Raw genomic sequence first — 137374 nt, forward strand, 5'->3', positions numbered from 1 at the left:
CCGGGGGTCGACGGCGGGATGGGCGAGACCGAGGGACGGTGAGGAGGTGGGCGGCGGAGGAGCGGAGCGTGCGGGGTGGGCGGTAGAAAGAGAGAAGGGAGGAGAGGTAGGAAGGGGCAAGGTGATGGAGAGCCTCGAAGCCTAGAGTGAGGAGTTTTTGTTTGGAGGGAAGGTCGATAGGCAACCACTGGAGTTGTTTAAGAAGGGAAGTGACAGGCCCAGATCGTTTCTGCGGGAAGATGAGCCGGGCAGCGGAGTGGAGAATAGACTGGAGCGGGGCCAGAGAGGAGGAAGGGAGGTCAGAGAGAAGGCCGACACGGTAGTCTAGCCGGGATATAACGAGAGCCCGTAACAGTAAGGTAGCCGTTTGGGTGGAGAGGAAAGGGCGGATCTTGGGGATATGGTAGAGGTGAAACTGGCAGGTCTCGGTAACGGATAGGATGCGTGGGGTGAATGAGAGAGACGAGTCAAGGATGACACGGAGATCGCGGGCCCGAGAGACGGGAAGGACGGTCATGCCATCCACGGTGATAGAGAAGTCTGGGAGAGGACCGGGTTTGGGAGGGAAGATGAGGAGCTCAGTCTTGTTGAGTTTTAGGTGGCGGGCAGACATCCAGGTGGAGACGTCCCGGAGGCGTGAGGAGATGCGAGCCTGAAGGGAGGGGGAGAGGACAGGGGCGGAGGTGTAATAATGTTGGTATTTATTAAGCGCTTACTATGTGCCGAGCACTGTTCTAAGCGCTGGGGTAGACATAGGGGAATCAGGTTGTCCCACGTGGGGCTCACAGTCTTCATCCCCATTTTACAGATGAGGGAACTGAGGCACAGAGAAGTTAAGTGACTTGCCCACGGTCACACAGCCGACAAGGTGTAGATCTGCGTGTCATCTGCGTAGAGATGGTAGTCGAAGCCGTGAGAGCGGATGAGTTCACCGAGGGAGTGAGTGTAAATGGAGAACAGAAGAGGGCCGAGAACTGACCCTTGAGGAATTCCAACAGTTAAAGGATGGGAGGGGGAGGAGGCTCCGGCGAAGGAGACCGAGAATGACCGGCCAGAGAGGTAAGAGGAGAACCGGGAGAGGACGGAGTCCGTGAAGCCAAGGTGAGATAAGGTATGGAGGAGGTGGGGATGGTCGACAGTGTCAAAGGCAGCAGAGAGGTCAAGGAGGATTAGAATGGAGTAGGAGCCATTGGATTTGGCAAGAAGGAGGTCACGGGTGACCTTAGAGAGAGCAGTCTCGGTAGAGTGGAGGGGACGGAAGCCAGATTGGAGGGGGTCTAGGAGAGAATGGGAGTTAAGGAATTCTAAGCACCTCATTTGTAAAATGGAGATTAACTGTGAGCCTCACGTGGGACACCTTGATTACCCTGGATCTACCCCAGCGCTTGGAACAGTGCTCTGCACATAGTAAGCGCTTAACAAACACCAACATTATTATTATTATTAAAATGAGGATTAACTGTGAACCTCACGTGGGACAACCTGCTGACCCTGTATCTCCCCCAGCAGAACGGTGCTCTGCACATAGTAAGCACTTAACAAATGCCATTATTATTATTATTATTAAAATGGGGATTAACTGTGAGCATCACGTGGGACCACCTGATGACCCTGTATCTCCCCCAGCACTTAGAACAGTGCTCTGCACATAGTAAGTGCTTAACAAATACCAGCATTATTATTATTAAAATGGCGATTAACTGTGAGCCTCACGTGGGACACTCTGATGTCCCTGTATCTCCCCCAGTGTTTAGAACGGTGCTCTGCACATAGTAAGCGCTTAACAAATACTATTATTATTAAAATTAGGTTTAACTGTGAGCCTCACGTGGGACACCCTTATGACCCTATATCTACCCCAGCGTTTAGAACAGTGCTCAGTACATATCGCTCAACTGTATCTATTTTCATTACCCTATTTATTTTGTTAATGAGATGTACATCACCCTGATTCTATCTATTTGCTATTGCTTTAATGAGATGTTCATCCTCTTGATTCTATTTATTCCTACTGTTCTTATCTGTCTGTCTCCCCCGGTTAGACTGTCAGCCCTTTTCAAAGGGCAGGGATTGTCTCTATCTGTTGCCGAATTGTCCATTCCAAGCGCTTAGTCCAGTGCTCGGCACATAGTAAGCGCTCAATAAGTACTAATAATGTTGGTATTTGTTAAGCGCTTACTATGTGCCGAGCACTGTTCTCAGCGCTGGGGTAGATACAGGATAATCAGGCTGTCCCACGTAAAGCTCACAGTTAAGCCCCATTTTACAGATGAGGGAACTGAGGCCCAGAGAAGTTAAGTGACTTGCCCAGTCACACAGCTGACGAGTGGCAGAGCCGGGATTCGAACCCATGAACTCTGACTCCCAAGCCCAGACTCTTTCCACTGAGCCACGCTGCTTTTCCATAAGTACTATTGAATGAATGAATGACTGTCTCTCTCTGTTGCCGAATTGTCCATTCCAAGCGCTCAGTCCAGTGCTCTGCACATAGTAAGCGCTCAATAAGTACTATTGAATGAATGGATGATTGTCTCTATCTGTTGCCGAATTGTCCGTTCCAAGCGCTTAGTCCAGTGCTCTGCACATAGTAAGCGCTCAATAAGTACTATTGAATGAATGATTGTCTCTCTCTGTTGCCGAATTGTCCATCCCAAGCGCTCAGTCCAGTGCCCTGCACGTAGTACTGTGTGACTGTGGGCAAGTCACTTAACTTCTCTGTGCCTCAGTTCCCTCATCTGTAAAATGGGGATTAAGACTGTGAGCCTCACGTGGGACAACTTGATTCCCCTATGTCTACCCCAGCGTTTAGAACAGTGCTCGGCACATAGTAAGCGCTTAACAAATACCAACATTATTATTATTATTATTAGTAAGCGCTCCATAAATACTACTGAATGAATGAATAGTAAGCGCTTAACAAATAAGTGAGAAGCAGCGTGGCTTAGTGGAAAAAGCACAGGGTTTGGAGTCAGAGGTCATGAGTTCGAATCCCAGCTCTGCCACTTGTCAGCTGTGTGACTGTGGGCAAGTCACTTCACTTCTCTGTGCCTCAGTTCCCTCATCTGTAAAATGGGGATGAAGACTGTGAGCCCCACGTGGGACAACCTGATTCCCCTGTGTTTACCCCAGCGCTTAGAACAGTGCTCTGCACATAGTAAGCGCTTAACAAATACCAACATTATTATTCTCTGTGCCTCAGTTCCCTCATCTGTAAAATGGGGATTAAGACTGTGAGCCCCACGTGGGACAAACCGATTCCCCTGTGTCTACCCCCGCGCTTAGAACAGTGCTCTGCACGTAGTAAGCGCTTAACAAATACCAACATTATTATTATTATTGAGAAAAAAAAAAATCCATCGGAATGAGGGAGCGGCGGACTCTGGTTGCCAGGCAACCGCCGGGTCTCGGACGGGGAGAGGGCCGCGCCTGCGCACTGGGAGGACGGTCCTCGGTCGGAGGGAGCCCCGCCCCTCGGAGGTGGTGGGAGGGGGAAGAGGCGCGCAGGCGCAGTCCGCCGGAGAGGAGGTGGGGCGGCGGTCGCAGGGGGAGCTGTTTTGAGCCCTGCGGGCCGCCGTCGCCTCTTCCGGCCTCGGGGGGCGCTTCCGGTGGGGACGGCGGCGGGCCCGCCCCTCCCCCCGCCCCGCCCCCTCCTCAGCCGCCCGGGTCGTGGCGGAGCCGCCGAGGCAGCCGGACGCGGGCGGTCCGTTCCTCCGTCCGTCCGTCTGGCCTTCTTTCCCTTCCCTCCGTCCGTCCCCTCCTCCTCCTCCTTCCCCTCAGCCGCCGGGGGCCGCCGCTGGAGCCCAGCCAGCTGGGAAGGACCGGCTTTGCCGCCCCGGGCCCGCCTGCCCGCCCCATCCGGGGCTCCCCGGTAAGTCGGCATAGTAATAATAATTTTTATTAGCACTCTAATAATGCTTTTGTTAAGAGCCTTCTATGTGCTCAGCGCTGGGGGAGATGCAAGGGCACTAGGGGGGCCCACTGGGGCGCACGGGCTTCATCTCCATTGTACAGGCGGGATCGCCGACTCCGGTAAGCAACAATAATAACGATAATAATTATCATGATAATATCTGTTAAGCGCTTACCATGTGCCAAGCGCTGGGATCGATGCAAGGGAACTAGGGGCTCCCATTGGGGCTCACAATCTTCATCCCCATTTTACAGGCCGGGTAACTGACTCCGGTAAGTAATAATAGTAACGATAATAATAATAATAATGGTATCTGATAAGTCTTTACTATGTGCTAAGCGTTGCTCCAAGCGCTGAGGTAGATGCAAGGGAATTAGGGTGGCCCACTGGGGCGCTCAGTCTTCATCCCCATTTTACAGGCGGGGTCACTGACTCCCGTAAGCAATAATAATAACGATAATAAGTATTATGGTATCTGGTAAGCTTTTACTATGTACCAAGCACTGCTCCAAGCGCTGGGGTAGATGCAAGGGCACTAGCGTGTCCCACTGGGGCGCTCAGTCTTCATCCCCATTTTACAAGTGGGGTAACTGACTCCAGTAAGCAATAATAATTATAGTATTTCTTAAGCGCTTACTGTGTACCCTAATAGTAATAGTAATAATTATAGTATCTGTTAAGCGCTTACCATATGCCAAGCGCTGGGATAGATGCAAGGGAATTAGGAAGTCCCACTGTGGCGCACGGTCTTCATCCCCATTTTACAGGCGAGGTCAGTGACTCTGGTAAGGAACAATAATAACGATAATAATAATTGTTAGGGTATCTGGTAAGCACTTACTATGTGTCAAGCACTGTTCCACGTGCTGGGGTAGATGCAGGGGCACTAAGGTGTCCCACCGGGGCTCTCAGTCTTCATCCCCATTTTACAGACGAGGTCAGTGACCCCGGTAAGCAACACTAATAACGATAATAATTATTATGATAGTATCAGTTAAGCGCTTACTATGTGCCGAGCACTGGTCCAAGCGCTGGGGTAGATGCAAGGGAACTAGGGTGTCCCACTGGGGCTCATAGTCTTCATCCCCGTTTTACAGGCCGGGTAACTGACTCTGGTAAGTAATAATAGTAATGATGATGATAATTATTATGGTATCTGTTAAGCGCTTACTGTGTACCATAATAGTAATAATTATAGTATTTGTTAAGCCTTTGCTCTGTGCCAAGCCCTGTTCCAAGCACCGGGGTAGCTGCGAGGGAACTAGGGTGTCCCACTGGGGCTCATGGTCTTCATCCCCATTTTACAGGCGAGGTAACTGACTCCGGTAAGCAACAGTAATAATGATAATAATTATTATGGTGTCTGGTAAACCCTTACTATGTTTCAAGCCCTGTTCCAAGCGCTGGGGTAGATACAAGGGAACGAGGGTGTCCCACTGGGGCTCATGGTCTTCATCCCCATTTTAAAGGCAAGGTAACTGACTCCGGTAAACAGTAGTAATAATGATTATTATTATGGTATCTGTTAAGCCTTTACTATGTGCCAAGCACTGTTCCAAGCACTGGGGTAGATGCTAGGGAACTAGGGTGTCCCACTGGGGTGCACGGTCTTCATCCCCATTTTACAGGCAAGTTCACTGACTCCGGTAAGCAACAGTAATAACGATAATAATGATTATTATAGTATCTGGTAAGCCCTTACTATGTGCCAAGCACTGGTCCAAGCGCTGGGGTAGATACAAGGGAACTAGGGTGTCCCACTGGGGCGCTCAGTCTTCATCCCCGTTTTACAGGCCAGGTAACTGACTCCAGTAAGCAATCATAGTAATGATAATTATAGTATTTCTTAGGCGTTTACTATGTGCCGTAATAGTTATAGTATCTGTTAAGTGCTTACTATATGCCAAGCACTGTTCTAAGCACCGGGGTGAATGCAAAGGCATTAGGTTGTCCCACTGGACTGGGACTCACAGTCTTTATCCCCATTTTACAGGCAAGGTAACTGGCTCTGGTAAGTAATAATAATGATAATTATATTATCTGTTAAGCGCCTACTCTATGCCAAGCACTGTTCCAAGCGCTGGGGTAGATGCAAGGGAACTAGGGTGTCCCACTGAAGCTCACGGTCTTCATCCCCATTTTACAGGCGAGGTAACTGACTCTGGTATGTCATAATAATAATAATGATTATAATACCTGTTAAGAGCTTACTATGTGCCAAACACTGTTCCAAGCGCCCGGGTAGATACAAGGGAATTAGGTTGTCCCACTGGGGCTCACAGTCTTCATCCTCATTTTGCAGATGAGGTAACTGCTCTGGTAAACAATAATAGTAATAATTATAGTATTTCTCAAGTGCTTACAATGTGCCAAGCACTGTTCCAAGCGCTAACGTGGATAAGTCTTCATCCCCATTTTACAGATGAGGTAAGTGGCTCCAGTAAGTAGTAGTAATAATAATCATAGCATTTGTTAATAAAGCGTTACTATGTGCCAAGCACTGTTTCAAGCACAGGGGTAGATACAGGGTAATTAGGTTGTCCCACTGGGACTTGCAGTCTTCATCCCCATTAGCCAGATGAGGTAACTGGCTTTGGTAAGTAATTATCATTACAGTATTTATTAAGCACTTGGTATGTGCCAAGCATTGTTCCAAGCGCTGGGGTAGATACAAGGAAATTAGTTTGTCCCAATGGGGCTCCAGTCTTAATCCCCGTTTTCCAGATGAGGGAACTAAGGCACAGAGAAGTGAAGTAATTTGCCCAAGGTCACACAGCAGTCAAGTGGCGGAGCTGGGATTTTAACCCACGATCTCTGACTCCCAAGCCCGGGCTCTTTCCCCTAAGCAGGTGCCCTGCCCCTAGTAAGCGCTCAATAAATACCATCGATCCTTTTCTTCCCCCGATACCCCTTCACCTTCCCCCGCTATCCTGGGTAATAATGATAATAATAGTAATGGTATTTGTTAAGCGCTTACTCTGTGCCAAGCACAGTTCTAAGCATTGGGGTAGATACAGAGTAATCTGGTTGTCCCTCGTGGGGCTCACAGTTTTATTCCCCATTTTACAGATGAGGGAACTGAGGCACAGAGAAGTTGTGTGCTCCCATCTCTCAGGTCATTGCTTCCCTTCCTCCATTTGACCCAGGCTTGGCCGACCACCCCAGCTCTCGGCTTTTAGGATTATCCCACTTGTGGGATTGTTTCAGGGTCAGGAGGCTGCTGAAGGAAGAAAAGGTGGTTTAGGTTTAGTGATGTTGTGTAGGTTTTAGTGATAAAGGTTAGGTTTGTTGTATTGTACTTTCCCAAGCGTTTAGGCCAGTGCTCTGCACGCAGTAAACACTTAAGAAATGCGATTGATTGATTTATGGTCACTTTCACTCTGCTTCCTAGGGAAGACTGCAAAATGTTTTTCCGTCAGTTGTATTTATTGAGCTCCTGCTGTCTGCAGAGCACTGTACTGAGTGCTTAAGAGAGTACAATAGAACAATATTACAGGCTCATGCCCTTCCCACAATGAGCTAACAGTCTAGAGGGGGAGACATTAATGGAAATAAATGACAGATATGGACATAAGTGCGGTGGGGCTGGGAGTGGAGGTGTGTGTGAATAAAGGGAGCAGGTCAGGGCGATGGGGAAGGGAGTGAAAGAAAAGGAAAAGAGGCTTAGGAAAGTGAACGGAATGTTTATTAAGTGGGGAGATAAGATAAAGCGTCTTTCTGCCTGAGGCAAGAATGAAGGTGTTTAAAAGTCCCAGGACAATTGCAGGTGAAAGCCCAGCAATTCCAACTCTGTTGTGCTCTCCCCAGTGCTGAGTACAGTCGTCTGCACACACTAGATTGTAAGCTACTTTTTCATTCAAGCGTATTTATTGAGCACTTACTGTTTGCAGAGCACTGCACTAAGCTATTTGAGAGCAGGGTTTGTGTGCACTAATTCTGTCGAACTCTCCCCAGAATTTAGTAGATTGTATGTTCCCCGGGGGGTTGAATAGTGTGGTAATTTACTGTCTCAAGCACTCAGAATGGTGCTGTCATAAACTAAGCATTAACTAATCAACCAGTCGTGAGTATTTAATTGGTATTTACTGCGTGCAGAACACCGTACTGAGCGCTTGGAAGAGTACAACGCAACAGAGTCGATACGTGTTCTCTACCCACCAGGAGCTTCGAGTCTAGAGGGGGAGACACATTAAAATAAATTATGGATATGTATATTAATGCTGTGGGACTGAGGATGGGGTGAAGATCAAGTGCAGAAGGCAGAGGGACACGAGGGCCTAGTTGGGGAAGGCTTCTTGGAGGAGATTTGCTTTTAAAAAGGCTTTGAAGGTGGGGAGAGTGGTGGTCGGTCATATAATAATAATGTTGGTATTTAAGTGCCTATTATGTGCAGAGCACTGTGTAAATGCTGGGGTAGATACAGGGTAATCAGGTTGTCCCACGGCTGTGGGGCTCACAGTCTTAATCCCTATTTTACAGATGAGATCACAGAGAAGTGAAATGACTTGCCCACAGTCACACAGCTGACAAGTGGCAGAGTCGGGATTCGAACCATGACCTCTGACTCCCAAGCCCGGGCTCTTTCCATTGAGCTATGCTGCTTCTCTATGAAATAGGGGGAAATGGTCATATATGAAATGGGGGGAGTTCCAGGCCAGAGGCAGGACACGGGCAAGGAATCGGCAGGGAGATGGAGGTACAGTGAGTAGGTTGGTGTTGGAGAGCAAAGGGTGCAAGCTGGGTCATGGCAAGAAATTACTAAAATGGGGGTGACTGTTTTAAAGCCAATTGTGAAGGAGTTACTGTTCGAGGAGGTGGATGGGTACCCACTGAAGATTTTGGAGGAGTGGGGAGACTTGATCTGAAAGTTTATTTTTTTAGAGAAACGATCTGGGCCATAGAATGAAGCGTGAACTGGATTCGGGAGAGGCAGGAGGCAGGGAGGTCAGCGAGGAGACTGATGCAGAAGTCAGGGCGGAACCTGAGGAGGGCTTAGATCAGCACTCTGGCAGTTTTGGTGGAGGGGAAAGGGTGGATCTTAGCGATGTCGTCAAGGTTGAACCAACAGGATTTGGTGACAGATTGAATGTATGGGTTAAATGAGGGAGATGAGTCAAGGATGAGGACAAGGTTACAGGCTCGTGAGACGGGAAGGATCGTGGTGGTGTCTATAGTGGTGGAAAAGGCGGGGGGTGGCTTCTCATCCAAAGTTCTGTTCTGTTTTGGACATGTTAAATTTGAGGTATTAGTGGGACATCCAAGTAGGGATGTCTTGAAGGCAGGGGAGACAGGCAGTGAGGTAATGGTGGGCCTGGGGATCTGAAGGACCTGGGTTCTAATCTCGGCTCCACCACTCGTCTCGGCTCCACCACTCGTCTGCTGTGACACTTCAGACAAATCACTTAACTTCTCTGTGCCTCAAGTACCTCGTCTGGAAAGTGGGGATTAAGACTGGGAGCCCCCGGGGGACACGGACCGTGTCCAACCTGATTATCTGGTATCTGTCCCAGCACTTAAAACAGTGCCTAGCACATCGTGAACACTTAATGAAAGCCATAAAAAAAAAAACCGAAGGTAGAGATGGAAAAGGTTCACTAAAACTTCCTTTGTTGAAACATTGGGTCACTCTGGCTTGGGGAGAACTCTTGGGGCAAGAGCCTTTCGCTGCTTCCCACTTCCACCCCACAAGGCAGTAATAATGTTATTTGTTGAGCGCTTACTATGTGCCAAGCAATCTTCTACCCCTTAATGTCTGCCGAAAGCTGAGGCTAGCTCACAGCTGAAACACATGATTTTAGGGCACATGGAGCGGAACGGTGGAGTCTCTTGAAGGGAGGGTGTGGATGGACTGACTGCACAGAGATGGGGAAGATGCCCCATCCGTGCTGTTTGTGCTTGGGACAGCAGACCCGATCCTTACCTAAAGAAATTCCTGACATTCGGCTTTAGGGCATTCAAGCAGCCCTCCCCTCATTCATTCAGTCGTATTTATTGAGCGCTCATTGTGTGCGAAGCACTGTAGTAAGCACTTGGGAGAATACAATACAACAGACAGGTACATTCCCTCTCCTCCTACAACCCAACAGTCACACTTTGCTCCTCTAACACCACCCTACTCATGGCCAACCCTCCGGCGCATGTCTTCCCTCTCACTTGCCCAGCACTTGTCCTCCCCTTCATATCTGACAGGCCACCTCTCTCCTTCGCTCCAAAGCCCTACTAAAATAACACCTCCAAGAGGTCTTCCCTGTCTAGGTGCTCATTTCTCCTCTTCGCCCTTCCTTCTGCCCCCCACCTGTGCACTTGGATCCATAGTCAATCGTGTTTATTGAGCATTTACTGTGTCCAGAGCACTGTACTGAGCGCTTGGGAAAGTACGTAGCCAGAAGCAGCGTGGCCTAGTGGATAGAACACGGGCCTGGGAGTCAGAAGAACCTGGATCCTAATGCTAGCTCCTCCACTTGTCTGCTCTGTGACCTTGGGCAACTCACTTCACTTCTCTGGGCCTCCGTTCCCTCATTTGTAAAGTGGGGATTACACTGGGAGCCCCATGTGGGACAGGGACTCTGTCCAACCTGATTAGCTTGTATCTACCCCGGAGCTTGGAACAGTGCTTGACACATAGTAAGCGCTTAACAAATACCATCATTAGTATTATCATCATCGTTATCATCACCCCACTCCTAGCCCTACTGCTCTTATTGTACATATTCTTAAAACTCTGCCTTCCCCTCTCTGTAATTTACTTTAATGTCTGTCTCCTCCTCTAGACTGTGAACTCCTTGTGGGCAGGAAGTGTGTCTCTCAGTGCTACCATATTCTCTCCCAAGCACCTACTACAGTGCTTGGCCCATAGGAGACACTCAAAAAATGCCACTGATGGATTAATCACTTGTCAGACGTGAGGGTACTGGATTTCCACCATCACTGTCTAGACAGCTTGAGCTGCATTTGCTTTCCAGATGAGCCTCTCTGTGTCCTTTGAGGGTTGTGGTTTCCAGTAGATTTTCCTGAGGGTCAGGTGTATAAAATAAGTCACTAGTCTGTTTTGTTTTCAGGTAATTCGTCTGGACTGTGGCTTAATTTGCCTGTGGCCTCATTCACCCTCTGCTCAGTCAGCTTTCAAGTTGAAATTTTACTCTTCTACCACCCTCAAAGTTGTCGTTTTTTGATCCCCTCCGCCCCCCTTCCTTGTCTTTCACTTTTTTCACTTCCATTGACTTAACTCTTTCAGTCGCTTTATTGAGTGCTTACTGTGTGCAGAGCACTGTACTGAGCACTTGGGAAGTAGAATTCAACAACAAAGAGAGACAATCCCTGCTCACAACGGGCTCACGGTCTGGAAAAGGGGAGCCAGACATCAAAACAAGTAAACAGGCATCAGTAGTATCATTATAAATAAATAGAATTATAGCTATATACACAACATTAATAAAAATAAATCGAATTACAATTATAAGGCGGGGAGAGGGGTAGAGCAAAGGGAGCGAGTCTGGGCGATGGGGAGGGGAGGGGGAGCAGAGGAAAAGGGGGGGCTTACAAAAGGGAACACAGCAGAGGGAGGAGAATGGGTTAGGGAAAGAGTGAAGAGGGCTCTAAGGACCTCCAGACATGTCTACAGGGCTGTTGGTTGCTTCCTGGCCATGGGTTTGGAGGGCATGTCTAGGGGGTACAATTCAATCAGTGGTTGAAGGGTTTTTTTTTTTCTTTTCCTTAGACCCCACTTCTCAGGAAGAGCAGGCCATTTGAATTTAGACTGTGAACCCCATGTGAGACAGGGGCCGTGTCCAATCTGATTACCTCGAATCTACCCCAATGCTTAGAACTGTGCTTGACACCTACTAAGCACTTAACAGATACCCTAAATGAAAAATTAATTGATTAAAGGTCACAGAGCAGGGCCCACATAACCATCAAACTTTATGACGGTTGAAAACCACTTAGTCAAGAGGGATTTCAGGGCTGAAAACTTAGCATCTTTAATTCCCCAGGCCACCCTGGTCCTTTTTGAAAAAATGTTCAGTAAGTATTAGGGTCTCTTCAGTTTGGGATCAGCGGTTTTAACTAGTTTTTCATCGTGTTACCTAAGAAACAAAATTATGAATGTATGCCAACGGTGTTTCCTCTAACTATGCAGTAAAAGATAAATCTGGTTTGGCAGTTTCAAAAAGATGTCATTTAGTTACCCCCGCCCTCCCCCCCTCCATTTTTTTTTGTAGTATTGAAGGTATCATTTCTGTTATTAGCACGCATTGAAGTCTTACTGACCACCTAATATTTTTTTTCCCTCCATAAAACAGAGCATGGATGTGCACACATGCACACACACACACACACATTGCTTTCTTCTGCCTCTGGATTCAATAACTTATATAAATTGCTCCTCAGGAAAGCATTAACGACATGTGGTTTTGATTGTGGGTGGAGGGGGCACAGCACAAATAAGGAACCACACCCAAGCTCCTCCCAAACCAAGAAGTTTCTGTACTCTGGTTTTAGTCATCTTTGAAAAACAGTTAAATTGCTTTTGAGGTTTGGTGTCCCAGAAGCGTCCTTTAGAAACGTAAGCTGGTAGGTTGCCGTGAAATGCTGTAGTTAATCCTTTCTGTCTTTATTGAAGTTGGCATTTTCTGGTCTTTTTAATTTTTTTTTTTTCCAAAAGGCATTTGAGTGCTTATGTGTGAAGCACTGTTCTAAGCGTAGATACAGGTTTATCAGGTTGGGTACAGTCCCTGTCCCACATGGGGCTCACTTTCTAAATTGGAGGGAGAAGGACTTATCCTCATTTTACAGATGAAGTAACTGAGACCAGGAGAAATTAAGTGACTTACTCAAAGTTATACAGCAAGCAGTTGATCATTCAATAGTATTTACTGAGCGCTTACTATGTGCAGAGCACTGTACTAAGCGCTTGGAATGAACAAGTTGGCAACAGAGACAGTCCCTGCCGTTTGACGGGCTTACAGTCTAATCGATTGGCAGTCTAAGCAGTTGGCAGATCTGGGATTAGAACCCAGGTCCTCTGACTCCCAAGCCTGGGCTCTTTCCATTAATTAAGGACTAGTGAGGGTACTGGTTAAGCACTTACTATGTGCCAGGCAATGTTCTAAGCACTGGCGTAGATATAAGGTAATCAGATTGCCCTATGTCGGCCTCACAGTCGTAATCCCCATTTTACAGATGAGGGAACTGAGGCACAAAGTTAAGTGACCTGCCCAAAGTCACACAACTGACAAGCGGCAGAAAAGGGATTAGAACTCACCACCCTCTGACTCCCAAGCCCGGGTTCTTTCCACTAAGCCATGCTGCTTCTCTAGCTCATGCTGCTTCTCAGTTTTCATGTTCCATGTTCTGGACCTTCAGCTCATGCTTTGATTGATTGTGAATCTTCATGCCATTATGTTGCTTGATGTTACCTAAAATACTTTTTTTTTTTTTTAAGGAATGCCTGTTAAATCTTAAGTCTTTTTTCACCTTGGACCATTCTTAGAGTGATTTGAGACTACTTTTACTTTCAGAGGCTACTCCTTCATTCAACAGTACTGACTGAGCGCTTACTATGTGCAGAGCACTGTACTAAGCACTTGGAATGGACAGTTCAGCAACAGATAGAGACAGTCCCTGCCCAATGACAGGTTCACAGTCTAAACGACTTGTAAGTGAGGATTTGGCAATCAGGAGTCTTTCCCAAAGCAGTTGAATAAAGAAAGGAAACTAAATGTCACTTGTGGGTTTTTCCTTCATGAGGCTCCCCAGTCGTACGCTGGGGATGAAGGGACCAACCTAAAGATTTTGGAGAAATTGACTATTTATGAGAGGACAAAATTAGTCACTCAGTGTTTATTATTATTATTATTTTTAAGTGCTTATTGCGTGCGGAGCACTATGATAAGTACTTGGGAGAGTACAATACTACAGATTGGGTAGACCCAACTGTCTCCTTGTTGTCTTTCTCCCTGCTTCTAGACTGTGAGCCCATTGTTGAGTAGGGATTGCCTCTATTTGTTGCCAAATTGTACTTTCCAAGCGCTAGTACAATGCTCTGCACACAGTAAGCGCTCAGTAAATATGAGTGAAAAAATTCCCTGTCCATAGGAGCTTACAGTCTAGAGCGGGAGACAGAATAATAAGTGATGGCTCTGTACAGAAGTGCTGTAGGGCTGAGGTAGGGTGAATATCAGTTGCTTAAAGAGTAAAATACCTAAACCTTAAATTTTGTCATGGGTGGGTTAGGAAAGGCCTTTGATAGTCTGGGAAAGAATGAGGGCATCACTTGGCAAAGAAAAGCTACCACTTTTATTCCACTTTATTTTTGAAAACCTGGAAATTTCCCCTCCTAATGATGTGTTCGTCTCCTTGAGGATGGGGTTCATGCCTACCGACTCTGTTTTACTGTACTCTCCCACGTGCTTAGTACAGGACTCTGCACACGGTGAGTGCTCAATAAATACCATTGTCCAAACTAGAACTCCTCATCTTCTCCCCTAAACTCTGTCCTCCCCTTGATTTTATTATTGTAGGGTCACCATCAGCCTCCCAAGCCTGTGACCTCGGCATTATTCTCAACTCATTTCTCTCGATCAGCTCAGATATTCAGTCCATCACCAGATCCCTGCGGTTCTCCGCTCACACCATGTCTAGGACCTGCCCTTTCCTCTCCACCCAAAGGGCTACGATGCTGATTCAAGCGCTCATATCCTGCCTTGACTATGATGTCAGACTCCTTGCTGACCTCCCCGCCTCTTGTCTCTCCCCTCTTCATTCTGCTGCGTGGATCTTTTTTTTTTTTTTTTAAAATTCAGTCTGTATCTCCCCGCTCCTCCAAAACCTCCAGTGATTTCCCATCCACCTCTGAATCGAACAATCTCCTAACTTTTGGCTTCAAGGAACCCGATTAGCTGTCCCCCTCCTACTTTGCCTCGCTGATCTACCATTGCACACTAGCCCCTACTCTCCATTCCTCTAACAAGGTAAGTGGGTAGGGATTGTCTCTACCTGTTGCCGAATTGTACTTTCCAGGGCATTTAGAACAGTGCTCTGCACATAGTAAGCGCTCAATAAATATGATTGAATGAATGAATAACACCAACCTACCCTCTCTGCATCGATCTTGCTTATCCTTCCGCCAGCCCCTTGCCCGTGTCTCCCCTCTGGCCTGAAATTCCTCTCCCCTTTATATCCGACAGACCACACTCACTCTCCCCTCCTTCAAAACCCTCCAAAAATCATTTTTCCTCCAAGAGGCCTTCACCGATGAAGTTTTCATCTCCCTCCCCTCTGTGTCTCTTGTCTACTCGGATCGATGCCCCTTCAGCATGGTGTGATGAAGAGAGTGTGGGCCTGGGAGTCAGAAGGTCACGGTTTCTAATTCCGCTCCTCCTCTTGTCTGCTGTGAGACCTTGGGCAAATCACTTCATTTCTCTGGGCCTCAGTTACCTCATTTGTAAAATGGGGATTGAGACTGTGAGCCCCTCGTGGGACAGGGACTGTCCAACCCGATTAGCTCCTACTCACCCCAGTGCTTACTATGGTGGCTGGCACATAGTAAGCGCTTAACCAATACCATAATTGTTATTAAGCTTAGATATTCACCCCACCCTCAGCACTTATGTACACATCCTTAAACTCTTCCCTTTCCCCGTCCATAGTTTATTTTAATGTCGGTCTCCCCTTATAGACTGTAAGCTACTTATGGGCGGGGAACCTGTCTACGAACTCTTGTACTTCCCTAAACACTTAGTACGATGTTCTGCACAGAGTAAACGCTCACTAAATACAAGTGATTGGCATCAGCTGTCGTTTAGACTTGCCGAACCATCTGATCATTCGATTCACGCCGACGATCTGGGTCAATTTTTCGACCGTCGAAGACTGACTGCGTCTCAACCCCAGCCCATAGCTCCGGCTTCTTGTCTTGAAGGCTAATTTCCCTGAAGAAATGTCAGACTTTCACTTGGCTAACAAACCACTTCCCCGTGTTTTTGTCCCCGGCAGCCATGGCAATGACGGGCCCGACTCCCTGCTCGTCCATGAGTAACCACACGAAGGAGCGCGTCACTATGACAAAAGTGACGTTAGAGAATTTCTACAGCAACCTTATTGCCCAGCACGAAGAACGGGAAATGAGGTAAAGGTTCTGCTTGAAGGAATTGGTTGTCAGTAGGTGGAAGTTGGGGGAGACTGGTTTTACCCTGATTCAAAAAAGATTGGGAAAAATTCAAGTCTGTCCTACTGGAGAGAGCACGGGCCTGGGAATCAGGAGGACCTGGGTTCTGATTCCGACTCTGCCACTTGTCTGCTCTCTGACCTTGGGCAAGTCACTTTTCTGTGTCTCAGGTACCTTGTATGTAAAATGGGGATTAAGATTGTGAGCCCCATGTGGGACACGGACTGTATCTGATCTGATTAATTTGCCTGGCATACAATAGATGCTTAAAAAATACCACGATTATTATTAATAATTATTATTGGTTAATAGTGTTAGGAATTAAGAACAGTAATAGTAGTAGTGTGATGTTTAACCAGAATTTTTGGCGATTTTGGAAGATTCAGGAAGTTTGCAGTGAAATTTACAGGTTTTAGGTCCATGATGGGATAGTAAAAGTGATAATAAAAAGTGTGGTCCTTGTTAAGCCCTTACTTTGTGCTGGATATCGTACTAAACCCTAGGTCACGACCAGATCATAAGCTTGAGCACAGTCCCTGTCCCACACGGGGCTCACAGTCTTCTTGTTTGCCTGTCTCCCCCGATTAGACTGTAAGCCCATCAAAGGGCAGGGACTGTCTCTATCTGTTGCCGATTTGTACATTCCAAGCGCTTAGTACAGTGCTCTGCACATAGTATCATATAGAAGCAGCGTGGCTCAGTGGAAAGAGCATGGGCTTTGGAGTCAGGGCTCATGAGTTCGAATCCCAGCTCTGCCACTTGTCGGCTGTGTGACTGTGGGCAAGTCACTTAACTTCTCTGTGCCTCAGTTCCCTCATCTGTAAAATGGGGATTAAAACTGTGAGCCCCACGTGGGACAACCTGATTCCCCTATGTCTACCCCAGCGCTTAGAACAGTGCTCGGCACATAGTAAGCGCTTAACAAATACCAACATTATTATTATTAGTAAGTGCTCCATAAATACTATTGAATGAATGAAAGTAGGAGGCTGGATTGAATCCCCACTTTGCAGATGAGGAAATTGAGGCCCAGAGCAGTGAGGTGACTTCCCCAAGGTCACCAAGCAGACAAGTGGCAGAGCCGGGCTTAGACTCCAGGTCCCCTGACTCCACGGCCCGTACTGTTTTCCACTAGGCCATGCTGCTTCCCGAGGGGATAGCATCAAGATAACTTAGGAAGAATGTTAGCCAAATCATTCAACTGTGAGGATAATTGTCAGGGTGGATGACAATCACACTATTGTGCTTTTTTATTTTTAAAAAAAAGATATTTAAGTGCTTACTGTGTGTCAGGCACTGTACTAAGCGCTGGGGGAGATACAAGATTATCAGGTTGGACCCTGTCCATGTCAGGCCCAGAGAAGTGAAGTGACAGCGTGGCGCAGTGGAAAGAGCACGGGCTTTGGAGTCAGGGCTCATGAGTTCGAATCCCGGCTCTGCCACTTGTCAGCTGTGTGACTGTGGGCAAGTCACTTAACTTCTCTGTGCCTCAGTTCCCTCATCTGTAAAATGGGGATTAAGACTGTGAGCCCCGCGTGGGACAACCTGATTCCCCTGTGTTTACCCCAGCGCTTAGAACAGTGCTCTGCACATAGTAAGCGCTTAACAAATACCAACATTATTATTATTATTAAGTTCAACCAGCAAACAGGTGGCGGTGCTGGAGTGCTCATTTGTATACGTGATTTTTTACTTTATTTTACTAATGAGGTGTACATCCCCTTGATTTTATTTATCTTGATGATGGTGTCTTGTTTTTGTTTTGTTCTGTTTTGCTTAGCTGTCTGTCCCATTTAGACAGTGAGCCCGTCATTGGGCAGGGATTGTCTCTGTTGCCGAATTGTCCATTCCAAGCGTTTAGTACAGTGCTCTGCACAGAGTAAGCGCTCAAAGAATACACTTGAATGAATGAATTAGAGCCCAGGTTCTCTGACACCCAGGCCCAGGCTCTTTCCTTTACGCTATTCTGCTTCTCTGAGTTCTGGCCTGCAGAAAGTGGAGTATTAGGTTGATTGGGTCATTTGTCTTTTGAAACACAACTTTACTGCTGGCTGGTAGCCTTTTCAGATACCGCTCAAATGAAGCAGCGTGGCCTAGTGGATAGAGTGCAGGCCTGGGAAGCCGAAGGATCTGGGGGCTAATTAATAATAATAATATTGGTATTCAAGCGCTTAATATGTCTAGAGCACTATTCTAAGCGCTGGGGTAGATGCAGGTCATCAGGTTGGCCCATGTGGGGCTCACAGTTTTAATCCCCATTTTACAGATGAGGTAACTGAGGCACAGAGAAGTGACTTGCCCAAAGTCACACAGCTGACAAGTGGCGTAGCTGGGATTCAAACCCACGACCTCTGACTCCCAAGCCCGGGCTCTTTCCACTGAGCCACGCTGCTACTCTAATTCCAGCTCTGCCACTTGTCCACTGAGTGACACTGGGCAGGTCACGTCACTTCTCTGTGCCTCAGTTACCTCACCTGTAAAACTGTGAGCCCTGGGTGGGAAATGGACTGTGTCCAACCTGATTAGCTTTTTTCTACCCCAGAGCTCAGTACAGTATTTGGTACATAGTAAGCACTTAACGAATACCATTAAGGAAATGAAATCCGGCCCCCATTCTCCAGGGTTATAAATAGCAAACAGATGTTCTTTGGATTCTCAGTAACCGTTGGAACTTCTTCTGCTTGAAGTCTTTGTTCTATAGGGCAATACTCATTTATTTGGCTGGACTTTCCCTGCTTGGGATTTACACTTTAAATTTAAACTCGCTCCTTAACCTCCTCAGAGAAATGCTCCTCTCTAAAGCTAAAGAAAATTGTTTTTGCGTATTTTATTGGGGCTTTCACTTGTCTCTTTGGGGTTTTGAGAATGAAGTACCCCAAATGATCAGGTACCTTAGTGTGTTTGGAAAAAAAACAAAGCAAGGTATTTGTGAAGCACTTATTATGGGCCAGGCACTGTTTTAAGGGTTGGGGTAGATATAATATGATCAGGTTGGACACGGTCCCTGTCACACATGGGGCACACAGTCTTAATTCCTATTTTACGGATGAGGTAACTGAGACCCGGAGAAACGAAGTGACTTGCCCGGGGTCACACAGCAGACAAGTGGCTGAGCTGGGATTAGAACCCAGGTCCTTCTGACTCCCAGGCCTGTGCTCTATCCATTACGGCACACTGCTTCTCACCAATACTAAATACCAATTAATAATAGTAATGATGGTGTTTGTTAAGCGCTTATTACGTTCTAAGCGCTGGGGTAGGTACGAGGTGATCAGATTGTCCCACATGGGACTCGCAGTCTTAATCCCCATTTTACAGATGAGGTAACTGAGGCACAGAGAAGTTAAGTGACTTGTCCACAGTCACACAGCTAAGTGGCAGAGCTGGGATTAGGACCCACGACCTCTGACTTCCAAGCTCGTGCCCTTTCCACTAAGTCACAGTGCTTTTAATGTAGTGTATTTTCCCAACCGTTTAGTATGGTGCTCAATAAATATCCCTGATGGATTGGCTGAAAATGCAGTGAGTCAGAAAAGAGTATTCCGTCATAATGAGAGGAGGTTTGGGTGGGTGGGAGTGAGTGTTCTCTGTAGTTTTGTGATGAGTCAAGGCCCAAAAGAGTGCCAAGATTTTTGAGGCTCAAGGTAAGAATTTATTTTCCAGGTGTTTATTATTTTGTTAGGCTCAGAGTAAAAAAGTGGGCATGGGGGAGAGTGTTCGTTTGTGGTAAGCAAACAGATGTTGCTATCAGAAGAGCAATTGGGCCCTGGGTACTGACTGAACACCTCAAGTGTCAACAGTACACCTTTTTCTCACGGTAAAACTACTGAATGGGGGTTGGCCTGGTGCCAGCCCTGCCATATGTCTGCTGTGTGACCTTGGGCAAGTCACTTCACTGGGTCTCCATTCCCTCATCTGTAAAATGGGGATTAAGAGTGTTAGCATCCACACCCCCCAGCCCCAAAGCACTTATGAATATATCTGTAATTTTATTTATTTGTATTGATGTCTGCCTCCCCGTCTCTAGACTGTGAGCTCATTGTGGGCAGGTATTATCACTGTTTATGGTTGTATTGTACTTTCCCAAGCGCTTAGTATGGTGTTCTGCACACAGTAAGTGCTTAATAAATATGATTGAATGAATGACAGGGACTGTGTCCAACCTGATTAATTTGTGTCTACTACAGCGCTTAGAAGAGTGCTTGGCACAAAATAAGCACTGCAAAAGTACCATAATGAGATTGGCTAGTATATAATGTGATTAGCTTGTATCTACCCCAGCGCTTAGTACAGTGCCTGGCACGTAGTAAGCACTTAACAAATACCACAATAATAATAATAATTATTGGGTGTTCCATCATAGAAAGCACAGCATCCGTCTCCTCCCCTCCATATGTGATGTCCCAGCCAATAGAACACTGGCTTGGTGAGCCGGTTTCCTGCCAGAATAATAATAATAATATTTGTGGTATTTATTAAGCGCTTACTATGTACCAAGCACTGTTCTAAGTGCTGGGGTAGATATAAGCAAATCGGATTGGACACAGTCCCTGTCCCACATGGGGCTCACAGTGATAATCCCCATTTTACAGATGAGGTCACTGAGGCCCAGTGAAGAGAAGTGACTTGCCCAGGGTCACACAGCAGACACATGGCAGAGATGGGATTAGAACCCATGTCCTTTGATTCCCAGGCCCGGGCTCTTTCCACTGGGCCATGCTGCTTAGAAGCAATGAGAATCGGGAGATGGTTTGGAGTAGGTGGCAAGAATTTTTTCCGGGCTCATGTGGAGTAGAGGCTTGGCTCGTTTGGGAGATGGGGATTGGAGACCGAAAGCTCCTTGTGGGCACCCAGCAAGTGCCTCAGTAAAACACTTGAGAAACATTGTGGCTTAGTGGAACGAGCACAGGCTTGGGAGTCAAAGGTCATGGGTTCTAGTCCCAGCTCCGCTACTTGTCAGCTGTGTGACTTTGGGCAAATTACTTAACTTCTCTGTGCCTCAGTTCCCTCATCTGTAAAATGGGGATTAAGACTGTGAGCCCCATGTGGGATCACCTGATAACCTTATATCTTTACCAGCACTTAGAACAGTGCTTGGCACGTAGTAAGCGCTTAACACGTGCCATCATTATTATTAATAAATGCCATTGACTGATTGGGGAGAGAGAGCCGGCACTTTGGGCGTATAACAGCTCCTCTTCTCCCCTGTCCTCCTCGGAGACCTCTCTTTCCATTCAGTCGTATTTACTGAGCGTTTACGGTGTGCAAGGCACTGTACAGTTACAGTATAACAGTGAACAGACACGTTCCCTGCCCACAATGAGCTTACAGTCTAGAGGGGGAGATGGACATTAATATGAACGAATACATATTTATAAATCTTTCTTTGTGGAGCTGTATGAGCGGTGCCTGCAGGTTGCCAATCCACACGGGACCTGCAGCAGCACCACCCCCCCGGCAGTCAAGCTGCTCCTCGGGAGCCTTGGCGTGAATTGTGGTTAAGAACAGGTTCCAGTTGCCAGCTCTGGCCCGGCCCGGCCCGGCCCATCCCAGAGACAAGTTATGTGGTCTCCAGAAGGGAGTTGGCGGCCGTGTTTTTCAAGCTCTACTGAGACGTCTCTGGAAAAACTCTCCGCATCCACTAAATAAATGAATAATGTTGGTATTTGTTAAGCGCTTACTATGTGCAGAGCACTGTTCTAAGCGCTGGGGTAGATACAGGGTAATCAGGTTGTCCCACGTGAGGCTCACAGTCTTAATCCCCATTTTTACAGATGAGGGAACTGAGGCACCAAGAAGTGAAGTGACTTGCCCACAGTCACACAGCTGACAAGTGGCAGAGCCGGGATTCGAACCCATGACCTCTGACTCCAAAGCCCGTGCTCTTTCCACTGCACCACGCTGCTTCTGAACGTTTGCAGACGGAGAGCGGGGCGTTCTGGGAGAGATGCGTCTGGGGAGTCGCTTTGGGTCGGACTTGACGGCATAAGACAAGACTGAGATCTGTAGATCAGATTTCTAAGTGAACTGTCACTAATAATAATAATAATGATGGTATTTGTTAAGCACTTACTATGTGCCAAGCACTGTTCTAAGCACTGGGCAACCAGTCCGCCGGTAGCCATCATCGAGCGCACTCTGTCTTGGAACTGAGGGATGGTTCTAGCCAAAAGAGTGTGGGACTGGGAATCGGCAGCTCTGGGTTAATAATAATAATAATAATGTTGGTGTTTGTTAAGCGCTTATTATGTGTCAAGCACTGTTCTAAGCACTGGGGGAGATACAGGGTAATCAGGGTGCCCCACGTGGGGCTCACGGTCATAATCCCCATTTTACAGATGAGGTCACTGAGGCCCAGAGAAGTGAAGTGACTTGCCCCAAGTCACACAGCTGCTAAGTGGCAGAGCTGGGATTAGAACTCACGACCTCTGACTCCCAAGTCCGTACTCTTTCCACTAAGCCATGCTGCTTCTCTAATCCTAGTAGCCCTGCCGCTGACCCACCCCGTATCCTTGGGAAGGCACTTCCCCATTTCTGCCGGGGGACCTCGGGCAAGTCACTTCACGTCGCTGTGCCTCAGTTACCTCGTCTGTAAAGTGGGAATTGGAAACTGAGAGCCCCACGTGGGACAGGGGCCGTGTCCAAACCGATTTGCCTGTATTCACCCCAGCACTTAGTACCACGCCTGGCACGTAGCGCTTAACAGATACCACAGTTATTATCATCGGCCTCTCTGTGCCCCTGTGAAATGGGGTTAAGAAACCTGCTTCCTTTACCTTTAAGACTGTGGGCCCCCTGAGGGACAGGGACTGTGTCTGACCTGGTTCTCTTGTGACTACCCCATGCTCAGCACAGTGTTTGGCTCCATAATATGCTCAATAAATGGTATTAGAGAAGCAGCGTGGCTGAATGGAAAGAGCCCGGGCTTGGGAGTCAGAGGTCACGGGTTCGAATCCAGGTTCCGCCCCTTGTCAGCTGTGTGGCTGTGGGCAAGTCACTTCACTCCTCTGGGCCTCGGTTACCTCATCTGTCAAATGGGGATGAAGACTGTGAGCCTCACTTGGGACAACCCGATGACCCTGTATCTATCCCAGCGCTTAGAACAGTGCTCGGCACATAGTAAGTCCTTAACAAATACCAACATTATTATTATTATTACTCACTGACTAACTTGGGGTGTAAAAAACAGATCGAAGCCCTAGCTTGAGTTTAGAATTTGAAGAGGGGTCTGCTCGGGAGTGGCGTGTCGGGGCTTTCGGTAGCCCAGAATTCAGGCTTGGCCCGGCTGCTCCCCATTCCTCCCAGACCCACAGATGGCACTCCCGGGTCTTGGCTTAGAAAGTCGCATGTGAGCAGGGCTGCCCCGGCCCAAGCTCGGAAGTCCAGAGAAGCGGCGTGGCCTCGCGGAAAGAGCCCGGGCCTGGGAGTCGAAGGACCCGGCTTCTCATCCCGGCTCCGCCACGTGTCTGCTGGGTGGCCTTCGGCGAGACACTCCACTTCTCCGTACCTCAGTTCACTCATCTGTAAATAATAGTAATGATGGCATTTGTTAAGCGCTTGCTATGTGCCGAGCACTGTTCTAAGCGCTGGGGTAGATACAAGACTATCGGGTTATCCCACGTGAGACTCTGTCTTCATCCCCATTTTACAAATGAGGTAACTGAGGCACAGAGAAGTGAAGTGACTTGCCCAAAGTCACACTGCTGACAAGTGGCAGAACCGGGATTCGAATCCACGACCTCTGACTCCTAAGCCCGGGCTCTTTCCACTAAGCCACGGTGCTTATCATGGAGATGAGGATTGGGAGCCCATGTGGGACAGGGACCCTGGCCGACCTCATTAGCTTGGATCTCTCTCAGCGCTTAGTAAAATGCCTGGCACGTAGTAAGTGCATAAAAATATCAGTTAAAAAAAACACCCATTTCGCAATGTCTCGAGTTCATAATAAAGCTGCACAATGGATAAACTCCCGAGCAAAGCAGAGCATCGAGGTCCCCATCTTAAAAGCCCTTGTGAAATCACCCATCCTCCAGGAAGCCTGTGTATGCCTGTAATATATTTATTTAATCTATTTATATAAATTATATTAATATCTGCCGCCCTCTCTAGGCAGTAATCTCGTTGTGGGCTCCCTGTTGTTTTATTGCACTCTCTCAAGCATATAATACAGTGCTTTGCACACAGTAAGCGCTCAATAAATGCAATCGAATGAATGAAAAGCCTTCCATGATGAATTTCCAGTCTTCCCATATTATTCCCCTTAGTGCCCCATCGGCATTGCTGTGCTTTTTGAGCACTTGGGCCCTGTCTTGGGGACATATCTCTCTGCTCTATCACTTCCTCCCATTGGTAGTGTATTTTAGCACCTGCCTCTCCCACTAGATTATAAACACTCTGAGAGCAGGTTAACTACCCCGTTCTACTGTCCCAAGCACTGAGTACAGAGCTCGACACTCAGGCGCTCAAATACTTTTGATGTCAATCAGTGGTATTTATTGAGCACTTACTGTGTGCAGAGTACTGTACTAAATGATTGGGAGTGTACAATATAACAGAGTCGGTAGAAATGTTCCCTGCCCATAATGAACATACAGTCTAGCGGAGGAGACAGACATTGATGTAAATAAATTACGGATAAGTGCTTTGGGCTGAGGGAGGAGTGATTATTCACTCATTCAATTGTATTTATTGAGCGCTTACTGTGTGCAGAGCACTGTACTAAGTGCTTGGAAAGTACCATTAGGCAACAAATAGAGACAACCCTACCCAGCAACGAGCTCACGGTCTAGAAGGGGGAGACAGACATCAAAACAAGTAAACAGGCATCAACAGCATCAATATAAAATAGAATTATAGATATATATGCATCATTAATAAATAGAATAATAAATATGTACATATATACACATGTGCTGCGGGGAGGGGGGTAGAGCAGGTGGAGGGAGTTGGGGAGATGGGGAGGAGGAGCAGAGGAAAAGGGGGGCTTAGTCCGAGAAGGCCTCCGACAGGCCTTAGTCCGACAGGAGGTGACTTTCAGTAGGGCTTTGAAGGGGGGAAGTGTGCTAGTTTGGCGGATGTGAAGAGGGAGGGCGTTCCGGGCCAGAGGTAGGGCGTGGGCCGGGGTCGACGGCGGGACAGGCGAGAACGAGACCCAGTGGGAAGGTGAGCGGCAGAGGGGGGGAGTGTGCCGGCTGGGCTGGAGAAGGAGAGAAGCGAGGTGAGGTAGGAGGGGGAATTAAAGGAAGCAAATCAGGCTGGTGCAGAAGGGAGTGGGAGATGAGGAAATGAAGGTTTAGTCAGGGAAGCTCTCTTGGAAAAGGTGTGCCTTCATTGAGGCTTTGGGTTGGGGAGAGTAACTGTCTGTTGGCATGGTTACTTGGTTGTGTTGCCCTCTCCCCTTCCACCTTTTGGAGGTCAGGTAGGTCCCAGTTAATAGCACATTGGGTGCTAGGCTGCGCTGCCCTCCTCGCCTCTAGACTGTCCCCTCTCCAGTCCTTCAGTCACTCTGCTGCCTCGATCATTTTTCTAAAACAACATTCTGTTCACGTCTCCCCAGTCCTCAGAAACCTCCAGTGGTGCCTATCTACCTCTCCATCAAACAGAAACTCCTTACCGTTGGTTTTAAAACAGTCAGCTCACCCCTAGCTATCTTCTCTGATCTCCTACTACAACCCAGGCCATGTGCTGCACTCCTCCAACCCCAACCTACTCTCTGTACCTTGATCTCATTTCTCTCGCCACTAACCCTTTGCCCACTTCTTCCCTGAGGCCTGGAACTCCCGCCCTCTTCAGACCACCTCCCCCCATTCTCCCCACCTTCAAAGCCTTATTACAGTCATATCTCCCCCGAGAGGCCTTCCCCAGTTGAGCTCTCATTTCCCCTTCTCCCTTCTGTGTCACCTGGGCAGTTGAATCAGTGCCCTTTAACGCCCTTGCTATTCACCCACCCTCAGCCCCCTAGCACTCATGTACCTGTCTGAAATCTTACTTGCGTGTCCGTCTCCCCCTCCAGACTGTAAGCTCCTGGTGGGCAGTGAATGTGTCTCCCAACTCCGCTAAATTCTCCCAAATGCTTAGTAATAATAGCTGTGGTATTTCTTCAGCGCTTACTGTATAATAACGATGGTATTTGTGAAGCACTTACTGTGCGCAGAGCACGTATATGCCAGGCACTGTACTAAGCGTGGGGGTGGTTACGGGCAAATTGAGTCGGACATGGTCCCTGTCCTACGTGGGTCTCCCAGTCTCCCCATTTTTCAGATGAGGTAACTGAGGCCCAGAGAAGTGAAGTGACTCGCCCAAGGTCACACAGCCGACACGTGGCAGAGGTGGGATTAGAACCTATGTATGGTGCTGTGCACACTCTAAGCACCCAATAAATACCATTGATCCAGTGAGTCCGGGGTCTTCAGTCTTGACTCGAATTGTACTTTCCAAGCATTTAGTACAGTGCTCTGCAAACAGTAAGCGCCCAATAAGTACAATGGAATGAGTGAATAAGGCGCCGGAACCTTAGCTCCTGTCTTCTACCACCAGGTAGTAGAGTTTGAGTTTGTCAGGCCAGAGGGACAAGCTGACGCTTGAGGGGCTGTCAGTTGAAGCCCAGGAGAAGGAATTCCAGTCAGAGATCTACAATCATATGCCCCGTGAAGCAGCACGGCCTAATGGATAGAGCAAGGGCCTGACAGTCAGAGGACCTTCGTTCTAATCCCGGCTCCACCCCTTGTCTGCTGTGTGACTTTGGGCAAGTCACTTCACTTCTCTGTGCCTGTTATCTCATCTGGGAAATGAGGATTAAGACTGTGAGCCCCGTGTGGGCAACCCAATTATGTTGCAGCTGACCCAACAGTGCTTAAATATAACGCCCGGTACATAATGAATGCTTAGCAAGTACTATAAAACCAGTTTGTTTTTAATGGTATTTAAGCGCTTACTCTATGCCGGGCACTGTACTAAGCACTGGCATAGACAGAAGCTAATCAGATTGGACACAGTCCATGTCCCACAGGGAGCTCACAGTCCTACTCCCCATAAAAAAGAAAATCAAAATAATTTTTTCAGCCCTTCACTTCCCATGGACATCTAAGACCCGGCTCGTTTCCACATTGTTAGGGCATTTGAAACTGGGGGTAAGGGGAAATACGTTCAGTTCTTCCACGATGTAGATTCTGAGCTCGTTGTGGGCAGGGATTGTCACTCTTTATTGGTGTATTGTTTTCCCAAACGCTTAGTGCTCTGCACACAGTAAGCACTCAATAAATACAATTGAATGAATCAGTGAGTGAATGTGTTTAGCTGTGAGTTTTGGATAGGACACCGCTGGGGCATTAGCGAATGTTATTCCGGGAGCACGCCTCAGTCCGGGCATATCACGACGCGGTATCAAAAGAAACGGCGTCGCACACTCTTTCAGCCCGAGTCTTCCTTAATGCGGCGCCCGACGGGAACGTGATCCCCGGGTTCTCGGAGAACTAAGCGTGCTCGGCTCTACTTCCGTCCAAGCCAACGATCCTGGTTTCCGAGCTGAGTTGTCGGGACCCTTTTCCCAGGTCACGGCTCCCTCCCGGAGGCTCTCTAACACAATTAAGGCCTCGCAGGGCAGCATTCCCTGGCATAAAATCTGAGCCCACTCTCCAAGCCGCCCATCCAGTGGGTTTAGCTGCCACGCACCCTCCACTGTGGAGAGGGCGGAGTCCTTCCTGTCCAGCTGGGGAGTCCGGCTGGGGTTCCCGTTTGTTCTGGGCAGCCAGGCGTGCCTTAGTAACCTCCGTGCCCCGAGCTCCGGGGGCTACACATCTGTTGTTTACTCACCCCATGTGCTTGGGCAATGGTGTGGCAAGGCAGAGGAGGAAGATGTGAAATTGAAGGAAGTAGATTTCAGTCCCTAGGAGAGGGACTTTGGGGGTAAGAGGTTATCAAACACCAGCTGTGCTGCGGTTTGGAGGAGAGGAAATTCTGCAAGAACAGAACCCAGAGAAGACTTTCATGTTGAAGAGAGGTCTGGGTTGCATCAGTGTTTTCGGGGGTTGTTTGTTTTTTGTAAATGCAAAAGCAAGGGAGCAGAGCTGCTTTGAAACCTGTCGAGATCAGTGTATTTCCCTGTGAATAATGGACACCTTTTTTCATTTCTCAATCTTCTGTGTCTTTCTAGGCAAAAGAAACTGGAAAAAGTGATGGAAGAAGAAGGCTTAAAGGATGAAGAGGTAACCGCTGCAGCAACATCATGCTCTGAAACCAATTTTTTTCTATGGTATTTAAGTGCTTACTGTGTGCCAGGCACTGTACTAAACACTGGAGTAGATAGAAGCTAATTAGATTGGACACAGTCCGTGTCCCCCAGGGAGCTCACAGTCTTACTCCCCATTTTACAGAAGAGGTAACAGAGGCGTAGAGAAGAGTAGAGAAGCAGCATGGCTCAGTGGAAAGAACCCGGGCTTGGGAGTCAGAGGTCATGGGTTCGTATCCCGGCTCTGCCACTTGTCAGCTGTATGACTGTGGGCAAGTCACTTCACTTCTCGGTGCCTCAGTGACCTCATCTGTAAAATGGGGATTAACTGTGAGCCTCACGTGGGACAACCTGATTACCCTGTATCTCCCCCAGCGCTTAGAACAGTGATCTGCACATAGTGCTTAAATACTAACATTATCATTATTACTAGTGAAGTGACTCGCCCAAAATCAGACAGCAGACGAGTGGGGGAGCTGGGATTAGGATCCGGGTCCAGAGAGGAGCAGAAACAATTGGGCAGTGAGAATATGTGTCCCTTCTGATTAGAGCCCGGGCCTGGGCATCAGAAAGGCCTGGGTTCTCATCCTGGCTCCGCTACTTCCCATTTCACAGTTGAGGTAAGTGAGGCACCGAGAAGCTGATAGACTAGCGTAAGGTCACCCAGCCAAGTGGCAGAGCCGGGATTAGAGCCCAGGTCCTGCCGACTCCCAGGCCCGTGCTCTATCCAGTAGGCCACGCTGCCTCTCGTTCTTTGCCACCTTGTGGCTTTGGGGGTGGTCTCAAGCAGAGCAGGCGGGAGGGGAAGGGGCCGGGGCGGCCACGGCGAGACACCGTTTAAATACAGAAGTCACACGGACCAGGTTCTCCCCGGGCCTCGCCAGATTGGGCGGCATCTCAGGGTCTGGGACCATGGGTTTGGGGTGGCAGAAATCAAGGGCATGGGGCAAATGTGGAGGCGGAGGATTAAAAGAGCCACAGGTAGAACTGAGGAAGTAGGGAAGGGTGGTGGGTTTACCAGGACAGCAGGTGGGTATTTGAAATTAAGTAATTAAAAAAAACTTATTTGGAAATCTATTTTTTTTAAATAGATTACATAATTTAAGTTTTTTTTTAAGCAGGGTCACTTGCAATCTTTCTTTTTTAAAAATAAAACTCCGTCTTTACAGTCACCCCGTTGCCTCATCTCAAGACATAATAGAGACAGAGAAGGCCACCAAAATGAATGGAGCGCGTTTCCTAAGAGGAAATATGAATATATTAGGCTGAGGGAGACCTGATGAGTGTCTAAAATTTGGAATGGTGGGGGTGGGACATTATTGTTCACTAAATCCTAAACCACCGGGACTGAGGAAAACGATTGAGGCTTGTAAGTGGTATGTTCAAGACTAACAAAAGGAGGAAATTCTTGACACATCAGGTGCAGGAGGTTAGCATTTGGAATTCACTGCCACAGGAAACTGTGCAGGCAGAAAATATGAGTAGGTTCAAGAAAAGAAAGGATTAGATTCATTCGTGGACATTAGAACCGTGATGGATCTGTTTTTGAAGAAAAGTTAGTGTTAGACGGTATACCCAGTTCTGGACTGCAGGGATTACATTTCTTGCAGAGCCCCGCTTTAAGGAAAGCTCACATTCCCTCTAGACTGTGAGCTTGTGCGCAGGGATGTGTCTGTTGCTATATTGTACTTTCCCAAGTGCTTAGTACAGTGCTTTGCACACAGTAAGCCCTCAATAAATCCGATCGAATGAATGAATATTCACTCTGACGTGGGGTCACAAATATACGATCGTTTCTTCTGCCACTGCGCCATACTGTGTTCAGACAGACACGTGTGTCAGGAGGGCATCCCCTAATTGTTCCATCGCGTTCTAGCCGAGGCACATGGTAAAATCATGCGTTGTGGCAGGACAGCTCTAACCAAGCTCAGACATCCTTGGGTGGAACCGTTGGCAGCAGAATTCCACCTGTCTGATCCACTGTGGCTTGTACGATGACAATAATTGTGGTATTTAAGTGCTTACTCGCTACCAGGCGCTCTATTAAGCACTGGGGTGGATACAAGCAGATGGGGTTGGACACAGGCCCTATCCCACATGTGGCTCCCAGTCTCAATCCCCATTTTCCAGATGAGGTCACTGAGGCCCCGAGAAGTGAAGTCACTTGCCCGAGGTCACACAGCAGACACCTGGCTGAGCCAGGATTAGATCCCATAACCTTCCGACTCCCAGGCCCTTGCTGTGTACACTCTGCCATGCTCTTATGGGACTCTATAAGGAGTAGTTCAGAGAAATAACTAAGTCTTCTAGGCGTAGCCAGTGAGGCAGTCGTATTTATTGAGTGCTCACTGCAGAGCACTGTACTAAGCGCTTGGAAGAGTACAGTATAACATTATACAGATACATTCCCTGTCTACAACAAGTTTACAGTCCAGAGGATGAGTAGAGTCAGGAAAGCTGGAGAGATTTGATGCAGCTTGTAAAATATATAAAGAAAGCCAGGTCATCTTTAAATATGTATTATTTCATCTCAGTGAGGATGTGTGTTTTCACTCCTACGTGCGCATCAGGAATTTTTGATCAGTTGACACCCTTCCTGTTGTTCCTCCTGGGAAGAAAGGGGCTAGGAGAAAGCTGATTTGGGGAGGAGTTGTAGTGGGGTTGGAGAAAAGTCTTGGTTTCCTAAAGCTGGGTCGAATCTCAGCCCCCGGGGTTAGGGGAGAAGCCGGGGAACCGTGCTTGGCCAGGGAACTGGGTGGAGGGTGACGGTTCCACAGTCCTCATAGCCTGGTCTTTGGCGAGGCTTCCCGCCTCTCCCTCCCTATTCTCCCATGGATCTGCTCTCTCTGACCACTTCTCCTTCTGCCCTTCAACATCTGGCACTGGTATCCGGGGCAAGAAATAGGTAAAATAAAACCTCACCCTCTTTGCCATCAGTCAGCGGCATTTATCGATTACTTACTGTGCGCAGAGCACTGTACTGGGTGCTTGGGAGAGATCAGTAGAATAGGTAGACCCGGCCCCTGAGATCATGAGGGGTTTAGAGACTAGAGGGGAAGATGGACATGAAAATGCAGTTTTTCAGTGTTTTGGCAAGTCTGTTTTCACAAGGAAAGTGAAATCAGAGCAGTGGCCAGTCCCATGCCAATTAGAACGGGGGGAATCTAGGAGTAAGGGAATGGGAAGATGTGGAGAAATAACCCACCCATTAATTATCCAGTTCCCTTAGAATGCGGGGGCTACAAATGAGGAAAGCACAGGTGGCCCTTCCCCCCACGTTTGCCACAGTGGGCAGACAGCTCTTTTCCCTTCCTAGATTGTGAGCCCTGTGAGGGACAGGTACTGTGGCTAGCCTGATTAATCTGCATCTTCCTCAGCGCATAGAACATTGCCTGGGAGTCAGAAGGTCATAATAATAATAATAATAATAATAATGGTATTTGTTAAGCACTTACTGTGTACCAGGCACTGTTCTAAGCGCTGGGGTAGATACAAGGTAATCAGGTGTCTCGTGTAGGGCTCACATTTTAATCCCCATTTTACACATGAGGGAACTGAGGCACAGAGAAGTTAAGTGACTTGCCTAAAGGCACTCGGTTGACAAGTGGCGCAGCCTGGATTAGAACCCATGACCTCTGACTCCCAAGCCCGGGCTCTTTCCACTGAGCCATGCTGCTTCTCATGAAGGTAATGGGTTCTAATCCCAGCTCCACCATTTGTCTGCTTTGTGACCTTCGGCAAGTCACTTCATTTCTCCTGCCTCAATTACCTCACCAGGAAAATGGGGATTGAGACTGAGTCCCACATGGGATGGGGACTGTGCCCAACCCGATTTTCTTGTATCCACCCCAGTGCTTAGTACGGTACCTGGCACGTAGTAAGCGCTTAACAAATACCTCGATTATTATTATTGCTATTTTTGCACCCATTTCTTCCCATTTTGCACTGGAACTTATCCAGCCAGATGTGCCTTGTTAGGTGACCCCAAATTCTACCATCATGTTCATGCCTAGTGAAAACCTGCATTGTGGCAGAACTACTCTGTGTATTTGGTTTGGTCACAACCAGTTTTGGAGTACAGAGTCTGAGGATGATTAAAGGATGATTAAAGGCCTGAAAAATTGAAAAGGAGGAAACATTAAAAGAACTGGAGAAGCAGCATAGCCCAGTGGATAGAGCCCGGGCCTGAGAGGCAGAAGGACCTGGGTTCTAATCCCCGATCTGCCGCTTGGCTGCTCTGTGACCTTGTAGGCCTCAGTTCCCTCATGTGTAAAATGGGGATTAAGAGAGTGAGCCCCATGTGGGACAGGGACTGTGTCCAACTGGATTAACTCGTATCTATCCTGACTACTTGTTTTGTTTTCTGTCTCCCCCTTTTAGTCTGTGAGCCCGTTTTTGGGCCGGGATTGTCTCCATCTGTTGCCGAATTGTACACTCCAAGCACTTAGTACAGTATTCTGCACACAGTAAGCGCTCCATAAATACGATTGAATGAATGAATCCCAGTGTTCAGAACAGTGCTTGACATTTAGTAAGCACCATAATTATTATTTATTTGATTTATCTACCCCAGTGCTTAGTACAGTGCTCGGCACAAAGTAAGCGCTTAACAAATATCATTAAAAATGAAAAGATTGGAACCCAGGTCCTCTGCTCTTTCCAGTAGGCCAAACTGCTTCACGATGAGGATAAGGATCATAATTCCTAGCTCTGTTTTTCTTTCCCAAGTGCTTAGCTCAGTGCTCTGTACCAGTTTGGTGGTGGGATTGGGGGTACACATGGCTGCTGGAACACCCCTCCCTTTTCACCCCAAAAAGCCCAGCTCTAGTGGCACAGATCTTTCAAAAAACTAGAGAAAGCCTGGTCCTAACTGTGGTATTTCTTCAGTGCTTACTAGGTACCAAGCACTGTACTGAGTGCTGAGATAGATTCTCTATTAAACATTATTGGATACAGTCCCTGTCTCACATGGGGCTCACGGTCTAAAGGGGAGGGAGACAGGTATTGTCGAATCCCCATTTTACAGATGAGGAAACTAAGGCTCAGAGAAGTTAAGTGACTTGCCTCTAAGGTCACATAAAGGACGAGTGGCGGAGCCGGGATTAGAACCCTCAGGTCTCCCGGTTTCCAGTCCTGTGCTCTTTTCACTAACCACCCTGCTTCCTGGTCCCACTAAGACTCCCTCACCGCAGGCTTCTCCTGGCCCTAAGCCTACGAGAGGGAAAGCTGAGGCTCCACAGTCCTGCCATCTTCATTGGTCAGAAAACAGTTGGTACCTTTGCAGAATTCAGTAAATAATTTTGATTTCTTTTCCTCCCTCTCCCCCCATTTAAATCATTAGAAGCGACTCCGGAGATCTGCACACGCCCGCAAGGAAACTGAGTTTCTTCGTTTAAAGAGAACGAGGCTGGGCCTGGAAGATTTTGAATCTCTAAAAGTAATAGGCAGAGGAGCCTTTGGAGAGGTAAAACGCACCGTAGCGCTGGATCAAATCCAGTCAGCTCTCTTAGTGCCTGGGGGGCCGTGCTCCCGAAGCACCTAACATTATCGCTCTTTTGCCCTGACCACATTCATGTGGGCAAGACTTTTTCTTCCCACATCTTCACGCCGATTCCAGACGTGACGCTTGAAGAACGTTCCCCTAATTCCTCAATACGGTTTTATCCACTTTGGCGGGGTGGGGGAGCGTGAAAACACGGAACTGGCCGAACGGGAGCCGATCCCTATCCCACCCATGACTTTATAGCTCCAAATCGACACCAGACACGAGGGTGGGGCCCAGTGTCTGACATGGATTAGAGGTCTGTGGTTTGGGAGGAAATGACAGCAGTGGCAGAGGATGAGAAGTAAACTGACCAGACTAGGTAGACACCCCCGCCCACCCCCCCAAAAACAGCCTCAATGATTTTGACAGTGTTGACTTTCAAGGGCAGTAGGCATTTTTTCTAAAAACCAAAGCCACTGCTCTCGAGACGCTGTCGCCAGTACATGACCGAAGAAGGACGTCGGGTGGTTGTCTACAGGTAAGAAGCCTCCAGCTCATCTTGGTCCGGGCTGCCCGACGTCTCTGAACAAGTGATTCTTACGAGGTGGTTAGGCTGGGGTAACCCACAGCCCTTGCCCACGAGTCAAGGGGCTCTGACCAATCTGCCTCGTGGCTTTCTTCCCCTGGAATGGGCTTGGAAGGCTTTTGGGAGAGTGGGAGAAGCCAGGGAGAGACCGTCACGGCCAAATCGTTACATCCTGGTCTCTCATGGGCCCTCCTGCCTCCCCTCCCTTGAGCCAGCTCTTTCTGGTCTTTTCCACACCGTCGCGCGCTCTTCGGGTTACCTTCTATTAGTCCTTTTTAATCAGGAAACCTCCCTTTTGCCACAGCGTCAGCCTTCCGGTTAAGAACAACAACCCGGCTTGTGGTTCCGTATTTCCAACGGTGTATTTTTTCTCATTGAACCCGATAGGTGCGGCTCGTTCAGAAGAAAGATACGGGGCACGTGTACGCGATGAAAATTCTACGCAAAGCAGACATGCTTGAAAAAGAGCAGGTAAAGAGAACCCCTAGCTGACTTTAGGTTCAGGATGTAAGGGATCGGGTTTGTTCTGACCGTCCCGCCTTGGTTCAAGATATCTGAAGTGATGTCACTTTCAGCTTGGTGGAAAATTCCAATGCCTGAAGTATTTTTCTTGAGCTCTTTCTTGGTTACATGTATATTTTGTGAGTGCGTGTGTGAATGTGTGGGTTTTTTTTTTTTTTTGAATGAATAATCCTTCCCAGGGACTGCCAGGTTTTTAAAATAAAAGTAATTTTCAGGATTTTAAGTGTGAATTTTTGTAAAAGTGATCCACACTTGCTCTTCTTTTGAACTGCTGATTGGTCCCTGCAATTTGCAGTTTTAACGTGGAGCTAGAAACTCAGAACCTAAGTGGAGCGGAGGCAGGAAAACGGCCCGGAAAAGGGGGAATAGGACACCGGCCATGTTAGGTGGGGTCCCTAACATCAGATCTTCCAGGCACTCATTCCTCGGCCCCATGGGATTAAATCCTCAGGTGGCTGGTGATGATGATGATGGTATTTGTTAAGCGCTTACTATGTGCCGGCACTGTACTAAGCGCTGGAAGCGCTCTCACATTAATTAGTTCATTTTCAACCCTTACAACAACCGTGTGAGATAGGGACACAAGGCAGGTATTATTATCCCCATTTTACAGATGGGGAAACTGAGGTACAAGGCAGTTAAGTGACTCGCGCACGGTCACACAGCAGACAAATAGAACAGCCCAAACTAGAACCTGGGTCCTCCACCTTCTAGACTGGCATCCTGCCGCTTCAAATGCCCCCATTTGTGTGTAGAGAAGCAGCATGGCCTAGTGGATAGAGCATGGGCCTGGGAGTCAGAGGATGTGGGTTCTAATCCTGGCTCCGCCACTTGTCTGCTGTGTGTGACCTTGGGCAAGCCACTTAATTTCTCTGGGCCTCAGTTCCCTCGTCTGTAAAGTGGGGATGAAGAGTTTGAACCCTATGTGGGACAGGGACTGTGGCCAATCCAATTTGCTCGGAACCACCCCTGGGCTTAGTACAGTGCCTGGCACGTAGCACTTAACAAATAGCACAAGTATTATTATTGCTTAAAGATTGAAATGGGGGCCCCGCCTGCTTGGCGATCTCACTTTGGAGGTGTCTGAGTTGTTTAACAACGCAGGCGAATTAGTTCTTCAGGGCAACAGAGGCCTCTCTGTTCTGAATTAATCCAGGGTGCGAGCCCATCTCTTCCCCGTCGCCTGCAGTGGAACCCCTCTCGGGGCTAGGTTGGGGCAGCGCAGAGTCCTGGAAGTGTTTCTGCCTGGAAGTTCCTGGAACGTCCACGATAATGGCCAGGAGTTTCCAGCCCTTCCTGCTTCTGCCGCTCAGAGGTGGCGGGAGCTGAGGGGCAGTCAGTCAGTCAGTGGCATTTATTGAGCACTTACTATGCGCAGAGCATTGTACTAAGCATTTGGGAGAATCCAGTACAACAGAATTGTCAAGCAGGGAATCTGAGTGTTCAGTGCTTTGGTCTCTTTAGGGGGAAAAGCAGACCCAATCCCCTGGTCTTTATGCCCAGGATGATGGAGGCCAAGGGTCCTCAAAGATATATTGTCATTATAGAAGTTGGATATAAGCTCCTCTAGAGGATTATGGCTTTCAGAAAGTGGGATACCCGATATGGGGTAATGTTTATTATTTATGTTCAAATACAGTTGAAGAAAACCTCAGGCCCCAACAGGTGTTTCTCTAGGTGAGTTTGGTCATTACACAAGGCCAAGGGCAGAGTCCTTTGTCTAGGGTGGAGGACCCAACTCAAGCCCTCTTTTCCATATATCTTTTCTAAAAGATCGGTCCCCTTTTCTAAAAGATCGGGGAGAGGAGACAGGTGGAAGACGAAGACTCGAAGCAGCAAGGCCTGGTGAATAGAGCATGGACCCTGGGAGTCAGAAGGTCATGGGTTCTAATTCCGGCTCTGCCACTTCTCTGCTGGGTGAACTTGGGCAAGTCATTTCACTTCTCTGTGCCTCAGTTCCCTCGTCTGTAACATGGGGATTAAGACTGTGAGCCCGAAGTAGGACAGGGACTCTGTCCAAGCCGCCGTGCTTGCATTCCTCCCAGTGTTTAGTACGGTGCCTGGCACACAGTAAGCGCTTCATTCATCCATTCAGTCGTATTTATTGAGCGCTTACTGTGTGCAGAGCACTCTACTAAATGCTTGGAAAGTATAGTTCAGCCCCAGATAGCGACAGTCCCTACCCAACAACAGGCTCACAGTCTAGAAGTGCTTAACAGACACCACAGTTATTGCAAATATCACCATTACTCGAAGCCAAGAGTGACCGAGAATTGTAAAGTGGAGAACCCGGCCCCACCTTCTCCGTATATCTTTTCTAATAGACTGGACCCCATCACCCAGAACAGGGTAACGGTGAGGGAGAGACATAGGCAGAAAACGAAGACTCGAAGTCAGGACTGACTGAGAAGTGAAATGACCAAAGTCACAAAGAGGAACACCTTTTGGGGCTTGAGGTTTTCTTCCATCTGTATTTGAATATAAATAATGATCATTACCCCATATCAAGTATCCCACTTTCTGAAAGCCACAATCCCCTAGATGGACTTCTATTCAATTTCTACAGTGGCAGATATGTCCTTAACAAGAAGTGGTCTGCGTATTCCCAGAGTCCAGGATAAAATAGGTGGCTGAGGGGCAGTTTTCTCAGTCAGTAGTATTTGCTGAGCATTTACTGTTTGTGGACTCCTGAACTAAGCAGGTGGGAGAGTGTGCAGTTGAGGTAGAAAGCTCAGCGTGGCCTAAGGAGCAGCGTGCCCTAGTGCATAGAGCACGGGCCTGGGAGTCAAAAGGATCTGGCTTTTAATCCCGGCTCCGCCACGTGTCTGCAGTGTGACCTTGGGAAAGTCACTTCACTTCTCTAGGCCTCAGTTCCCTCATCTGTAAAATGGAAATTAAGTCTGTGAGCTCTATATGAGACAGGCACTGTGCCCAACCTGATTATCTTGTATCTGCCCTAGATCTTCGAACAGTGCCTGGTGCATAGTAAGCACTTGAATACCACAGTTATTATTATAACGATCTAGAGGAGGGAGATGATCACAAAATAGTTTACAGATTGGAGGAAAAAAGAATCAATCAATGGCACTTATTGAGAGCTTACTATGTGCAGAGCACTGTAGTAAAGGGTTTGGGAGAGTATAAGACAAAAAGAGAATGCGGAGATGGGTGTGTTGGTAAGTGCTTAAATAGCATAACAGTAACGTTAGTTGATATGTTCATAAATATTCACATAGCTCCTCTGTTTCCCATTCTTTCAGTTTAGCACTAGGAAGGACTCACTTGTTCCCAGTTGTAGGAGCTGTTTTTTGCAAGAGGGAAAATAAACACTGCTGAATTTTGCCTCTGGAGACTTTCCTCTGAGCTGGGGGGATAGGAATATCCAGAGAATAATGCCCCAGGCCCCCCTACCAAACCCTCTCCAGGTAGATTATCCTCATTTAGTTCAGTGCTGTGTGCACAGTAAGCTCTCAGTAAGTACTAATGACTGATGGATTAATTCAGCACTTCCTGGCTCCTGAAAGTGCACGTTCTAGATAACTTTGCAGGTGATAGGGGAGAGGAATCCTGATTTCTACTGGACCCGGATGATAAATTCCATTTAGATGTGCTCAAAAGGTAAATCCGCTGTGGTCCCCTTTATCTGAGAGAAGATTGTGTGGCCTAGTGGAAAGAGCTTGGGCTTGGGATTCAGAGGACGTGGGTTCTCATCCTAGCTCTGCCACTTGTCTGCTGTGTGACCTTAGGCAAGCCACTTAATTTCTCTGTGCCTCAGTTACCTCATCTGTGAAATGGGGATTAAGACTGTGAGCCCCATGTGGGACAACCTGATTACCTTGTATTTACCCCAGCGTTTAGAACAGTGCTTGGCACATAGTAAAAGAACAAATGCCGTTATTATTATTATTATTGTTATTGTTTTGGTGCCCAATGTCAGTTTGGATCTTGTTCAAAATATACTCAGGATGGTGTCAGAGCCAAAGGGAAGGGATTGTCTCTGTTGCCGAATTGTACATTCCAAGCGCTTAGTAGAGTGCTCTGCACATCGTAAAATAATAGTAATAGTAAATACTATTGAATGAAGAGAAAAAAAAAAGTGTGTGGTATGTGTGTATTTGTATAAACACTCTGTTTTTTTTGGTTTTTTTTTTTTTTTTTGAGGAGCTGGTGCTCCAGTCAGCCCTTGATGATGATGGTATTGTTAAACACTTACTATGTGCCAAGCACTGTTCTAAGCACTGAGGTAGATACAAGGTAATCAGGTTGTCCCACGGGCTCACAGTCTCAAACCCCATTTTACAGATGGGGTTACTGAGGCCCAGAGAAGTGAGGTGACTTGCTCAAGGTCACACAGTAGACAAGTGACAGAAATGGGATTAGATCCCACCTCTGACTCCCAAGCCTGTGCTCTTGCCACTAGGCCATGCTGCTTCTCACTCCTTCTCTTTGTTAGTGCTGTTTTTTTGGTTGGTTTTTTTTTTTTGACATTGCCATTTGCTTCAAACCCACCCATGTGTGTTTGTGTGCGTGTGTTTGGGGGGGGTGTTCACGCCTCTCATCCCCCACGTCTTTCCAACCCTTGCCGATTTCCAAGACTAATGCGATGTTCCCCTTTTTGGTTTGAGAGGTTTTGACCGCTTTGAGCGGAAGCCCCGATGTCTGAAAGAGTCGGTACCATAGCGTGGGTGAATCCTCAGAACTGCTTGAATTGTTTGAACAAAAATGCATCTAATGAAGCCAAGCAAAGCCTGTGATTAATCCAATGCGTATACCTCCAGGTCGGCCACATTCGTGCGGAGCGGGACATTCTAGTGGAGGCAGACAGTTTGTGGGTTGTGAAAATGTTCTATAGTTTTCAGGATAAGCTAAACCTCTACCTAATCATGGAGTTCCTGCCCGGAGGTAATTACTTGATGACAAAACGGTCTTTTTCCTTTTTGTTCTATGGCTGTTTTCTCTCTCATCGATAATTAACCCCCCTTTCTAACCTCTAATTATACTTACCAAACTTTCTCTCTACTCTGCCCTTTTTTTTTTTAGGTTCATAAAGCAGGCTGATAAACCCATCCCTTCATGTCGGGGTGCTCTTTAACAGCATTAGTGCCATAAAAAAGTAACTTTTTTCATTGGGGCTCCTGATTTTAAGATTTGCGTCTTATTACTTTTTTTTTCTTTTTCTTTTCTTTTTCCATCCCTGTAGAATGGGGAGGTGGGGGCCAGGGGTCACTAATCATTAGGTCCAGATGGTTCATTCATTCAATCATATTTATTGAGCACTTACTGTGTGCAAACCACTGTACTGAGCGCTTGCAAGAGCACAGTACAAGAGCAGAGAGACACAGTTCCTGTCCATTAATGAGTTGACAAAACCCCAAGGGATAATGCTGAGGTTACAGGCCTCTTTTGAGTTCGTCTAGCTTGGCAGGCAACCAACCAACCAACCAATCAATAGTATTTATTGAGCGCTTACTCTATGCAGAACATTGTACTGAGTGCCTGGGAGAGTACAGTGCAACAGAATTAGCAGACACGTTCCCTGCCGTGATGAGCTTTCAACATTCATAATCCAACATAAATGGCGAACCTAGTCAGCCTCTTCAAGAGCAAAGGCAGCATTTCACCGATAGCCTTTTTGAGCAAACATTAAAATTTCAGTAACTTTATGAGGGGAAAAAGAAAAGATAATTTTTGGAAGGTTAGAGCAATATCGACCTTCCTTGAATTGAACGCCTCTGCCTCAACCAAGTGCCATTTTCATTAGCGGCTTAACCTGTTTTAAGAAAATGTCGCATATTTTCAAAGGGCTTGGGGAAAAAAAATCCACCAAACCAAGGCCCTCGCACTTGGATCGGTCCTCTTTATTCCCCGCACTGTCAGCTCCACGGCACTTATGTCCATATCTGTAATTTATTGTATTGTCTATCTCTCAGCACCCACCCACCTCCCAGCATCACATGCGGGAGCTGTGCCTTCAATGATAATAATAATAACCTGTCATATTGAAGTGCTTATTGTGTGCCAAGCACTATACTAAGCATTGGGGTAGATTCAACATAATCAGGTCCCACGTGGGGTTCACAATCTAAGCAGGAGGGAGAACGGGGATTGAATCCCCACTTTGCAGGTGAGGGAACTGAGGCCCAGTGCGGTGCCTTGCCCAAGGTCACCCAGCAGGTAAGCGGCGGAGCCAGGCCCAGGTCCTCTGCCTCTCAGGCCCGTGCCCTTTCCACTTGGCCACACTGCCCTCGGTTGCATTCCTCCCCCCGAGAGGCCCTGATTCCGACCTTCAGATCAGCGGGTGAGACAGACCCCCGCTGCCTCCCTCGACTTGTGGTAACCACAATGCCTCCACATAAACGGTGCGGGGAAGCGGAGCCACCACTTACCTACTGGGCGCCTAAGGAGCTTGCTGGTGTTTGGTGTGTTTCCAGCACTACCACCTCCCCCTCCCCGTCATAGCAAAGCAGCATGGCCTAGTGGATAGAGCCCAGGCCTGGAAGTCAGAAGGTCATGGGTTGTAATCCCGGCTCCGCCCCTTGTCTGCTGTGTGACCTTGGGCAAGTCACTTCACTTCTCTGGACCTCAGTTTCCTCATTTATAAAATGGGGACTGAGACTGCGCGAGCCCCACGGGGGACTGGGTCCAGCTCAATTTACTCATATCCACTCCAGCTCTTAGTACAGTGCCTGGCACGTAATAAGTGCTTAACAAATACCAGAGTTATTATTAATATTATATATCACATATTAATAAAAAAGAAAAGACCCTGGTGTATGAAGATGGCTATTTTCCCCTCAAATATAAAACCCAATCATTATAAACACAATAGTAGTAATAATATTGATTTGGCTCCTACAAGGTGTGATGCCCTCTACTAAGCACTTGAGAAGTTCAGAATAATGAAATGACACATTTCCTGCCCATGAGGGGTTCGCATTAGGGAACAGTGTGGCCTAGTGGATAGAGTGGATCCCAGTAGATGGAGCACGGGCCTGGGATTCAGAAGGACCTAGGTTCTAATTCCAGCTCCACTTCTTGTCTGCCGTATGACCCTGGGCTAGTCACTTCACTTCTCTGTCCCTCGGTTACCTCATCTGTAAAATGGGGATTAAGACTGTGAGCCCAATGTGGGATAGAGACTGTGGCCAACCTGCTTAGCTTATATCTACCCCAGCGCTGAGGATAGTGCTCGACACATAGTAAGCGCTTAACAAATACCATCATCACTATTATTATTATTATTGCATTCTAATGGGGAGATATGTATAAAAGTATTAGTCAGTCGTATTTATTGAGCACTTACTGTGGGTAGAGCACAGTATTAAGTGCTTGGGAGACTACATTATAACAATATTACAGGCACATTCCCTGCCCACAGTGAGCTTACTTAGGGGAGTAGTCAATGCCGAACACCTAAGACAGCATGATCGCTTCAATCAGATCTGGGATTTCTTTGTATCTCCATCTCTCTCTCTCTGTCTCGCTCTCTTGCTCGCTCACTCTCGTTTTCTCTCGCTCTCTGTCTCTCTCGCTTTTCTCATTGAAGTGCCGTATTACAGTGATATTTGTATAACTTGCTACTGATTACCAGTTCCGAACCCAGAGTCGTGATCGAATCTTTGGTACTGTTGGGATAAAACAGAAATAACCAGACATTTCCTTCTCAGAAGGTTAAGGATGATCCCACTTGGCTATTCTAGAATATTAACATTGTGCTGAAATTATCTGCAGTACAATGGCACACAGCGTAAAAGGATCGTTTATGAAATTAAAACAAACACGCAGCTGGAGAGGAGCTGGGGAAAGGTTATCCCCTGTGCTTCTAGAAGCAGAGTTATTTTGTTATTTCCATGTGGAGTTTGTTATTGCTCTTTTCTAATTTTGTGCTGACTAACACTTCTCTGCATAAGTCAAGTTCATTGGATGGTGTGCTGGTGTTGCAATGTGAACAGAGGGAACTGGAAAGAGTTTCTCTAAAAAATCAAAAGTCATTCACCCATTGGCAAAGTAGCTTTTCTGTAACATCCTGAGTGGAGCACATTTTACAGCCCCTCTTTTTTTAACTCGCGCTGTGAAATCAGACCCCAGCTGAGCGGGCAGAGCGACTAGCTTGAATGCCAAAGTTGCTTTCATGTTGTGGCTGTGGATTTTTGGTTTAACTTGGATGCCACCTCCCAATTTCCCTAACGAATGGCAGTGAGAACAAATGTTTGGCACCCAAAAATCCAGCTGGCCATTCTAGGACCTCCATGCGTCTGCAGTGAGGAAGAAGAGATGGGGTTGGGGGGAGCCCAGGCCCCAACATCTTATTCATTTGATTTTGGGGGTGGCTCTTTGTTTTTGTTTTTTTCCCCAGGTGACATGATGACTTTATTGATGAAGAAAGACACCCTGACAGAAGAGGAGACTCAGTTTTATATAGCGGAGACGGTGTTAGCTATCGACTCGATTCATCAACTCGGGTTTATCCACCGAGACATCAAGCCAGATAACCTGCTCTTGGATAGCAAGGTATCTGTAGTCACCCACCGGGAGCCTAGGTGGCTCTGGGTTCTGGAGCGTTAGTAGTATGTATTCTAGACTGTAAGCTTGTTGCGGGCAAGTCAGTCGGCCAGTCGTGTTTATTGAGCGCTTATTCTGTGCAAAGCACCCTACTAAGCGCTTGGGAGAGCACAACAATAAACCGACACATTCCCTGCCCACACGAACTTAGTCTGGGGGGGAGACTGACATTAGTATAAATTCATAAATTACAGGTATAATAATAATTATGGTTTTTAAGCACTTACTATGTGCCAGGCACTGTTTCTAAGCGCTGGGGTAGATACAAAGTAATCAGGTTGTCCCACGTGGGGCTCACAGTCCCAATCCCCATTTTACAGATGAGGGAACTGAGGCACAGAAAAGTGAAGTGGCTTGCCCGAAGTCACACAGGTGACAAGTGGTACATAAGTGCTGTGGGACTGGGAAGGGGGATGAATAAAGGGAGCAAATCAGGATGGCAAAGAAGGGAGTGGGAGAAGAGGAAAGGAGGGCTTAGAAGAGGTCTCTTGAAGGAAATGTGCCTTCAATAAGACTTTGAAGCAGGGGGGAGTAACATGGTGGGGGGGAGCAAAACATGTTTTTACCAACTCTGTTGTATTACACTCTCCCAAGTGCTTAGTACAGAGGTCTGCCCACAGAAAGCGCCAACTTCATTTCATTTATTCATTTAATCGTATTTATTGAGCACCTACTGTACGCAGAACATTGTACTAAGTGCTTGGAAAATACAATTCAGCAGTAAAAAGAGAGACAATAAATACCAGTGATGATGATTTTTTCAGTGCCTACTGTTTGCAGAGCACTCTACTAGCCAAGGGAGAGACTACACAGGTAGGAATTAGGGTCCTGGCCGTTTGTCCTATAGGAATTAAGATGGGCACAAGACAGATGGGCCTGGGGTTTTTCCCTTCTCTTGTTGGGGAGACCCTCTGGTCCCGAGGGGTTTGGAGGTGGTGGTTGATGGGAAAAGGTGCCAGGGCAATAAGAACGTGGCTGACCTTGGGCAGAAGTAACCTAGCAGGTTCATCTGGAAATCATCGAAGGAAGATGTTCACACAGCTAACAAGCAGCCAGCCAGATGTATTCTGTGTTAGAACCGGATAGGGGATCATACTACAGGAGAAGTTGAGAAGCAGATGGAAGGTCAGCCGGGTTCCTCCCGTTTCCGGAAGAGAGGAAGTTGGTTGGTTGGCTGATGGGGGCCCAGAGCAAACAGTACCTGATATCGTTCTCCTCTCCCTCCATTCTGGGTTTCCTCTGGCGTGATTTTTCGGCTTCCACACGTAGGTGCCAGTTGTGTATTTTGAGTGTGATGGTGATGGTGGACCGGGATGAGGTCTTCAGGGGGAAACCCAGGGTTGGGATTGAGAATGGCAGGTTGGGTTCAGAGAGCAAACGGGTCAAAACCGATTGACCCCCTCTAGACCGTAAACTTGTTGTGGCCGGGGAATGTGTCCGTTTACTGTTATATTGTACTGTCCTAAGTGCTTAGTAGTACAGTGCTTGGTACACAGTGAATGCTCAATAAATATGATTGACTAACTGATTGGATGGGGCGGGGCAGCAGGAGCACTCAGCCCTGCTTGAAAGCTTTCATTAATAATAATGATTTTGGTGGTATTTAAGTGCTTACTATGTGTCAAGCACTGTTCTAAGCACTGGAGTAGATACAAGCTAATCTGGTTGGAACAGTCCCTGTCCCACATGGGACTCCCAGTCACAAACCCCATTTTACAGATGAGGTAACTGAGGCCCAGAAAAGTGAAGTGACTTGCCCAAGGTCACACAGCAGATAGGTGGCAGAGCGGGATTAGATCCCAGGTTCTTCTGACTAGCAGGTAGCTGTCCCTGGGGGGTGCCTGACCTAAGGCTCTGGCCCATCTCTTCCCTCAGGTGGGGTTGGGGTGGGATCACGGCGGATGTTCCTGCCTGAAGCTCCCCTTGGGACTGGGAGACCAGAAACAGGAGGGATCAGTCATTCAACCAGTGGTATTTAGTGAGGGCTTACTGTGTGCAGAGCACCGTACTAAGCACTCCGGTGAGTTGAGTACCATAGAGTTGGTAGATACTCTCCCTGTTTTCAAGGAGTTTCAAGTCTAGACTTTCTAGACTTTGTAGTTTCTAGACTTTCAAGTCTAGTAGGGGATGTTAAATTACAGATAGAAAAAGTGGCAGAATTTAGGATGCATGCATAAGTGCTTTGGAGATGCAGGCTGTCTAACCTGGAGATGAGCAAGAAGGTCTTCAAAACCCTTGTGAAAACACCCATCCTCCAGGAAGCCTGTGTATATTGGTAATTTATTTATTTAGTCTATATTAATGTCTGTCTCCCCCTCTAGACTATAAGCTCGTTGTGGACAGGAATGTGTGTTATATTCATTCATTCAATAGTATTTATTGAGCGCTACTATGTGCAGACCACTGTACTAAGCGCTTGGATTGTACAGTTCGGCAACAGATAAACAGTCCCTGCCCATTGACGGGCTCACAGTCTAATCGGGGGAGACGGACAAAAACAAGACAACTTAATCACGATAAATAGAATCAAGGGGATGTTATATTGTACTCTCCCAAGTTCTTAGGACAGTGCTTTGCACACAGTAAGTGCTCAATGAATGCAATTGAATGAATGAATGAATCAGGGACCTTGAGTCACAGAGGTGGCATGAAACTCCAGTGGTTTTCAGTTAAACAGCTTTAATGAAGCTAGAATTGGGGAAGACAGTTAAGCAACCTCCTGGCAGACTCGTGGTCCGTCTGCCCTTGGATGGCCCGAGAGTTGCCAGGCTACAGAAATCAAACAATCAGTTGTATTTATTGAGCCCTTACTAAGTGCAGAGACCTGTGAGCTTGGGAGAGTACAGTGCCACGGAGTTAACAGACACATTCCCTGCACACAATGAGCTAGAGGAAGAGACAGTGGTGGTGAGATCCCGTCTGGGTTTAGAACCACCCGGAGCCTGCCCAGAAAGATTTTCTTGGCTGGTTGCTCTTGGGCCCATCTAGACTTTTCCCCACAACCTTAAGGGAAAAGGTTTGCTTTGGCAAGCAGATCCTCATCCACCGGGAGGGTTCCAGATGCACCGACACCCCCCTCTTCCAGCCTTTTAGAACAGAGTAGTGAGCAGAAGAGGGGGTCAGGCACCCAGCAGAATTATTAGTAACAGAGTGTAGTACCGCGACACCCTGGTTTGGGTCATGTCCGGCTGGCTTTTCTGGAGATGAAGCAGGTGGGACAGGGTGACTGGGCAACCCTGAGAGTCCCCCCACTCTCTTTCCCCTGACCCTTCTGCTCCCAATAAAAGTAATCGTAATGATGGTATTGGTTAAGTGCTTACTGTGTGTCAAGCCTTGTTCTAAACTCTGGGGCTCTGGGGATTAAACAAGTTAATCCAGTCCGTGTTCCACATGGGGCTCACAGTCCTAATCTCCATTTTACAGATGAGGTAACTGAGACCCGGAGAAATGAAGTAACTTGCCCATATGTATATATTTATTACTCTATTAGTGATGTGTATATGTAATTCTATTTATTTTGATGCCTGCTTGTTTTGTTGTCTGTCTCCCCCTTTCTAGACTGTGAGCCCATTGTTGGGTAGGGATTGTCTCTGTTGTTGAATTGTCCTTTCCAAGTGCTTAGTACAGTGCTCTGCACACAGTAAGCGCTCAGTAAATACGATTGAATAAATGAGTGAATGAAGTGGCGGAGCCAGGATAAGAACCCAGGTCCTTCTGACTCCCAGGCCTGTGCTCTATCCACTAGGCCGCACTGCCTCTCTAAAACCCCCAGTGATTTCTTCGCCCAGATTCCTGGCCCTTGAGTCACGTATCCAAGAGGATCACAGTGGCAAGGTCCAGCTGTGGGCAAGATGTCACTTTGGGCCCAGGATCTCCCGGGGGCGGGGTGGTTGGAGGGGCAGGGCCGGCCGGGCAGGAGCCGTGGGGTGGGACATCATCTGCTCTCAGTCCAGTCCGTCCCTCTCCTTACCTTGTCCGTTCTCTTCCCACACAGGGCCACGTGAAGCTTTCCGACTTCGGCCTCTGCACGGGCCTGAAGAAGGCGCATAGGACTGAATTTTATAGGAACCTAAACCACAGCCTCCCCAGTGACTTCAGTAAGCCGCATCCGTCTTCCCCACCCTAAGGGCCGTCCAACCAATTACCGGCTGATGGCCGTGGGGGGAGAGCGAAAATGGGGGTTTGGGCAGGGGTGGCCGGTGAGGGCAAGAGCCCCTCTGCCAGGGGCGGCAGCTCTGAGAGGCCCCTCCCCAGCTCGTTAGCCCGGTGGGTGGTTCCCCGCCCCACCATGCTGGGCCATGCTCAGGTGGGGACTTCCTGTCACCACTGCCTCGGGATCTGGGAATAAGCGGGAGGAAAGGCACCCCGGGCAGCCGAGCTGCCAGGGCTCCCCGGGTGCCGAAGCCGCCTCGGAAGTCAGCGGGGAGAGAGACCCCGCGGGGTGTGGAAAAGGCCGTCTCTGCCTTCTGCCCAACCCCATTTTTCCCCCCACTTAGCTTTCCAGAACATGAATTCCAAAAGGAAAGCGGAGACGTGGAAAAGAAACCGACGCCAGCTAGTGAGTAGCCTCCGTGGTCGGAAGTCAGAGCCGGCCGGATCATTGTGGGGATCCCGCCGGCCGGCCCTTTGGGGACATGAGCCCATCAGGGTCACAGATGCCGGTCTGAACCTACTGCAGCTGCACGTGGAGTGTTTGGTTGGGTCGGGGGGAGCGGGTTGTGGGAGTGTATGTGTGTGTCTGTGTGTGCCTTTGTGAGTCTGTTTGTGCGTCTGTGCCTTTGTGTGAGCGTGTGTGTGCGTGAGCACTTTTTCCTGCCTAATGAGTGGGTTCTAAATGTGATCTGTTTGGGTATTTGTGAACGTCTAATAAGAGTTCTAAGTGTGTGTGTGTGTTGTGTGCATGCGTGCGTCTGCCTAACGTGCCCTAAATGTGATGATGTTAATGATTGTGGTGATGTTAAAATGCTTCCTACGGGCCAAACACTGCACTAAGAACTGGGGTAGATTCAAGATAATCAGGTCCCACATGAGGCCCACAGTCCAAGTAAAGAGGGAGAACAGATATCGCATCCCCATTTTGCAGATGAGGGAACTGAGGTACAGAGACGTGAAGTGACTTGTCCCAGGTCACACAGCAGGTACGAGGTGGAGCCAGGATTAGAACCTAGGACTTCTGCCAGGCCCATGCTCTTTCCGCTAGACCACCCTGCTGCGATCTGTTGGCGGTACGTGTATTTAATTATTTATGCACAGCACTGTTCTTCGTCCCCAGATCGGTGAATCTTGCCCTCAGTGCATAAACACTCATATTGGGTAGGCCTCTGCACTGGGATTGGATTTTAGCAAATTTTAAAACTTCTATTGGATTCCATCAGTCAGATTAATGGTCTGGGAGCAGGGGACGCTCTTAGAAGTCCCACGGCTCTTCTCATTTTCTCAGTTCACATTTGCCTTTAAGCGGCCGGCCGTCTTTCGGAAGCTAAAGTGCTTCTGGAGTTAGACATTTGCAAGATGTGGTTGCCTCTGGGGACTGCTAATGGTCAATCTGTGCCTGTGAGTAGTTCGGGATAGTATCTGATGAGAGTAGGGTTCTGCCCCACCCAGACTTGGGGGATGGTGCCAAGGCATTTTGATACCCTGAGTGGGTTCGTAAAGATACAGGCCGCCCCAGGGATATCCAGTGAACAGAGATCTTACCTCTGCAACATCATGGTCAGTTTTGCATCTCTGTCCTGTTTGGGTTTTCAACACCAGACCAAAGAGAAACCAGTAATATTTAAGCGTGTTTGGTGGATAGAGTCACTTGCCTGCTGTGTGATCTCGGGCAAGTCACTTTAGTTCTCCACCGCTTGTCTACTGTGGGACCTCGGGCGAATCACTTAACTTCTCTGTGCCTCGGTTACCTCATCTGTAAAATGGGGATTGAGACTGTGAGCCCCATGTGGAACAACCTGATTACCATTTTTCTACTCCAGTGCTTAGAACAGTGCTTGGAACATAGGCGCTTAACAAATACCATTATTAGTAGGGAAGCAGGGGCTGCCAGCCCTTGGGCAGGGCTCTCCTGCGTAAAGTAGGAGAAGCCCGTTGTGGCTAGTGGGCACTGACCAGGGTCCCTTCCACCCCTTTCCTGGCAGCTGCCCATTCCAAGCAGCCTTCTGAATCGGGAGCAGGCTCTCAGTGGGCATTCTGGGGGCTCTGATGCCAGGGCTCGAGTGATCGGGTCTCCCCAGGGCCCCTCCTGATCCTCAAGGCGCATGTACAAAATTCAGTGCCAGCGGCGTGCGGGTCAGGCCGGGGAGCGTGCCCAAGTTGACCTGCCTCCTTGCCGTCCCAGGCCTTCTCCACGGTCGGCACCCCAGACTACATCGCCCCCGAGGTCTTCATGCAGACGGGCTACAACAAGCTGTGCGACTGGTGGTCCCTCGGGGTCATCATGTACGAGATGCTCATCGGTACGTGGCGCGGGCAGCCGCCGGCCGCGGGAAGGTGGGGGGCCCCCGGGAGGCGGGCTGGGGACACGGGCTCGCGGTAGTCCTGCCCTCGGTCTCGGGGCCCATCCCGACCCACTGTGTTCCAGGTTACCCACCCTTCTGCTCTGAGACCCCCCAAGAGACCTACAAGAAAGTGATGAACTGGAAGGAGACTCTGACCTTCCCTCCGGAGGTGCCCATCTCGGAAAAAGCCAAGGACCTAATTCTGAGGTGCCTATGGGAGGAAACCACCCGGGTCTTCCTTGCTCCTGTGACCCGCTTCGGTCCCCAGCTCACTCTGGGACAGCACCCGTTGAGGCAGGGTCACCCCCTCCGGCTCCCAAGACTACACTGATGAGGCTCCTCTCCTTCCTAGGTTCTGCTGTGAGTGGGAACACCGGATCGGAGCCCCCGGAGTAGAGGAGATCAAGAGTAACCTTTTCTTCGAAGGCGTCGACTGGGAGCATATCAGGTCAGCGACGGAAGGCCGGGCGGGGCGAAAAACAGCGGGCCGTAGGCACCGGGGGCTCTGGCGTTCACACATCTCCGTCAGGGGAACGGTTCCGGGAGATCCCACCTAAGAATTTGAAGTCTCCAGGAAGCGGGGAGAGGCAGGGATTACTCATAGTTTGGGGAAGTGGGCCCTAAGAGGTTAGTAATAAGAAGAATAATTGTGGTATTTAAGTGCTTACTCTAATAATAATAATTATGGTATTTGTTAAGCACTTAGCATGTGCCACGCACTTTTTTAAGCACGGGGGTAGATACAAGGTCATTAGGTTGTCTCAGTTTTCATCTCCGTTTTGCAGATGAGGTCTCTGAGGCACAGAGAAGTTAATGTCCCAAGCACTATATTAAGTGCTGGAGTGGATACAGGCAAATCGGATTGGACACAGTCCTTGTCCCAAGTGGAGCTCACAGTCTCGATCCCCATTTTCCAGATGAGGTAACTGAGGTCCAGAGAATTGAAATGACTTGCCCAAGGTCACCCAGCAGACGTGAGGCGGAGCCGGGATTAGAACCCATGACCTTCTGACTCCCAGGCCTGGGCTCTATCCGCTACACCATGTTAAGTAACAGCCCCAAAGGTCCCACAGGTAGTCCGAGGTAAAGCTGGGGCCGAAGCCCGGTCTCCCCATCTCCCAGCCGTAGACGTTGTCCAGGCACCCCCGGGGCCCTTTTCCCAGTCAGCCAGGGACCGCTGGGAAAGGACCAGCGTGATATCAGCTGACTCTGATCCGCGTGAGCTCCGAGAATTGTGACACCCCCGTCTCCCCTCCCTGGCCTTTTGTTCTCGGCAGAGAGCGACCCGCCGCCATATCCATCGAGATCAAGAGCATCGACGACACCTCCAACTTTGATGAATTTCCAGAATCTGATATCCTCAAGCCGACAGGTGAGCCCGGCTCTCCCTCCCTGGGTTTCTCCCACTTTTGGGGTGGGCCTGGCCCGGCCCGGGAGGTTGGCTTCCGCTGCCCTCGGCGAGTCTGGTTTTCCCCGGTAGCGGCGAGCGGCCAGCTGGCCCGGGGCACGGTCTGTGGCGGCCTCCGGCAGGGGATTCCCCGGCCTGCCCTGTGGCTCGGAGGGAGGCCTGGAGAGGGAGTCCTGAAAAGGAGGTCGGGACCGAGCCGAGGAGGGAGTCGGGAAGTTCAGAGGTGCCAGAGGGCAGAGCGTGGGAGCGTTGGAGGGGTGACTTCACACTCAGAATCCGTCAGGTGGCCTGGGGAGAGAGAACCCCAGGTTCTCTCTCCTACCCTCCCTTCTCGTCCTCTTCCAGTGGCCACCAGCAACCACCCGGAGACGGACTACAAAAACAAAGACTGGGTCTTCATCAACTACACGTACAAGCGCTTCGAGGGGCTTACCGCCCGGGGGGCCATCCCGACTTACATGAAGGCAGGAAAGTAGCCTGAGCCTGGGGTTTGTGCCCCCCACCCCCCGTACCCCCCGTGCGTCTCCCCCGAGTGGCGGAGCTCCACCCTGGCTATGGATTCGAGCCTCCCCCCGTCCTCCCCATCCCAGGCCCCCTCACGTGGGCCGGGGGCTCCTAACGGGTTCTGCGGGGCCCAGGATCCGGACCCGGGCGCAGACCTCGAGCAGCGCGATACTGAAACGGACCTTTCGGGACGTCGCGTCGGAACACCTTCCGCCGCCGTGGGCAGCCGGGGAGACCGCTTGAGGTCCTCGGCAAGCGTGGCGGGTGCCTGTCCCCCACGTACCAAAACCCTCCCTTTTCCGAAGCCCACCTGCGGCGTCTGAGGGAAGGAGGGACCCGGCGGGTGTCCCCGGACGGGCGGCCTGTCTGGCCTGGCCCCCGAGGGGATGAAGCAATAACGGAAGCTTGAGGCTCCTGCTCTCCCGCCTCCTCTTCCCTCCGCCCTGCGTCTCGCTGGCCTCCCGAGGAGGCTTTTCCCGGCTCCCCTCATCCTTCCATCCCCCCCGCTCCCGGCGTGCACTTTACTGAAGGTACTAGGGACGGGCCCCTCAGACCCCTTTCCTTCTCCTTCGCTTCCCGAACGAAGCCGCTCTGGCGGTTCGACTTCGTAGGCGTGAGCGGGGCCCCCCAGCAGCCACCTCGAAGAAACGAGGTCGCGCTGTGCCGTGGGGAGGTGTGCCCTGGGGTGGGGGTCACGCTACCCATATCAGCGCTGCCTGCCGGAGACCCAGAGCTCCCCTGGGATGGGAGTTGGGCCTGGCAGGCAGCGAACTGGCCCGGGGCAGTGCCCCCTCCACCCCCCACCCGGGTCCTTGGGGGGACACTGGACCCCCTGACCCCCAGGGTCTGGAGAGGACTGTAGCTTCCGTCGCCTCTCGGCCGCCCGTTGGCCTCTATTCGAGGGAAGGGGAGGAAGCCAGGGCTACCCCACGGGGCTCTTACACGCCTTCCCGCCTCGCCTCTTCGATAGAAATTGTGCTTCTTTTCTGACGCCTCCCCGGGGCCAGCCTCCGTTGTGGCGGGATTCTCCGAGACGCCGGGGCCGCGGGCCCCGGCCCCATGCAACCCGGGGTGTGCGCCAACGTGGTGTTCCTTTGTATCGGGGAGGGGGGCTGCTCTCCATGAGAGCAGCCCAGCTCAGCACCAAGTGCCTTCTGGCCCCGGCCCCCGGCCACCACTGTCACCTCCGGAGCGGCCTCGCGGGGACGGAGCGGCCCGGGGTTCTCCGAACCCGCGTTGACGCGTCGTCTTCATTTTTTTTTTAAAAGGAAACTTTTGATAATTCTTAAGCATTATTTGCACCTAGTTCGTAACTCTTGCCGTGCAGATGGGGCTAATGGGCCTCACTGTGCTGGAGACTTTTGAAAATCGGTGATCTCTTTTTCCGGGGGGAGGGAGGGCGGTTTTTGTTCTTTTGGGTTTTTTTTAAGGAAAGAAACAGCCTATCAGCCTAACCAGCGCAAAGAGGAAAAGGCCTGGGAGGGTTGGAAGGTGGAAGTCAGGAGGAAGGGCAGGTGCACCTGCTTGGCTTTAATGCCCATTTTTGGACAAAGTACTAAGCGCTCGGGGGTCGTTGCACCTCTGACGGGGAGCAGGCGCCGGTCACCGGGCCATCCGGGCCGGGGGCGAGGGCGGTGGCGGGGACCCCTCAGGGACTCCCCCCCTCCGATGGCCCTCCCGGGAGCGATGTCGTGGAGTTGAAAAAGGCTGTCCCCCAAGAGGACAGAGGGAGCCTGGGAGGGGGCGACTGGTGCTGAGGAAGAGGATGTTAGGTTGGTTAGGATTTCGGCATCAATGATGTGGAAAGGGCAGTGACGGGGGCTGGGCTGGGTACCTGGGGCTCTGAGCGAGCTCTTCTGGCCGGCCATCCCTCCGCGAGGGGGCACGGGGCCAGCCACTTGTGGAGGTCGCCCCGCCGGCTAGCTCCGGAGACGACCCGGGCCGTCCCCGGCCACGGGTTGGGGGTCGGGGGACTGTGCAGTGACCAGCTTCTCCGGCCCCGAACAGAACAGCTCCCCGGAGCCCCCTCCTCCCCTTGCCGGGGCCTCTGGTCCGGGACTCGCGCTCGTCCCGTGCCTCCAGCCTGTAGCCCTCCTTCCTTCCCCATGGCCCCTGGGCCGGCAGAAGGGCGAGATCCGGGGGAGGCGCCCCAGGGTCATTGCTGGTTTTGTGAAGACCCGGGCCGCGGCTAGAGCAGTCTCGGACGGAGCCAGTGTGGGTGGTGGGAGAGGGTGGTGTGGTTTTTTTCAAATAGCACAATAAAAGCCCCTTTGCCTCTGGTCTCCAGAGTTGCATGGTGTATCTTTGCAAGGCACGGAGGAGCCTACGGGTCTATGTGGTTTGGGAGCGGGGACGGGGGGTCCCGGAGGGTTTGGGGACAGGCCGCCGCCCTGCAGGTCGGGCTGGAGGGTCAGAGCGGGAGCGGTTCTCTGGGTTTGCCGGGCGGGCGGCCGCTCGGAAGGTTGGGGTAGACCGGCTCCAGCATCGGTGGCTCCGTGGTGGGTCCTGGCCAACGTCTCGTCAGGAACGGGGAAGTCGCACCCCATGAAGACCTCCGCCTCTGCAGACGCAAGCCCGTTAGTAGGTGGGGAAGCTCTGACTGACCAGTCTGGAATGGCCGGGCAATGAGTCAGGCATCTCTTCGGGGGGCTTAGTGCCCAGCCCCTTGAATTTCCGCCTCGGAGAATAGTCCTGGGCCTTCCTTTCCAGGAGTGGAGGCCCCCTGCGGTGTGCAAAACACTGGGCCAGAGAGGCCTAGAGGAGTCAACAGGAGGCCATCGGGAGCTCATAATAATAATGGTTGTGGTATTTAAGTGCTTACCGTGTGCCTAGCACCGTTCTAAGCACTGGGGTAGATACCAGGTAATCAGGTTGTCCCTCGTGGGGCTCGCAGTCTTAATCCCCATTTGACAGATGAGGTGGGTACTGAGGCCCAGAGAAGTGAAGTGACTTGCCCGAGGTCACACAGCAGACAAGTAGCAGAGCTGGGTTTAGAACCCGTGTCCTCCGACTCCCAAGCCCGGGCTCTTGCCACTAGGCCAGGCTGCTTGTCGAGCTCATGCGTCGAGGCGTGGAGACCCTGCCTGCCCTCAGACCCCGGAGGGAAGGGTTGAAAAGGCGTGAATGTCAACGGCGAGCAGAGCATCTTCCGGTTCAGCGCGCCCACATCTTGCCCCCGAGGAGCAGGATCGGGTGCCAAAGGGTGAGGACTAACTTTCAAACCTGACACGGATCTCACTGCGCGCGCTGTCTACCCCTCACCCACCCTGCTCGATTGCAGATTCTTCTCCCCAGGTCATCGGCCTACACCGGTCGCTGGCAGCGGCCCAGGCGATCCGTCACGTTTATTGAGAGCCGACCGTGCGCGGAATGCCGTACTGAGCACTTGGGAGAGTACGATATACCAAGAGTAATCAGATTGGACACTGGCCCCGACCCACTTGGGTCTTAGTTGGGGTAGGTGGGAGAACAAGTATTGAATCCCCATTTTTTCAGCTGGAGAAACTGAGGCACAGTGCAGTGACTTGCCCGCTACGTAACTCCTTTGGGGTGAGCGAGGCTTCGTGAGCCATTTACAGCCAAGCTCGCCCAGGCCGGTGAGGTCTGAGCAAGGGATGCCAATACGTTCACGCAGTCAGCACGGCCTAGCGGGAAGAGCACGGGCCTAGGTTCGGGAGCGGGGTTCTAATCCCGGCTCTGGCCTTTGCTGTGTGGCCTTGGGCAAGTCATTTCACTTCACCCGCCTCTGACTCCCGAGCCCATGCTTTATCCACTAAGCCGCACTGCTTCCCGTTGCTTGGCTTCTGCCACCTCTAGGGGGATGCCCGCTCGAGAAGGGGAGGATGGCGTCCACGCAGCCTCCGGTTCGCTTTGCAGCCTGGTCTAGTGGTTAGAGCGTGGGCCTAGTCAGAAAAGGCCTACCGGAGGGAAGCAGCGTGGCTCAGTGGAAAGAGCCCGGGCTTGGGAGTCCGAGGTCATGGGTTCGAATCCCGCTTCCGCCACTTGCCAGCTATGTGACTTTGGCCAAGTCACTTCACTTCTCTGTGCCTCGGTGACCTCATCTGGAAAATGGGGATTAAAAACTGTTAGCCCCACGGGGGACAACCCGATCACCTTGTATCCCCCCAGCGCTTAGAACAGTGCTTTGCACATAGTAGGCGCTTAATAAATACCACCATTATTATTATTGAGGGTTTTGAAGGGGCCAGGAGGATGGTGGTCTCTCTGATAGGAGGGGTGGGGCTCATAGCGCGAGAGACTGCTGCTCTCTCTGCCCCGCCGAGGGCGCTTATTTCCCCCACGGAAACCACTTGCCCAGTTGTTCAGCCTTCCCGGTTCCCTTTCCAGTGGGCCATTTGTGCATCTTAGTGGGAAAAATGACTAGGCTGCACTGCTTCCCGTGAATAACACCCCCCCGTTGTTTTTTTTTAACGGTATTCATTAAGCACTTAGTAAGTGCCGAGCAGTAGAGATGCAGCATGCCCTAGTGGAGAGAGCCCGGGCCTCTAAGTCCGAAAGACCCCGGGTGCCCATCCCTACTCTGCCACTTGCGTGCTGTGTGACCTTGGGCAAGTCACTTCACTTCCTCTGGGTCTCAGTTCCCTCATCTCTAAATGGGGATTAAGACTGTGAGCCCCATATGGCGCGTGGACGGTGTCTAACCCGATTAACTCGTAGGCAGGGGGCACGGAGGCTACAGCCGTGAAGGACTCCGGAGAGGTCGAGGAACAGTGGGAAGGAGAGGAGCCCGTAGCTCCTTCGGGGTGAGTGAGGTTTCATGAGCGATTTACAGCCAAGCTCGCCCAGGCCAATGGGGTCCGGGCAAGGGATGCCAATACGGACACGCAATCGGCACGGCCTAGCGGGAAGAGCACGGGCCTAGGTTCGGAGGAGCAGGGTTCTGATCCCGGCTCTGCCCTTTGCTGTATGGCCTTGGGCAAGTCGTTTCCCTTCACCTGGGAGCGTACTAGACAACAGAGTTATAGACACGTTCCCTGCCCAGTGAGCTCAGACTGGAAATTCCTCTAGTAAATGCATCTTTACGGGGCCCAGCGTGCTTTCTGGTGCTCGATAAATACTGTTTACATGGGAAACACAAATCAGTCCATCAGTTGTATTTATTGAGCGCTCGCTTTCTGTGTGCAGAGCACCGTACTAAGCGCTTTGGAAGAGTACGATACACTAGACTAAGGTAGACACGATCCTGCCCACAACGAGCTAACAGACTAACGTGTTTGAAACGCTGAATGCGGTGGAAGCGCTCAGTTCCATTTCGAAACGCTCCCGGGGAAGGAAAATGGCGCAGGTAAAAACGATACTCGGTCTTCTACGACGCTACCTGGGAAAATCGATGCGAACAAAATATTTTATTGAAAAAGTCAGCCCTTCTCCACCTAGCTCCATCAACAGGACTGAGGCACTTGGAAAGAAAACTTCACTTAAGCCGCATCGAGACGAATTGGGAAAAAGACGAAGATGTCGACCCGCCCAGATGAGGATCAGAGACTATTTACAGACAACCACCCGCCCCTCTAGCTCGCTAAGGGCATCACCGTACTTGATCTTAAGCGGCTGAAGACCTATTATACGTCGAGAGGGGGAGAACTATAGACACTTCAGCAGCAAATTAAAAAAAAGTCATAAAAATATTACAATACACAAACGCAGATGGTTGAAAATAAGAACGCAGATCTTTTCTGCAACGGCAGCCGGCCCCGGGAGGGCACGAAAGGAAGCACCTAGTTAAAGAGATGTCCGTTTTGGACTCTGACGGTCCCCCAGCATCCCTGTGTCCCAGAAGCAGAGAGCAGGAATTTAAGTGCTCTGGGATTTGAACGTTGAGCCTCCGGGATGAGTAGAGGTTAAACGTACCCATTTTCTACAAGGTAAGTGAGGGATGGAGAGGTAAAGTCTGGGAGCGACAGATGGTCTAACCCGGATGGTTCGGCAGGATAGATGACCAAGGAGGCAGCCAACACGTCCTGAGCCTCCCGGGACTACTGAAGGGGAGCGAATACTGGGCAGGTTGGGACCTCTGGTCTGCCCCAGGACAGTAATGGCACAGCGTCAAGTCTTACGAGGAGTCCGCAGTGAAAGGGATGGAACAGGTTGGGGCTTGGGTGGGGGTCTCTCCCTGCACCTGGCACCGTTACTTGTCCCAGGTGAGTACGAGTCATTTTCAAGGCTGTATCGGGCCCCGGGGAATGGGTCAGGCCGATTCCACCCCTACAGTGGGAGAGCTGGGACTTAAAACCCCGGTGGATACAAGTCGCCGGTGGAGTCGTCGACAAATGAGAATGCGACCTCTGGGTGAGTGTGCTGGCTACTCAGTGACCAAAGGGGAGGTAAGTGCCCGATTCCTCCCAGTTATCTGTATACAGACTCCTCCCTCGGATTGGAAGGAGACACTTCAGATGGTGAAGTTCACCTACGACAGAGAGAGAGGTGCGTATGTGTGTGTGAACGCTCACTGGGTATCGGAGGGCAGGGATCTCTCCGGGACAGCATACTGTGGGGGCCACAGACAGGGGACCCCGTTCTCAGTCTTGCGGGGAGAACGTACTCTCCGGCTGCCTACGACGGGAGGTACCACCATCTGAACCCTCTAAGGTCATTTACTTGTGGAAACTTGGTGGTTTGGTCCCTCTGGGGGCAGGAGTGAAGAGTATTTTGGGTGAGTTCACCAACACCTTCCTGGTAAGAGCACCTGGATATATATCTCTCTCATATAGAGATATATATTACTATATATATATTGTCTGTGTGTGTGTTGGGCGAGGAGGGAAGAGGGCTGACCATTGAGTAGTAGGGCCTCTACCTCTGATGGGGGGTCTTTGGCTTCCCCTTATGGAATTTCTAGTCTCTTCAGGGAACAGGTCGGGAAGAACGCTCCTCACAGAGTTTTGCCTACCCTGATCTTCGCTGAAAACTGGCTCTCGGGCTTCAGTTCTCCTCGGGCAAAGGGCCGGAGTGAGGGCCGGCAACATTTCTGTGCAAAAGTCAAAGAAAATCAAAACTCTGAGCGTTTGGGACGTTCCAAGTTGGTGCCCGAAGAGCCGGTCGTACAGTTGGAACCCACCTTAATGTATCTTACTTCACTGTAAATCCAACCTTCCCCCGCCCCACTTCCACGCAACAGCCGCTGGCTGGAGGCCAGGATGGATTAGCACACGGGTCCCGGGACCCCCAAGTGACACCGAAACAGCAAGCTGGGCAGACCCAATTTGATGTCTTCCCGGACCGAGCCGCTTGGCTGCTCTAGAGCAACAGTTGTCGCCAGGGGAGAAGGGCGAGGACGGCACTCTGAGGGAACACTAATCGAGGTCAGTCCCCTCCTCCTGCCCTTTCTCACCCTCCCCTCTCCCTGGCCCAGCGAGGGGACAGGGTGGCGTCCGTCCCAGGCCCAGGCCCCAGCAACGAAAGCCCCTCCTTTTCTCAACTCCAGGGTTGAGTCCATCGTGCCCTATCCAGCTCCCTGCGGGACATTGACCGGATTTGGCAAGGGCAAGGAGAGAGCTTTGAGGGGCTGCAGGCCGAGTGTCTCAGACCTGCTCTTGCCTCAAGTCCCCCTCCCCGGGCAGGAACGAGTGAGGGCCCGGCCCCACTTGGAGTTGCTCCCTAGGTCCCGTAGTTCCCTGGGGACCCCTGAGGTAGACCCTGGGTCACAGGCTTCTGCGTGGGAGGGAGGGGTTAGTGGATACGCACCCCACCTGGCGGAAAGCCCCGGGTGGGCTGCCTGTGGCTCATCCCTTGGCCCTTCGCAGTGACAAGCCGGGGGGGTACCCAGTGCCATCGGCTGCAGATTTCGGTTGAACTGGGCCGCCGTTCCCATTGTGGGGGCGGGGGGAGTTCAGCGGGACTCTCCCCCTCGAGCCCCGGCCGCACGGTGCTTTATAACGGTCTCCCTCTTCCCCCGGCTCGAGAGTCCCATCTGGTTCCAAAAAGAGTCGGTCCGGGTCCCCGGCGGCAGGCGGCCGAGGCCGGGCCAGAGGAACGTGACCAACCGCCGGCAGAACCCGCCCGGCCCGCCCCGGCCGCCGAACGGTCTCTGTGGGGCTCCGTTTTTACCGACCAGAAAAAACCAGTTAAGCTCCCTCCGAGGACTGGCCTGGAACGTTTCAGTCTGATAACTGCTCTCGGTTCTTTCGAAGCTCGCCGCGGGGGGTGGGGGCCGGGTCCTCTCCGCTCTTTCCGGGTCACGGCCTCGATCTGTCTGGTCCCCGTGTGACTGGGATCTTCCCAGAGGAAATGGCGCCTGACCCCTGGAGGCGGGGTGTCCGGGGGGAAGGGGGCCCGGATCTCCCGGCTCGCACGAGGTAGCCCGATTTTTTCCTTCTCCGCGATTCCCTCGGCCAACAGACACAGGGGTCCAGAGGGCTCTCTCGGGGGAGGGGGAGCGGTTTCCTCTCTCCTCTCCCGCTTCCCCCCAATTGAGGGTCCCGGTCCGGACCGGCCGGGGACCCTCTGGTGAGGCGGGGGGGGGAAGGGGAGGGATGCGGCTCGCCCACCTCCGCCCCCACGGGCACCCCGAGCGGAGGAGGCCGGAGAGGCGGGCGGCGCTAGTCCGGGAAGTCTCCCGGGGCCCCCTGCGAGGCGGGGGCGTTGAGGCGGTCCAACTCGTCCACCTGGGGCGGGTGGGGGAGCCCCAGGTCCCGGTCCTCGGGGGCGCCGTCGTCGCCGCTGCCCGCCGCCGCCAGGTTGGTCAGGGATTTGCTGCGCACGCACTGGAAGTCCACGTGGCGGCTCTTCCCCTCCTCCTTCTCCCAGGACATCTGGATGAAGGGGCGCTGCACGTAGTTGTAGATGACTTCCGACCGGCCTCCGGGTCTCCTCTTGACCTTCTCTTTGCAGGTGGGATAGCCTGCGAGGTGCCGTCAGACAGAGAGAGAGGATGGGTGGCTGGGTGGGGAGGCTGGACTCCATAGTTAAGCGCTTAACAAATACCAACATTATTATTATTGTTGTTGTATCCACCCCAGGGCTTAGAAGAGGGCTCGGCCTGTAGTAAGCGCTTAATACCAACATTATTATTATGTTTGAAACACCTCAAGCGTGCTTTGGCTTGAATTCTCCCCAAGAACTGACATCGAGGCAGCACGACGGAGGCCCGCTAGCCCAACCCTTTCTCTTCCCCACGTCCTCCCTCTGGCCTGGGACTCCTTCCCCCTCCAAGCATGCCAGACCAACGCTCCTTCCACCTCCGAAGCCTTACCGAGGTCACAGCTCCTCCAGGAGGCCTTCCCTGATTACGCCCTCTTTTCCGCGACCCCCTCTCGCCTTCTGCATCGGCTCCGCACTTGGCTCTGTACCTTTGGGCAATTGGTATTCACCCCACCCTCTGCCCCACAGCGCTTACGCACACAGAAGCAGGAGCAGCAGGGCTTAGCGGCTAGAGCCCGGGCCTAGGGGTCAGAAGGTCCTGGGTTCTAAACCTGGCTCCTCCACTTGTCTGCTGTGTGACCTTAAAGTCACTTGGCTTCTCTGTGTTCCTCAGTCATCTGCAAAATGGGGATGAGCCCCACGTGGGACAGGGACCGTGTCCAACCCGATTAGCGGGTATCCACTCCGATGCTTAGGACGGTGCCTGGCACACGCTAACCACTTAACAAATACCATCATTATAATTTATTATTATTAGGACCGGGGGGCAGGCGAGTTTTGTCAGGCATCAATCGACTGGCAATCAACTGAGTGCCTATTCTCCGCCGGGCGCTCTACAAAGTGCTCAAGCAATAGAGTTAAAGGGTTGATCGTTTCATCCAGCCTTCTTACATTTTAATGCCTGTCTCCTCTGAAGATAGCTCCTGTGGGCAGGGATTGGGTCAACCAACTCTACTGTATTGTACTCTCCCAGGCGCTTAATATAGTGCTGTGCATGGAGTAAGCACTCAATAAATACCATTGATTGATTGCATAGATTTTAGCTTGATGAATGGGGCCAGTGACTGGGAAAAACCGCCCCCAATCTGCCGCAATAAATCACTCAGTGGTATTTAGTGAGCACTGACTGTGTGCAGAGCACTGTCCCGAGCACTTGGGAGAGTACGACAGAGGCAGTCCGCCCTAGGGGAAAAAACTCGGGCCTGGGAGTCAGAGGACCTGGGATCTAATCCCCAAACTGCCACTTGTCTGCTGTATGACCTCGGGCAAGTCACCTGGTTTCTCTGCCTCAGTTCCTTCATCTGCAAAACGGGGATTCACTACCAGTTCTTCCTCCCACTTACACTGTGACCTGATGATCTTGTATCTACTCCAGCGCTTAGTATGGTACTTGATGCAGAGTAAGCGCTTAACAAATACCACAATTATGATTATTACAATAGAGTAAGCAGACCCACCACCTGCTGCCTTCATTTTCTGCTCCCTGGAACTGTTCTAAGCGCTGGGGTAGACACAAGAAGCAGCGTGGCTCAGTGGAAAGAGCATGGGCTTTGGAGTCAGAGGTCATGGGTTCAAATCTCGGCTCTGCCACCTGTCAGCTGTGTGACCGTGGGCAAGTCGCTTAACTTCTCTGTGCCTCAGTTACCTCATCTGTAAAATGGGGATTAAGACTGGGAGCCCCACGTGGGACAACCTGATTCCCTTGTGTCTACCCCAGCGCTTAGAACGGTGCTCTGCACATAGTAAGCGCTTAACAAATACCAACATTATTATTATTATTATTATTACAAGCTCATCAGGTGGGACACAGTCCCCATCCCTCAGGGCTCACAGTCTTAATCCCTACTTTACAGATGACGGAACTGAGGCAGAGAGAAGTGAAGTGACTGGTGTCACAGCAGACAAGTGGCGGAGCTGACGCCCAGGCCATGCTCTACCCATTAGGCCACTCTGCTTCTTCCCAGGGAGGTCCCGTGGGTCGAAAGTGGGAAGACATCAGTTTCTTTTCACCCCACTGTAGCTCACCCTGAGCAGACAGGAGAGGGGCTAGTTTCAAGACCTGTAAAAGTCTCTCCCGTGGAAGAAAAGAATAGAAAATATTTGATCAAGAAAACTTAAAGAAAACCACTCACAGCCCCTCCGGGTGGGTCTGGCAGTATTGACGGGTAACCGGAGATGGCGAAGCTCTCTGAGGGCAGGGATGGAGCCCCACAGTTCGCAAAGCGTTCGATCTGAAAAGTGGCGCTGAAATGGGGGTGGGGGGGTTCTCTTTTACCTTCAATGCCAATGCGGATGTTTTTCAGCCCCCGCTCCTTCAGGACCGTTTTGGCCACATCTCGGTTCTCGATGTACTTGAAGAACCTGTAGAGCTTGGAGCTGTAAAGAACTGAGAGAGCCAGTAGTAGGTCAGACCAGGCCTGCGTGGAGACGAGAGGGGAAGGGGCCCTCCCCCCTCCCTGCCCCGGGGAGACCCAAACCTCCTCAGGTGCGGCTCAGCCCGCAGGGTGGCCCAGGCTGGGTGAGCCGTGGCCAGCCCTGAGCACCTCCTGGCTTGCCCCCTCCCTGATGATAATAATAATAATAATCATGGTATTTGGTAAGTGCTTACTGTGTGCCAAGCATTATTATTATTATTATTTTTTTTTTTACAGATGAGGTAGCTGAGGCCCAGAGAATAATAATAATGATATTTTCTTAAGTGCTTACTATGTGTCAAGCACCGGTCTAAGAGTTGGGGTCGATACCAGCTAATCAGGTCAGCTAGAGTCCCTGTCCCACATGGGACTCACGCTCTTAATCCCCATTTTCCAGATGAGGTAACTGAGGCCCGGAGGCCCGAAGTGACTTGCCCAGGGTCACCCAACAGACAAGTAGCAGAGCCGGAATTAGAACCCAGGTCCTCTGACTCCCGGGCCTGTGCTCTACCCATTAAGTCACGCTGCTTCTCTGGGGCTGGAAAAAAACTCCTCCTCCTTATGCCACGATAAATCACTCAGTGGTGATAATAATAATAATTTGGGGATTTCTTAAGCGCTCAATATGTGCCAGACACTGTATTAAGCGCTGGGGTGGATACAAGCAAATTAGGTTGGATACAGTTCCTGTCCCACGTGAGGCTCACAGTCTCAATCCCCACTGACTTGTCCAAGGTCATACAGCAGACAAGTAGAACCCATGACCTCCTGACTCCCAGGCTCTATCCACTACACCGTGCTTAACGAGCACTGTGTGTGCAGAACACTGTCCTGAGCACTTGGGAGAGGACCGGCTCCTCAGCTGCTGAACGTCGGGCTCCTTCTCGGCAACCAGTTCCTCCCCAAGCAGTATTTGCTGCAGGGGCAGGGACACGGGGAGAGGGGTGGGCCCGGCCCACAGTCAGGAGTCGGAGGGCAGCTGTCCCCCACGACGGCCGCCAGGCCCTTGGTGGGCAGACCTGGAGCTGACCGGCCGCTTCCTGCCTCTTTGGAATTCAGCCACCGAGGTCTTCCCCGTCCCCGGGGTGGGGGGAGACATCGTTCATACCGGCCAAGCCTGCGGCCACGGCGCTCCAAGCGCCCGGGAGAGGGCACGGCCTCAGGGTCCCGCCCCGCCGGGCCCGCGTTCTCCCTCCCCGATCCGGGGCCCACCCCAATCCCGGGCAACTGCCCAATCAGCGGAGACCCGGGGCGTCTTACTTTGGGAATATTCCTCCCCCATGGGCGGAGGGTGGTCTTCATCCCAGTCTACCGAGTCTTCGTCCGTCAGCACGACAATGTGGCACTCGCGCTCCCCTTTCTTGGCGCTGCCCACCATGATGGGCAGGATCAACTCTTCGAGGTAATGATCGAACTGCTTGTGGGCGCCGTCGTTGGAGAGCTCGTGCAGCAGCGCACCTGGACAGGAGAGAAGAGGCGGGTGGGAAGGAAGGTTCCAGGGCCACCGGCCAGGACGGCGTGGCTTAGTGGAAAGAGCCCGGGCTTGGGAGTCGGAGGTCGTGGGTTCTAATCCCAGCTCCACCACTTAGCTGTGTGACTTTGGGCAAGTCACTTCACTTCTCTGTGCCTCAGTTCCCTCATCTCTAAAATGGGGATGAAGACTGTGAGCCCCACGTGGGACAACCTGATTACCTTGTATCTAACCCGGCGCTTAAAACAGTGATTGGCATATAGTAAACGCTTAAATACCATCATCACCTCTAGACTGGAACCTCCTAATGGGCATGGAATGTGTCTCCTATAGTTATATTGTACTCTCCCAAGTACTTGGTACAGTGCTCTGCACACAGTAGGCACTCAATACATACAGCTATATGAATGAATGTTGTATTTGTACTCTCCCAAGTGCTTAGTACAGTGCTCTGCATACAGTAAGCGCTCAATAAGTACAATTGACTGAGGTAGTTCTGTCCTGGGGGGTGGAGAAGGGGTTTATGAGAGTAAACTGAGGCTGAGGGAAACTACCAAATTAGTGACAGACTAAGGGAGAGAGCCCAGACAGCCAGAGGCTTGGTCTCGGGGTCAGTCAAGGTGTGTCTCTGTCGTCTATTTTAATAATATTTGTTATCGCTTAACAAATAGCAGTGCCCGCTTACCATGTGTCAGGCACTGTACTAAGTACCGGAGCAGATACAAGTTCATCAGGTCGGAACGTTATCCACCCTTGGCCTCACCGACTCCGTCCTTTCCCGGTTCTCCTCTTATCTCTCTGGCTGCTCATTCTCAGTCTCCTTCACGGGCTCCCCCCACCCTCCCACCATCCCCTAACTGTAGCGGTCCCTCAGGGTTCAGTTCTTGGTCCCCTTCTGTTGTCCATCTACACTCATTCCCTTGGAGAATTCATTGACAGCTTCAGCTATCATCTCTACGCAGCCGACACCCGAATCTGTATCTCCTCCCCTGTTCTCTTTCCCTCCCTCCAGGCTCGCCTCTCCTCCTGACTTCAGGCCATCTCTACTTGGATGTCCTCCCGCCACCTAAAACTGAACACGTCCAAGGTAGAGCTCCTTACCTTCCCTCCCAAACCCTGTTCTCACCCGAACTTTCCCATCATTGCAGACGGCACAACCATCCTTCCCGTCTCACAAGGCTCTAATCTTGTCATCCTTGACTCTGCTCTCTCTTTCACCCCACGTATCCAGTCCATCACCAAATCCCGTCGGACTCACCTTCACACGTCGCCAAGATCCACCCTCTCCTCTCCATCCGAACTGCTATCACGTTAGTACAATCACTCATCTTATCCCGACTGGATTACTGCATTAGCCTCTTTTCTGATTTACCAACCTCCTCCCTCTCCCCACTCTAGTCCATACTTCACTCCGCTGCCCAGATTATCTTTCTACAGAAACATTCAGGGCACGTCAGCCCCCTCCTCAAAAATCTCCAGTGACTATCCACCTCCGTATCCAACAAAAACTCCTCACTATTGGCTTTAAAGCTCTCTGTCACCTTGCCCCTTTTTACCTCACCTCCCTTCTCTCCTACATCCCAGGCCGCACGCTCCGCTCCTCTGGTACTAACCTTCTTACTGTGCCTCTCTCGCTGCTGACCCCACACCCACGTCCTACCTCTGGCTTTGAACCCCCTCCCTCCCCAAATCCGCCAATCACTCTTCCCCGCTTCAAAGCCCTACTGAAGGCGCACCTCCTCCAAGAGGCCTTCCCGGACTAAGCCCCCTTTTCCTCAGTTCCCCCTCCCTTCCGCGTCACCTCGACTCGCTCCCTTTGCTCTTCTCCCTGTCTCCATCCCATAGCACCTACGCATATATGTATATATCTATAATTGTACATATATATATGCATTTGTTATTTTGATGTTTGTCTCCCCACACCTCCCGGACTGTAAGACCATTGTGGGCAGGGATTGTCTCTCTTTATTGCTATGTTGTACTTTCCAAGCACTTAGTACAGTGCTCTGCACACAGTAAGTGCTCAATAAATGCGACCGAATGAATGAATGAGTGAAAGAAACAGTCCCGGTCTCACACGGGGCTTATAATCCCCCATTTTACATATGAGGTAACTAAGGCGAAGAGAAATTAAGTGACTTGCCCTAGGTCACATAACAGACCAAGTGGCAGAGTTGGGATTAGCACCCAGGTCCTTTTGACGCCCAGGCCCATGCTCTTTCCCCAGCCCAGGCCATAATAATAATGGCATTTGTTAAAAGCTTCTATGTGCCGAGCACTGTTCGAAATGCTGGAATAAATAAAAGGTAATTTGGTTGGACCAAATCCCTGTCCCATATGGGACAGATCAGACTGTAAACCCGATCAGACTGTAAGCCCGTCAAAGGGCAGGGACTGTCTCTATCTGTTACCGATTTGTACGTTCCAAGCGCTTAGTACAGGGCTCTGCACATAGTAAGCGCTCAATAAATACTATTGAATGAATGAACTCAGCTCCTCCGACTCCCAGGCCCGTGCTCTTTCCACTAGGCCCCGCCGCTTCATCACTGGTATTTGAGTGTTTACTCTGTGCAGAGCACTGTACTAAGTAACAATTGAGTTGGTAGTCACTTTGCCTGCCTACAACGAGCTTCACCTGCCCTTAGTGAAGAGTTCCAACATTAAACCCCTCTCCCCAACCATTCAGCAAGAGTTTTCATTTCTAACAGCTCTTCTAACATCCCTCTACTGGGGGACCGGAGAGGTGAAGTGCCTTGTCCAAGACCACCCAGCAAGTGAGAGGGTGAGAGCAAGTGAGAGGCTATAAATCACGAGTCTTCCGAAAGTCTATGCTTCCGTCCACCCTGACACCCCGCACTGCCTCAAAATCAGGGCAGATAAAGACTTTTTGCCATCTGAATCGGAATTCTCAGACGCTTCCCTGCCTAGGCTCCCTCTGGCTGGATCTGGAAGAGACTCCTGTAGCCAAACCCTGGGAAACTACCGACTTGTCGTGGGCAGGGAATAATAATAATGTTGGTATTCGTTAAGCACTCACTATGTGCAGAGCACTGTTCTAAGCGTTGGGGTAGATGATAATAATAATAATAATGTTGGTATTTGTTAAGCGCTTACTATGGGCCAAGCACTGTTCTAAGCGCTGGGGTAGACACAGGGGAATCAGGTTGTCCCACGTGGGCCTCACAGTCTTCATCCCCATTTTACAGATGAGGGAACTGAGGCACAGAGAAGTGAAGTGACTTGCCCACAGTCACACAGCTGACAAGTGACACAGCTGGGATTCGAACTCATGACCTCTGACTCCAAAGCCCGTGCTCTTTCCACTGAGCCACGCTGCTTCTCTACAGGGTCATCAGGTTGTCCCACGTGAGGCTCACAGTCTTCATCCCCATTTTACAGATGAGGGAACTGAGGCCCAGAGAAGTGAAGTGACTTGCCCAGAGTCACACAGCTGATAGGTGGTAGAGCCGGGATTCGAACCCATGACCTCTGACTCCCAAGCTCGGGCTCTTTCCACTGAGCCACACTGCTTCTCAGTTTGCTGTTCTATTGTACTCTCCCAAGTGCTTAGTACCGTGCTCTGCACACCGAAAGCACTCGATGAGTACGATCGAATCACTAAGTACGACTGAATAGCTCATCCCCGGCACTTACTCAAGTCTTGACATTTGATAGTGTTGAAATCAAAGTTGATGCAGAGATAATCACACGTATCTCTCAGGTCAGGTATAGAAATTCCATCCGGACAGTTAATGACTCCAGTCTTGTAATAATCCTGTAAAGCAGATCACCAAAAGAGTGTCACATGAGAAGAGAGAAGCAGCGTGGCTCAGTGGAAAGAGCCTGGGCTTGGGAGTCAGGGGTCGTGGGTTCTAATCTCGGCTCCGCCACTCATCAGCTGTGTGACTTTGGGCGAGTCACTTCACTTCTCTGTGCCTCAGTTCCCTCATCTGTAAAATGGGGATGAAGACTGTGAGCCCCATGTGGGATTACCTTGTATCCACCCCAGCGCTTAGACCAATGCTTGGCACGTAGTAAGTCCTTAACAAATATCACACCCACATACTTCCGTTCTGTTAAAGGAGAAGGTTGTCTGAGTGTGGCCTAGGGGAAGGAGCACGGGCCTGGGGGTCAGAGGACCTGTGTTCTAATCCCAGCTTCACCCCTCGTCTGCTGTGTGACCTTGGGCAAGTCACTTCACTTTCCTACGCTTCAGTGTCATCTGCAAAATGGGATTAAAACTGTGAGCCTCGTGTGGGACACGGACTGTGTCCAACCCAAATACGTTACATTTACCCCAGCACTTAGTACAGTCCCCTGGCACATAGTGAGTGCTTAACAAATACCATTTTTAAAAATGCCTGTTCTTCCTCCTACTCAGATTGTGAGCCCCATGTGGGACCTGATTGCCTTCCACCTACCCCACCATTTAGTACAGTGCTTAGCTCGTGGTGGGCAGGGAATGTGTCTATTACCGCACTGTACTCTCCCAAGTGCTCGGTAGAGGGTTTTGCACACAGTAAGCGCTCATTAAGTATGACTGAATGAATGAATGTTGAGCACACGGGAAGCGCCCCAAAACCACAGTTACTATTAAAAACTACAAGGCGATTAGATAGAGGCAAAAGCATCACCAGGACATCCGTCTAGACAGACGTGGCTTCTCGGGAGACAGAGGCCAAACCCAGGGGAGGGAGGAGACCGGGCCGCGGTGGCTAAGGTGGCCACGTCCCGGTAGCCGGCCGGGCGCCGCCCCCTCCCCTTCCCCACTGCGGATGGTCCCCCCTCACCAGCACTGTTCGAAACACTGTGGAGCTGATCCCCTCTGCGATCTCAAACTCCCCCTTGTCGTTGGGCCGGGTGAAGTTGTATTCTCTCCCAGGGCCGAACATCCTGAAAGACGTGAGATAGACAGTGAGAGGGGTCGGGGGGAGAGACTGAGAAAGCGAGGGAGAGAGGAAATGCAACCGCCCAGGGAAGACAGGCAGGTAGGGACTCCTCTTCCCTCGAGGTCAACTCCATTCTGGCCCCTTCCAGGATGAGGGGCAGAAACTGGAGAAGCAGGGTAGCCTAGTGGAGAGAGCACAGGGTTGGGAGACAGAAGGACCTGGGTTCTAATCCCGGCTCTGCCACTTGTCTGCTGTGTGACCCTGGGCAAGTCGCTTCACTCCTCTGGGCCTCAGACTATGAGCCCCAGGTGGGACCGGGGCTGCGTCCAACCTGATTACCTTCTATCTGCCCCAGCGCTTAGTACGGTGCCTGGCACCCAGCAAGCGCTTGACAGATATCAGAAAATGGTCGAGTGCCTAGGTGTCGCGCTCTGCACTCAGTAGGTGCTCAATTAACTCCGCTGAAGGATCCCTCCCCCGACTCCCTCCCCGGGACAGGTCCGCCCGCCGGCCGGCCCCGACCGGTTACCTGCCCAGCATGGTGTCCGGGTGGGCGGTGAAGATCTGCGGGTTGACGACGAAGCGAGCGTCGTCCACGATCAGGGTGACCTTCTCCGGGGCGTGCCTGTCGGCCGGGCCGAAGCCTTCCGGGCTCCTCTTCCTGGCGGCCGGGCAGCCCGAGGGCTGGGGGACGGCGGCGGCGTCCGCGGGGGGTCTGGCGGTCGGGAGCTGGGGGAACGCCGGCCGAGCGGGTCGCTCCACGGGAGGATCTGAAAGGGCCGGCCAACGGAGCCAGGCTAGCTTAGCCATTCCGGCCGTCCGCGGAAGCCGCCTGCGCTGGGTCGGGGGGGAACGGGCTGTCTGGTAGGGGGCGGGGAGCGGGGGGCGAGACGCTCCTGGCCGACGGCCAGTCGGGGAGGGGCGGCCCCGGCCGACTTGGCCGCTGTCCCGAGCCCTGAAATTTGTACAGCGCCTCCCAGGAGGTCTGCCCTTTTTCAACAAATACGAATGTACACACAGTCACGCACAACTCAAACAATTAGATGTACATGTGCACACACATGCATACACACACTCGCCCCATCTCAATTACACATACACACACACCCCATCTCAGATACAATACACACCCACACGCACCCTCGCACCCTCGCCCCATCTCAAACAAATACACCACAAACACACTCACTCCATCTCAAACAAGCTCCTTGTGGGCAGGGAACGTTTCTACCAACTCTGTGATATCGTACGCTCCCAAGTGCTTAGTACAGTGCTCTGCACACAATCTGGTGCCCCCTACGCTGACTCCTTACCTGTCGCCAATCCCTTCTTCCCCTCTGTTTTTAGATTGTAAGCGCCCTAAGGGACAGGGACAGTGTCTAGACTGAAAACTCGTTGTGGGCAGGGAACGTTTCTACCGACTGTTAGACTGCATTTTCCCAAGTGCTTAGTAGAGTGCTCTGCACACAGTGTGCGCTCAATAAATGGCCACTGATCGACAGATATTCACGTCCGTCTCCCCCTCTGGAGTGTAAGCTTGTTGTGGGCAGGGAACGTGTCTATCGTAATATTGTCCTCTCCCAAGCGCACAGGAAGCACACAGAAAACGCTCAATGAATACGATCGACTGACGCTCCACGGCAGCCGAAAAGAGGCAGTTGGAGAGACCTCGGCCTCCGTCCGAGCCCCTCCATCCCTTTCCGCTGTCAGGGACTGACAGGAGGGTCCCTCTGCCCTACCGTGGCTCCACGGCCCCGCAGAGAGGCTCATGTTCCGGACGCCGGCGGTCAGCGGACTCTCTTCGGACTGGCGGGGCGCGGCAGGGAGCATCTCCCCTGGGCGGCTGAACTCCAGGGGCGGGGTCCCCTCACCCTCCAGGCCACGGCTGATGTTCATCCTGGCACTCTCGCTCACCCGGGGAAACAACCTGGAAGGAGGCAGACGCCCCGAACGTCACCCTCGAGCCCTGCCTACGTGGGTTCCCGTCTCCGATTCTCGGGGTCGGGCGGGGGGCCCAAGTAGGCTGTCCTCTCTGGAGGGGACCCGAGCTCTGGACCGGTGCCAGGGCAACAGCGGGACCCTCCTTCGAGCCCCCGACCCGGGTGTGGGCTTCAGGACTGGAAACGGTGAGCTCTCCAAACTCACGCGGGCACACCGGGTTGCCCCCTCCTCTCGATGGCCGCCCGGGATACGATATCACTCCCGGTTCTCGTTAGATCGCCCCGTTGCTGGGCATTATGGTCCTTGAGGGCAGCGGACTGGGATGGACGACCTCTCCAAGTCCCTTACGCAGCATGATCCAGTGGCTACGGCATAAGCCCGGGAGTCAGAAGGACCTGGGTTCTAATGGCGGCTCTGGCGCCCCTTATCAGCTGTGTGACTTCGGGCAAGTCACTTCTCTGGGCCTCATTTCCCTCATCTGTAAAATGGGGATTATGATTTGTGAGCCCTATGTGGGACATGGATTGTGCCCATCCTGATACCCCAGTGCTTGGTGCAGTGCCTGGCTAAGTAAACACTTAGCAAATGCCCAAAATATAAAAACAAAAAAACCTTCCCTGGTAGGAAGTTAGGTACCTAGTAATAATAATAACTGTGGTATTTGTTAAGCGCTTACTACGTGCTTGCAAGCACAATTCAAAACACTGAGTAGATACAGAGAGGCAGCGTGGCTCAGTGGAAAGAGCCCGGGCTTGGGAGTCGGAGGTCATGTGTTCTAATCCCGACTCCGCCGCTTGCCAACTGTGTGACTTTGGGCAAGTCACTTCACTTCTCTGTGCCTCAGTTCCCTCATCTGTAAAATGGGGATTAAAACTGTGAGCCCCACATGGGACGACCTGATCACCTTGTATCTCCCCAGTGCTTAGAACAGTGCTTGGCACGTAAGCGTTTAACAAATGCCACCATTATTATTATTATTACAAGCTAATCGGGTTGGATCCAGTCCCTGTCCCCAGATGGGGCTCACCGTCTTAATCCCCATTTTACAGATGAGGCAGCTGAGGCTCAGAGAAGTGAAGTGACTCGCCCAAGGTCGCACGGCAGACCAGTGGCAGAGCTGGGATTAGAACCCAGGTCCTTCGGACTCCCAGGCCCTTGCTGTACCCACTCCTCATCTGAGGAGAAAATGAGTCAGGAGGCTTCCCGAAGCCGCCTTCCTTGTTGTGGGCCCATTTCAGCTTTGCCTCGCCTGGTGGCGTCCGACTTTCCGGTACCGTTCTCTTCCGAGAGCCTGTGAGTCGGGCTCAGGAGGTGGGTCCGGCTTCCTGACTTTCCCCGGAGCTGGAAAATCAACAGCCTTCGAGTCGGCCAAACGTAGAAATCGATTCCTTAAATTCTATCTCGGGCAAGGAAGACCGTGCGAACTCCCTGCGCTGCTGTTACAGAGGTACCGGGGCGCCGAGACCGGGCGGCACATCTTCCACCTGATCGTCCGATGGAAATTCTAAGGGTAAATAAAGGATACGAAGCAGTGTAGTTAGGGGAAAGAACTCGGGTTTGGGTCAGGAAACCCGAGTTTTAACCTTAGTTCTGCCATTTGCCTGATGAGGGAGCTTGGGTTAAGTTACGTAAATTCTCTGTGCCTCAGTTTCCCCATCAGTAAAATGGGAGTAAATATCTGTTCTCCCCCCCCCCAAATTAATCGTATTTACTCGACTAAGCCCCATCTTTCCTCTCCTCCCACTCCCTTCTGCCTCGCCCTGACTTGCTCCCTTTGCTCTTCCCCCTTCTCAGCCCCACACCACTTGTGTCCATATCTGTCATTTTATTTATCTGTATTGATCTCCGTCTCTCCCCTCTAGACTGTACGCTCACTGTGGGCAGGGAACGTGTCTATTGTGGTATTGTACTCTCCTAAGTGCTTAGTACAGTGCTCTGCACACAGTAAGCACTCAATAAATACGATTGAACGAATGAATTTATTGAGCACTTTCTGTGTGCAGAACACTGTACTAACGGCTTGGGAAAGTTCAGTAGAGTTGGTAGGCATGATCCCTGCCCACAGAGAGCTTATCATCTATGGAATAAAAATTAATAATTACAGTGTTTGTTAATTACTTACTACGTGCCAAGCACTGTTCTAAGCACTGGGGTAGATACCAAGTTACAGTTTGGATACAGTCCTTGTCCCGCATGGGGCTCACAATCTAGGTGGATGGGAGAAGGACTGAATCCCCATTTTACGAGATGAGGAAACTGAGGCACAGAGAAGCGAAATGACTCGCTCAAGGTCACTCAGCAGACTAGTGGTGGAGCTGAGAGTAGAGCCCATATCTTCTAAGTCCCAGACTTAGACTCATTTTACTAGGCCACACTGCTTCTGTGTTCAATGGGAATATACTTCCCCATCTCACCATCCCAAACTGACCCTTTCCAGGAGCACAGGGCCATGGGACAATAAAAATTAATAATAATTATGGTATTTGTTAAGCGCTTACTATGTGTCAAGCATTGTTCTAAGCACTGAGGTAGATACAAGATAATCAGGTTAATAATAATAATAATAATGTTGGTATTTGTTAAGCGCTTACTACGTGCAGAGCACTGTTCTAAGCGCTGGGGTAAACACAGGGGAATCAGGTTGTCCCACGTGGGGCTCACAGTCTTCATCCCCATTTTACAGATGAGGGAACTGAGGCCCAGAGAAGTTAAGTGGTTTGCCCAAGGTCACACAGCGGAGAAGTGGAGGAGCCGGGATTAGAACCCACGTCTTCTGACTCTCAAGCCCGGGCACTTTCCATTAAGCCACGCTGCAAGGCTTAAACTGTGACGTGGCTTTAGCCCGAGAGCCCCATACGCGACAGAGACTGTGCCCAATCTGATTGTCCTGAATCTACCTCAGCTCTTAGTAGAGTGCTTGGCACAGAGTAGGTGCACAAAAATAGCACAATTGTTAATACTCTAAAGGCACATCAAAGTGCTGTGATTGTAGCCCTTTTGTTAGATCTCCCACGGATCCCTGTGTCCCGCTGAACCAGGGGTGGGAGCGATCTTGCAATAGAGAAGCAGCGTAGCCCAGTGGAAAGAGCCCGGGCTTGGGAGTCAGAGGTCATGGGTTTGAATCCCGCCTCTGCCACTTGTCAGCTGGGTGACTTGTCACTTCTCTGTGCCTCAGTTCCCTCATCTGTCAAATGGGGATGAAGACTGTGAGCCCCAAGTGGGACAACCTGATCACCTCGTGTCCTCCCCAGTGCTTAGAACAGTGCTTTGCACATAGTAAGCGCTTAACAAATGCCAATATTATTATTATTATTATTACTCCGCCATATTGCGATCGTTCCAGATTTCTTCTTAGCAAAATGACTCCGATAAAGCAGTTCTTTTTTTGTTGTTTGCTTGTTTGTGTTTTTACGATTCCTCACTTGAGGCTTAATTTTAGAGAGTTTTTGCCTCCTGGAGAAACTCTGCAATTATCTGCCCCAAGGTGCTCATGACTATTAAATATTAGGCTATTGCATTAAGCACAATTTCTCACCAATATTCAGAAATAAATATACAAGGATGGTCCAAATCTGCTAAATGGTTATTGTTCCTTTCGCTTATTTGCTAAACCAAGTTTTGAAAGCCACTTCTCTCACTGATAGCTTTGGAAAACTCTCCCAGAGGCATGACAGTAATTAAAAAGTCAGTCACTGTTTTGAATTTCCCAGGGTAAAGGACTTATAAAGGCCAACTTCCCGACTGCCATTCTCGAGACTATTTCTTCATTATGGCATTTCTTTTGGTAGGATCCCAAACATGGGTTAGGGAATCTCGCCAATAACTTCTTCATTGAGAATTCCCTAAACCTCTCGGTAATCTACTTTTCATGCCCAATGGCCCCTTCGCCCCCTCAACTGTCAAGTGGCCCCACAAACTCCCGAGCTGGCCTCCGGATTTTAATATATTTGAAGAAACTCTGCTGCTGGCTTTGGAATCCCTGGCAAAGGGTTCTTCCAGTTTTATTGGGGCCCAACTGATTTCCCGACGGCACCCATCTTGCCACTTTCTATGCACTTTCCTATTCTCCTCATTCTGATGTCACAGATGTTAGAGGAGCAGTGAGGCCTAGTAGATAAAGCACGGTCCTGGGAGCCAGGAGGACCTGGGTTCCAATCCTGACGGTGCCACTTATCTGCTGTGTGACCTTGGGCAAGTTGCTTCGTTTCTCTGGGCCTCAGTTACTTCATTTTTAAAAGGGGGATTAAAACACTGAGGCCCATGTAGGTCGAGGACTCGGTCCAACCTGATCAAGTCTGTATCCTCTAGACTGTAAGTCCGCTGTGGTAAGGGAATGTGCCGGCTAATACCGTTGCACTGTACTCGCCTAAGTGCTTAGTACAGTGCTCTGCACTTAATAAAGGCTCAATAAATACCATGGATCGATTGGTTGATCAACCCTAGTGCTCAGTACGGTGCCTGGCATAGAGTAAGCACTTAACAAATACCACTAAAAAAAAAGTTAAGTGACTTGCTCACGGTCACCCAGCAGACAAGTGGAGGAGTTGGGATTAGAACCCAGGTCCTTCTGACTTCCATGCCTGTGCTCTGTCCACTAGGCCACACTCCTTCTCTAATTTGTATCTATGCCAGTTCTTAAAAACAGTGCTTGACCAGCCCATAGTAAGTGACAGGCGAGTAGAAAGAGGAAAGGTGGAATGCTCGCCAACAACCGCTCTAGTCCCTCAATGCCATTAATCAATCAAGGCTATGTACTGAGCGCCTACTGTGAGCTAAGCGCTTGGGAAAAGTACCATATAGAGTTGGTAGACATGATCTCTACCCACATATTGTACTCCCCCAAGCACTTAGTACAGTGCTCTGCACCTAACAAGCGCTCAATAAATACCACTGATGATGATGAAGGAGCTTACAGTGTCCAGAGGGAGAAAGACATTAGAACCAGTTACAGAGAGGGGAAATAGTAGAGCATTATTATCATCATCATCAAGCGTTCTCGAGACGTTTCCGATTCAGAGCGACTCTTGGATATATTTTCTCCAGAACGACCTGTCTTCTGCCGTGATCTGCACCTTGCTAACGTTCTTCCGTTATCGGTGTGGTTTCTATCCATCTAGGTGCAGGTCTGCCTCTTCCACGTTCTCTGCCTCTTCCACTTTTTCCCTAGACTTTTCCTAGCATTAGTGTCTTCTCCAGAGAATTAGCCCTCCTGATGATGTGTCCAAAATATGCTCATCTGAGTCGAATCATTTGGCCTTCCAAAGCCCACTTTGGCTTAATTTGCTACAAAACCCATTTATTTGTTTTTCAGGCAGTCCTAGGTGTTCCCCAAAGCCTTCTCCCACACCACCTTTCAAAAGAATCGATGCCCTTTCTATTCTTTTTAATAATAATAATAATAATGTTGGTATTTGTTAAGCGCTTACTATGTGCAGAGCACTGTTCTAAGCGCTGGGGTAAACACAGGGGAATCAGGTTGTCCCACGTGGGGCTCACGGTCTTAATCCCCATTTTACAGATGAGGGAACTGAGGCACAGAGAAGTTAAGTGACTTGCCCACAGTCACACAGCTGACAAGTGGCAGAGCTGGGATTCGAACTCATGAGCCCTGACTCCAAAGCCCGTGCTCTTTCCACTGCGCCACGCTGCTTCTTTTTTTTCCACCGTCCAGCTCTCTCTCCTATGAATCAACACCTTACCGTGGGAGGAGAGTCTGCGCACGCCGAAGAAACTGAGCTGGGCCTTTGAGAGATACTCTCTCACTAGGGTTACCCATAATGGAAAGGTCTAAGCTGAAGCATCAAGGTTGATTCACCTGTGCTGGGCAGCAGCGGCCTGGCAAAGAGTCAGAGGCGGATGATCGAGGGATCAAAACGCTGATCGAAGACAACGGCAGAGACTCGAGTTTTCACTGCGCAGAAGGAGGCGATGAATGGTAAACTACTTCTGTATTTTTTACCAAGAAAACTCTATGGACACATCTTCCAGACGACTACGGTAGAGCATTAGGAGATTTATATAAGTGTTATGGGGCTGAGGTGAGTATTAAAATGCTTGCGGGGCAGTGGAGGCAGCGTGAGGTTAGAGTTCCCCAACATTTTGGAATGTTTAAACAAGTCCCAAAATGGGAAGGGAGGTTGAAGGGCGGGCCCTAAATTAAGCAGAACAGAGCTGACCGCATTCGAACCAGGAAGTGAAATTCTAAGCACGTAAGGTGAGCGAGAATAGCTGCGAGTCAGTGGTAAACAGACTGCCCAATCCGTCCCCATCCTGGCACGTTTCTAGCTTTATTTTTCACAAGCCAAGACAGTCTACAAATATCCCCGACTGACCTCACTAGACCAGAATATACGATCAGCCTATTTATATTTTATACCCTGGCTGAAAAACATGCCTTTAAATTTACTTCTTCTTCAAAAACATCTACTGGAGCCATTCGGATGACTAAAGCTCCTGGGAGACGGGGTTCAAATAATATTGCAATCATCTGGATTGGACGGAAACTTCTTTTGGAACTGGGTCCTAAAATTCACGCAGCCTGGCAACTCAAATACGTATTATGAAACAAGACCTTTAAAATGTAGCAATTTTGGTCTGAGTAATGTCCTTTGGGTTTAAATGAGGTTTCACTCTCCTTTTTTTTTAGTATTTGTTAAGCGCTTACTATGTTTCAGGCACTGTGCTTATATGCTTGGATAGATGCAAGTTAATCATGCATTCATCCATCCATCCATTCATTCAATTTATTTATATTAATGTCTGTCTCCCCCTCTAGACTGTAAGCTCACTGTGGGCAGGGAATGTGTGTTTATGGTCGTATTATACTCTCCCAAGCGCTTAGTACAGTGCTCTGCACACAGTAAGTGCTCAATAAATACAACCGAATGAATGAGCGAAGCCCTCGCTCTTACGAAAGGGACTCCCTGGGCTTTCTGACAGCCACCTTTTGGCTGGGGTTTCCTTGGCCAAAAGCCATGGAGAACTGGGGACATTTTCTGGATAATTCCGGTTCAAAATTCACACCTGACTTTGTTCGGGACCTAGTGGGTAGGGCCTGGGCTGGGGAGTCAGAAGGACCTGGGTTCTAATCCTAGCTCCGCCGCTTGTCTGCTGCGTGATCTTGGACAAGTCACTTCACTTTTTTGGGCCTCAGTCACCTCGTCTGTAAAATGGGGATTGAGACGACGAGCACCACGTGGGACTGGACTGTGTCCAGCCTGATTAGCTTGTATCTACCCCAGCACAACAGTAAGCGCTTAACAAATACCATCAAAAAAGCACTTCACGAATGCCATTTAAAACCAAAACCAAAAAAACACAAAACCTCGAGAGGGGTGCTTTTCCATTTTTTTCCCCAAGCGGGAGTTACCTGGATTCTTAACCCCGATTCTCAATTCTATTTCACAAGGGCAAGCCCTGGTCTTTGTGAACTCAGAGCTTGTTTCAGGGAGGGGCGGGTGAGCAGAGCGGTGTGGGTGGCGTATTCTTATCAGCAGAACTGAACTGCCCCAGCCAGACCTGCCACCTCAGGAAGACAACTGACTCTTCCTGCCGGGAGAAAGGAGGACTCTCCATCGACATCGCGGTCAGTCACCGCAAACTCCACAATGGAGGAACTGGGGGAGTTTCTTCTAGAATCCCTGGAATAATGGTATTTGTTTAGTGCTTACTCTGGGTCAGGCACTGTACTAAGCTCTGGGGTGGATCCAATTGGGTTGGACAGAGCCCCTGTCCCACTTGGGGCTCACGATCTCAATCCCCATTTTACAGATGAGGTAACTGAGGCACAGGAGAGAAGTGACTTGCCCAAGGCCAAACAACAGACAAGTGGCAGAGCTGGGATTAGGACCCATGACCTTCTGACTCATAGGCCCGTGCTCTACCCACTAGGAAGTGCTGCTTCTCTAGACTGTAAGCTCCTTTCATTCATTCATTCAATAGTATTTACTGAGCGCTTACTATGTGCAGAACACTGTACTAAGCGCTTGGAATGTTCAAATCGGTAACAGATACAGTCCCTGCCCTCTGACAGGTTTACAGTCTAATCGGGGGATTAGCAGGGGACGTGTCTACCGACTCTGTTATACTGTACTCTCCAAAGCGGTTAGTACAGTGTTCTGCACACAGACAGTGTTTAATAGGGGAAGCAACATGGTGTAGTGGATAGAGCACAAGTCTGGGAGTCCGAAGACTGGGACTCTGCTATTTGCCTGCTGTGTGACCTTGTGCAAGTCACTTCACTTCTCTGGGCCTCAGGTCCTCATCTGTAAAATGGGGATCGGAACTGTGAGCTCCATGTGGGATAGGGGCTGTGTCCAACATGATTTGCTCCACATCTTAGTACAGTGCCTGGCACATAATAAGTGCTTAACACATATCACAATTATTAATGAATTCAACTGATTGATTTCTTTCTTTCCTGCCCGCATAGTGTGTCCGAGTTAGACCTAGGTTTGTGACCAGTTCCAATTCTCCAAGAGGGAAAAGGGGAGGTTTACAGAGGAAGGGAAGGAGAGAAAAAAGAGCTATTTTACAAACGTGACTTTATAAATATCCACAGCAAGAGAGGGCTAAGAAAAGATCCTGCCAAAGAGAATCACACTGCCCCAAATCTGTGGTCTCATTTTTGGTTCCATTCCTTTACCGACTCTAGATGCTTCCCTTCGAGCCCGCACAACCCCTCTGTCCTTCCGACTCCCTCTCTGAGAAAGTCAAGCTGATGCAAGTCATTCTTGCCAGCGGACTTCATCTAAATTGTTTCGTGACCGGTTCTCAAGTTCATTCCAGACCCAAATAATAATAATAATAATTGAGGTATTTGTTAAGCACTTACTAAGTGTCAGGCACTGTACTAAGCGCTGGGTGGATACAAGCAAATCGGGTTCCTGTCCCATGTGGGGTTCATGGTCCCAATCCCCATTTTGCAGGGACTGTACCAGAGGCACAGAGAAGTGAAGTGACTTGTCCAAGGTCACACAGCAGACAAGGGGCGGAGCTGGGATTAGAACCCATGACCTTCTGACTCCCAGGCGCATGCTCTAGACACTACGCCATGTTGCTTCCCAGTTGACAGAGACTCCTTGGGACTCCCAGAAAACTTCGATAAACCTTCAAATCCAAAGAAAGCATATCTTGATGTTTAAGGTTTTATCTGAAAATCCTAGCCAGCTGCAGTTGGCCTGTACTAACAGCCACAAAGAGGCTCCGAGCAAGAATTTTCTATTGGAATTGGGAGGCCAGGTCGCGCTGATAATACGATAAAGTCACGGGACGGAACAACTCGACTGAAAATTACAATCTGGACAGGTAAATGAGATGAGAATTAGAGATCGGTTCAGCTTCAGCTGAAGAGAAAGATACTGGAAAGTCTCGTCCACACAAACAGTTCGTCCCTTCACCGTGTTCCTCAATGACATTCGGTGACCATTCCTTCAACTAAAAAAGTCCCAAGAGCTCTTAGAAGGAGGAAGTGAAAACAATTCAAGGGAGATACTGAAGTGACTCGTATTTATTTTGAAAGGATAAATCTGACAGATGGGACAGATTTACCCAGCTTATAAGTAGCTGATGAGATTTAAGGCTCTCAGTTATTAGCGAGGAATAAAATTCAAGCTGGGATGGAGAACTCTTGAGGACTGGATGCACCGCTTTCAGGAACACTCCTTCGTACTGTCCAGTTTCTACACCACGGCTAATGGGGGGATTCGAGCAATGCCTGTTTCGAGCTGGAAAAGGGAAGGTTGGATGATGAGAAAGGTCAGATGTGGGCTGACGAAAGGCAATAAAATATTTCCACCTATTCCTAAAAAGAGTTTTTCACTATGAGTTTCTCAGTCTTTTTGGCTTGGCCTATTAACTCCATCAAGCAATCGATGGTATGTACTGAACACTTACTATGTGCAGAACACTGTACTGACAGCTTGGGAGAATAGATTTTGCTAGAGTAGGTAGACAAGATCACTGCCCTCAAAGAGTTTGCGGTTTAGTCGGGGAGGCATATATTAGAACAAATTACAGATGGGAATGGTGGAGCATAAGAATATGGACATAAGTGCCTTGGGGTGGGGACACTATTAAAGTGCTTAAAGGGTACAGACCACCGTGTGTAGGTGATATAGAAGAGAAGGTGAAAGGGGTGGGCAGATAAAGCAGCATGGTGTAGTGGACAGAGCACGGGCCTGGGAGTCAGAAGGTCATGGGTTCTAATTCCGGCTCCACCACTTGTCTGCTGTGTGACCTTGCGCAAGTCACTTCACTTCTCTGCACCTCAGGTACCTCATCTGTAAAAAATTTAAGACTGGAAGCCCAATGTGGGACAGGGACTGTGTCCAATCTGATTAATTTGTAGCTACCCCAGCGCTCAGAAAAGTGCTTGGCACATAGTAAGCGCTTATCAAGTGCCATAATTATTATTATTATGAAGGGTTAGTCAAGGAAGGCCTCTTGGAGGAGATGGGATTTTAACAAGGCTTGGAAGATGGGAAGAGTGGTCCTCTCATCCCATTGGCCACAACTCTTCTTGCCACCCTCATCCCGCTCCCCCACCCCCACCAATGAACCAAATGTCAAGAATATGACCAAACCCAGGACAAGGCCGAAAGAAATGCAATCAGGCTGGATCTACTTTCTGGAAAATGAAGCAACAATTCAGACCACTCAGGGAACAACAACTATATAGCCAAACAGTGATTTCATGTCAACCCAACAACCCCCTCATCCAGCCTCAGTCCTTACGTATTCAGCGTATGTCTATTGGACTGTACATACAATTATGTATTCAGCTATTTCAATCAACCAATAAATGGTATTTATTGAGCGCTTACTATCTGCAGAGCACCGTACTAAGTGCTTGGCAGAGTAGATTCATCCTGACATCTGTGCTCCTTCTACTGGTAAATAATTTACGTCTGCCAACCTTCCTCTTCCACTGGATAGTAAACCCCCTGAGGGCAGGGGCTGGAACTCTGCTTCTGCCGAATTCTCCCAAGGGCTCGGGAGAGTGCTCTGCTCACAGTGGATGCTCAATAAACACAACTAATTGAATTAGCCACCATTGAGACCAGAGGGTATTTTTAGATTTAAGTTACCCAAACGATTTGCCTGCCTAGACCAACGCTATCACTGTGGCTTCGACCAAAGAAATCACAAGTCGAGCTGTCCCTGGGGAGCCCAATTTAGGGTTGGAACCGTGAGCTCCGCTTGAGTGCCTCTCTCAGTTCAGTACAGGAATGTGACGCTAAGTGGTGAACACGCCCGGGACTCACTGTCCTATGAATTATGGTCATGAACTTCTGCGGGTAGAGACCCTCTGAAGAGTAATTAAGCAATTAGCCTCCTCACAGCATATCTCTGGAGAGTGGAAACTCATCTCTGGTAAGGGACAGGGCGGATCAAACTTTTAGTCCAACCATTTTCTGCATTCTGGAACCCAAAAAAAGCAAATACTGCCCTTGAAATATATTGCCCAAAGAGTGTGTTTGGGTATTCCAGAACAGAATTCAGAGAGGTGGAGGAATAAAAAAGGGAATTCTCAGATCCATGCATCTGGAAGAAACTAGACTGCCACTGATCAGTAACAGGCAATCTAGTGAGCTTCATTTAGAATTTCTAATCAGTGAGCTCCTCTAGATTGTAAGTTCCTTGTAGGGAGGGATCACGTCTAGCAACTCTGCTGGATTTTCCCAAGTCTTTGGTGCAGTGCTCTGCACACAATTAACAGCTCTATAAATACCATCGATTGGCTGACTGATTTATGGCGGGCACCCCGATTCCCCGACACTGTATGAGGGCATTTTCCTCAAAAACCCTTTAACGTTTATTCATCAGACACAGCTCTCAGCACCTGGTAAGGTGCTTCGCATACTGAAGGGACTCAAATGCTGATGACTAATGGAATGTGCTACATAATTATTATGGTATTTCACATCTCTGCAGAAGGGAAGTATGTCCGTTAACCAATGCTCTCAGTGGCCTGTGCAAAACGAGCTCTATTTAGGACACACTCTGAGCTTTAAAGGGAGCCTGGCTGAAAAGGCCATCATGCATGTGAAAAAGGAAATGTTTTGAATTATATTTAGCCAAGCCAACTAGAATAATATAGGCCATGAGGAGTGTATTAACTCAATCAATTCGTATAGTGTATAAAGTATGGCTTCTGAGCTGGGGTTGCGGGTTTTCAGGAGCTCTTGTATTTGATTTAAAAAGCTTAAGTAAGGTGGGGGCTCTGTTGATCTGTAACTTACAATGTACCCTCTATAAATAACCCAAGACATGGACAAAAATCCGTGTTTGCGCAGGTTTTAAAATATCAGCCCACCCACTTTGGAGTGTTATTTACAATTTTATAAAGTATATATAGCATTTCAACTTGAAAATAGCTTATTTTTTTTTAATGGTATTTGTTAAGCACTTCCTATGTGCCAGGCGGTATTTTGACTCCAAAATAGCCTTTCCTCTTCATCCAAACCACTACCTTGTTGGTACAATCTCTCATCATATCCCGACTGCATCGGGATCCTTTCTGGTATCCCAACCTCCTGTCTCTCCCCGCTTCAGTCTATACTTTCATTCATTCATTCAATAGTATTAATGAATGAATACTGTACTAAGCGCTTGGAATGTACAATTCGGCAACAGGTAGAGATACTTCACTCTGCTGCCGGATTATCTTTCTACAGAAACACTCTGGGCATGTCACTCTCCTCCTCAAAAATCTCCAGTGGTGGCCTATCAACCTTTGTATGAAGCAAAAACTCCTCACTCTTGGCTTCAGAGCTCTCCATCACCTTGCCCCCTCCTACCTCACCTCCCTTCTCTCCTCCTTCAGCCCAGCCCGCACACTCCGCTCCTCTGCCGCCGCTCGCCTCCTCACTGGGCCTCGTTCCCGCCTGTCCCGCCGTCGACCCCTGGCCCACATCCTACCACTGACCTGGAATGCCCTCCCTCCTCACATCCGCCAAGCTAGCACACTTCCCTCCTTCAAAGCCCTACCGAAGACTCACCTCCTCCAGGAGGGCTTCCCAGACTGAGCCCCTCTTTTCTTCTGCTCCTCCTCCCCTCTCCATCGCTCTGACTCCCTCCCTCTGCTCTACCTCCTTCCCCATCCCACAGCACTTGTGTGTATTTGTACCTGTTTATTATTCTATTTATTTTTTTAATGATGTGCCTATATCTATAATTCTATTTATCTACTTTGATGCTACTGATGCCTACTTGTTTTGTTGTCTGTCTCCCCTTCTAGAGTGAGCCTGTTGTTGGGTAGGGATTGTCTCTATCCGTTGCCGAACTGTACTTTCCAAGTGCTTAGTACAGTGCTCTGCACACAGTAAGCGCTCAATAAATACGACTGACTGAATGAATGTTTGTAAAAGGTACAGCCCAGGTGAGTGTGAGGTGTTTTTTTTTTTCTGGTATCTGGTTTGTGCCAGGCACTTATTAAGCACTGGGGTAGATACAAGCTAATCAGGTTGGACGTAGTACCTGTCCACATGAGGTTCACAGTTATAATCCCCAGTTTACAAATGAGGTAACTGAGGCACAGAGAAGTTAAGAAACTTTCCAAAGTCACCCAGCAGATGTGTGTAGAGCCAGGATTAGCTTCTTATCTTCCCTCCCAAACGCTGTCCTCTCCCTGACTTCCCCGTCACTCTGGATGGCAGACCATCCTTCTCGTTTCACAGGTCCACAACCTTGGTGTCATCCTTGACTCTGCTCTCTCGTTCACCCCACACATCCAATCCGTCACCAATATCTGCCGGTCTCACCTTCACAATATCGCCAAGATCCGCCCTTTCCTCTCCATCCAAACGGCTATCGTGCTGATACAAGCTCTCATAATATCCCGACAGGACTACTGTGTCAGCCTTCTCTCCGCTCTCCCTTCCTCCTCTCTCTCCCCGCTCCAGTCTATTCTTCATTCCGCTGCCCGGATCATCTTCTTGCAGAAACGCTCTGGGCCTGTCCCTTCACTCCTCAAAAACCTCCAGTGGTTGCCTATCGACCTCCGCACGAAACAAAAACTCCTCACTCTTGGCTTCAAAGCCCTCCATCACCTTGTCCCCTCCTACCTCATCTCCCTTCTCTCTTTCTACCTCCCACCCCGTAGGCTCCGCTCCTCTGCCACTCACCTCCTCACTGTCCCCCATTCACGCCTGTCCCACCGCCAACCCCTGGCCCACGTCCTCCCGCTGTCCCGGAACACCCTCCCTCCTTTCCTCTGCCAAACTCATTCTCTTCCCTGCTTAAAAGCCCTACTGAGAGCTCACCTCCTCCAGGAGGCCTTCCGAGACTGAGCCCCCCTTTCCCTCTGCTCCCTCTCCCCTCCCTCCCACCCTCTGCGCTTCCCTCTTCCCCTCCTCTCAGCACTGTGCTCATTTGTACATATTATTTATTGCCCTATTTATTTTGCTAATGAAGTGTATATATCTCCTTGATTCTATTTATCTTGATGATGTTGTCTTGTTTTATTTTGTTCTGTTTTGCTTTGCTGTCTCCCTGTTTAAACTGCGAGCCCGTCATTGGGCAGGGACTGTCTCTATCTGTTGCCAAATTGTACATTCCAAGTGCTTAGTACAGTGCTCTGCACATAGTAAGCGCTCAATAAACACGAATGAATGAATGAATGAAATGAGCCCAAGTCTTCTGGCTCCCAAATCCAGCCTGTGACTTTTCATTTACAGCTTTACCTGATTCACTAACTATTATTGTGGACATCTACCTGCGAAATGAGAAGGGGAGAAAAAATTCAATGTTTTTCACTTTACCGGAGCCAGATTCTGCCCTAAAACCTGAGGCCTGAAGCAGAGAATTTCTTTATGGGCAGGCACCCTGTCTGCTACCTCTGTTGTAATAATAATAATAATAATGTTGGTATTTGTTAAGCGCTTACTATGTGCCGAGCACTGTTCTAAGCGCTGGGGTAGACACAGGGGAAGCAGGTTGTCCCACGTGGGGCTCACAGTCTTCATCCCCATTTTACAGATGAGGGAACTGAGGCACGGAGAAGTGAAGTGACTTGCCCACAGTCACACAGCTGACAAGTGGCAGAGCTGGGATTCGAACTCACGAGCCCTGACTCCAAAGCCCGTGCTCTTTCCACTGCGCCGCGCTGCTTCTCAATAATAATAATGTTGGTATTTGTTAAGCGCTTACTAGGTGCCGAGCACTGTTCTAAGCGCTGGGGTAGACATAGGGGAATCAGGTTGTCCCACGTGGGGCTCACAGTCTTAATCCCCATTTTACAGATGAGGGAACTGAGGCACAGAGAAGTTAAGTGACTTGCCCACAGTCACACAGCTGACAAGTGGCAGAGCTGGGATTCGAACTCATGAGCCCTGACTCCAAAGTCCGTGCTCTTTCCACTGAGCCACTCTCCTGAGTATTGAGTACTGTGCTCCACACAGAGTAAGTGCTCAATAAAAAACAAGCGCTTAGTACAGTGCTCTCTGCACATAGTAAGCGCCCAGTAAATACTATTGAATGAGTGAATGAAATAGCCTTGATGATGATATGGGCACCAAATAAGAAGCTGCTTAGAGAAGCAGCATGGCCTAGTGGATACAGCCTGGGCCTTGGAGTCAGAAGGACCTGGGTTCTAGTCCCGGCTCCACCACCTGTCTGCTGTGTGACGTTGGGCAAGTCACTTCACTTCTCTGAGCCTCCATTCCCTCATCCATTAAATGGGGATTAAGACTGTGAGCCCCACGTGGGACAGGGACTGTGTCCAACCTGATTAGATTGTATCTCTTGTATCTACTCCAGCGTTAAGAACAGTGCTTGACACCTAGTAAGTGCTTAATAAATATTATCATTGTGATTATAAAAAAGTAACTATACCGAGAGCAGAGCAAAATACCACAGTTTCCTACTGGTTTTGCAATGCATTTTTCATGAGATTCCATTATTAGGTTAGTTTTGGAAACATGAGTAACAAGGAAAACAAAGAGGGTGTGCCTGATCTAATTGTGACATTAGGCCACAGGGCTGTAAACCTTTCTGATTGATTTTCCCTTCACCCACTTCCATAAGCCCCAAGAACTCACCAATATTTGCTCCTTGAGAGGAAAACAAAACAGGCCAATTATTTACCCTTGCCCTATCGACTCTTCCCTTGAAGAGGAATAAGAAATGAAAATAAAGAATAATATATGCAACTAGGGACAACTGGGTTCCCTTAGTACCAAAGAGGAAAAGGAATCAGAGAAAGTTACTCTGAACAATTGAAACAAAATGATAGCAAGGGAGACTAAAATCGGAATTTTTGTGGTCAGATCATGGGAAAGAATACAAGGAGGTGAGTGCTTGGCAAAAGGGGGAAAACTCCAGTTTATTACAGCATAAGCCGTAACATGTCCTCACACATGGAAGAAAAGAGACCGAGAGAAACAGCAGAGGCACATTTACAAACCAGTTCGCGACCACGATTGACTATTAGCCCTCAAATGTTACTTGGACTGCTTATAATAATAATAATGATGATAATGGTATTTAAGCGCTTACTATGTGCCAAGCACTGTTCTAAGCACTGATGTGTTCAACTCGCACCAACATACATTCCCCCCTTTCCCCACACCCTCACTTCCTCTTAGTCACAGTTAATCCAATAGAAAGTGAATGCTATAGTTCAAAAGTCCAGGAAAGATAAAGTAACCACAAATTCTGGAGTGCAAAGGAGAGCGGGAGGTGTGACTTGCAAGGGGACCTGATTATCTTGTTTCTAACCTAGAGTTCGGTATAGTGCTTGGCACAAAGTAAGCACCAAATATCACAATTATTATTATTATTATTACAGGTGAGACCGAAGGTCCAAACTTATCAGGGAAGGAGAAAGGAGAAAGGCAGGAAAGTGAGAGACACGAGGGGAGACCAAGACTCAAAGGGCAAGATAATGGTGGTATTTGTTAAGCGCTTACTATGTGCCGAGCACTGTTCTAAGCGCTGGGGTAGACATAGGGGAATCAGGTTGTCCCACGTGGGGCTCACAGTCTTAATCCCCATTTTACAGATGAGGGAACTGAGGCACAGAGAAGTTAAGTGACTTGCCAAGATAGAGGGAAAGGCAGCAAGGGAGAAACACCACATACACACACACTCCCCTAATAGACCCACTTGCGTGGGGACACTGATTGTGAACACTTTATAGGGTGACCGAAGGTGACCCTCAAATATACCAACCTTCAGAAGCACTTGACAGGGGCATGCAGTTCCGCTGGGCCCAGAATGCAACGTCATTGCATTGCATGTGCCATTTGGTGGAAATCCATCCGAATTTCCTCTGAAACTGAAGTTTATTGCTCTTGATTCTATTTATTGCTCTTGATTCTATTTATTGCTATTGTTCTTGTCTGTCCGTCTCCCCCGATTAGACTGTAAGCCCGTCAAAGGGCAGGGACTGTCTCTATCTGTTACCGATTTGTACATTCCAAGCACTTAGTACAGTGCTCTGCACATAGTAAGCGCTCAATAAATACTATTGAATGCATAAAGTGATAAGCCCCAGGTCACACAACAGGCAAGAGGCAGGGGCAGGGATGAGAACCCAGATCCTCCGCCACCATAGCTGTCAGACCAGCTGAAAACCAGACAGATGGTCACTCCAGTCCAAGTCGGTCAGCAGACGAGTCCCATCTCATATCCTGTCTCTACCCAGTGCTCAGGACGGTGTTTGGCACCTAGTTAGTGCTATTATAAGGTGAAAACAAAAACAGAGAAGTAACAGAAGGATGAGGTAAGGTAAACGTGCCATCTGAGGAATCATAATAATAATAATTGTGGTATTTGTTAAGCACTTACAGTGATTCAAGATAATTAGGTCAAACACAGTCCCTGTCACACATGGGGTTCACAGTGGCAACCTGCACTGCCAACTCCCCGTGCTCCCTTGGGGCCGTGATGGCGGCAGAAACCTCTAGAACCTGGTGGTGGTGGCTGGGCTTGGCCGCTGCTTTCACTTAGTAATAATAATAGTATTTGTTAAGTGCTTGCTATGTGGCAAACACTGTTCTAAGTGCTGGGGCAGATTCATTCATTCAATCATATTTATTAAGCGCTTACTGTGTATAGAGTACTGTACTAAATGCTTGGAAGAGTACAATGTATTGACAGACAGGCATATTCCTGCCCCTCACAGTCTCGAGGCAGACATTAATATCAGTAAATTAGACATACGCAGATAAATACCTATGTGCTGTGGGGGTAGGAGGGAGGATGAATGAAGGAGCAAGTAAGAGCGGCACAGACAGGAGTGGGAGAAGAGGAGAGGAGGGCTTAGTCAGGGAAGGCTTCTTGGAGGAGATGGGCCTTACAAGGCAATCAGGTGGGACACAGTCCCTGTCCCACATAATAATAAATAATAATGTTGGCATTTGTTAAGCGCTTACTATGTGCCAAGCACTGTTCGAAGCGCTGGGGTAGATGCAAGAGAATTAGGTTGTCCCACGTGGGGCTCACAGTCTTCATCCCCATTTTACAGAAGAGGTACCTGAGGCACAGAGAAGTTAAGTGACTTGTCCAAAGTCACACAGCTGACAAGTGGCGGAGCTGGGATCAGAACCCACGACCTCTGACTCCCAAGCCTGGGCTCTTTCCATCGATGGGGCTGACAGTCTCACTCCCCATTTTACGGATGAGATAACTGAAGCACAGAGAAGTGAAGTGACTTGCCCTAGGTCACACAGCAGACATATGGCGAGGCTGGGATTAGAAGCCACGTCCTCTGACTCCCAGCCCCCTGCTCTTTCCACTAGGCCGTGCTGCTTCTTCCATTAGGCCACTTAACCCCTCCGGCCTCTGTTGCCCCTCTCTGGACTCCCTAGAATTTTTGCCACTGCTCTAACACTCCAGCTACCAAACATGAGAGTGTAGAGTCAAGAGTCCTGAGTTCTAATCTCAGGTCCACCACTGGCCTACTGTGTGATCTTCGGCAAGTCACTTCACCTCTCTGGGCCTCATGTGTAAAATGGGGGATAAGATACACTGTGAGTCCCATGCAGGTCAGGGACTGTTTCTGATCTTGTAATCCTCTGTGCACTACAGTCCCTAACACATTAAAAATGTCATTATAATTTTGCCAGTCCTGGTGGCTTTTCTAGTTCATAATCTTATATTATGGGTACATATTTCCATTAAGCCAACGTGGTCTCTGGAAAGTCAAGTGACTTGACTTAGATTAGCATATTTTGGACACGTAATCAGGAGGGCTAATTTTCTGGAGAAGACACTAATGCTAGGAAAAGTTTTGGGAAATCATAGAAGAGTCAGACCAGCAGCTAGATGGATAGCTTGTCCCACCTGATTAATCTGTATCTACCCCAGTGCTTAGGACAGTGCTTGGCATATAGTAAGCACTTAACAAGTACCATAATTATTATTTTAGAAGCAGCATGGCTCAGTGGAAAGAGCCCGGGCTTGAGAGTCAGAGGTCATGGGCTCGAATCCCAGCTCTGCCACTTGTCAGCTGTGTGACTGTGGGCAAGTCACTTAACTTCTCTGTGCCTCAGTTACCTCATCTGCAAAATGGGGATGAAGACTGTGAGCCTCACGTGGGACGACCTGATTACCCTTTATCGACTCCAGCACTTAGAACAGTGCTCTGCACATAGTAAGCGCTTAACAAATACCAACATTATTATTATTATAGAGACCATAAAAACGATAAACAGAAGAACCATCAGAAAGGTTACGGATTATGGCAGAAGACAGGATGTTCTGGAGAAAATATATCCATAGAGTCGCTAAGAATCGGAAACGACACGACAACACTTGGATAATAATAATTTCCATTACGGCAGTCAGGATCAAGGGCGAAATACATGATGGTCCAGCCGAAGGTGCAACACACTGAAGCGCTGAGAAGCAGCACGGTCCAGTGGACAGAGTAGAGGCCTAAAAGTCAGAAGGACCTGGGTTCTAATTCTAGCTCTGCCACCTACCTGCTATAGGATCTTAGGTAAGTCACTTAACTTCTCCGTCCCTTAGTTACCTCAACTGTAAAATTGGGGTTCCATGCCTAATCCCCCTCCTACTTAGACTGTGAGGCCTGTGTGGGACAGGGAATGTGTCCAACCTGATTAACGTGTATTTACCCCCGTGCTTAGAACAGTGCTTGGCACGCAATAATCACTTAATATAATAATAATTACAACCACAAGCAGCACTTTTTCAGAAGGAAAATTGTCTAAGGTTTAGTGCCAACTCCCTCAAACAAACCTAGTCACCTCTCTTCACCCAGATCTCTCTTGTTAGAGCTCCTAATTGGTTCCAGGAAAATAGTGTTAAGCAAAAAAGAATGTTAACCGAGTACACTTTCCCAAAAATGAAAGATGCAATAATGAGCTTCCCAAATCCCAAAAGACCGAAACAATATAAATGCATTTTAAAAGTGATAAAATGAGTTAGATGAGCAAATAATGCAAATATGTACTGATAAGAAAAGAATTCGAGTGCTATCTTTCCCATCCTACTCAGAGAAACGGCCCTCTGTACTAGTGATTTTTCATTATCCATATTAAAAAGATGTGTCATTATCTAAAACTAAGTCACAACAAATAAGACGACCTCGATGACACTCCGCAAATCAGGATAACTATAGAACCAGCAACGAGGCTTAGTGGAGAGACCATGGGTCTGGGAGGCAGAAGGACCTGGGTTCTAATCCTGCCTCTGCCACCTGTCTGCTGTGTGACCTTGGGCAAGTCACTTCACTTCCCTGCCCCTGTTACCTCATCTATAAAATGGGGATTGAGACTGTGAGCCCCACATGGGACAGGGAGTATGTCCAACCTGATTAACTTGTATCTACCCTAGCGCTTAGAACAGAGCTTAGCACGTAGTAAGCACTTAACAAGTACCATAATAATTATTATTAGCACTACCCTACAAAGATTTGCCTAACCTGCTCTTGAAACCAAAGAGGCTCCCAATTCATTTATTAAGCAAATCTAAACTCCAGGAAAGATTACTTACTGTAAGCAGGTAATTGTTCTCTTTTTCTATTACAGTAACGATTCTGGACGCTTTATTAAATAACTTTACAAGGTTTTCATATCCTCTTTAGAGTGACGACAGTCAAGAACACCACGCTCAAGTCGTCCCTCTTCTCCACACCCCCACAATACCCGGCACTGAACAAATCTGAAAACCGAGCGAACGGTTACCTTAATCCTAATAAATCATCTGAAAAAGCCATACAGATAACTCATCCCCACTCCGTTGTCATAAATTATTATCCTGTGATTTGTATTCAGTATCCGAATTTCTCCACGAGGAACCGACTCTATTGTATTGTATGCTCCCGAGCGCTTAGTTTAGAGCTCTGTACAACGAAAGCACTCAATAAATACTGCTGACTGAGGAAGGCTTTCAACATTATTTATGAATCCCGTATTTGCACAGTAGCAGGAATAAGCACAATTTTGTATACAGAAGCAGCATGGACTAGTGAATAAAGCATGGGCCTGCGAGTCGGGAGGACCTGGGTTCTAATCCCAGCTCCGCCACTTGTCTGCTGTGTGATCTTGGGTCAATCACTTCACTTCTCTGTACCTCAGTTAAGTCACCTGTAAAATGGGGATTAAGCCTGTGAGACCCATGTGGGACATGAACTATGTTCAACCTTGTATCTACCCCAGTGCCTAGTACAGTGCCTGGCACAGTGCTTAGAACAGTGCCCAATGCTTAGAACAGTGCTTTGTACATAGTAAGTGCTTAACAAATGTCATTATTAATATTATTGACAGATATCATAAATGTCCCTTAAGTCTAGCCATAGTGGCATTCTTTTCTAAAAATGGAAAGGAATCTTTTATGTTTAAACTAGGTAGGTGCCCAGATAAGTGTGGAATAAATGGACATTATTCATGATTATAACAGTAATGCCTACATGTAATATTTAATCTTTAATACAAACCAGTAAGCCAAAGTAAACTCCAGCTCTAAATCTTTTCTGCTTATGTCCCAATTTTTCTATTTGACTTATCCAGATGTTTTCTTGAGGGGAAGACCAGTGAAAAATTTTTATTTCTCATTTTTCCAAGTGGAAAATTGAAGGAAATCCTCAAATTTTAATGCATCACTGTAAAAGTGTCTATGCTCACCAATGTCTGCAAAATGGGCAGACATGGATGAAATTGTAAATGCTGGAGAAAGAGGTTGGATGTGGAATTAGTAAATGTAAATTTGGTGGTCAAAGAGAATTCTGACAGCCTGTTGTTTTTGAAAACTCTTAAAAAGGTTGTATCGAGATGCCTCTGTTCCCAGATTCTCACAGTCATTAGCCGGCTGTGGAGGGAAAAGCAAATTAAGAGGTGAGCTGAAGCAATTTTCTGGATAATTATGGCAAAAGCACCACCAGATACTGAGGAGAAAAGAAGAAATGTTTGAGACCCAAATTCTGTACATTGCTCTCCCCATGGATTAATCATTAGATAATTGCTCAATTTGCCACTTCATTCTATCTGTGTAGACATGACCTTTTTGCTGAGTTCTAGTGTTAAGGGTTTGGCTTTGTTTTACATCCATAATCAGTTTGAAAAATGGTAAAAATAAAATTACAAAAAACAATTTCCCCAGGAAGTGAAACCCTGCATTAAAAGGCTTTGCTCTTCACAAGACAAAACTCTATTCCGTGTCCGCAAGATATATCCTTCTTTGTACTTTTACAATTTCTTCGGCAATAACTGGTATATGCCCCCAAATACTGACCACAGGCATTATTTCTGAAAGTCACGTGAAATGCCTGATTATCATTCCTGTCTCACAACATAGTACTTTGCTGTTCACCAAATGTCCTGCATTGGTAATTTATTTGCCTTCTAACAACAATTAACCTCTTCTAAAAATATATACTGAAACCCTGCTTTTGAAAAGGCTTTACACTTCATGATTTCTGGCCCGTATTTTGGAAATCTGCTTTTTTAATAATAAACCAATTTTAGATGTCCAATTTTTCAATAAAGCTGAAAAATTTAAATACAAAACTATGACTAATGATAGGGTTTAAGGATGGGTTAGGGAAGCACTGTGGCTTAATGGATAAAGCCCGGGCCGGGGGACCAGAGGACTTGGGTTTTAATCCTGGCTTCATCACTTGCCTGCTGTGGGACCTTGGGCAAGTCACTTAACATCTCTATGCCTCAGTTTCCTCAACTGCAAAGTGGGGATTCAATACCTGTTTTCCTTCCTATTTTGGCGGTGAGCCCCAGGTGGGACGGGGACTGCATCTGGCCTGATTAATTTGAATCTATCCCTGGATTGTACATTGGTTCAGTTCAGTTTTGTTCAGTGTTAGAACTTAGAATACTTAGAACACCTACATAGTAAGCACTTAAATACCATTAAAAAAAGATTCATGGGCACTCTATATGTAAGGAAAACAAACACTGAACAATCTTCCATTGAGCAAAATCATCTTAAATATAACAGATAACCCTTTTATAATAGTAATGATGATATGTGTTAAGTGCTTAGTATTTGCTAGGCACTGTACTAAGCGCTGGAGTGCATACAAGCAAATTGAGTTGGACACAGTCCCTGTCCCACGTGGGGCTCACAGTCTCATCCCCACTTTATAGATGAGGTAACTGAGGCCCAGAGAAGTGATGTGACTTGCCCAAGATCACACAGCTGACAAGTAGCAGAGGAGGGATTAGAACCCATGACCTTCTGACTCCCAGGCCCATGCTCTATCCGCTCTGCCATAGGATCAAAAAAAAAAAAAAAAGAACCAAAACCCCATCCACACAATTGCTTCTCACATGCAATTTTTCTAAAACACTTCTTGAGAAAAACAGGATATTGTTATCTCCATTCAGGTCAAAGCTCCATTTATTTCAGTATCCTGTCTCTCTGATCTACCCCCAGATGCTCTAAACGAAGGGGAAAAAGGGCCCGTACTACAACCGGCCAAATGTGCAATCCTGAATTATTTATCTGAGTCGGCCAGAGTGTTTTAAGTATCATTACTGATGGAGAAAGTACTTTTAGCCTAGCTAAGGGACAAAGACCATCACCCTCGACTGACCTTATAATGGAAGTCACTTCCTTGAGCAGAACTCCAATTCAGTTTTAACACCGAAAGGAATCAGTCACCTGGAGAGTGGCTTTCCACAGCCCAGCCAAATCAATCAATGGCACTTATTGAGCACTTACTGTGTGCAGAGCACTCTACTAAATACAACAGAGTTGGCAGGCTTATTCCCTGTCCACGATCTTACAGTGTAAAGGGGGAGATGGACGGTAATATGAATAATTTATAATACATAATTTAAAGATATGCACATCGGCGCTGTGGGGTTGAGGGTGGGGCATATATCAAACGCCTAAAGGTCACAAGTCCAAGCACACAGATGACGCAGGAGGGAAGTGGGAGTCGGGGAAAAGACGGCTTAATCGGGAAGGCCTCTTGGAGGAGATGTGGCCTTAATAATGCTCTGAAGGAGGGGAGAAGGATGGTCAGGCATTCATGGAGGGGGAGGGAGTTCCGGGCCAGCGAGAGGACATGGGAAAGGGGTCGACGGTGAGAAGGACGAGATCAGGGCACAGTTTGTTAGCTGGAGCTGGGCGAGCAGAGTGTGCAAGCTGGGCTGGAGTAAAAGATCGGTGAGGGGAGATAGGAGAGGGTGAACTGTTCAGCAGCTATAAATAATAATGATGGTATTTGTTAAGCGCTTACTAGGTGCCAAGCACCGTTCTAAGCGCTGGGGGATACAAGGTCATCAGGTTGTCCCACGTGGGGCTCACAGTCTTAATCCCCATTTTACAGACGAGGGAGCTGAGGCCCTGAGAAATGAAGTGACTCGTCCAAAGTCACACAGCTGACAAGTGGCGGAGCCGGGATTAGAACCCATGACCTCCGACTCCCAAGCCAGGGCTCTTTCCATTGAACTACGCTGCCAACCCAGCAGCTGTAATGATCCAGATTCAGCTTTTCTGGGTTGGTTCTGGGTATTGCAAGAGGTTCTGCGGACGGTCACAAAATCATCGCGGACTTTTGGACTCATCAGGGTGTGCGAATGCAGGCAGGAACCAGATATTCTACAGAAAAATTTATCTCCAGAGAACACACTCTCTTTGAGTCAGCAAGATTGGGGCAGCAGCAGGACAGGTGACAGTATTTCCCTGGGTTAGGAGTAGGGGCGGGGTTCAGAGCAGGGGGTGATCTGAAAGCAAAGAGGGTGCTGTCCTCCCTTTCTTTGCTATTTTTGCTGTCCTCCCTTTTTTCCCCCCTCAAACTCTCCTTTCATTCATTTATTCATTCATTTATTGAGAGCTTACTGTATGCAAAGCACTGTACCAAGCGCTTGGGAGAGTACACTACACCACCAGACACATTCCTGACCACAATGAGCTCACAGTCTAGAGGGGGAGACAGACATTAAAACAAATAAATAAATAAATACATTACAGACCTATGCAGATATCCTGCTTTCTTTCCACGAGAGCAGTGCGGAGAATTTTAGAGTCATGGGAAGGCCTTAAATTTTTTTTTAAAAAGCCCCTTCTCTGAGGGTTTTCCCAGATTTCCTGAAGCACCAGCGGTAAAGAACTAAAACAGGCCACCAGCTATCATCTATCATCTCTGCTCCTGTTCTAAAGTTGATGGTAGATGACCTATTTTCATTTCCTACTAAATCTCCTTGGTTGTACCTATCTGCTCTTCCCACCAGTAACTCTGAAACTGCCATCCAAGACTGCCTGTCTCAATCAATCAATCAACCCTATTTATTGAGTGCTTACTAGGGGCAGAGCAAGCAGCGTGGCTTAGTGGATAGAGCCCGGGCCTGGGAGGCAGAAGGACCTGGGTTCTAATCCCAGCCCCGCCACTTGTCTGCTGTGTGACCTCGGCAAGTCGCTTTACTTCTCTGGGCCTCAATTACCTCATCTGCAAAATGGGGATTAAGAGTGTGAGCCCATGAGGAAGAGGGACTTTGTCCAACCTGATTGACTTGTATTTTTACCCCAGCTCTTAGAACAGTGCTTGGCACGTAGTAAGCGCTTAACAAGTACCATAATGGTTATTATCATCATTACTAAGCACTTGGGTTCCTCAACAAACAAAAAATATTTATTTTTGATTGACATTTCTTGTGCTCTTCCTCTGGGCAGAGCAATACCCCGAGTGCCCGGGAGAAAGCAAAAGAGTGAATCCCTGACTCCAAGAGGCTTTCAATCTACTGAAGGAATCAGACGCTAAAATAAATTACAGGGAGGAGGAAGCATCAGAGTTTAAAGATTTGTACACCTTTGCCAGAAGGAGGTTAGGTGAGTATCCAAGTGCTTAGGTGAAGCCAAAGTGTTGAAGTGGCAGAGGGGGAAAATAGGATGAGGAGAAAAGATGAATCAGGGAAGGCCTCTTTGACAACAACATGGCCTAGTAGACAGACCGCGGGCCCGGGAGTTAGAAGGTCATGGGATCTGACCCCAACTCCTCCACCTGTCTGCTGTGTGACCTTGGACAAGTCACTTAACTTCTCTGGGCCTCAGTTACATCATCTGTAAAATGGGGATTTTACATGTGGGGAAAATGCCCCACATGGGACAGGGACAGTGTTCAACCCCATTTGCTCGTATCCACCCCAGCGCTTAGAGCAGTGGTTGGCACATAGTAAGTGCTCAACAAATATCATCATCATCCTCATGAAGAGATGTCCTGGAGGTAGGAGGAGAAGCGGGACTACGGAGGAGAAAGGTTTGGGTTAGTGAGGAACATCTGGGAGTCATTCACAGAGAGATGGTGGTTGACAACGTGGGAACAGATGAAGCTCTCAAAGAACTGAGCCTCGAGGGACCCCACGGTTAGGGGGTGGGAAGGAGATGAAAAGCCAGCGAAAGAGTGGCCTGAGAGGGAGGATGATAAGATTCCCTTACCAGAAGCAGGAAGATGGACTAAGTGACCTTGGGCAGGTCACTTAACTTCTCTGTGCCTCAGTGGTGTGTTTGGGAAGGAAAAGATGAAGAACAGGAACAGAGAAAGATTTAAGGAACTTAAAAAAAAAAATACCCCTACGACATATAATCACAAACACATAATGTAGAAAGTCAACTTAATCTTTAAGGACAATCAACACAGGGCAGGGATTGTATCTGTTGCCGATTTGTCCATTCCAAGCGTTTAGTACAGTGCTCTGCAAATAGTAAGCGCTCAATAAATACTATTCAATGAATGAACGAACACAGTAGGTTTCTTCAAGAGTTATTTGGTGCCTTTGTTGGAAACTGAATCCTGGACTGAGGATCGATGATGATGATGATCGTTGCGTATCCGTCAAGTGCTTACTGTGTACCGAGACCTGTGCTAAGTGCTGGGGTGGATACGCGATCATCAGATCGGACAGACCCTCGTCCTGATCTGAGCAGGTGATGATGATGACGGTATTTGTTAAGCGCTTACTATGTGCCAAGCACCGTTCTAAGCGCTGGAGTAGATACAAGGTGATCAGGTTGTCCCACGTGGGGCTCACAGTCTTCATCCCCATTTTACAGATGAGGTGACTGAGGCACAGAGAAGTGAAGCGACTTGCCCAAAGTCATACAGCTGATAGATGTGCCAGCACCATCTGTCCGTTACCACTGGTCAGAAAATTCATCATGTGAACCGCCCAGGATGGACGACATGGAGCGCCTGACCGAGATTCAAAGAAGCAACACCGAGATGGTGAAAGGGTTGGAAAATGGGACCTGCAAAGAAAGATGATCACTTCTAGACTGGAAGCTCATCGGGGGCAGGGAACCTATCTACCAACTCTGTTCTTTTATGCCCTCCCAACCGCTTAGCAGCGTGGCTCAGTGGAAAGAGCCCGGGCTTGGGAGTCAGAAGTCATGGGTTCGAATCCCGACTCTGCCCCTTGTCAGCTCGGTGACTCCCTTGTCAGCTCTGTGACTGTGGGCAAGTCACTTCTCTGTGCCTCAGTTCCCTCATCTGTAAAATGGGGGTGAAGACTGTGAGCCTCACGTGGGACAACCTCATTCGCCTGTATCTATCCCAGCACGTAGAACAATGCTCTGCACGTAGTAAGCGCTTAACAAATACCAACGTTATTATTATTACTTTGCACAGAGTAATCATATTTATTGAGCGCTTCCTGCGTGCAGAGCATAGTACTGAGTGCTTGGGAGAGTACGATATAACAATAAACAGACACGTTCCCTGCCCACAACGAGCTTACAGTCTACACGGAAATGTAACAAAGTAGGCCCTAGTGAGATATGAACTTACAAGACCAGTGCTCTTCTCACCCCTGAGTTACAGGGCCACTTGTATCATCGATAGAGGTAAATAAATGCCATTGTTGATTACCGGGTTCTTCGGCCTGAAGAAGGCTGAGGGGGAGACATAGAGATTTTCAAGTTTAAAGAAGGAATATTAATCAGTAGATAGTGATAGTAGATCAGTAGAAGAGAAGCAGCATGGCTCAGTGGAAAGAGCACGGGCTTGGGAGTCCGAGGTCATGGGTTCGAAACCCGTCTCTGCCACTTGTCAGCTGTGTGACCGTGGGCAAGTCACTTCACTTCTCTGCGCCTCAGTAACCTCATCTGTAAAATGGGGATTAAGACTGTGAGCCTCACGTGGGACAACCTCATTACCCTGTATCGACCCCAGCGCTTAGAACAGTGCTCTGCACATAGTAAACGCTTAACAAATACCAACATTATTATATTGGCCGGCACATCTCCACGGTAAAAATAGGTATTTCTGATTAAGTAGGAGGATTTCCTGACTTTTAGGTTGGTTTAAAACACTAGAATGGATTGTCAGGGAGGGATGTCGCGTAACCTTCTTTGATGAGCTTTAATAGCGGGACTGGGCCAATGTCACGGCAACTCCAGCTAATTGATAACGACTACTATTATCACGGTCTCTGTGAAGGGCTTACCATGTGTCAAGCCCTGTTCTAAGTGCTGGGCTGGATCCAAGTTAATCCGCGGGAGCGATGAATTACAGCCATTAGGTGGGGGAAAAGGTAAAGGCATGATTTTGCCACATGACCCTGACGAACGGTAGGGATCTGATCACCCATCGACCCGTGAATTAAGGTTCAAGTCGGGCTCATCTGTCTGCAGAGTTTTTGGTGTGACCTACCACCCAAGGTCTTCTCCTCCCTATAATTCTAGTTTCCGGCCCCATGACTCACTCTTCATTGATTCTATCATTTCCTTTTATGTCCTCACGTAGCCAAAGGGCTTTGGGTTTTGCATCCATTCATTCAATCGGATTTATTGAGTCCCTACTGTGTGCAGAGCACTGTACTAAGTGCTTGGGAAAGTACAACACAACAATACACAGTGACATTCCCCGCCCACCACGAGTTTACAGTCTAAGGTTGGGGGAGAGAGACTTCGATACAAATAAAATAAAACGAGAGCTGTGTACGTAAGCGCCGCGGGGCTGGGAAGGGGGAAGAGCAAAGGGAGCGAGTCCGGAGAAGGGAGTGGGAGATGAGGAAAAGTGGGGCTCAGTCTGGGAAGGCCTCTTGGAGGAGATGGGCTTGAAGGGGGGGAAGAGTCACTGTCTGTCGGATTTGAGGAGGAAGGGCGTTCCAGGCCAGAGGCGGGACGTGGGCCAGGGGTCGGAGGCGAGACGGGAGAGTTGGAGGCACGCTAAGAAGGTTAGCACCAGAGAAGCGAAGCGTGCGGTTAGGGTTGCGGAGGGGGAGAAGCGAGGTGAGTTTTAACATCATCTGAATAATAATGTTGGTATTTGTTAAGCGCTTACTATGTGCCGAGCACTGTTCTAAGCGCTGGGGTAGACACAGGGGAATCAGGTTGTCCCACGTGAGGCTCACAGTCTTCATCCCCATTTTACAGATGAGGGAACTGAGGCACAGAGCAGTGAAGTGACTTGCCCACAGTCACACAGCTGACAAGTGGCAGAGCCGGGATTGCACTGTACTAAGCGCTGGGATAGATGCAAGCAAGATGGATTAGACACTGTTGTATTGTACTCTCCCAAGCGCCCAGTACAGTGCTCTGCACACAGTAAGCGCTCAATAAATACGAATGAATGAATCTATTGCAGCACTCAGTACAGTGCCTAGCACACAGTAAGCACTTAAATACCGTAAAACAAAACATTAGTTTGGCTTTTTCCAGGCTTTCTTACGTTCCTGAAAGGAAGCAGCTTGGCTTAGTGGAAAGAGCTTGGGTGTCACAGGTTCTAATCCTGGCTCTGCCACTTATCAGCCGTGTGACTTTGGGCAAGTCACTTCACTTCTCTGTGCCTCATTTCTCTCATCTGTAAAATGGAGATGAAGACTGTAAGTCCCACGGTGGGACAACCTGACGACCTTGTATCTCCCCCAGCGCTTAAAACAGTGCCTGGCACATAGTAAGCACTTAAATACCATTATTATTAATAATAATAAAGATCGTGCCGGAGAAGCTGGTACCTGGGGGAGAAATGCATCAATCCATATAGAATTCGATCCTTTACAATATTTTCACAGCGCGGAACTTATTCAAACCAAGAAACTCCCTTCCTCCTACACTTGCTGAATTAGTACGGTGCTTGGCGCATAGTAAGCGCTTAACAAATACCATCATTAATATTATTAGTAAGCCACGTGGCTTAGTGGCAAGAGATCGGATTTGGGAGTCGGAGGTCGTGGGTTCTAATCCCGACTCCGCCACTTATCAGCTGCGTGGCTGTGGGCAAGTCACTTCACTTCTCGGGGCCTCAGTTCCCTCATCTGTAAAATGGGGATGAAGACTGTGAGCTTCACGGGGGACAACCTGATGACCCCATATCTACCCCGGCGCTTAGAACAGGGCTCGGCACATAGTAAGCGCTTAACAGATACCATAATTATTATTAGCCCGGCTCTACCGCTTGTCAGCTGTGTGACCTTGGGCCAGTCACTTCACTGGGCCTCAGTTAGCTCTTCTGTAAGATGGGGATGGAGACCGTGAGCCCCACGTGGGACCGCCCGATCACCCCGTCTCTACTCCAGCGCTTAGAACAGTGCTCGGTACATAGTAAGCGCTTAGCAGATAGCAACATGATTAGTAGGGAGGTTTTACTGCAGTGGGAGTTTCCTGTCTCTTCCCGTCATTCATTCATTCATTCATTCATTCAGTAGTATATATTGAGCGCTGACTCTGTGCAGAGCACTGCAATAAGCGCTTGGAAGGGACAATTCGGCCACAGAGAGAGACCCTCCCTAACCCCACGACGGGCTCACGGTCCGCTCTGGCCTGGGCCCGCCATCGGGGCAGAGAGGGTCTCACTCTGTGGCCGAATTGTCCCTTCCAAGCGCTCAGTACACAGTGCTGTGCACAGAGTAAGCGCTCCATCAGGACGATTGAATGAATATTCCAGCGGACATAAAGATGAAAGAGTTTCAACGGGAAAAGGCGGGTGGGATCGATGGGATGGAGGAGGGGAGACCCGGGCCCATCCTCAACAACTTTCCCCTCGCTTCCCTGGGAAGTTTCCCCCTTTTCCCGGCCGAAAGCCTTGGCTGCGGACCCCCGGGACCCCCCCCCCCCCCCCCACTTACTCGGGGTTCATGACGTCACGGGCTGCAGGACTGCCCGGGATCCCCCTTCTTCTTCTTCTTCCTCCTCCTCCTCTTCCTCCTCCTCCTCCTCCTCCTCCTTCCCCGGGCCGACGAGGGAAGCCGCCCGCCCACCGGAGTCCGCCTGCCAAACTAAAAGTCCCCCTCCCCCGCTTCCCCCCCCCACCTCCGGAGCCCGCCTGCCAAACTAATAGTCCCCTCCTCCCTCCCCCTTCCCGAGACGGGCTGTCAAACTAAAAGTCCCCCCCGCCCCCTGCCGAACCCGCTTGTCAAAGTAAAAGCTCCTTTCCCTCCCCCCCACCAGTCCTGAGATATCAAAGTAAAAGTCTCCTTTCCCTCCCGCACCAGTCCTGGGATATCAAAGTAAAAGCCCCCTCCTCTTCCCGAGCCCGCTTATCAAAGTAAAAGTCTCCTTTCCCACCCAACCCGACACCCTCCCCAACAGACATGGGATATCAAAGTAAAAGCCCCTTCCTCTTCCCGAACCCGCTTGTCAAAGTAAAAGTCTCCTTTCCCACCCAACCTTTCAAAATAAAAGCCCCCTCCTCTTCCCGAGCCCGCTTGTTAAAGTAAAAGTCTCCTTTCCCACCCAACCCGACACCTCCCCTCCCACAGACGTGGGATATCAAAGTAAAAGCCCTATCCTCTTCCCGAGCCCGCTTGTCATAGTAAAAGTCTCCTTTCCCACCAAATCTTACACCCCTCCCCCAAGTCGTGAGATATCAAAATAAAAGCCTCCCCAGAGCTCGCTAGTCAAAGTAAAAGTCTCCCCCGCTCACCCCCCCCAAACCCGGCCCCCTCCCGAGCCCTGGGCGATCAAAGTAAAAGTCCCCCCGCGCCCCCTCCTGAGTCCGCCTATCAAAGTAAAAGTCTCCCCGACACACACACACACACACACACACACACACACACTCTCCATCCCCTCCCAAGCCCCCCCAACTCGGCCCCCTCCGGCACCCGGCTGCCATTCATTCATTCATTCTTCCGTCGTATTTATTGAGCGCTTACTCTGTGCAAAGCGCTGTACTAAGCGCTTGGGAGAGTCCAACAGAACAATAAACAGGCACATTCCCTGCCCACAATGAGCTCACCGTCTGGGGGGAGGGAGAGACATTACTATAAATCAATAAATGACAGATAGGGACATAAGTGCCGTGGGGCGGGGAGGGGGGAAGAACAAAGGGAATCGAGTCAGGGAGACGCAGAGGGGACGGGAGATGAGGAAAGGGGGGCTCAGTGTGGGAAAGCCTACACTACACGAGGAGCAGCGAGGCTCAGTGGAAAGTGCAAGGGATTGGGAGTCAGAGGTCGTGGGTTCGAATTCCGCCTCTGCCACTTGTCAGCTGGGTGACTCTGGGCAAGTCACTTCGCTTCTCTGGGCCTCAGTGACCTCAGCTGGAAAATGGGGATGAAGACTGGGAGCCTCACGGGGGACAACCTCATTTCCCTGTGTCTACCCCAGTGCTTAGAACAGTGCTCTGCACAGAGTAAGCACTTAATAAACACCAACATTATTATTATTATTAAGGCCTCTTGGAGGAGGTGGGCCTTCGGTAGGGCTTTGAAGGGAGGGGGGGACGAGTCATTGCCTGTAAAAGCCCCCTCCAGAGCAAAAGCTTGAGGCCTATTTAGCGTGGCTCAGTGGAAAGAGCCCGGGCTTGGGAGTCAGAGGTCGTGGGTTTGAATCCCGACTCTGCCACTTGTCAGCTGGGTGACATTATTATTATTATTAAGGCCTCTTGGAGGAGGTGGGTCTTCAGTAGGGCTTTGAAGGGAGGGGGGACGAGTCATTGCCTGTAAAAGCCCCTCCAGAGCAAAGGCTTGAGGCCTATTTATTGGGTTTATTCAACCTCACTACCGGGGGAGCGAACCAGCTTCCTCCCTAATTCAGAGGATAAAGTTTAAAGCCGATTATGTCGCTCTTCGAGCGGGGGGAAGAAACTGACTTGGGGCAGAACCTGTGACTTTGGCCAGACACTGAGTTTTGTCGCAGCGAGGAGAGCCCGGGGCCTGTTCTTGTCTGTCCGTCTCCCCCGATTAATAATAATAATAATAATGTTGGTATTTGTTAAGCGCTTACTATGTGCCGAGCACTGTTCTAAGCGCTGGGGTAGATACAGGGGAATCAGGTTGTCTCACGTGGGGCTCACAGTCTTCATCCCCCTTTTACAGATGAGGTCACTGAGGCACTGAGAAGTTAAGTGACTTGCCCAAAGTCACACAGCTGACAAGTGGCTGAGCCGGGATTCGAACCCATGACCTCTGACTCCAAAGCCCTTGCTCTTTCCACTGAGTCCCGCTGCTTGCTCGTGAGCCCGTCAAAGGGCAGGGACTGTCTCTCTCTGCTACCGATTTGTCCATTCCAAGCGCTTAGTCCAGTGCTCTGCACATAGTAAGCGCTCCATAAATACTATTGAATGAATGAGCGAGGCAGAAGGTCACGGCTTACAAGCTCAGCTGGGCCCCGCGTCTGCTGTGTGACCGCAGGCCGGTCACTTCACTTCTCTGGGCCTCGGCCACCCTGTCTGTAAAATGATAATAATGTTACCGATTTGTCCATTCCAAGCGCTTAGTACAGTGCTCTGCACTTAGTAAGGGACAACCTGATTCCCCTGTGTCTACCGCAGCGCTTAGAACAGTGCTCGGCACATAGTAAGCGCTTAACAAATACCAACATTATTATTATTATTAAGCGCTCAATAAATACGATTGAATGAATGAGAAGCAGCGTGGCTCAGTGGAAAGAGCCTGGTTTGGGGAGTCTGAGGTCGTGGGTTCTAATCCCGGCTCCGCCACTTGTCTACCGCGTGACCTTGGGCAAGTCACTTCACTTCTCTGGGCCTCAGTGACCTCTTCTGTAAAAATGGGGATTAAAAAATGGAAGCCCCAGGTGGGACAATCTGACAATAATGTTGGTGTTTGTTAAGCGCTTACTATGTGCAGAGCACTGTATCTCCCCCAGTGCTTAGAACAGTGCTCTGTACATAGTAAGTGCTTAACAAATACCAACATTATTATTATTAATGGCATTCGTTAAGCGCTTGACTATGTGCCAAGCACTGTAATAATAATAATAGCAATGTTGGTATTTGTTAAGCGCTCACTATGTGCAAAGCACTGTTCTAAGCACTGGGATAGATACAAGGTGACCAGGTCGTCCCTCATGGGGCTCACAGTCCTCATGCCCATTTTCCAGCTGAGGTCACTGAGGCCCTGAAAAGTGAAGTGACTCGCCCAAAGCCACCCAGCTGACAAGTGGCGGACGTGGGATTCGAACCCATGACCTCTGACTCCCAAGTCCGGGCTCTTTCCACGGAGCCAGGCTGCTCAGCGCTGTGGCGGATAGAAGAAGCAAGTGGGGCCGGACCCGGTGCCCGTCCCGGATCACCCTCTCCATCCCCATTTTACAGAGGACGGAACTGAGGCCCAGAGAACAATAATAATAATGTTGGTATCTGTTAAGCGCTTACTCTGCGCAGAGCACTGTTCTAAGCGCTGCGGGGGGGGGGGGATACAGGGTCATCAGGTGGTGCCACGTGAGGCTCAAACTTAATCCCCATTTGACAGACGAGGGAACTGAGGCCCAGAGAAGCGACTTGCCCGCAGTCCCCCAGCTGACAAGCGGCAGAGGGGGGATTCGAACCCAGGATCTCTGCCTCCCAAGCCGGGGCCCTTTGCGCTGAGCCGCGCTGCTTCTCCCAAGAGAAGCGAAGCGAGTCGCCCCAGGTCACACAGTAGACAAGTGACGGAGGGGGGATTAGAACTCACGACCTCTGACTCCCGGGCCCGAGCTCTTACCACCACGCCGGGAGACTGAAACTGGGAAATCCAAACAGGGCTGGGAGAGCGTCTCATTCACTAGCCATGTATATCAGCGCTTAGGTCTAGTGCCCCGTACACGCAAAGCCTTCTAAATATAAACTGCTCTCAGTAAGTAGCAACTATTAGATAGGCATAGCCAAGACTCTTTCATTATCACCACCAAAATCAGGGGAGAGCGCGAACACAGTCCCCCACTACCACAAATTATGCAGTCGAGTTTCCCGCATTTGGGGAAATCGCAGGGGTCAGCACAGCCCGAGTGCAATGGCGGAGCCTCACCCTGGGAAAACCACCTACGTGATCATGGTGTCTCCCCTGCCAGGTAAGTATGACTTCTGACCGCCCCGGCCCGCCGGGCCACGCCACGCACACCACTCTTAGCTCACGGCCACCACCCACCCGCCCGCCACCTCCCTCGGTTCCCCAACGCCCCGCCTTGGAGCTGTGCAGACGCCACGCGAGGCGTCCAAATGACAGCCACGTCGGCTGGATTCCGCCCAAAAAAAGGCAAAAAGCTCCGAGGGAGCCTAGTCCCGAGCGACCTCCCGGCAGGCACGGCGCCCCTCCCTCATCTGCATAGACCGTCCTCCCGTTGGCCTCGCTCCCTCCGCGGGCCTCACTACGTCCCCGGCCTTTCATTCCTTCCAGCCTACTTAGTGAGCGCTCGCTATAATAATGATCGGGGTATGATTGGGTGAGGATGGACACGGACGGCAGGGCGGAACGGAAGCAAGACCGCGTCATCGAGATTAATAATAATCGTGTTAATAATGTTGGTATTCGTTGAGCGCTCACTAGGTGCAGGGCACCGTTCCCCGCGCTGGGGTAGATACGGGCTCGTCAGGTTAATAATAATGTTGGTATTTGTTAAGCGCTTACTATGTGCCGAGCACTGTTCTAAGCACTGGGGTAAACACAGGGGAATCAGGTTGTCCCACACGGGGCTCACAGTCTTAATCCCCATTTTACAGATGAGGGAACTGAGGCCCAGAGACCTTAAGTGACTTGCCCACAGTTAAAAGAATCAAGGAGATATACACCTCATTAGCAAAAGAAATAGGATCATAAGCAATATATACCGACAAGCACAGTGCTCAGGGGAGGGAGAGCAGAGGGAAAGGGGGGCTCTGCCTTCCTCTGTGTTGGCTTTCCACGATTTCCGAGGCCTGCTCGGAGCCCTTCGTTCATTCATTTATTCAATCGTAAAATATTATTAATTTTATTTTCTTCATTCTCTAAAAATGAACATTTCTGATGACAGTGAACGGACTGAACGGATCAGTCTCGTAGTGCGGTGATTACGCTGGATCACAATTGAGTGAACTCAGGTACGTAGAAAGTTCCACAAGTTTTGGCAGAGAAAATAATTTTCATTTCCAACCTAACTATAATGAAATGGAAATCCATAAAGGTCCCCATCCTTTAATGGGCATATTCCACAGTCCAAAAAAGGAGGGAGAAAAAGTATTTTTCCCCCATTCTACAGATAAGATATAACTGAAGCACAGAGAAGTTGTCACTTGCAAAGCATTTTAAAAAGCTCAACCCCAGGGCTACAGACCTAACTTTACCAAATTCCTTCCCACCCAACCACCCATTCCATCTTTTTCACCTCACTGTATCCATAGTTTATGGCCACGCAACAGCACTCTGAACTGTAAGCCTTGTAACTTTGTACATTTTCGTAAACCATACTTTGCCTGCCATAATTATCCATCAAATTCATTCAATAGTATTAATTGAGTGCTTACTATGTGCAGACTAAGCACTTAGAATGGACAATTCAGCAACAGATAGAGACAATCCCTGCCCAATGAGGGGGTCACAGACTTAACAACCTTGGATCCCAACACCTAAGTACAAAATTAGAATACAAAGTTCAAGTAGCTACCAAAGGATCCCCATTCTATGCCTGACAAAACCAGATTTTAATCAACAATATTTATTAAATGCGTATTGTGTACCCAGCACTGTCCTAAAAGCTCAGGAGAGCGTAACAGGATCAGCAGACATCACGACATGATTTCTGCCCTCTGTGTTTTTACGATCTAGGAGGGGAGGCACACAAAATAATACATAACTGTAGGAAGGGCGGAAGAAGCAGAGTTTAAAGTTATGTACAAAAGTGTAATAATAATAATAATGAGATATTTGTTAAGCACTTACTATGGGACAAGGACTGTTCTAAGCATTGGGGTAGATACAAGTCACAGGTTGGACGCAGTCCCTGTCCCACATGACGCTCACAGTCTTAATCCTAATTTTACAGAGGAGGTAACTGAGGCACAGAGAAGAGAAGTGATCTGCCCAGGGTCACGCAGCAGACAAGTGGAGGAGGTGGGATTAGAACCCAGGTCCTTCTCCCAGGCCCATAATAATGATAATGATGGTATTTGTTAAGCACTTAACTATGTGCCAGGCACTGTATCCACTAGGCCGTGCTCTATGAGGGGACCAACGGGGGTGAACATCCAAATGCTTAGGCTATGCGGAACAGAGGGGTGGTGTTGGGGGATGAGGGTAAATAGAGGGAAATAAATTACAGACTAGGAAGCGAGAGAGTAAAAAGAGATTTTCATAAATTTTATAGGATGAGCGGGTGTGGGTGCTTATGTCAAAAAAGTGCCAAATCAATCAGTGATATTTGCTGAATGTTGCTGTGTGCAGATCACTAAACTAAGAGCTGGAGAATACAATAGAGTTGGTAGACATGATCCCAGTCCAAAAAAAGTTTAAGAGGTAGTCAGACATTAAAAATAATTACGGGTAGGAGAAATAGCAGAGTCTAAGGATATGTACATAAGTTCTGTGGAGTTGAGAGTGGGGAGAACATCAAGGTTTAGGGATACAGATCTACCCGTGTAGGTGACGTGAAAGGGAAGGGAGGGCCATTAGGAAGGACAAAGAAGGGCTTGATAATAATGTTGATATTTGTTAAGCTCTTACTATGTGCAGAGCACTGTTCTAAGCGCTGGGGTAGATACAGGGTAATCAGGTTATCCCACGTGAGGCTCACAGTTAATCCCCATTTTCCAGATGAGGTAACTGAGGCACAGAGAAGTTAAGTGACTTGCCCACAGTCACACAGCTGACAAGTGGCAGAGCCGGGATTCAAACTCATGACCTCTGACTCCGAAGCCCAGGCTCTTTCCCACTGAGCCACACTACTTCCCATAAATAATGATGGTATTTGAGCACTTACTATGTTCTAGGCACTGTACTAAGTGCTGGAGTGGAGACAAATCGAGTTTGACAGAGTCCTTGTTCCATTTGAGGCTCACAGTCTCAATCCCCCTTTTACAGATGAGGTAATTGAGGCCCAGAGAAGTAAAGTGACTTGCCCAAGGTCACACAGCTGCCAAGTGGCAGAGTAGGGATTAGAACCCAGTGATCTTCTGACTCCTAGGCCCATGTTCTATCCACTACACCGTGCCACTTCTCAGTCCTGGAAGACTTCTTGGAGGAGATGTTACTCAAATAAGGCTTTGAAGATGGGGAGAATGGTGGTCTGTAGGAGGGAGGGAGTCACTGAGGGCAATAGGAAGGTTTTCACCTTAGGAGATTAAAAAATAATTGGGGGTCTCCTGAAGGAGGTGTGATTTCAGATGAGGTGGGCAGGAAGCAAGATGAATAGACTTGGTGAGCAGACTATTTTAAGAGGAATAAAGAATGTGAGCTGGGATGGAGAGGGAAAAGAGTTGGGAAAAATTGGGAGAGAGCTGACCAAGTGCCTTAAAGCCAATGGTCAGGAGTTTCTCCCTGGTTGGTTCATTCATTCAGTCGTATTTATTGAGTGCTTACAGTGTTCAAACTACTGTTCTAAGTGGTTGGGAGAGTTCAATATACCTTTTGTTGATAGGGATGGGCAACCCCTGGAGGTATTTGAAGAGCTGGGGAGATGTGTGCAGAATGATCATCTAGAAAAATAATCCAGGCCCCAGGGGTTTAATTGCTAAGGGGTAGTCGGAGATGACTGTACAGTACAAGGCAAGAGTTTTATGATGCAGTGATTGATCTATTTCTCTATAAATATTTCCACAATAGCATTTTGAGTTGTTTTTAAAACACAGCCTCCTCTGGGAGAAAACAAATTAGGGGGAAGAGTAAATGTGCGTTCTTGTAGCATATATGTGTGTATGTGTGTGTGTGTGTGTGTGTGTAAATATCTGCACATAGCAAGCACTCACTAAATACCACTGATTGATTGATCTGTGATTTAATTTATTTATATTAATGTCTGTCTTCCCCTCTTAACTGTAAACTCACTGTGGGCTAGGGATGGGTGTACTGACTCTGTTATATTGTACTCTCCCAAGCACTTAATAGAGTTCTCTGCACAAGGTAAGCACTCAGTATTTATGATTGATTGATTATTTTCTAACTACAAATAGCATATAGACCCAATCTTGTCATCAGGAATGGCTCCTAAAATCAGGAGTCACTTGTGCCCTTAATCCTCTCCCGTGAAACTCTTCCCAGAAATTAGTGAACATTTTAAAATAGGAAAACAAACAAATTAAAAAAAGGAAAATTGGGCCCTGCATATATACTCCTTCTAAGACCCTTAAAGTATAATCAAGACCTTCTGAAAGCTGAAAGAGACTATTATGGCTTTATTAACACAAAAGTTATGTGAATATAATTCTAAAATACAACTAGCTACATTCGACCACAACATATTCATTCATTCATTCAATAGTATTTATTGAGCGCTTACTATGTGCAGAGCACTGTACTAAGAGCTTGGGATGAACAAGTCGGCAACAGATAGAGACAGTCCCTGCCCTTTGACGGGCTTACGGTCTAATCGGGGGAGACGGGCAGACGAGAACAATGGCAATAAATAGAGTCGAGGGGAAGAACATCTCGTAAAAACCGATGGCAACTAAATAGAATCGAGGCGATGTACAATTCATTAACAAAATAAATAGGGTAACGAAAATATATACAGTTGAGCGGAGGAGTACAGTGCCGTGGGGATGGGAAGGGAGAGGTGGAGGAGCAGAGGGAAAGGGGGAAAAAGAGGGTTAAGCTGTGGAGAGGTGAAGGGGGGATGGCAGAGGGAGTAGAGGGAGAAGAGGAGCTCAGTCTGGGAAGGCCTCTTGGAGGAGGTGAGTTTTAAGTAGGGTTTCGAAGAGGGGAAGAGAATCAGTTTGGCGGAGGTGAGGAGGGAGGGCGTTCCGGGACCGCGGGAGGACGTGACCCAGGGGTCGACGGCGGGATAGGCGAGACCGAGGGACGGCGAGGAGGTGGGCGGCGGAGGAGCGGAGCGTGCGGGGTGGGCGGTAGAAAGAGAGAAGGGAGGAGAGGTAGGAAGGGGCAAGGTGATGGAGAGCCTTGAAGCCTAGAGTGAGGAGTTTTTGTTTGGAGCGGAGGTTGATAGGCAACCACTGGCAACATATGCCTACTCTGGTCTCTGGTCTACTCCCTTTCCGGCCCCAGTGCACTACTTGTGTATATATGTATCTATTTATTATTATATTTATTTTATTAAAGAGGTGTCTACATCTATAATTCAATTTATTTATTTTGATGCTCTTGATGCCTGTCTACTTGTTTTGATTTGTTGCTGTCTTCCCCCTTCAAGACTGTGAGCCAGTGGTTGGGTAAGGATTGTCTCTATCTGTTGGCCGAATTGTACTTTCCAAGCACTTAGTACAGTGTTCTGCGCATAGAAAGTACTCATTAAATACGATTGAATAAATGAATGAATGAATATGCATACTTACCATATTTCCAGTGCTTAAAACAGTGCTTGGCACATTGTAAGCACTTAACAAATACCATCATTGTTAATAATAATACCACACAATACTTAAAGTTTCCATTCATGCATACTCTTATTATGTAGTTGAAAACAGGGTGAGCAAGGACAGGGAATTAACTAGCCATATATTTGTATTCCATCTACATCTATCTATTTATTTATTCTATCTATTCAATATTTTATCTATTTAGAGAAGCAGAGTGGCTTAGTGGAAAGAGTACAGGCTTGGGAGTCAGAGATCATGGGTTCTAATCCCTGCTCTGCCTCTTGTCAGCTGTGTGATTCCGGGCAAGTCACTTCACTTCTCTGGGCCTCAGTTCCCTCATCTGTAAAATGGGGATCAAGACTGTGAGCCCCATGTGGGACAACCTGATTTTCTTGCATTCCCCCCAGCGCTTAGAACAGTGCTCGACACATAATAATAATAATGTTTGTCTTTGTTAAGTGCTTACTGTATGCCGAGCACTGTTCTAAGAGCTGAACAAATACCAATATTATCATCTACAACCAGAACCATGAAAATCGCTCTCTCTGGAGGACGGGAGTTGAAGAGGAGGGGATGGGGTCAGGAATTAGGGGAAGCCCTTTATTTTTACAACTAGTTTAGTTTGGAGTCTTTGTTATATTTATTTATATTGATGCTACTGATGCCTGTTAACTTGTTTTGATGTCCGTTTCCCCCATCCTAGACTGTGAGTCCGTTGTGGGCAGGGATTGTCTCTCTGTTACTGCATTGCAATTTCCAAGTCCTTAGTCGGGCTCAGTGGAAAGAGCAGAGGCTGGGGAGTCAGAAGTTATGGGTTCAAATCCCTGCTCCGCCGCTTGTCATCTGTGTGACTTTGGGCAGGTCACTTCACTTATCTGTGCCTCAGTTACCTCATCTGGAAAATGGGCATTAAGACTGTGAGCCCCATGTGGGACCACCTGTCGACCTTGTAACCTCCCCTGCGCTCAGAACAGTCTTTGGCACGTAGTAAGTGCTTAACACATGCCATCATTATTATTGTAGTAGTAGTAGTACAGTGCTTTGCATACAGTAAGCACTCAGTAAACACGATTGAATAAATGAATGAACGAAGGGCTCCGAGCAGGCCTCGGAAATCGTGGAAAGCCAACACAGAGGAAGGCAGAGCCCCCCTTTCCCTCTGCTCTCCCTCCCCTGAGCACTGTGCTCGTCGGTATATATTGCTTATGATCCTATTTCTTTTGCTAATGAGGTGTATATCTCCTTGATTCTTTTAACTGTGGGCAAGTCACTTAAGGTCTCTGGGCCTCAGGGACCTCATCTGTAAAATGGGGATGAAGACTGAGCCTCACGTGGGCCAACCTGACGAGCCCGTATCTACCCCAGCGCGGGGAACGGTGCCCTGCACCTAGTGAGCGCTCAACGAATACCAACATTATTAACACGATTATTATTAATCTCGATGACGCGGTCTTGCTTCCGTTCCGCCCTGCCGTCCGTGTCCATCCTCACCCAATCATACCCCGATCATTATTATAGCGAGCGCTCACTAAGTAGGCTGGAAGGAATGAAAGGCCGGGGACGTAGTGAGGCCCGCGGAGGGAGCGAGGCCAACGGGAGGACGGTCTATGCAGATGAGGGAGGGGCGCCGTGCCTGCCGGGAGGTCGCTCGGGACTAGGCTCCCTCGGAGCTTTTTGCCTTTTTTTGGGCGGAATCCAGCCGACGTGGCTGTCATTTGGACGCCTCGCGTGGCGTCTGCACAGCTCCAAGGCGGGGCGTTGGGGAACCGAGGGAGGTGGCGGGCGGGTGGGTGGTGGCCGTGAGCTAAGAGTGGTGTGCGTGGCGTGGCCCGGCGGGCCGGGGCGGTCAGAAGTCATACTTACCTGGCAGGGGAGACACCATGATCACGTAGGTGGTTTTCCCAGGGTGAGGCTCCGCCATTGCACTTGGGCTGTGCTGACCCCTGCGATTTCCCCAAATGCGGGAAACTCGACTGCATAATTTGTGGTAGTGGGGGACTGCGTTCGCGCTCTCCCCTGATTTTGGTGGTGAAATGAAAGAGTCTTGGCTATGCCTGTCTAATGGTTGCTACTTAGTGAGAGCAATTTATATTTAGAAGGCTTTGCGTGTACGGGGCACTAGACTAAGCGCTGATATACATGGCTAGTGAATGAGACACCCTCCCAGACCTGTTTGGGTTTCCCGGTCTGTTTCTTGGCGTGGTGGTAAGAGCTCGGGCCCGGGAGTCAGAGGTCGTGGGTTCTAATCCCCACTCCGTCACTTGTCTACTGTGTGACCTTGGGCGAGTCGCTTCGCTTCTCTTGGGAGAAGCAGCGCGGCTCAGCGGAATGGGCCCCGGCTTGGGAGGCAGAGATCCTGGGTTCGAATCCCCCCTCTGCCGCTTGTCAGCTGGGGGACTGCGGGCAAGTCGCTTCTCTGGGCCTCAGTTCCCTCGTCTGTCAAATGGGGATTAAGTGTGAGCCTCACGTGGCACCACCTGATGACCCTGTATCCCCCCCCCCGCAGCGCTTAGAACAGTGCTCTGCGCAGAGTAAGCGCTTAACAGATACCAACATTATTATTATTGTTCTCTGGGCCTCAGTTCCGTCCTCTGTAAAATGGGGATGGAGAGGGTGATCCGGGACGGGCACCGGGTCCGGCCCCACTTGCTTCTTCTATCCGCCACAGCGCTGAGCAGCCTGGCTCCGTGGAAAGAGCCCGGACTTGGGAGTCAGAGGTCATGGGTTCGAATCCCACGTCCGCCACTTGTCAGCTGGGTGGCTTTGGGCGAGTCACTTCACTTTTCAGGGCCTCAGTGACCTCAGCTGGAAAATGGGCATGAGGACTGTGAGCCCCATGAGGGACGACCTGGTCACCTTGTATCTATCCCAGCGCTTAGAACAGTGCTCGGCACATAGTGAGCGCTTAACAAATGCCAACATTATTATTAAGAGCCCCGGCTTGGGAGTCAGAAGTCATGGGTTCTAATCCCGACTCCGCCCCTTCTCAGTTTTGTGGGGGGAGGATAGAAGATGATCAGGTGAGGGTCACAGTCTTCATAATAATAATAATAATAATGTTGGTATTTGTTAAGCACTTGCTATGTGCGGAGCAATCAGGGTAATCAGGTTGTCCCACGTGAGGCTCACAGTTAATCCCCATTTTATTCATTCATTCAATAGTATTTATTGAGCGCTTACTATGTGCAGAGCACTGTACTAAGCACTTGGGATGAACAAGTCGGCAACAGATAGAGACGGTCCCTGCCCTTTGACGGGCTTACGGTCTAATCGGGGGAGACGGACAGGCGAGAACGATGGCAATAAATAGAGTCGAGGGGAAGAACATCTCGTGAAAACAAAGGCAACTAAATAGAATCGAGGCGATGTATAATTCATTAACAAAATAAATAAGGTAATGACAATATATACAGTTGAGCGGACGAGTACAGTGCTGTGGGGAGGGGAAGGGAGAGGGGGAGGAGCAGAGGGAAAAGGTTAAAAAGAGGGTTTAGCTGCGGAGAGGTAAAGGGGGGGGTGGCAGAGGGAGTAGAGGGAGAAGAGGAGCTCAGTCTGGGAAGGCCTCTTGGAGGAGGTGAGTTTTAAGTAGGGTTTTGAAGAGGGGAAGAGAATCAGTTTGGCGGAGATGAGGAGGGAGGGCGTTTCAGGACCGCGGGAGGACGTGGCCCAGGGGTCGACGGCGGGATGGGCGAGACCGAGGGACGGTGAGGAGGTGGGCGGCAGAGGAGCGGAGCGTGCGGGGTGGGCGGTAGAAAGAGAGAAGGGAGGAGAGGTAGGAAGGGGCGAGGTGACGGAGAGTCTCGAAGCCTAGAGTGAGGAGTTTTTGTTTGGAGCGGAGGTCGATAGGCAACCACTGGAGTTGTTTAAGAAGGGGAGTGACATGCCCAGATCGTTTCTGCGGGAAGATGAGCCGGGCAGCGGAGTGAAGAATAGACTGGAGCGGGGCGAGAGAGGAGGAAGGGAGGTCAGAGAGAAGGCCGACACGGTAGTCTAGCCGGGATATAACGAGTGGGGTGAACGAGAGAGACGAGTCGAGGATGACACCGAGATCGCGGGCCCGAGAGACGGGAAGGACGGTCGTGCCATCCACGGTGATAGAGAAGTCCGGGAGAGGACCGGGTTCGGGAGGGAAGATGAGGAGCTCAGTCTCGCTCATGTCGAGTTTTAGGTGGCGGGCCGACATCCAGGTGGAGACGTCCCGGAGGCGGGAGGAGATGCGAGCCCGAAGGGAGGGGGAGAGGACAGGGGCGGAGATGTAGATCTGCGTGTCATCGGCGTAGAGATGGTAGTCGAAGCCGTGAGAGCGGATGAGTTCACCGAGGGAGTGAGTGTAAATGGAGAACAGAAGAGGGCCAAGAACTACAGATGAGGTCACTGAGGCACCGAGAAGTGAAGTGACTTGCCCACAGTCACACAGTTGACAAGTGGCAGTGGCGGGATTCGAACCCATGACTTCTGACTCCCAAGCCCGGGCTCTTTCCACTGAGCCAGGCCTGTTTTACAATTATAATAATGATGGTATTTGTTAAGCGCTTACTATGTGCTAAGCACTGTTCTAAGCGCTGGGGGAGATGCAAGGTCATCAGGTTGTCCCACGTGGGGCTCACAGTCCTCAACCCCATTTTACAGATGAGGGGACCGAGGCCCAGGGAAATGAAGTGACTTGCCCAAAGTCACACAGCTGACAAGGGGCGGAGGCACGATTAGAACCCACGACCTCTGACTCCCAAGCCCGGGCTCTTTCCACTGAACCACGCTGCTTCCGTTTTATCCACTAGGCTGTGCTGCTTCCCTAAGAAACGAAGTGAAATTCAGCTATAATGGAATATTTCATCATCATCAAGGGTATTTATTGAGAATTCACTATATGCGGAGCACGGAATTAGGGAAAAATACCGTGAGAAGCAGCGTGGCTCAGTGGAAAGAACCCGGGCTTGGGAGTCAGAGGTCGTGGGTTCGAATCCTAACTCTGCCACTTGTCAGTTGCGCGACTTTGGTCAAGTCACTTCACTTCTCTGTGCCTCACTGACCTCATCTGTAAAATGGGGATGAAGACTAAGAGTCTTGGGACAACCTGCTCACCTCGTACCTCCCCCAGGGCTTAGAACAGGGCTTGGGGCATAGTAAGTGCTTAATAAGTACCATTTTTAAAAAATATTACCGTAATTTTTTGATTTCCATCGGGTGCTTTCTATTAGGGTATTTGCCCTCTGATTCTCCATGCAGTAGCATTAGCAATCTTTGTCTATGCTTATTTTTTACAAAGTCTGCAAGCAATTTAATATCCCACTTCTCGCTTCTGAAGGAACCCCATAAAACTGCCAATTCAGTGCTCCCGGGTCTCTTTTTATTTAGTGCTCCCGGGTCTTTTCATTTAATGCTCCTCCTGCACTCGATTTGAAACTAATCCTGATGGCGATGTGAGAGAACTTGAAAACAAGACCTTCTGGAACATTGTATCTAGGTTATGCTTGTGAGATGTGCAATCCGTGCATTTTTAAATTGTCTCTGTCCATACGGAGATATGTGGCTAGATTTTCGGAGTATATGAAGGAAACGGGGTTCTGTTTATGATTATGATGTGATTACTGAAACACCTTTGGAGAATAAAATTAATGTGATGAGACTAGAGAATAAAGGTTACATCTGCAACGGAGTTAATTAATACATCCCTTGGAGAACAGCTGGAGCTCTTTCTGCCGAGTAAATAATGTTTGGAGAAACCTAGTGCGACCAAATGAGAAAAAAATGTGCTACGGGAATTCGGAATTTACACCTCCTATTCTTTTTCCATTTGATACTAAGGGACGCTTTTTATTTTGCAACGGCTGTGAAAAATGGTGACAGAAGGGCAGATGGGTGGATGGGTCGTTGATGGGTTGGGGTCTGGAGCTGCAGGGGTGAGGTTGGAGGGTCTTAATGGGCAGGGGCGGATTTAAAGCCTGGTGGGCTTGAGCCAGCGGCGTCCTGCTGATAATAATGTTGGTATTTGTTAAGCGCTTACTATGTGCGGAGCACTGTTCTAAGCGCTGGGGTAGTTACAGGGTCATCAGGTTGTCCCACATGAGGCTCACAGTCTTAATCCCCGTTTTACAGATGAGGGAACTGGGGCACAGAGAAGCGAAGCGACTTGCCCACAGTCACACAGCTGACAAGTGGCAGAGCTGGGATTCGAACCCATGACCACTGACTCCCAAGCCCGTGCTCTTTCCACTGAGCCACACGGCTTCTCACCCTCAAGTTCATTCAATAGTATTTATTGAGGGCTTACTATGTGCAGAGCACTGTACTAAGCGCTTGGAATGGACAATTCAAGTTGGCCTTCTTAACCCTCCCCTCCTCATCTAAGCCCCTCTCGGCTTCCTGAGCTGGAGGGGAGGGATAAACGGGATTCATTCAATCGTATTTATTGAGCGCTTACTATGTGCAGAGCACTGTACTAAGCGCTTGGAATGGACAATTCAAGTTGCCCTTCTTAACCCTCCCCTCCTCACGTAAGCCCCTCTCGGATTCCTGAGCTGGGGGTGGGGGACAAGCGGGATACATTCAATTGTATTTATTGAGCGCTTACTATGTGCAGAGCACTGTACTAAGCGCTTGGAATGAACAATTCGACAACAGATAGAGACAATCCCTGCCCAACGACGGGCTCACGGTCTAAACGATGAGGTCCTCCTTAGGTATCGGGGCTCTCTTTATTGCTGCATTGTACTTTCCCAAGCGCTTAGGACAGCGCTCTGCACGCAGTAAGCGCTCAATAAGTACGATCGAATGAGCGAATGGATGAATGAAAAGGCAGGGGAGAGCCCCGTGAGGACAGTGGCCAGTTTCTGCCCAGGGCTCACGTCGGCCCTGGACAGAACGAGAGGGACACTAAAGGTCGGAGGTCACTGGAGTGGATTGAAGCTGACCCCAGGAGGCCAAGGGTTGAGGAGGGAGAGGGGACGGGAGGGAGACGGCATCGACGATGATTCCCTCGAACTCCGAGCCTTGGGTTCGTTTCGTTCTCAGCCGGATTCATTCCCCTTATCCCCGAGGCCTGTGCTGGATGGAGGGCAGAGTAGTGTGGGTAAATATTAAGCGCTTCCTCTGCACCAGGCACTGTACTAGTATCCACCCCACCACTTAGTACAGTGCCTGGCACAGAATTGGGAAGCAGCATGGGGTATGTGGATAGAGCCCGGGCCTGGGAGTCAGAAGGTCATGGGTTCTAATCCCCCTTCCGCCGTTTGTCTGCTGGGACATTGGGCAAGTCACTTCACTTCTCTGGGCCTCAGTTGCCTCATCTGCAAAATGGGGGTTGAGACCATGAGCCCCATGGGGGACAAGGACTGTGTCCAACCTGATTTCCTTGTGTCTACCCCAGCACTTAGAACAGTGGTTGGCACATAGTAAGTGCTTAACAAGCTTCGTAATTATCATTACTGTTATTATTGTAAAAACAGTACAGGAGAAAAGGAGAAGCAGCGTGGCTCAGAGGAAAGAGCATGGGCTTGGGAGTCAGAGGTCAGGGGTTCGAATCCCGGCTCCGCCCCTTGTCAGCTGTGTGACTTTGGGCAAGTCACTTCACTTCTCTGTGCCTCAGTTATTAAGACTGTGAACCCCACGTGGGACAACCTGATCTCCTTGTATAGCCCCAGCGCTTAGAACAGTGCTTTGCACATAGTAAGCACTTAAATGCCCACATTATTATTATTATTATTATTGGGTGGTGGTGATGCTCCCTTTGGGAACGATGGATGAGCTTTGATCTGGACCAGGGTGTCTGTTGGTCAACCGTATTTGAGCGCTAACTGTGTGCGGAGCACTGTACTAAGCACTTGGGGGAGTACAATATCACTTTATAACAGCCTCGTTCTCTGCCTACAACAAGCTTTCCTCCCTTCTAATTCAAGCGGAAGAACTTTATAATAATTGTGGTATTTGTTAAGCACTTACTACGTGCCAGGCACCGTACTAAATGCCGGGCTGGCTACAAGCGGATCGGGTTGGACACGGTCCCCGTCCCACGTGGGGCTCACAGTCTTAACTTCCATTTTACAGATGAGGTAACTAGGGACAGGGAAGTGAAGTGACTTTCCCAAGGTCACACAGCAGACAAGTGGCAGAGCTGAGAGGAGGACAGGTGACTAGAGAAGCAGTTTGGTTCAGTGGAAAGAGCCCGGGCTTGGGAGTCGAACGGTCATGGGTTCTAATCATCCCTGCTCTGCCACTTATCAGCTGGGTGGCTTTCGGCAAGTCATGGGTTCGAATCCCGGCTCTGTCACTTGATAGCTGTGTGACTGTGGGCAAGTCACTTCACTTCTCTGTGCCTAAGTGACCTCATCTGTAAAATGGGGATTAAGACTGGGAGCACCACGTGGGACAACCTGATTACCTATATCTACCCCCGCACTTAGAACAGTGCTCTGCACATAGTAAATGCTTAACAAATACCAACATTAATATTATTTAAGTTCTCTGGACCTCAGTTACCTCATCTGTAAAATGGGGATGAAGACTGAGAGACCCATGTGGGACAACTGGTTCACCTTGTATCTTCCCCAGTGCTTAGAACAGTGCTTGGCACATAGCAAGCGCTTACCAAATGCCATTATTATTATTATTATTATTATTGTTCTGACTCCTGGGCTCCTGTTTTATTAGGCTTCTCTAACTTCAGATGGAAAGGCAGAAACACAGCAAGTTGGCTGTGAACTCCTTAAGTAATAATAATAATGTTGGGATTTGTTAAGCGCTTACTATGTGCAGAGCACCGTTCTAAGCGCTGGGATAGATACGGGTAATCAGGTTGTCCCACATGAGGCTCACAGTTAATCTCATTTTACAGATGAGGTAACTGAGGCACAGAGAAGTGAAGTGACTTGCCCGCAGTCACACAGCTGACAAGTGGCAGAGCCGCGATTCTACACCTACCCCAGCCCCACAGTTGTCAGGTAAATATATATTCTACTCTTTCCCCTATCCGTAATCTATTTTAATGCCTGTTTCCCCCTGTAGATTTTAAGTTCCTTGTGGGCAAGGATGGCATCTGCCAACTCTATATGGGGATTAACTGGGAGCCTCACGTGGGACAATCTGATTACCCTATATCGACCCCAGCACTTTGAACAGTGCTCTGCACATAGTAAGCGCTTAATAAATACCAACATTATTATTGTGTTGTACTCTCCCTCACAGTATAGGCCAGTGATCGATTGAACTTTCTGGAATACAATCAGTTACTAGAGAAAAAGCATAGCGTAGTGGATACTTAACTTCTCTGGGCCTCGGTTTCCTTATCATAAAATAAGGTTTCAATACTTGTGCTTAGCACATAGTAAGTGCTTAACAAATACTATCAGTTATTATTATTATTACCTGCTCTCCCTCCTACTTAGACAGGAGGCCCATTGGGGACATTCGCTGTATCCGACTTGATTATCTTGAATCTACCCCAGCTCTTAGCACATAGTAAGGGCTTAACAAATATCACGATGATTATTGTCATTGTCCCTGCCAGTTATTTCTGGTGGGGCAGGGAGCGTAAGTGAGTAGGCAGGAAGGAATACTGCACACTGCCAAATACAGGAAATCCTTTTTTTCCTAATGTGACAGGCCCAGATAACATTGTGTGGCATATTAAGGGCTGTAAGAGCCAAAATTATGTTCCCTTTTCAAAAGTAAGGCTGAACATGCCTAAACTTGCCTCAGAGGGCATTTCATGGCAGGCGTGTCCAGAAACAGAGATAAAACATTTTTGTAAGGATATCAAACTAAAACTAATACCTGATCCTTTTGTACTTTGGTGCCTTGGCACCAGGGAGACCAAATTGGGTAAAAAGTAAATTAATTTTTAAAAATTCCATTAATTAAGAAAGTGCCACTTAGACTCAATTCCCTTCCACCTTTAGGGTGATGTAAGAGTGAATTCCAAGTTACTGGAGTAAAATGCTCTTTTATAAAATATAAATACATATTCAATAAAAATAAAATAATATATACATATATATATATACACATATATATACATATATATAAACATATAAGGTAACCTATTATACGGGAGAGTTGGAATTGGTTTGCTGTTAGCGGTAGCCTATTAAGATCTAAATTTCAAAGTCAAACTATCAAATGTTCCCCAAATGATGGATTTAAATGACCTCAACCCACAATTTGGAACAGATTGAGCTGGATGCATTTTACTCCGTGGGAGTGGCTGGGGATCCTAACAAAAATACATCAACTGTCACCTTCAGTTTCAAAGGCAGAGCCACTGATTATTCTAGTAACACAAAAGGGATAATTATAGACAAAAGGTGTGAAAAAAACACCCAGGATTTATATGATGAAGTGTTTTTCGTTTGAAAGACTCAAAGATTTTATAGTACTTTCCACACCTAGTGTGATACCGGTTTGCACTGGAAATCTTTTCAGGCATTGGTGGATAATCTAAATAATAATTATGGTACTTGTTGAGCGCTTACTATGTGCCAGGGACTGTACTAAGTGCTGGGTTGGATACAAGCAAATCGGATCGGTACAGTCTCTGTCCGCCATGGGGCTCACAGTCTCAATCCCCATTTTCCAGATGAGGCAACTGAAGCACAGAGAAGGGACGTGACTTGCCCCAGGTCACACAGCAGACAATTGGTGGTGGGATTAGAACCCGTGACCTTCCGATTCCCAGGCCCGGCCGCTAGCCACTGTGCCATGCTGCTTTGCCATAATAATAATCACTGTGGCATTTGTTAAGCGCTTAACATATGCCAGGCACTGTACTAAGCGCTGGCCTGGTTACAAGCAAATCAGGTTGGACACAGTCCCTGTCCCATGTGGGGCTCACAGTCTCAATCCCCACTTTACAGATGAGGCAATTTAAGCACAGAGAAGTAAAGTTACTTGCCCAAGGTAATAATAATAATAATGATGATATTTGTTAAGCGCTTACTATGTGCCAACCTCTGTTCTATACCCTGGATAATAATGATGGCATTTGCTAAACTCTTACTATGTGCCAACCTTTGTTCTATGCCCTGGATAATAATGATGGCATTTGTTAAGCTCTTACTATGTGCCAACCACTGTTTTAAACCCTGGGGTAGATACCAGGTAATCAGATTGTCCCTCGTGAGACTCACAGTCTTAACCCCCATTTTACATTTGAGGTAACTGAAGCACAGAGCAGTGATTTACCCCACTGGTCACAAAGCAGACAAGTGGCGGAGGCGGAATTAGAACCCACGACCCTCTGCCTCTGAGGCCTGGTCTGGAGCCACTAGACCCTGTGGCTTCTCCATTGCTTTTGGGGGTGGGAGAGACTGGGGAAGAGAGGGCAGGAGGGAGGGACTGGGGGGAACCCTGGGGCCTCTTGGCAGGCCTTGGGGCCGGTGGCTAGTGATGATGATAATAATAATAATGTTGGTATTTGTTAAGCGCTTACTATGTGCAGAGCACTGTTCTGAGCGCTGGGGGAGATACAGGGGATCAGGTTGTTCCACGTGAGGTTCATAGTCTTAATCCCCATTTTACAGATGAGGTCACTGAGGCACAGAGAAGTTAAGGGACTTGCTCACAGTCACACAGCTGACAAGTGGCAGAGGCGGGATTCGAACTCATGACCTCTGACTCCCAAGCCCAGGCTCTTTCTACTGAGCCACGCTGCTTCCCGTACCGTGATGAGGATGATGGTATTTGTTAAGCTCTTACTAGGTGCCAAGCACTGTCCTACGCGCTGGGGTAGATACAAGGTGATCAGGTTGTCCCACCTGGGGCTCCCAGTCTTCATCCCCATTTTACAGATGAGGTCACTGAGGCCCAGAGAAGTGAAGTGACTTGCCCACAGTCACACAACTGATATGTGGTGGAGGCGGGATAGACTGTGAGTCCGTTGTTGGGCAGGGATTGTCTCTCTCTGTTGTCGAATTGTCTATTCCAAGCGCTTAGTCCTGTGCTTTGCACACAGTAAGCGCTCAATAAACACGACTGACTGAATGACTGAATGACTGAATGAACCCATTCATTCTTGATTCTATTTATTGCCATTGTTCTTGTCTGTCTGTCTCACCCGATTAGCCCGTCAAAGGGCAGGGACTGTCTCTATCTTTTACCGATTTGTCCATTCCAAGCGCTTAGTCCAGTGCTGTGCACGTAGTAAGCGCTTAATAAAAACTATTGAATGAATGAATGAATGAATGAATGAACCCATGACCTCTGACGCCAAAGCTCAGATTTGGGAGACGCGCGCGCCACCTAGCGGCCTCCCGGGGCCCATGCGCTCAGCCGGCGCCCCGCCCCGCCCCCTATCAGCTGGACGCGCTCTTTTCATTCAATAGTATTTATTGAGCGCTTACTATGTGCAGAGCACTGTACTAAGCGCTTGGGATGAACAAGTCGGCAACAGATAGAGACAGTCCCTGCCGTTTGACGGGCTTACAGTCTAATCACGGGTTTACAGTCTTTTCAAATTCATTCATTCACATTCATCCATCCATCCATCCATCCATCCATCCATCCATCCATCCATCCATCCATCCATCCATCCATCCATCCATCCATCCATCCATCCATCCATCCATCCATCCATCATAATGTTGGTATTTGTTAAGCGCTTACTATGTGCAGAGCACTATTCTAAGCGCTGGGGTAGACAAAGGGGAATCAGGTTGTCCCACGTGGGGCTCACGGTCTTAATCCCCATTTTACAGATGAGGGAACTGAGGCACAGAGAAGTTAAGTGACTTGTCCACAGTCACCCAGCTGACAAGTGGCAGAGCGGGGCTTCGAACCCATGACCTCTCACTCCAAAGCCCGTGCTCTTTCCACTGAGCCATGCTGCTTCCCCATTCGTTCATTCATTCATATTTATTGAGCGCTTACTATGTGCAGAGCACTGGACTAAGCCCTTGGAATGTACAAGTAGGCAACAGAGAGAGACCATCCCTGCCCATTGACAGGCTTACAGTCGAATCGGGGGAGACAGACAGACAAAAACAGTAGCAGTAAATAGAATCAAGGGGATGAGCATCTCTTTAAAACAATAGCAATAAATACATCAAGGCGATGTACATCTCATTAACAAAATAAATAGGGTAATAAAAAATATATACAACTGAGCGGAGAAGCACAGTGCTGAGGGGAAGGGAGGGGGGAGGAGCAGAGGGAAAGGAGGGAAAGGGGGCTTAGCTGAGGGGAGGTGAAGGGGGAGCAGAGGGAGCAGAGGGAAAAGGGGAAGCTCAGTGTGGGAAGGCCTCTTGGAGGAGGTGAGCTCTCAATAGGGCTTTGAAGAGGGGAAGGGAGTTAGTTTGGCGGAGTTGAGGAGGGAGGCCGTTCCAGGACAGCGGGAGGACGTGGGCCAGGGGTCGACGGCGGGATAGGCGAGACCGAGGGACAGGGAGGAGGTGGGCGGCAGAGGAGCGGAGCGTGCGGGGTGGGCAGTGGAAAGAGAGAAGGGAGGAGAGGTAGGAGGGTGCGAGGTGATGGAGACCCTTGAAGCCTAGAGTGAGAAGTTTCTCTTTCGTGCGGAGGTTGATGGGCAACCACTGGAGGAAATCCACCGGCCGGCTCGACTCCTTCCTTCCTCTTTATTGAGCGCTTACTGTGTACAGAGCACTGTAGTAAGCACTTGGAAAGTACAAGTTCAGTTCAGTACAGTTGAGAAGCAGCATGGCTCAGCGGAAAGAGCCCGGGCTCGGGAGTCAGAGGCATGGATTCTAATCTCGAATCCACCACTTGTCAGCTGTGGGACTTTGGGCAAATCACTTCACTTCTCTGGGCCTCAGTGACCTCATCTGTAAAATGGGGATGAAGACCGTGAGCCCCACGTGGGACAACCTGATTTCCTTGTGCCGCCCACCCCCGTGCCCTCCCCCCAAACTCAGTGCTTAGAATAGTGCTTGACACATAGTAAGTGCTTAAGAATAATAATAATAATAATGATAATAATGTTGGTATTTGTTAACCGCTTACTATGTGCAGAGCACTGTTCTAAGTGCTGGGGGAAATACAGGGTAATCAGGTTGTCCCACATGAAGCTCACAGTCTTAATTCCCATTTTAATAATGTTGGTATTTGTTAAGCGCTTACTATGTGCAGAGCACTGTTCTAAGCGCTGGGGTAGATACAGGGTAATCAGGTTGTCCCACGTGAGCCTCACAGTTAATCCCCATTTTACAGATGAGGTAACAGGCCCAGAGAAGTGAAGTGACTTGCCCACAGTCACACAGCTGACAAGTGGCAGAGCCGGGAGTCGAACCCATGACCTCTGACTCTGAAGCCCAGGCTCTTTCCACTGAGCCACGCTGCATTATACACATGAGGTCACTGAGGCACAGAGAAGTGAAGTGACTGGCCCAAAGTCACACAGCTGACAGGAGGCAGAGGCGGGATTCGATCCCATGACCTCTGACTCTTAAGCCCATGCTCTTTTCACCGAGCCACACTATTTGGAAAGTACAGTAGAGTTGAGAAGCAGCATGGCTCAGTGGAAAGAGTCCGGGCTTGGGAGTCAGAGGTCATGGGTTCGAATCCCACCTCTGTCGCTTGTAGGCTTTGTGACTTTGGGCAAGTCACTTCACTGGGCCTCAGTACCCTCATCTGTAAAATGGGGATGAAGCCTGTCAGCCCCACGTGGGACAACCTGATTACCTTGTATCCCCCCATAGCGCTTAGAACAGTGCTTGGCACATAGTAAGCCCTTAACAAATGCCATCATCATTACTATTATTATTCTCTGGGCCTCAGTTCCCTCATCTGGAACATGGGGATTAAAAGTGGGAGCCCCACGCAGGAAAACCTGATTATCCTGGATCTACCCCAGCGCTTAGAACAGCGCTTGGCACGTAGTAAGGGCTATTGAATTGAATGAATCAAACACCATCGTCATTAGGATGAATTTAATTCCCCCATCGCGTCAACGGCCCCTCCCCCCGCCCCACCCCTACCCAGCAGGGCCGCGCGCATGCGCTCTCCACCGCCCCCCCCCCCCCCGCCGGGATCCGCGCACGCGCTCTCTTCACCTTACGTCACCTCAACGCCCCGGCCCCACCCCACCCCGTCACCTTGGAAACCGCCCCTTCCCCCTCCAACGGCTCGCCTCCCTCGCGCCCCCTGCTGGGCGCACTCTTTCCCGCCCACCCTTCTTGGGTTCATTCATTCATTCATTCATTCATTCATTCACTCACTCATTCATTCATTCATTCGTATTTCTTGAGCACTTACCATTTGCAGAGCCCTGTACTAAGCGCTTGGGAGAGTACATCACAACAGTAAGCAGCCACATTCCCTGCCCACAACAAGCTTAGAGTCTAGAGAAGCAGCTTGGCCTAGTGGATAGAGCCCAGGCCTGAGAGACAGGGGTCATGAGTGATAATCCCAGCTCTGCCACATGTCTGCTGCGTGACCTTGGGCAAGTCACTTCACTTGCTTGAGAGAAGCAGCGTGGCTCAGTGGAAACAGCCCGGGTTTAGGAGTCAGAAGTCATGGGATCTAATCCCGGCTCTGCCACCTGTCATCTGTGTGACTTTGGGCAAGTCATTTGATTTCTTGGTGCCTCAGTGACCTCATCTGTAAAATGAGGATGAAGACTGTGAGCCTCAAGTGGGACAACCTGATTGCCCTGTATCTACCCCAGCACTTAGAACAGTGCTTGGCACATAGTAAGCGCTTAACAAATACCAACATTATTACGTTATTATTCTCTGGGCCTCAGTTACCTCATGTGTAAGATGGGGATCCAGACTGCGAGCACTGTGAGGGATATGGACTGTATTCGACCTGATTACTTTGTATCTACCCCAGCACTTAGAACAGTGATAAGTGCTTAAGAAATACCACAATTTTATTATGATTATTAGGGGGGGAGACAGACATCAATACAAATAAATAAATTACAGCTACGTACGTAAGTGCTGTGGTCAAGTACTTTGCGTAGACTGGAACTCCCTCGCCATATACACGAGACCACTACTCTCCCTACCTGCAAAGCCTTATTATGGTCACATCTCCTCCAAGAAGCCTTCCCTGATTAAGTCCTCTTTTCCCCCACTCTCCTTCCTTTTTGGGTCATCTCTGCACTTGGATCTGTGGCCTTTGGGCATTTGATATTCGCCCCACCCTCAACCCCACAGTACTTATGTACATATCTATAAATGATAGGTTATAAATTATTTATCTTTAACCTCTGCCTCCCCATCTAGATTGTAAACTCACCATGGGCAGGGAATGTGTCTGCTAACTCTGTTGTATTGTACTCTTCCAAGCGCTTAGTATAGTGCTCTGCACACAGTAAGCCCTCAATAAATACCACCGATTGAAGTCTCTTCAGATTAAGGATAATGGTTTTACATATATAGATATAGAGTTATTTACTTATGGGTTCTTTAGGGCTATGTAATAATAGCATGTTCGTAAAGTGATTTTTGCCCAACATCATCATCAATGGTATTTATTGAATGCTCAGTGCTTAGATCAGTGCCTCAGCACTTAGGTGCCTGGTACATAGTGCTTAACAAATACCATTATTATTATTATTATTATAGTGTGCAGAACACAGATTCCATCCATCTCTCTTTACAAAATTGTTCATTACAGTTAGTGTCTTGTGGCAGGTAATTTTCTCAGGTGTTAAAATGATGACAATATTGCCTCTAAAATTCTAGGTGATTTCTGTGCTTACACTTAGTTTCTGCTCTAATTCTGGTTCTGCCACTCATCTGCTGTGTGACCCTGGGTAAGTCACTTCACTTCTTTGTGCTTCATTTCTAGACTGTGACCCCGTTGTTGGGTAGAGATTGTCTCTATTTGCTGTCGAATTGTACTTTCCAAATACTTAGTAGAATGTTCTGCACTCAGTAAGTGCTCAATAAATACAATTGAATGAATGAATTTACCTCATCTGTAAAATGGAATTGAGCCCGAGACCCCCACATTGGACAGGGAATGTGTCCAACCCTGTTTGCTAGTATTCAATAGTATTTATTTATTGAGCGCTAACTATGTGCAGAGCACTGTACTAAGCACTTGGGATGAACAAGTCGGCAACAGATAGAGACAGTCCCTGCCGTTTGACGGGCTTACGGTCTAATCGGGGGAGACGGACAGACAAGAACAATGGCAATAAACTGCGTCAAGGGGAAGAACATCTCGTAAAAACTATGGCAACTAAATAGAATCAAGGCGATGTACAATTCATTAACAAAATAAATAGGGTAACGAAAATATATACAGTTGAGCGGACGAGTACAGTGCTGTGGGGATGGGAAGGGAGAGGTGGAGGAGCAGAGGGAAAAGGGGAAAATGAGGCTTTAGCTGCGGAGAGGTAAAGGGGGATGGCAGAGGGAGTAGAGGGGGAAGAGGAGCTCAGTCTGGGAACGCCTCTTGGAGGAGGTGATTTTTAAGTAAGGTTTTGAAGAGGGAAAGAGAATCAGTTTGGCGGAGGTGAGGAGGGAGGGCGTTCCAGGACCGCGGGAGGACGTGACCCAGGGGTCGACGGCGGGATAGGCGAGACCGAGGGACGGCGAGGAGGTGGGCGGCGGAGGAGCGGAGCGTGCGGGGTGGGCGGTAGAAAGAGAGAAGGGAGGAGAGGTAGGAAGGGGCAAGGTGATGGAGAGCCTTGAAGCCTAGAGTGAGGAGTTTTTGTTTGGAGCGGAGGTCGATAGGCAACCACTGGAGTTGTTTAAGAAGGGGAGTGACATGCCCAGATCGTTTCTGCGGGAAGATGAGCCGGGCAGCGGAGTGAAGAATAGACTGGAGCGGGGCGAGAGAGGAGGAAGGGAGGTCAGAGAGAAGGCTGACACAGTAGTCTAGCCGGGATATAACGAGAGCCCGTAATAGTAAGGTAGCCGTTTGGGTGGAGAGGAAAGGGCGGATCTTGGCGATATTGTAGAGGTGAAACCGGCAGGTCTTGGTAACGGATAGGATGTGTGGGGTGAACGAGAGGGACGAGTCAAGGATGACACCGAGATTGCGGGTCTGCGGGACGGGAAGGATGGTCGTGCCATCCACGGTGATGGAGAAGTCTGGGAGCGGACCGGGCTTGGGAGGGAAGATGAGGAGCTCAGTCTTGCTCATGTTGAGTTTTAGGTGGCGGGCCGACATCCAGGTGGAGACGTCCCGGAGGCAGGAGGAGATGCGAGCCTGAAGGGAGGGGGAGAGGACAGGGGCGGAGATGTAGATCTGCGTGTCATCTGCGTAGAGATGGTAGTCAAAGCCGTGAGAGTGGATGAGTTCACCGAGGGAGTGAGTGTAAATGGAGAACAGAAGAGGGCCAAGAACTGACCCTTGAGGAACTCCAACAGTTAAAGGATGGGAGGGGGAGGAGGCTCCAGCGTAGGAGACCGAGAATGATCGGCCAGAGAGGTAAGAGGAGAACCAAGAGAGGACAGAGTCCGTGAAGCCAAGGTGAGATAAGGTATGGAGGAGGAGGGGATGGTCGACGGTGTCAAAGGCAGCAGAGAGGTCAAGGAGGATCAGAATGGAGTAGGAGCCATTGGATTTGGCAAGAAGGAGGTCACGGGTGACCTTAGAGAGAGCAGTCTCGGTAGAGTGGAGGGGACGGAAGCCAGATTGGAGGGGGTCTAGGAGAGAATGGGAGTTAAGGAATTCTAGGCATCGATTGTAGACGACTCGTTCTAAGATTTTGGAAAGGAAGGGTAGTAGGGAGATAGGACGATAACTGGAGGGGGAAGTGGGGTCAAGAGCGGGTTTTTTTAGGATGGGGGAGACGTGGGCATGTTTGAAGGCAGAGGGGAAGGAGCCCTTGGAGATTGAGTGGTTAAAAATAGAAGTTAAGGAAGGGAGGAGGGCAGGGGCGATGGTTTTAAGAAGGTGAGAGGGAATGGGGTCCGAGGCGCAGGTGGAGGGGGTGGCACTTGCGAGGAGGGAGGAGATCTCCTCTGAGGATACTGCAGGGAAGGATGGGAAAGTAGGGGAGGGGGTTGTTGCGGGGGAGGGGAGAGGCGGAGGGGTGACTTTGGGGAGCTCAGACCTGATCGTGTTGATTTTCGTGAGGAAATAGGTGGCCAGATCATTAGGGGTGAGAGATTGGGGAGGGGGAGGAACAGGGGGCCTAAGGAGAGAGTTAAAGGTCCGGAACAATCGGCGGGGGTGACGGGCATGGGTGTCGATGAGGGAGGAGAAGAAGCTTTGCCTGGCGGAGGAGAGGGCAGAGTTAAGGCAGGAAAGGATAAATTTGAAGTGTGTGAGGTCGGCTCGGTGCTTGGACTTTCGCCAGCAGCGCTCAGCAGCTCGAGCATAGGAGCGTAGGAGGCGGACGGAGGAGGTGATCCAGGGCTGTGGGTTAGTGGAGCGAGAGCGGCGGAGGGAAAGGGGGGCGAGAGAGTCGAGATGAGTAGAGAGGGTGGAGTTGAGAGCGGAGACCCGCTCGTCGAGAGTGGGAAGAGAGGACAGGGCGGCAAGGTGAGGCGAGATGCTATTGGAAAGACGGATGGGATCGAGAGAGCGGAGGTCTCTGTGGGGCAGTAGCGAAGATTTGCAGGGGGAGGGAGTGTGAGAGATGAGGCAGGTGAGAAGGTTATGGTCAGAGAGAGGGATTTCAGAGTTGGTGAGTGAGGAGATAGTGCAGCGGTAGGAGATGACGAGATCGAGGGTGTGACCGAGTCGGTGAGTGGGCGCGGTATGGTGGAGGAGGAGGTCGGCAGAGTCGAGGAGGGATAGCAGGCGGGCGGCAGAGGAGTCGTCGGGTACATCCGTATGGATGTTGAAGTCTCCAAGGATCAGAGTGGGCAGAGAGAAGGAGAGAAGGAAGGTGAGAAAGGGGTCAAGGTGGTTGAAGAAGTCGGAGGTGGGACCGGGAGGGCGGTAGATGACGGCGACAAGTAACTGGAGTGGGTGGTAGAGGCGAATGATATGGGCTTCGAAGGAGGGAAAGGAGAGGGACGGGGGAGGAGGGATAGTGCGGAAGCGGCATCGGGGCGAGAGGAGGAAGCCGACGCCTCCTCCCTTACCGGTGAGTCTGGGGGAGTGGGAGAAGGAGAGGCCGCCGCCGGAGAGAGCGGCGGCGGAGACCGTGTCTTCGGGAGAGAGCCACGTTTCCGAAAGGGCGAGGAGGAGGAGAGAGCGGGAGAGGAAAAGGTCATGGATGAAAGGTAGCTTGCCTGTAATAGAGCGGGGGTTCCAGAGGCCACACTTGAAAGTAGCTGTGGTATCCACTCCAGGGCTCAGTACAGTGCCTGGCACACAGTAAGCAATTTACAAATACCACAATTGTTTTTATTATTATTAAAGGTCACCACCCTCTTCAACCAAGAAAGTTTGTCAGGAACAGCAACTACAGAAAGAGATATCCACAGACTGGCCTTGAGTGATGACATCAGCCAATCAATTTAAAGATCGACTGATGGTTTAGAAAATATATGTACTCAGCCATTCCAGGTCATCTAACATTGCCCGGGACAGAAAGGTACCCCTGGACACAGAGATCACTCTCTGCCAAGCTGTCTCAGCTGGCCCAGACCGTCTAACATCTTTGGGGCAGAGAGCTGCTCGCAGACATAGATTTCTCAATCAGTCAATCAGTCGTACTTATTGCAGAGAAGCAGCGTGGCTCAGTGGAAACAGCACAGGCTTTGGAATCAGAGGTCATGGGTTCGAGTCCCGGCTCTGCCACTTGTCAGCTGTGTGACTGTGGGCAAGTCACTTAACTTCTTTGCGCCTCAGTTACCTCATCTGTAAAATGGGGATTAAGACTGTGAGCCCCACGTGGGACAACCTGATTCCCCTGTGTCTACCCCAGCACTTAGAACAGTGTTCTGCACATAGTAAGCGCTTAACAAATACCAACATTATTATTGTTACTGTATACAGAGAACTGTACTAAGTGCTTGGGAGAATGCAATATAACAGAGTTGGTAGACACGTTCCCTTATGTTAATGTCTGCCTCCCCCTCTAGACTATAAACTTGTTGTGGGCAGGGAAGGTGTCTGTTATATTGTTATATTGTGCTCTCCCATGTGCTTACTACAGTGTTATGCACACAGTAAGTGCTCAATAAATTCGACTGACTGACTGCTCACAAGGAACTTACAGTCTAGAGGGGGAGACAGACATTTTAATAAATAACCGAGTGGCTGAGGAAGGGGGGTATAATGGGTAGAAATCCAAGTACAAGGGTGACATGGGAGGGAAAGGGAGCAGAAAAAATGAAGTCTTAGTAGGGAAAGGCCTCTTGGAGATGTGCTTTTAATAAGGCTTTGAATGCGGGGAGAGTGATTGTCGAATATGAAGGGGAAGGTGTTCCAGGCCAGAGGCAGGAGATGGGTAAGGGGTCGGCAGTGGGATAGAGGCGATCGACGTGTAGTGAGCAGGTGGGCGTTACAGGAGCGAAGTGAACGGCCTGAATTGTAGTAGGAGGGGGCGAGCTGATCTGATGCTTTAAAGCCAGTAGTAAGGAGTTTCTGTTTGATGCAGAGGTGGATGGCTAACCATCGGAGGTTCTTGAGGAGCGGGGAGTCATGGGCTGAACGTTTTTTTAAGAAAAATGATCTGTTCAACAGAGTGAAGTAGGAGCTGGAGTGAGGAGAGAGAGGAGGCAAGGTGATCAGCGAGGAGGCTGATTCAGTAGTCAAGGAGGGTTAACATAAGTGCTTGACTCAACATAGTACTAGTTTGGGTGGCGAGGAAAGGGTGGATAAGGATCCAAAGGACATAAGCAATGCAGAAGGGAGAGGGAGTTGGGGAAAAGAGGGCTTAATCGGGAAAAGCCTCTTGGAGATGTGACCATAATAAGGCTTTGTGGGGGGGGGAGAGTGATGGTCTAGCATATACAGAGGGAGAGAAAGTTCCAGGGTTGGCTATGAGAAAGATGAGATCGAGGCCCGGTAGGATGAGTCAATCAATCAGTGATGTTGAGAGCTTACTGTGTGCAGAGTAAAAACAAACAGTTATGGTATTTGCTAAGCACTTACTATGTGCCAGACACTATACTAAGCACTGAGGTGGATGCAAGCAAATCAGGTTAGACTCATTCCCTGTCCCACGTGGGGATCACATTCTCAATCCCCATTTTATAGAAGAGGTAACTGAGGCATAGAGACGTGAAGTGACTTGCCCTAAGCCACACAGCTGACAAGTGGCATAGCTGAGATTAGAACCCATGAGCTTCTGACTCCCAGGCCTATGCTCTCTCCACTGTGCAGTACTGCTTCTCTTACTGTACTAAACACTTGGCAGAGCACAATGTAACAGAGTTGGCAGACACGTTCCCTGCCCACAACAACCTTATAGTACTAGAGGGAGAACCAGACATTATTATAAATAATGAATTTAAGAGGAGGGAAGCGTGTGGGCTGGGCTGTAGTAAGAAATCAGTGAGGAGCCTTAAAATCGATGGTAATGAGTATCTGCTTAACACGGAGGTGGATGTGTAACCACTGGAGGTTCCTAAGGAGTGGGGAGACATGGACTGAAAGATTTTTTAGAAAAATGAACTGGGCAGCAGAATGAAGTGGAGCGGGGAGACACAGGAGGCAAGAAAGTCAGCCAAGAGGCAGATGCAGTCGTCAAGGTAGGACATGAAAAATGTGTGGCTCAGTGGAGTAGCAGTTTGGATGGAGAGACAAGGGCAGATTTTAGTGATGTCATGAAGGTAGAACTGGCAGGATTTGGTGATAGATTGAATACGTGGGTTAAATGAGGATAAGGCCAAGGTTATGAGCTTGGGAGATATGGAGGATAGTGGTATTGTCTACCATGATGGGAAAGTCAGGGGGAGGACTGGGTTTGGGTGGGAAGATGAGGAGTTTGGGCATGTTTGAAGCCGGACATCCAGGTAGAGATGCCTTGAAGGAGGAGGAAATGTGAGACTGAAGAGGAGTGAGATCGGGGCTGGAGATGGAGATTTAGGACTCATCTGCAGAAAGGTGGTAGTCAAAGCCATGGGAGCAAATGAGTTCTCCGAGGGAATGGTTATAGGTGAAGAATAGAAGGGGTCTCAGAACCGAGTCCAGAAACTTTCTCTCCTTCTAAAGAAAACTGCCCCCTTTGGGTCTTCTACATTCCACAGATTAGGGTTTTTTTTCTTCTCTGTTTTGTTCTCCACCTGAAATTTCCACACTTCCTCCTTGCTCCATAACCAAATAACAATTTCCCAACTCACTCTTGAAGTGATTAAGGGTTTTACACCGTCTCTTCCCATTATCTTAATATAGAATATTTAAATAAAGTGTGGCCAGGCAGGAATTCAGAACTGGAAACTTTTCCTTTTAAATATTTCCTGATTCTACCACCCGTGAAAAGGGAGAACAGGCTGTCTTTTGTCCTTGTAGAAACACCTGCCTGGACTTGAGTTTGGGGGAGGGGAAAATATCTATGTACCGTATCCCTGCATTGATTGCGCACCTTGCTTTTGAGACAGAAGCCCAGAGGTGAGGTAGGGGCAGAGATCAGGCGTATACTGACTGGGATCTAATAATAATACTATTTATGGCATTTGTCAAGCACCTACTAGGTGCCGGACACCGTACTAAGTGTTGGGGTGAATACAAGCAAATCAGGTTGGACACAGTCCCTGTTCCACGTGAGACTCACAGTCTCAATCTCCATTTTATAAATGAGGTAACTGAGGCCCAGAGAAGTGAAGTGACTTGCCCAAGGTCACACAGCAGACAAGTGGTGGAACCCATGGGATTAGAGCCCATGATCTTCTGATTCTCGGGCCCGTGTCCTACCCAGCACTTAGAACAGCGCTTGGCACATAATAAGCTCTTAACGAACACCATCATTATTATTATTATCCACTCCACCAAGCTGTTCTTGGAAAATATTATGAAGTTTCATCTCCATCTCCATCTCACTCTTCTTCTGCAACACTTGCTCTCCTGGGCTTCAAGAACCCTACTGAGGAGGTACCAAAGGCCAGGAGCACAGTCTAAGCTGCTGCTGTCTTAGTTGCTCACTATTCCCATACTATCCCCATGTCACTCTGGGTTCTAACCCAATAGTGGCTAGAGCATAGGCCTGGGAGTCAGAAGGTTGTGGGTTCTAATCCTGTCTCCGTCACTTGTCTGCTGTATGACCTTGAGCAAGTCACTTCACTTCTCTGAGCCTCAGTTACCTCATCTGTAACAAAAACCACTAAAAAAAAGAAAAAAGGAAAAGGATAAAAGGATGAGCCCTAATATCTTTTCCTGGAAGAGGTGTGGGGTGGGGGGTGTCAATGTACTTTCCCCCTTTGACTTAATTCATCAGAGGCTTACACTCAATCAGTCGTATTTATTGATCACTCACTGTGTGCAGAACACTGTATTAAGCACTTGGGAGAGTACAATGCAACAGAGTTGATAGACACATTCCCTCCCTGTAATGCTTGTGTCGTGTTCTTGCAAAACCTCATGTTAAGTATATTTGCGCTGTAGTACATTCCTGTCTCGAGAGCAGCTACGCTTTTGTGCATAAACAGGCTTACAGTGTCACATGAATATTCTTTAATTCCCTAACACCTTTCTAGCCAAAACACATTAAGGAAACATGTAGAATATATCTCAAACTTCAGAGCAAGCAGTCCTGGCACAGTATTTAAAGTAGCTGAACATATTTTTAAATTTATCATGAAGTTCTTGAAAAATAACCTGTTTTTGCTATGGATAATTTTAGAATTACTTTGTTACTTATCCTTCGTGCCACATTCCTAACACATGAATGTTTTGTGTTTTGTCTTTTTGTAGGATCTTCGATGGGGGATATGAAAGAAATCATTTCATTTTATTTTTGTTTAGGAAGCCCATTCAATGTTGGGCTATTTCCTGGATTGATATTTCTATGATGTGAAACAAAAATGTTTTCTGAAGCCACATTAAACTGTCAGAAGTTCTTCTCATCTTCCAGGTGATTGCGT

General features: G+C 49.2%; 2 protein-coding genes and 2 non-coding genes across 11 annotated transcripts; 2 read left to right on the plus strand and 2 right to left on the minus strand.

Moving 5' to 3' along the window:
* The first annotated feature begins 3667 nt into the window (after positions 1-3667).
* STK38 (serine/threonine kinase 38) lies at positions 3668-54146 on the plus strand. Of its 3 annotated transcripts, none has more exons than XM_029069312.2 (14): positions 3668-3868; positions 15905-16037; positions 28228-28279; positions 33644-33766; positions 34761-34844; positions 39674-39797; positions 43252-43406; positions 47452-47554; positions 47954-48015; positions 49795-49912; positions 50038-50161; positions 50307-50402; positions 51232-51326; positions 51708-54146. In XM_029069312.2, the coding sequence occupies exons 2-14, from the start codon at positions 15907-15909 to the stop codon at positions 51836-51838; spliced, it is 1398 nt and encodes a 465-aa protein (XP_028925145.1). In that variant the 5' UTR covers positions 3668-3868; positions 15905-15906; the 3' UTR covers positions 51839-54146. The 3 variants fall into 3 exon arrangements, with proteins under 3 accessions (XP_028925145.1, XP_028925146.1, XP_039768483.1); XM_029069313.1 differs by lacking the exon at positions 3668-3868 and adding an exon at positions 14698-14880; XM_039912549.1 differs by lacking the exons at positions 3668-3868; positions 15905-16037 and adding an exon at positions 19674-19720.
* Positions 54147-57201: 3055 nt separating this feature from the next.
* KCTD20 (potassium channel tetramerization domain containing 20) lies at positions 57202-103056 on the minus strand. 6 transcript variants are annotated; one of them, XR_003760950.2, is made up of 9 exons: positions 102952-103056; positions 71260-71447; positions 70050-70290; positions 69422-69524; positions 68286-68406; positions 64421-64618; positions 63022-63132; positions 59571-60726; positions 57202-58854 (listed from the first exon to the last, which is right to left on the minus strand). XR_003760950.2 is itself a non-coding variant. In XM_029069216.2 (9 exons), exons 3-9 carry the CDS (start codon positions 71414-71416, stop codon positions 60425-60427), a joined length of 1233 nt encoding a protein of 410 aa, XP_028925049.1. In that variant the 5' UTR covers positions 71417-71447; positions 72736-72965; positions 102952-103055; the 3' UTR covers positions 57204-60424. The 6 variants fall into 6 exon arrangements, 4 of the variants coding, with proteins under 4 accessions (XP_028925049.1, XP_039768466.1, XP_028925047.1 ...); XR_005660185.1 differs by having other exon boundaries at positions 57204-58293; positions 58777-60726; XM_029069216.2 differs by adding an exon at positions 72736-72965 and having other exon boundaries at positions 57204-60726; positions 102952-103055.
* Positions 103057-106957: 3901 nt separating this feature from the next.
* LOC114813363 lies at positions 106958-107121 on the minus strand. Its single transcript, XR_003761085.1, has one exon. It is a non-coding gene; the product is annotated as a U1 spliceosomal RNA (small nuclear RNA).
* Positions 107122-114399: 7278 nt separating this feature from the next.
* Positions 114400-114563, plus strand: LOC114813649. The gene has a single exon (XR_003761366.1). It is a non-coding gene; the product is annotated as a U1 spliceosomal RNA (small nuclear RNA).
* Positions 114564-137374: the final 22811 nt, after the last annotated feature.

This window comes from Ornithorhynchus anatinus, chromosome 7, assembly GCF_004115215.2.
Source record: "Ornithorhynchus anatinus isolate Pmale09 chromosome 7, mOrnAna1.pri.v4, whole genome shotgun sequence".
NCBI classification, from domain to species: Eukaryota; Metazoa; Chordata; class Mammalia; order Monotremata; family Ornithorhynchidae; genus Ornithorhynchus; species Ornithorhynchus anatinus.

Excerpts from the sequence above, each read along its gene's own strand:
- STK38 (XM_029069312.2), top strand. The coding sequence starts at position 15,907 with ATGGCAATGACGGGCCCGACTCCCTGCTCGTCCATGAGTAACCACACG. Across the intron at positions 47,555-47,953 it reads CAGCCTCCCCAGTGACTTCA|CTTTCCAGAACATGAATTCC; the intron begins GTAAGCCGCATC and ends CCCCCCACTTAG. Across the intron at positions 50,403-51,231 it reads GTCGACTGGGAGCATATCAG|AGAGCGACCCGCCGCCATAT; the intron begins GTCAGCGACGGA and ends TGTTCTCGGCAG.
- KCTD20 (XM_029069214.2), bottom strand. Across the intron at positions 64,619-68,285 it reads TATCAAATGTCAAGACTTGA|GTGCGCTGCTGCACGAGCTC; the intron begins GTAAGTGCCGGG and ends TCTCCTGTCCAG. Across the intron at positions 60,727-63,021 it reads CATCCGCATTGGCATTGAAG|GCTATCCCACCTGCAAAGAG; the intron begins GTAAAAGAGAAC and ends GGCACCTCGCAG.